Source organism: Mesoplodon densirostris, chromosome 10 (genome assembly GCF_025265405.1).
Source record: "Mesoplodon densirostris isolate mMesDen1 chromosome 10, mMesDen1 primary haplotype, whole genome shotgun sequence".
In the NCBI taxonomy this organism is placed as follows: Eukaryota; Metazoa; Chordata; class Mammalia; order Artiodactyla; family Ziphiidae; genus Mesoplodon; species Mesoplodon densirostris.
This window is the reverse complement of record NC_082670.1, coordinates 40,574,259-40,699,061: the sequence shown is the minus strand read 5'-3', so window position 1 is coordinate 40,699,061 and position 124,803 is coordinate 40,574,259. Positions and strand designations below refer to the sequence as shown.

The 124,803-nt window shown below is 53.6% G+C and overlaps 3 protein-coding genes and 1 pseudogene across 3 annotated transcripts; 1 reads left to right on the top strand and 3 right to left on the bottom strand.

The window, feature by feature from the left end:
• The first annotated feature begins 9,492 nt into the window (after window positions 1–9,492).
• On the top strand, window positions 9,493–76,895 carry ITPR3 (inositol 1,4,5-trisphosphate receptor type 3). Its single transcript, XM_060111519.1, has 58 exons — window positions 9,493–9,581; window positions 24,444–24,514; window positions 34,441–34,562; window positions 36,419–36,505; window positions 37,027–37,185; window positions 37,373–37,471; window positions 38,754–38,837; window positions 39,454–39,600; window positions 39,856–39,951; window positions 40,512–40,562; window positions 40,762–40,904; window positions 42,165–42,264; window positions 42,357–42,517; window positions 43,132–43,273; window positions 45,038–45,199; window positions 47,770–47,942; window positions 48,486–48,605; window positions 48,996–49,178; window positions 50,101–50,352; window positions 50,440–50,584; window positions 51,097–51,238; window positions 51,908–52,107; window positions 54,026–54,155; window positions 54,678–54,735; window positions 55,962–56,127; window positions 57,110–57,274; window positions 57,350–57,424; window positions 57,812–57,937; window positions 58,724–58,846; window positions 58,929–59,129; window positions 60,193–60,444; window positions 60,696–60,821; window positions 60,933–61,058; window positions 62,870–62,990; window positions 63,553–63,743; window positions 64,275–64,423; window positions 64,576–64,684; window positions 64,814–64,904; window positions 65,012–65,181; window positions 66,391–66,565; window positions 66,731–66,915; window positions 67,110–67,310; window positions 67,456–67,566; window positions 68,035–68,130; window positions 68,253–68,354; window positions 68,444–68,530; window positions 69,069–69,179; window positions 69,271–69,463; window positions 69,709–69,834; window positions 70,226–70,398; window positions 71,080–71,244; window positions 71,915–72,107; window positions 72,573–72,677; window positions 72,765–72,892; window positions 73,655–73,820; window positions 74,469–74,629; window positions 75,738–75,899; window positions 76,481–76,895. Exons 1-58 carry the CDS (start codon window positions 9,493–9,495, stop codon window positions 76,547–76,549), a joined length of 8,016 nt encoding a protein of 2,671 aa, XP_059967502.1. The 3' UTR covers window positions 76,550–76,895.
• LOC132497275 (ubiquitin carboxyl-terminal hydrolase MINDY-1-like) lies at window positions 31,965–32,888 on the bottom strand (annotated as a pseudogene).
• A 1,414-nt stretch (window positions 76,896–78,309) lies between the features above and the next one.
• On the bottom strand, window positions 78,310–99,415 carry LOC132496917 (ubiquinol-cytochrome-c reductase complex assembly factor 2). The gene is made up of 4 exons (XM_060109633.1): window positions 99,257–99,415; window positions 82,175–82,249; window positions 81,262–81,331; window positions 78,310–78,490 (listed from the first exon to the last, which is right to left on the bottom strand). Exons 1-4 carry the CDS (start codon window positions 99,392–99,394, stop codon window positions 78,363–78,365), a joined length of 411 nt encoding a protein of 136 aa, XP_059965616.1. The 5' UTR covers window positions 99,395–99,415; the 3' UTR covers window positions 78,310–78,362.
• A 10,954-nt stretch (window positions 99,416–110,369) lies between these two features.
• IP6K3 (inositol hexakisphosphate kinase 3) lies at window positions 110,370–122,937 on the bottom strand. The gene is made up of 5 exons (XM_060109632.1): window positions 122,751–122,937; window positions 115,952–116,162; window positions 114,643–114,818; window positions 113,456–113,631; window positions 110,370–110,789 (listed from the first exon to the last, which is right to left on the bottom strand). Exons 1-5 carry the CDS (start codon window positions 122,935–122,937, stop codon window positions 110,370–110,372), a joined length of 1,170 nt encoding a protein of 389 aa, XP_059965615.1.
• Window positions 122,938–124,803: the final 1,866 nt, after the last annotated feature.

Below are 124,803 nucleotides of genomic sequence, written 5' to 3'. Positions count from 1 at the left end.
CTTCGGAGGTTCTGTGTCTGGGTGGTAATGGGGGCTGGGCTTCACCAGGTCTCAGTAAGTCTCCTGTCTTCTTGCCCGACAGGCCAGGGAGCTGGGTGGGGGTGTGGGAGGAAGAGGCTGATAGCTGGGCCCTGGAATCCCTCCCCCCACTCCCCCCTGCTCTCCATCTGGCCAGCAGCCTCCCCCACTGCCCCAGGACAAGGGCCCCAGTGTCTTTTCAGCTCCCAGGCAAACAGCAGGCCTTTCTCTCCCTCTCCCCCTAGAGTGGAGTGCCTTGACCATGACCCCTCCCTGCCCCCTCCAAAGGGCACGGCACACCCCTCTCTGCACGAACCTCTTCCTTCTGAAAGATCTAGAAACAAAGGCTGGCAAACCTGGTGTAGGAGCAGGTCATGTCCGCTGGGTGAAACCCTCAGCCATTCCGAGCTGTGGCTGGGCAGCCCAGGCTCGCAGGCCTCAGTCCTGCCAAGGTGGGCGTGGGGCGCAGCTGGAGGCCAGGGCCCAGCCCAGGTGGACTTGACATCATCCTGTTTGTCTCCTGCCAGACAAAGGCTGCTCCTGCCTGGCCCTGGCCCCAGGGAGGTTTTCATTCTGGTCCCCTTTCTCAACAGGATCACCATGCTGATGTTCCCCCTCCTCCAAACCTGCTCCCCTTGTTGGCAGGTGAGGTGTAGAGGCCTGTGCAGCTTCCCCTCATGGGGCAGGGTCCCCCTCCTGAGTGTGGAAAGAGACAGAATTGCCAGAGGCCTCCCTCTTCTCCAGGGCTCCTGCCAAGGTCCTGACCTGGGCATCAGGAGGCGGGTAACCTCAGAGGGCGACTGGGAACTATAATCAGACAGCCTCCACTGAACCTCCACCACTGTTCAACTCTGACTTAGAACGGGGTGGGAGTGGGGGTGGAGAAGGCACATGCAGGCCACCCTAGCCCCCTGTACTTCCTCCTTCTGGCCAGCATGTACTCAATAGCTGATTACTCTATTGGGGAGGGGACTCAGAGGTCTGCTTTGTGGAAATCTCGATAAAATCTTCTGTCTCATAAATGTCCCCTCCTTGGTCATCCTATAAAACAAAATTCCATTATTAGATTGTCACTGCTTTAGATCTACAAGCACTTCTCTTTATTGAGAACCTAAGGACTATGCCAACAAAGACAATTATAGAGAATATTTGCTGCTCGAGCTAAATGTTTTACAAAATAGTTACTTATGTTAGATATTCTCCATTCACCCCTCCGGATACACTGTCCACTCTTCTGTGCTTGCTCTGTGTCCTGGGAGGCTGACCCCTATGCCCTGAATTACCCAGGCTCCCTTGTCCTCTGAGCCAATGGGAGGCACTGGAAAGAGACTGGAGGGCAGGAGGGGAGAGAGGTTTGGTGTTTGCTCCATTGGCTCCTTTTTGGGACTGGACTGGTAACAGCTCTCCGCAGTTCCTAGCTCCAGGCACTGCATCGCCCCTGGCTGGGGCCCTTAGCCCCATCCACACCTCTGCAATTCCATCCATTCATTAACCTCTCTCTTTAATCACCCACTGGGAACGTGTTGCCAGTTTCCTGCCAGGATCTCACCAACACAGCTCTCTATTCTTATTTTACACACAAGGACGCTGAGGCCCAGAGAGGGGGGGCAGCTTCTCTATAGAGCGCTTGGAGCCTGCACTCCGTGGTCTTGCTCCAGGACTTCTGCTTTTCACTGTTTGTGAAGGTGCCCAGGGCGGGGTCCCCTTACTTGCCAGCCGACACCTCTGCGCAGAGGAAGAGGAAAGACGTGGAGTCGGGCCCCTTGGATTCAGGACTCCGGAGCCAGGGGGTTTCCCTCTCAAGAGGCCAAAATTAGCAGTGGGAGGGGATCACTCTTTCTTCTGCGACCAGTGGGAAGGGCAGCAGCAGATTCTTTGATCTCTTTCTTCACCAGGCCGGGACCACGTGTTCAGGTTAGCTGGCTACATTCCTCCGGTCCGTTTCCTCTCCAGGCCCTTGCATGTGGTCAGTGGTCAGCGAATGTCTGAAATAAATAGATATGGCATTGAAGACTGGGAGGTGGGGTGGGGGGAAGGCCAACAGAGCAAGTTCTGTCTCCTTTCAGACTCCCTGAGAGGGTGACTGTGTGTGTGTGTGTGAGTGGGAGTGCAGGGTGGCGGGGCCAGCAGCCCTGGCTGTGGCTGAGTGCTTGCTGAGGGCTGAGGTGCCCGCCCAGGGCAGCTTATGGCATGGGGAAGGAATTCTCTGGGAACCCCGGCCACGGGCAGGGTGGCTGCAGCGCTGACTCAGCCCTTCTGGCCTGAATCCACCCTTTTCCCCTCCTGGCCCTGCTGCTACATCAGGAGCAAGGGGCCGAGGAAGCCCTGCAAACTCCCTGTTATCTGCCCGAAACCATGAGATGGCACAGCTAGCGTGGGGCTGGCGTTCCTGCCCCTCCCAATCCCAGGCAGGGAGGGCCAGGAAGAGCTCAAAGGACAGTCAGCACCAAGGGTGAAATCTGGGAAGGTGATGTGAACTCTGGTTACAAGAAGGAACTGGAGACCCAGAGAGGTCTGTACCCTCTGCAAAGTCACACAGCAGAGCTGGGGAGAAGTCTCCAGAAGGTAGGTGTGGTGGTGGGGAGCAGGGGAGCATGCTGATGAAGGGGGCCTAGGATTCAGAGCTGGCAGCCCCCCCACACCCTCCAGTTGTCTTATCGCCCCTGCCCCCAACACACACACAAAGTTCCCTCTGCTTCCAGGGGAAGGGTCTGAGCGCCACCCCCCTTGACCCCTCAGGTCTGGGTTGGGTGGAGAACAGGGGTGGGTTTCCTGTAGGTCTTCCTGCGGGCGCTTGGAGCTTGGGGAGTGAGACTTTGAACCTCTTTAGTTTTGGTTATAGGTTAAACATCCACATAGTCCAAAATTCAAAAGTTGAAAAAAGAGATACGGTGAAAAGGAATTTTCCCCACGATCCAGCCCCTGCCCCTCAGTTCCCCCTCCTGGGGGCCCCTGCAGTCACTGGCTCCCTGGGAATGCTGAGTTTGGAATTTCTGACCAGAGTGTCCCATCCCATCTGTTTTCCCTCTAGAAGAGGCCTCCCTTGGGAGAGGGTGCTGGGGGTACCCAGTCATGGAGGTTGGGGCCTGAACCAGTTGCCATGAGGATGGTGGTGGCCTCCTTTCTGGGCCTGAACTTGGCCCCAGCTTAAGAGCATCCTACTCAAGCCACTCAGGAGGGGTGTGGCCCATCGGTTCTCCTTTCCAACTGCTTAGAGCACCCCTGGAAGCTCCCACCTCCCACCTGGGGACCCAGGTGTCTGATACCCTGAGCTGAGACTCCCGCAGTCTCCCTTTATCCCCTGGTATAATTTATATACTTTCCCCATCTTCCTGCTCCTTTGACAGTTCAATTACACTCAGATTTAATGAGCACTTATGATATGTCCGGCATGGTCTGGAGACACAAAGTGAAATGGACACAGCCTCCTCCATCCAGGAATTCATGGTCTAGAGGGGGAGGCCAAAAAGGAGAGAGGTCATTACAATTCAAGATGGCTCATGATATGTTCTCTGATACTGGGGGTACAAAGAAATTCCAGGCTAAAAAGCCTGACAATAGCAAGTGTTGGTGAGGGCATGGCTCAGTGGGCATACTTCTAGTGGCCGGTGAGAGGGTGACTTAGAAAGGCCACTTTGGAGCATAATTTGGCGATTCCTAGGCAGTTGACCATGCACCTTCCCTGTGACCCAGCAAGTCCACTTTCTAAGTTCTCACTCTGGAGTAGAGTTTCTCAAACTTTTGGACAGGTATCCTCAATAAGCATGAACTGTGATCCAGAATGTGCCACACACAGCTTTCACCCCAATGGTGACTCCAGTGACATGTGATGCACATTATTTTCTAATCAATTTTTTTTTTTTTTTTTTTGCACACAGGGAAAAACCACTGGACTGCCAGGGAAGTCCCTCTAATCAATTTTGAGTTTTAAAAAATGCTGATCCTGGCTTCCCTGGTGGTGCAGTGGTTGAGAGGCCGCCTGTCGATGCCGGGGACATGGGTTTGTGCCCCAGTCTGGGAAGATCCCACATGCCACGGAGCGGCTGGGCCCGTGAGCCATGGCCGCTGAGCCTGCGCGTCTGGAGCCTGTGCTCCGCAACGGGAGAGGCCACAACAGTGAGAGACCCACATACCGCAAAAAAAAAAAAAAAAAAAAAAAAAAAATGCTGATCTTGGGGCTTCCCTGGTGGCACAGCGGTTAAGAATCTGCCTGCCAATGCAGGGGACACAGGTTCGGACCCTGGTCCGGGAAGATCCCACATGCCACGGAGCAACTAAGCCCGTGCACCACAACTACTGAGCCTGAGCTCTGGAGCCCATGAGCCACAACTACTGAGCCCCCGTGCCACAACTACTGAAGCCTGCGTGCCTAGAGCCCATGCTTTGCAACAAGAGAAGCCACCACAATGAGAAACTTGTGCACCGAAATGAAGAGTAGCCCCTGCTCGCCGCAACTAGAGAAAGCCTGGGCACAGCAACAAAGACCCAACGCAGCCAAAAAAAAAAAAAAAAGACCCGGGGATTCCCTGGTGGCGCAGTGGTTGAGAGTCCGCCTGCCAATGGGGACACGGGTTCGTGCCCCGGTCCGGGAGGATCCCGCATGCTGCGGAGCGGCTGGGCCCATGAGCCATGGCTGCTGGACCTGTGCATCCGGAGCCTGTGCTCCACAACGGGAGAGGCCACAACAGTGAGAGGCCCGCATACCGCAAAAAAAAAAAAAAAAGACCCAGTGCAGCCAAAAAATAATTAATTAATTAATTTTAAAAATGCTGATCTTTACCCACTCACTTGATTTCATGACCCACGAATACATCTGAGTCCATAGTTTGAAACACTCTGCCCTAGAGACACTCATGTGTTTGCACAAGGAGACAAGAATGTTCACTGCAACATAGTTGTAATAGCCAAAACCTAGATAGGGCTTTCATGGTCACCGACCAAATAGATAAACAAATTGTGATGTGGTCAGGAAGTGGACTGTCACACCTCTGCTCCAAGTACCAAAGGATACACATGGGGTGATACTATTTATTTAAAAGGTAAAAAACCTGAAGAGTGACAGGGTACATTGTTTATGGATACATCTGTACCTGGTACAAGCATAAATCAGGACAGTGGTTCTTCCTGGAGGGAAGTGTAGTTGGGAGGCATCCATAAGGAACTTCAGCTGAATTTTTTTCACTTTTTTTTTTTTTTTTTTGTGGTACATGGGCCTCTCACTGTTGTGGCCTCTCCCGTTGCGGAGCACAGGCTCTGGATGCGCAGGCTCAGCGGCCATGGCTCACGGGCCCAGCCGCTCTGCGGCACGTGGGATCTTCCTGGACCAGGGCACGAACCCGTGTCCCCTGCATTGGCAAGCGGACTCTCAACCACTGCGCCACCAGGGGAGCCCTTTTTTTTCACTTTTTAACTGAATTTTTAAGGTTTAGTTTAAAAATATATATACTGGGACCAAATTTTGCCAAATATTAAGATTTGACAAAGTTGGAGGAAAGGTACAGGGTGCTCACTATATTTTTGATATATTATTTTAAATTTAATAGTATTTCTAAAAATATTTCATAATAAGACTTAAAAGATTGCTGTTCCAGGACATCAGGGAAGGAGACTTTTTTCTGACCCTGGGAATACAAAGAGGGGGGTGGTGGAGGGAACCCCAGGAGCCCGGCTACAGAGGTGGGACTGGACGTGATCCTAGGGAAATGAGGTTGAACATACTCAGTTCTTCTTAACTGGGGGATGCTGTGCTGATGGCTTTATCCCACTTCCCCCACATGTTGGTACAATGTTCTCCCCCATTTAACAGACAAGCAAACAGAGGCCTTTAACAGATGGAAATGGAGGCTGAGAGAATTGCCTCTGGAAAAATGGCAGAGTTGGGCCTCTAACCCAGGCCTATGAGAGTAAAAGCCTGCACAGTTCACAGCTTGGTTCTTGAGGAGTGACCTTTGTGTCTGCCGAGGGTGCCAGAGTGGGGAGGGGAGGGGACAGACAGGGTCTGGTGTGTTGAGCTAAGGCCTGTAGGCTTGATTCTGTGGGTGATGAGGAAATGCAGGAAGGTTTCAAGCAGGAGAGCAGGACACTGAACTCACTGGAGCTGTATCATCAGTTTCTTAAATTTTATTATTATTTTTTTGACCAACTTGGCTGTGTTGGGTCTTCGTTTCTGTGCGAGGGCTTTCTCTAGTTGCGGCGAGCGGGGGCCACTCTTCATCGCGGTGCGCGGGCCTCTCACTGTCGTGGCCTCTCTTGTTGCAGAGCACAGGCTCCAGACGTGCAGGCTCAGTAGCTGTGGCACACGGGCTTAGTTGCTCCACGGCATGTGGGATCTTCCCGGACCAGGGCTCGAACCCGTGTCCCCTGCATTGGCAGGCAGATTCTCAACCACTGTGCCACCAGGGAGGCCCTGAACCTTTCTTTAAACAAACTCTAACTCAGAACCCAGATACATAAAAGCGCTTACAGTGGAATTGATTTTGCAGAGGCAGGTGACCACGGGTCTAGAGCCCAGGGGTGGCTCCTCTGGGAACACAGCATGGATGTCGTGGTTCCAAGGAATACACAGAAGCAGTGTGTGTGGTAGGAGGCTGCCAGGGGCATCCCTACCAGGGTTTCTCAGTTGGATGACAGTTGTGTTCCCCTCCTCTGAGTCCTTCTGGTTGGTGGAGGGACAGAGGCTGAGCGCTCCAGATCTGGGGGTGGAGGGAGAACCAGCGGCATGTGCTTTTGGCAAGATAGGCCTGATCTCCACTTCCTGGCTGTAAGACCTTGGCTGAGTTATGGAACCGTCCATTTGAATCTTTTTTGTTTTAATTATTATTTTTGGCTGCGTTGGGTCTTCATTGCTGTGCCTGGGCTTTCTCTACTTGTGGTGAGCTGGGGCTACTCTTTGTTGTGGTGCGCAGGCTTCTCATTGCGGTGGCTTCTCTTGTTGTGGAGCACGGACTCTAGGTGCGTGGGCTTCAGTAGTTGTGGCATGGGGGCTCAGTAGTTGTGGCTCACGGGCTCCAGAGCTCAGGCTCAGTAGTTGTGGCGCACGGGCTTAGTTGCTCCACGGCATGTGGGATCTTCCCGGACCAGGGCTCGAACCCATGTCCCCTGCATTGGCAGACGGATTCTTAACCACTGCGCCACCAGGGAAGTCCCCATCCATTAGAATCTTAGGAGAGGAAGGACATGGACCCCTGGATATGGCTGGGGCAAGGAAGGCACGTGTGCAGAGTGAAGCCACTGGAGGAGTGTTTCCAGCACATTTCTCTTCATCATCACTGTCTGGGGAAGGGGAAAGTCAATTGGGCTGAGGCCGGTGGCTTGATCAGAGCCTGGTGCCCAGCAGAAGCCGGCACATACTAGGCCCTTGATAAATGCTTATGGAACAAATGCATATATTTCCCTTCCGTCCGCAGGAAATGCAGTGGAGGCCTGACTTCTAGGAGCAAGTGAAGCTGTTCCAGTGGCTGGCCCTTCCCAGCTAGGCTCCGGGGATGGACAGCTGAGGCTCCAGTGCAGTGTAAGGCAGTGGAGAGAGTACTGGGCTGAAGTCAGGAGCTGGGGGTCAAGGGCTGGGCTTCTGGCTCCAGTTGCCATGAACCGGCTGTATGACCTAGAGGTCTGGTTCATCCTTCTCTGGGCTTTGCTCATCTCTTTTTGGCAGAGTGGCCTGGGTGAGGTTTTTCCAACTGCAATTTGCAACCCATTTGGTACGTTTAAAAGAGCAATTTAGTGGTTCACAATCAGTATTAAAAACCAAACCAAAACACAAACAGAACAGAAAATATCAGAGTGCAATCACAGGTCATAAGGGTAAGTATTGTTTTGTGAAACTATTGTTCTGCTTATATATAGATGAAGGTGCCGACTGGTCTGATGTAAAACTCATTTGCTACTGTGGATCCTGGTGAAAAGACTGTAAGACACTGAATTCAGCAATCCCGGAGGTGTCCTCCTCTCCCACATTCTAGGGGTCTTTGTGAAAAAGCCACAGGCCCAGGGGCTCTTCTTTCCCTCCCTCTGCGTGTCAGCAGCTGTCTCTCTGCTCTTCGCTGCCTCACCCCTCCCCGGGTCTTTCTCCTTCCTGCTTCAGTCCTCAGTCCCCTCCTCCCTTTCTCCCAGGGACAAGCCTCCCCCTTCCCAGGAAGTCAGGGTGGGGTGGGGTGGGGGGTCGGAAGGGAGTAAACGTGATCGAATGGGGAGGGCAGTGAGCACTCTATTCCAGAAGCAAAAATAAAGGACTAGGAAGCAAACACCCAAGCACCCGGGAACAGAACAGAAAGTAGGCGAGCTGGGGACGTGCGTTTGAAGGCAGGACTTCGTGAGCAAGAGCTCAGCGGTGACACCGCAGCGGGTCACTCACAGGGGGCCGGCACTGGCCTTGTCCTTGTTGGCGCTCGGGTATGCAATTAACTAGCGAAGGTAGTTTTCACTCCTGCCCCCCTCCCCCCCTTAAAAGAAAAGAAAGAAGAAGCTGGGAGTTTTGGAGCCAACTCCTGGAGAGGGAACGGCTGAACTGATTCGGAAGTTGGATCTCTTTGTACACAGGAATGCGGAGAGAAAAAAACAAAACCCACCCCATTGCTTCATTTCCCCTCCAAGCCCGAGCATTTTCTGTTGTGCAATGAAAAGGCTTTTCACGTTGAGAAAAATGAATCCCGATTTGCGCTGCGAAGGAATGAGCGCGCCTCTCGGCGCGAGACGGCTCTCAGCTGGGCGCGGAGACGGCGCGGTGGCCGCAAGGCGACCGCGGCCTGGGCGCTCGGAGGCACGTCCTCCGCGCGCGACTCAAGGTAGCGCCCGCGGGGTCGTTGGACTCCCCCTTCCGCGGGCTGCTGCACGGCTCTCGGCGACCCGAGGGCCGAGGAGTAGATAGTTCGGGGAACCTCGAGGGCGGAGAGCCCCGACTACGGCTGGGCCTCCTGGGGATGGCGGTTCCGCGAGTCTGGCTGGGGACTCGCCGGAACTGAAAACCTGTCCCGGGAGCCCGCTGGGGCCCCGGGACCCCTCGGAATCGCTGGGGGCAGGAGGCCGGCTCGGCGTCCGGGAGACCGGGCCGGGACGCGCTAGGGGCACGGGAGGAGGGCCGGCACACGTGGGTGCCGGCGGGCGGGCCGCGGCCGGCTGCGGGGTGGGGGCGGGGTGTGGCTTCTCCGCCTCCCGGGCGAGATTTACATGTGTGTGTGGCGGCCCCAGACTTCCTGCTCTGCTACGCTGCAGGTACGCGCGGGCCGGGCCCGGCGGGCGGCGGGTGAGCCGAGACGCGGTCACCTCCTCACCCAGACGCCACCGCCGGCTCCCGGGCCGCGCCGCGCAGCCTTCCGCCCCGGGGGCTGCTAGCCCGCCCCGGCCGCGCCAAGCGCCCGGCTCCGAGGTGGGGGCGCGCCCCTCTCGGCCTCCCCGGTCATCTCCGCTCTCTGCACCTAGCCTGGCCGCGCGCCCCTGGGCGCCTCCACCGCCCAGGCTCCCCGGAGGGCCGCAGCCATGAGCGAGATGTCCAGCTTCCTCCACATCGGGGACATCGTCTCCCTGTACGCCGAGGGCTCCGTCAATGGCTTCATCAGCACTCTGGGGTGAGTGAGTTCGGGGCGGGGGGGCGCGGTGGGCCCTGGTGCTAGTTGCGTGCGTCCTGCTGCCTCCCGCCGACGGAGGACCTGGACATCCCCAGCTTTAAGGAGCGGGGGAGCGGCTCGCCTCCTTCTTTCAGAGAAAGGAAGTGAAATGTTTGCCCAGGTAAAGTCGGGCGCCCAGCCTGAGTTGTCAGGAGGCGCCCCCCTTCGCGAAGCCTCCACCCTGGCGCTCTCGCTCTTCTTCAGAAGGGGCGGGGAGGCTGAGACTTCCTCTGCAGGTGGTCCCTGTGCGGGGGCAGGTGGGTGGCTGGGGCGTTAGTTGGGGAAAGGCATCCGGGCCTGGACGTGACCGGCTCTGGGGTGGGGCGGAGCCGTGGGGGTGTGGGCAGGCTCAGCCCGGAGTCCTCTAGTAACAGACCTGTCGCACCTTTGAAGGGTCGCATCTTTTCCTCCTAGCTCTCTTCTGCCCTGCGCACACACACCCCGCCCCCATCACTAGGAGTGTCTTCGCAGCCCTCCCCTTCCAGGCGTCCCAGGTTTCTGCCGGCTGCCGCCTTCTCCCCGCCTCTCCCTGTCAATTTCCTGAGTAGCTCATCTGGCACCTCTGGGTCCCTGGTCCCAGTATCTCTGGAGCACTTAACCAACATTAATTAATTCTGGCCGCCACCCCCCAGGGTCTGGATAAGCAAGGAATCAGTTCAAGTCCCTGGAGAGAGCCAGGCCTGAAGCTGGCATAGGGCAGGCAAGAATTAGAGCGAATGGGTTTTATCTTCAGAGAGCAGTTGAGTGAGTCGGTGGGGATGGGGGGTAAGACTGATTTTTCCACCTCTCCAGCCTCAGGGCAGGGCCTGTTACCTCTGTCACATTTTCAGTCTGGGGACTTGTGTTAAATGGTCTCATCTTCCCCACCACACCTAGCCGTTTTATTTTAGGGTAAACCCACCCTCTTTTGCTGACCCTCCCCTCATCTGGATGCCAATGAGCTGCAAGGTGTCCTCTCCCTGGGGGCTTCGGAGGACAGCCTTGGCACTCTCAACCCAGGGCTGGCTCGCCCTGAGCTGGGGAGGTGGGAGTCACCTGGCTCCCTTGGTGTCTTGTTGCGAGTTTAGCTTTAGTCCTGTGGGAAAGATCGGGAGGGTTGGAGGTCTGGCTTAGCCAACGGGGAATGGATGCTGACTTGGAATTCCAGAATACCTGCGCTCCTTATCTCAGCACCCTCCAGGCCTTCTCATTCTCCTCCCCATTCAGATGTGGACTCCCCAGCCCTGCATCTCCTCCCTGCTACATCTGACTTGTCTTGCTCAGTTTACCAAAGGATGGGGTGAGCTGCATCCCCGGCACATAGTAAACACGTCATAGCGCTGAGGGAAGGAGCAGAGACTATGGGGACGTGGGGGATGCAGGGGCAGACGGTGGCCCCCTGCCTGGTGTCTGAACAGTGCTGGGGGCTTTTGGGAAATGACCTTCGTCTCTGTTGCTCTGAGTGCCAGGCTCAGGGCTGATCGCACTGTGGGGGCTTTTTTAGCACCTGTGAGGATCTAACAGAACCAAGGCCGTCCACACAGGCCTCATCCCCTCACTAGGGATTCCCTCTATTGCTTCCTAGCACAGCTCCCTCCCGCCCTGGCCCTTCCTGCCCCAGGAAGCTGCTTCCTCCAGTCCAGTTTGATTCTGAGGCAGGGCCTGGTGACCGCCCAGAGCCATTCTACTCCAGGGGCCGGTTCCCAGTGCAAACATCTCCAGGAGCTCCCAACTTCCACCGATACATGCACGCCCACCCTCCTGGCACTCCCACCCTGCCAGCCTGGCCTTCTAGCACTGGCATGTGCTGGCCCCAACTTAACTTTCTATTTTTTTTTTCACCACCCCCTTCACGACCCTGACACTCCGGGTGCACCACCTGGATTGGGATTCCTGGAACCTTCCCCACGCTCTTGCGGTCTTGTCTCGGTCTCTTTACCTTTGCTCCTGTTGCCCCTGCCCTTCAGCCAGTCTCCACCTGAGTAAATCTGATCCACCCTCTCCGACCTGGTACAAAGCGGCCCTCCTTTGTGAGATCCAACCCCCCTCCCCGACCCGGGCAGAATTAACCCCTTTTCCCCTGTGCTTCACACTGCTTTATACACATTCCTCTCTGGTGTTAATTGTGTTGTTTTACAATTAGTTGAAGATTTCTCTGTAGGGCCCTCTAACACTGGGCACTTTGCCAGGATTGACTGATTAGTTACCCCATTCGTCCACTGAGGCACTGTGCTGGGCACCTTCTCAGAACTTCACTCAGTGAAGGAATGGTTTCTAAACACCATAAGGCATCGCTACTCAAAGTGTAGTCCTTGGTCCAGCAGCATCAGCATCACTGAGAAGCTTGTTAGAAAATACAGAATCTCAGGGCTTCCCTGGTGGCACAGTGGTTGAGAGTCCGCCTGATGATGCAGGGGACACGGGTTCGTGCCCCGGTCTGGGAGGATCCCATATGCCGCGGAGAGGCTGGGCCCGTGAGCCATGGCCGCTGAGCCTGCCAAAAAAAAAAAAAAAGAAGAAAGAAAATACAGAATCTCACACCCCTGCCTGCCCTGCTGAATCAGAATCTGCATTTTGAGCCCCAGGGGATTTGGAGCCTTAAAGAGAAGCATTGTTCTTTGTGATTCTCTTTCTGCTCCAGCCTCACCGTAATCTTTCTGCCTCCATCCTCAGCTCTGGTCCCCTTTGCCTTCATCCTGGCTGTTGGTGCCCATGTCTGCGAACCCTGGAGGCTGATTTGACTGAGTTCCTAGGCGATCTCAATGCTTGGTGCCCAAGAGGTGCCCAGTAAGGGCTGGAGAAAATGAATTTGATGAGGACAGGGGCAGCCTTGGTGGACAGTGAGACTGGCTCAGCTGCGGGGGTGGGCATTGTTGGAGGAGGGAGTCTGGGGCAGCTTCAGATTCCAGCCAGGCTCTGCAGAGCCAAGTGGAGGAGGCCAATTAGAGCTGCCTGCGTAATTACAGCTCCTGGTGGAGATTGTACATTAACTCTGGGTTGGGAGGATGGGAGGGGTCTGGGGAGTGGATCCTGGGGCAGGTTGAGACCTCAGCCGGGGAGGGCAAGCAGGCCCACGCCTGTTCTTGGGAGGAGAGCATGGCCGGGGACACTGCCTCATCCCTCACTCTGGGTGGGAGGCAGCAGAGGCCAGGGCTGCAGCGGCGGGTCAGGGCCACTTCAGGTGAAGGATTTACTATGGCTCCCGGCCAGTGACTGTGGGGAACCGGCCCTGCGTGCAGGGTAGACCCCTCAGGGTCTCATGTCCAGGTCCTAGAAGGTCTCTTTTGAGTGCCCAGAGGGGCGGCCCCCAGACCACTGGGATAAGCTGGGGAGTGCAGGTGAACTGGGTCTTGCAGTTGAGCTCCCAAGATTTGTCAGATTGCCTCTGCCTGCACATGGCTGGGCCTTGGAGCACCATTTGGGGGCTCTCAGGGCCTCTGGACCTGTGTCACCCAGGGCTGGGTGATCTCAGGGAGTAGGGTCAGAAATGACCTTGGGATTCCGTGTCTACCTTCCAGCCTGATCTGCTTCCCCAGGAGGGTGGTAATTGAAGGTCAGGACCCGGAAAACGTGGAGGTAAATGTGGAGGAAGTCCCAGGTCCCCAGGGTCAGGACCTGCTTTGTCACTAACTGGATGGGTAATTTTGGCAAGGCCCTCCCTCTCAGAGTCTGTTTCTATCAGCCTGGTTGTCCTGTAAGGTGCTCTGTTTGCACCTGAGAATCTCCCTGTGGGTACTTAAAAAAAATTCCAGCTCCCATGTCCCATGTCAGATCAACTGTAGTAACATTTCTAGGGGTGGGCGTCTGAGGTTTGGATTTTTAAAGCTCCCCAGTGCTTCTAATGTGTACCTGGGGTGGGGGGTCCCTTCTCAGGGCCCTCTCAGGCTGACAGGCTGTGAGGAAGCCTAGCTGTTGGGTCTGCCTGCCCCTTGGTCCAGAGAGCCCATCTCTTAGCCTTCATCAGACTTCATTAAGTCATTCAACAAACATCTAATGAGCACCTACTATGTGCCAGACACTGTTCTAGTCACTGAGGAATTAGTGGTAACCAAGACAGAGTCCAGCCTGTTCCAGTCTGTACAGCAGAGAGCTGGGAGTGATGGTCTTTAAGGGCCCTTTGTGCCTTAAGTCCCTGAGACTCATGTGATTTCAGGAGGGGGCGCTGCCCCTCCCGTGCAGACGACATTCCACGGGCAGATTTCAGACCTGCCCTTAGCTTTCACTTAATTGTGATTTCACTGGAACGAGATGTTGGACTTAGCCCTGTCCTGTGCCCCAAGGCAGGGTCTCAGCCTCCACTGGCCAATCCATACAACTCATGTTTTTTTGGAAAATGTATATTTTTTTCTTTCTTTCTTTTTTCTTTTTTAAATGAAAAAATTTTTTTGGCCGCGCCCCGTGGCTTTTGGGATCTTAGTTCCCTGACCAGGGATTGAACCCAGGCCCTGGCAGTGAAAGCTCTGAGCCCTAAGCACTGGACTGCCAGGAAATTCCCATACATATTTTTTTCCTGATTAAAAAATAATATATGCTCCATGGAGAAAACTTGAAAAACTAAAATAACATATTATCTGTAATACCACTGTGATTATATTGACAGCCTCTATATGGGCTTTCTAGCCTTTTATGCACGCAAATAAAGATTTACAAAACAATATCACATTGCACATCTGGCTTTGTATCCTGTCTTTTTGGGGGAATACATTAACCTGTATTTTCCCATGCGTGCCAGCCTACGACTGTTGTGGCTACAGTGCATCCCCTGGTATGATGTACCTTCATTTATTTAAGCAACTCTAGTATTGGCCATTCAGCTGGTCTCTAAGTTTTTTGCCGTTCCAAACAATCTGCCCCGAACATCCTAGTCCATACATGCCCGAACACTTGTCCAGTTATCCTCTCAGGATAGATTCCCAGAAGTGGAATTCTGAGATCAAAGGGAAGGCACATCTTTATTTTTTTTTTTTTTCCTGCCGCGCCGCGTAGCTGCGTGGCTTTTGGGATCGTTCCCTGACCACGGATTGAATCTGGGCCCTCAGCAGTGAGAGCTCAGAGTCCTTACCTCTGGACCACAAGGGAATTCCCAAGGCACATCTTTTACCTGGCTGGCTCCCTCTAACTCTGCACATTTCTCTGGTGGTGGAGGAGGGGGAAACGGGGACCCTGCGCCCCTGGAGGTCTGGCCCACTTCACATCACGAGTTTGAGAGAGTTGTGCTAGGGGTGTGGGGAGTAATACCAACCTCTGCCCTCAAGGTTGGGCCAGGTTGGGCGTGGCGGCTGCAGTGGGGAGGGGGTGAAGTAGAGAGGTGGGTGGTGTGTGGGTTGCCTGAGGACAGGATCAGCCCCAAGGTCCCACTGAGGGACTCCAGGGACCCAGGCTGCATGCAGCTCCCGGGCCTTAAAGAATCCTGCTGTAGCCACTTGCTCACACTCTGTCCTGCCCTACGTTCCTGACCCCACGTCCCCTCCCCTCCCCTCCCCTTCCTGACTTGGCCCAGTGGGGCTGTGGGGTGGAGGCTTGGGTTGGAGGTGGGGTACTGTGCTGGATTTTAGGGTGGGGTCACAGGAGCTTTCTGCTATCAGTTTAGGGGCAGGTGTCTGGGTTTGAGTTACCCCTGAGCACACGTCTCCTGCAGTCTACCCCGAGGCCTGCTCGCCACACTTCACCCCACGTGGAGCTGGGGGTCTCCTGCCTGGAAGTGGGGGTCTGTGAGGGAGGTGGGAAGGAGGCCTGGGAGGGGGGGGAGAGCAGACCCCAAATCTCCAGTAAGTTCATCACAGGCCTCTGAATGTCAGCTCTGAGCTCCCCCAAGTGCGTCACGCGGGTCATGCCCAGTAGTGGCAATGGTTCCCAGCAGTTGTGCCTGTAGCCAGCCTGCTGCAGGGAGGACCCCTCCCTGGCTTAGTGGGGCTAAGCGATTTGCTGGGGGTTGGGGTGGGGGTGGGGGCTGTAAGCCAGCAGGAGCCCCGTGGGGAGAGGAGGCTGCAGGACTCTTCACACCAGGGCGGAGATGAGACTGGGCGATGAGACTGGGCGCTGACAGCACAGTGCGCCTGGGGTGTGGGCTGGGGGGCGGGGAGGTCACACTGCAGAGGGCTTCCCACCTGAGGAGACAGACAGTAGGGACTCCTTGCAGGGGATTGAGTGGGGGAGTAAAATGATTACAGTGGTGTGTAAAGGTACATATTTGTTTTACTGGCAAGTGGGCAGAGCCAGGAGAGACAGTGAACATAAATCTTAGCCCAGGGGCAGCTGCAGGTGTTTGAGGCAGACACTTGTGCATATTTGGTTCACAGATCCCTCTCCCGTCACTCAGCCAGCCAGCCATCACCCGCTTCTTCCAGCCTGCAGGAGAACCGGCTCTCCAGGGTCCGAGTCTAGAAATGGGTGATGGGGGTGATAGAGGTCATGCGAGGGAGAATTAAGTCTGTGTCTCAGAGATGCTGCTGCTGACGATAGACGGACTTCACCGAGTGTTTACAGCTCTGGCCTGTGCTGTCCCTTTGACCCCTTACCACCAACCGGAGGCATATATATAATTTATAAAAGTAGAGAGAGGGACTTCCCTGGTGGTCCAGTGGTTAAGACTCCATGTTCCCAATGCAGGGGACACGGATTTGATCCTTGGTCAGGGAACTAAGATCCCGCGTGCCCCGTGGTACGGCCAAAAAAAAAAAAAGAGAACCATTTAGAACACCCATATACCCACCACCTAGACTTAATCATTGTTTACATTTTGCCCTATTTGCTATGTTTCTTCTTTGCTAAAGTATTTTATGGTAGATTACATGCATTGTGTTTTTTTCACCTCTACATCCTTCATTTTACAGGAAATAGGCTATGTTCCTGTGTAGCCACAGTGCTGTTATCATACCAATTAGTAATTTCCTAACAGCATCCGATACCCAATCCATAGTCCAATACACTCAGTTGTTCTCAGTCTAGCCTTGACCGCTGGTTTCTTTAAATTAGGATCTACTCAAGGTCCACGTGTTGATTTAATTCTTATGTCTCTTAAGTCGCCTTTAATCTAAAGCAACGCCTGGCCCCCACCTCTTTCTTCCTCCCCCGATAAGCGGAAGGCTGTAGACTTGTCTCACTTTCTGGAGTCATCAGGGCTGCTTTGCTGCTCTGTTTCCCAGAGAGCCGTGCAGGGGTGTGGAGGAGGGCGGCCTGGGCTTCAGGGCTGCCCTGCTAAGGCTCCTCCAGCCTCAGTTAACTATGTCAGGTTTGCGGGACTGAGAGCCCAGTCCCCGCATGGAGAGCAGGAGAGAGGCCTGGGCAGGGCAAAGCCGACCTGTGAGGGGAGGGTGGGCTGGGTGGCCCAGGGTTGCCCCTCTTCTCGGCCTTTTCTCAGTTCTCTTTTGTGTCTCCTGCTCCCCATCCCTCTTCTCCTTGGCCTAACAGAGACCCCAGGACTCGCCAGAGCCCACCCAGTCCTGAGAGCCAGAAACCCAGGCCTGCAGGCAGAGGCAGTGCCCCGAAGGCTTGCGCCCTGGCCAGGGGCCCTTATTTCTGTCGGGCCAAGTTTAGTCACTTTTGCTGCCTCTCTTCCTCACTGGAGAGGCTCTTGGGGGTTCCCCGAGTGTGTGGCTTACTGTCCTTCCTAGACTTAAGCTCTCTGAAGGGATGAGCCATGCTTGTTTTAAATTCCATATACTGGTCCCTCCGGTGGCTCAAAGTGGATCCTTGGCAAAGACCTGTAGAGGTCAAGTAAATGGATGCTTTTGCAGGGATGCAGAAGTGATGTTCTTTTCTCCAACGGGCCAGTGATCCCAGCCAGTGAACCTGGGCTCCTCTTCCAACATTTCTCCCCACCTCTACCTAGTGGATGTGACTTTGGTTATTTGGGGAGGGGAAATCCAAGGCCCCCATCCTCCACCAGCCATTCCCAGTGTTCTGACAGTGCCTGCTTTGGGAGTGGCCTTCTGTGGGTCTAGCCTAGATCTGTGGGGTGGTGGCCAGTGCCCTGGGCTGGGAGTCAGGAGATCTGGGGTCTGGAACTGGCTGTTCTTTAACTTGTTGTGTGACCTGAGCTCGTCAGTTTCCCCCTCCACCCTCTTTTCCACGCTAGATCAGGGAGGGGCAGTCTGGGGACCCTTTGGGATTTCCCTAGTCTGGTGTCCTCCTCCCTTGGCTGATTGTCTGATAGTCACTTGCCCCACTTCTAGCACCCTTCTTCCTCCTATTTATCTAATCTTTCCGGACAGCACTGACCCGCCCCACTGCCTTTTCCATGGCTCCCACCTGGATCTCAAAGTCCACCCTGGTCAGAATGGGGCCAGCCAGGCCCCTGGATGCATGTGCCTTTCCCTCTTCCTTCAGACCAAGGTCTTGGGGTGCAGACCCCAGGGGCATTTCAGGGACAGCGCCCTTCTCCACATCTTCCTAGAGCAGAGATGTCCACCAGCTCCTGCTCAGAGGGTCCAGGGCAGGACTGCCCACAGGCTTCCTGCCCGACCCTCCCTACCCCTACTACCCCCTCCCCTTGCCCACTCTACTGATGCCCTATTGGGCCCTGCACAGTGCAGGCTCCAACTCATCTTGTGTCACCCAATGGATAGAAGGCTTACAGCAGACTGTCCTCAGGGCTCCTGAGTGTCCACTGGGCTGGGGGGGTGGGGGTTGGGGGGTAGATTGCACAGGTGAAGGTCGTGGCTCCTGTCCTCACAGCACACAGCATGGTGGACGTGAGCTTCCAGAGGGTGGGGACCACACCCAGCACATAATCCCTTTACAGTAAGATTTTATTGAACGGATGGAGACCTAGATTGTATAGGTGCCATCACCTGACTAGCTGTGTGGCCCAGTGGTCCCTTTAACTCAGTGAAAGTCACACTGGACTGTGGTAAGAATAGAACGAGGTATCGGGTGTAATTTATAAATTAAGTGTTCTGCACATCGGAGCGTCGGTTTTTCTAAGATGATCTTGGCTGGGGTGCCTTTAGTTAAGGGATGATGCCTCGTGTGGTGGAAACGGGGCAGGGAGCTCTGCAGGAGCCTAAGCGCGGCCTTGAAGATGGCAGGACTCAGAGGGGGCTTCTGCGTGTGCAGAGGCGTGGAGGCGGGGACAGCGAGATCAGAGGGCTGGCGAGGCGCGGGAGTAGGCCCTTCCCTGGACCTTGGGCGGAGATGGACGCGCTCAGGAGAGGAGGGGGACAGTGAAGCGACGCGGCAACTTCTCCCAGGAGAACCCGGCTCTGGTTACAGCGCCAGGTGCGCATCAGAAGCCGGACACCAATCCACACAGATACCCCCACCATGAGGGAGAACGGGGGGAGCTACGGCCCGGGATGTAGGTGCCACTAGGTGGGGAGGGTTATTCCGGAGCCGCCTTCCGCGGGCTCCCGGGCAGGGGGAGGAAAGCGCGGGCGCTGGTGGCTCGTCCCGCGCCCAGCCCCTCGCGCCCGCCTCCCACCGCTCCCGGGTGCTCTTGGCACAGGCCCAGCGTCCTGGCAGCGGCTTGCAGTCGGAGGCAGGCCGGGGCGAGGCCGCGCTCGCATCCCCTCCGCGAGGAGGCTGGGGCGACGGCCACACACTGGGAGGCGAGTTTCGCTTCTCGGCGGGGGCGGGGCTCGGGCGGGCGGGAAGCTCACTGCGGCCTCGGCGCGTCAGCTGGGTCTCGGCGGGCCGGGGCGGGGTTTCGGAGGGGCGGGGGCGGGGCGCTCGGCGACCACCTCGCTGCCGCTCCCTCTACCCAGAGGGACAGAAGTCCCGGCCGCGCCCTCTGAGGCTCCTCCTCCGTCAAAACTTACCTGTCTGCTGTCCCAGCCCTTGCAGCCCATCTGATAAGGGCTTTCCTGCTTATCTGTTAATGGCTTCGCGGGACACTCCTCCCATCCCCTCCCGCCCAGTAGCACCGTCTTGGGATGCCTCAGTCCTAAGGAGTAGGTTCAGAGGAATGGAGGGGAGGCTTGTGAGGGGGCGCTTGGGGACACTTTGCGACTCTCTAAACATCCTGCTGCTGGCTGCCTTCTTTGCCTACGGACTTGGTGGAGGGCTGCCCTAAGCTACAGCTAGGAAATGAAATGATGGGGAGGGCGAGGCGCCATCCCTTAGAGGTTGCCCGGGAGGGGTACAGACCGTTCCCAGGGAAGTTGATTTTGCTCATCCAGAACCCACACTTGGAGGAGGGAGGGGGTGGAATGTTGGATCCAGGAGGAAGTTCTGAAAGTCCCATCTTCCTGACCTTGTTTTCCTGATACTTTGCGGGAGCCCCCTGCCTTTTTTTTTTTTTTTTTTTTAACCGTCCACGTGGCTTGCTTCTCTGTTCTTACCATTCCTGTCCCCTCTTGGCTGCAGGTCTGGGATGTTTTCCTTCCCAACCTTGCTTGAAATTCTCCTCCTGGAGCCCATGCTCCCCTCCTGACCAGCCCCTCCCCTTTTCTAAGTGGCTTCAGCTTGCGCTCCCAAAGCAGTGCCCTGCTTTGTAAACCACTGGGCACTGGGGAGGGGCTGAGTTGGAGACAGCAGGGTTTCAGAAGCTGTGCCAGGGTGGGCGGGGACAGAAGGACATCCACATAATGACCAGGCAGATTGGTGCCAGGGGGATTAGGAAAAGCACGCCAGGCATCCACTTTTGCATGTCTTTTTCCTGCACTTGTGACCCAGGGGAGGGATGGAGGGGTCGGGGTGAGGATGGGTTTTCCTCACACAGGGAGTCTCTGGGGAGGTGGCCTACACAGGGCCTTGTGCACTGGTCAAGATGGCGGCTGTGGGGACTACGCCAGCCTCTCCTCAGTTGCACCAACTTCCATGATGCCCTGTGGTTGTCCAGCACCCCCAGCAGTGCCAGGTGCCAGGCCTTGGCCGAGGCTTCCTCCCCTTCCCTACCAAAACTTACCCATCCTGTGTCCCCCCCCCTCAGGGCTTTGCCAAGAGACAACCAGCTAATCTGATTCACTAATCGCTTATAGGAAATTCTATGGATTATTCAAGGCTTTGCACAGCTTCTGCCCCTTCTTTCACACCTTGTCTGATTGGCCAAGCTCTGACCTCTCCCTTCCCTGGACGAAGTCCACAGATTGGCACCAATGCATATTCCTTATATCATGAACTCTTTGGAGTATGTGACTTGTCTTCCTGATGAGATTTTAAACTCTCTTAGGGACCTTATCTTTTGCTTCTTGTGGACTTCCCACAGCAGCTAGTAAAATGATTAATTCACTCAATATGTATGTCATGTGTGCCTGCTGTGTGCCAGGCAGGTGGTCCAGATGCTGAGGATACAGGAGGAAGCAGAACAGACACATCCCTGTCCTCATGAATCTTCCATCTCAGGTTGGGGAGGATAGGAGCCAAAATAAATAAAATATATAGCAGGCTGGGTGGTGATATGGAGAACAGGGAGGAAGAGGAGAAGCGTGGGAGAGAACAGTTTACAGTTTTTAAAAGGATAGGGAGGGAGGGTGTCCATGGGAATGGGTCATTTGAGGTGAGATCTGAAGGAGGTGAGAGAGGGAGTCAGGAGGGTGTCTGGGGCAGAGAGTTCCAGGCAGAGGGAGAAGCCAGGGTCAAATCGCCTGGAATGTTTGAGGAGCCTGGAGGAGGGCTGTGGGCTAGAGCAGAGCGGGCCAGGGGCTTGGGGAGGAGATGAGGTCTGAGAGGTAAGGTGGTAGATCATGTGGGGTCTTTCAGGCCATTGTGAGTTCTTGGGTGGGTGGTTCTCTGAGATGGGTGCTTCTGGAGGGTTCTGAGCAGAGAACTGCCTTGATTTGACTGACCTTTTTTGTTGTTGTTTTGTTTTGTTTTGTTTTGTTTTTGCGGTACGCGGGCCTCTCACTGTAGTGGCCTCTCCTGCTGCGGAGCACAGGCTCCGGATGCGCAGGCCCAGCAACCATGGCTCATGGGCCCAGCCGCTCCATGGCATGTGTGATCCTTCCGGACCGGGGCACGAACCCGTGTCCCCTGCATCGGCAGGCGGACTCCCAACCACTGCGCCACCAGGGAAGCCCTGACTGACCTTTTAAAGGGATCCCTTTGCTGCTAAGTGGGGAACAGGCTGTAGGGAGATGAGAGGGGGGGCCAGGAGACTAATGGGGAGGCAGTTACATCCAGGTGAGAGCTGGTGGGGGCCTAGACAGGGTGGTGGTGGTGGCATGATGAAAAGAGGTCAGATTCCATACATATATATATATTTTAATTTTTTAACTTATTTAATTAAATTAAGTAATTAATTAATTTTTTATTTTTGGCTGCCTCAGGTCCTAGCTGCGGCACGTGGGCTCCTCGTTGTGGCTTGCGGGCTCCTATCTAGTTGTGGCGAGCAGGCTCCAGGGCTCGTGGGCTCTGTAGTTTGTCGCATGCAGGCTCTCTAGTTGAGGCGCGCGAGCTCAGTAGTTGTGGTGTGCAGGCTTAGTTGCCCCACGGCATGTGGGAGCTGAGTTCTCTGACCAGGGATCGAGTCCGCGTCCCCTGCATTGTAAGGTGGACTGTTTACCACTGGACCACCAGGAAAGTCCCATCATATGTATATATTTTTAAAAATTTTATTGAAGTATAGTTGATTTCCAATGTTGTGTTAATTTCTGCTGTACAATAAAGTGACTCAGTTATCTATACATATTCTTTTTCCTATTTTTTTCCATTATGGTTTATTACAGGATATTGAATATAGTTCCCTGTGCTATACAGTAGGACCTTGTTGTTTATCCATCCTATATGTAATAGTTTGCATCTGCTCATCCCAAACTCCCAGTCCATCCCTCCTCCATCCCCTCCACCGGCAACCATGTCTGTTATCTATATCTGTGAGTCTGTTTTTGTTTCGTAGATAGGTTCATTTGTGTCCTATTTTAAAGTCAGATTCCATACATATTTTGAAGATAAAGCCCACAGGGTTTCCTCACAGATTAGGTTTGAAGGGTGAGTGGAAGAGAGGACCAAGGATTGACCCAAGGTTTTTGGCCCAAGCAATTGGGAGGATGGATCAGCTGGGATGGGGAGGACTTCAAGAAGAGCAGGAGCTCAGCTTGTAACATGCTGAGTTTGTGATGCCTGTGGACATCCAAGTGGAGACGTGGAGTGGGCAGTTAGATCTACGAATCTGGAGTTTGGTGGAAGAGGGATGGTAGAGGTGGAGGTGGGAGTCATCAGTGAATGTATAAGTGGTGCTTTGAACCCAAGCTTGTGGCCGAGATGACCAAGGGTCAGTGCTGATGGAGAAGGGGAGAGGGCTAAGGACTGAGCTAGAGGCTGGGGACGGGGAAGGGGACCAAGTGAGTCCTCGCAGCAAGCTGCCCTCTCCCCTCCCCTCCCTGTCACGGAGAGGTCCCCCACAGCAACCCCCACCCCCCCATGCTGCTGGGACCACCTCTGTAGAGATGAGAGCTCCAGGGACCTTGAGATCAACCGGAGGTTTAGCACAGCTGGGACAAGGAGGTTGTGAGGCTAGCTAGGGAGTGGGTGGAGGTCAGATCACAAAAGACCTTGTTGGCCAATCCAAGGAGGGGAGGCGCAGAAGGAGGCTTTCGAATTAGCTCTGTGGCTTCAGACAAATTATTTAATGTTCAAACCCAGTTTCCTCCTCTGTAAAATGATGCTCATGACTAGCCCCTTGGGGGAAGTTGGTGAGAATTCAGAGGAAGTGGTTGTGAAATGCTGAGATAGAGTTGGCCTCTGAAATGGTGGGTCATCATCATCATCACTTTGTCCTAGAGGCTGGGGTGGCATTGAAGAATGTTAAATGCAGGAATGGGTGGATGGATGGATGAGTGGGTTTCCTCCAGAGACTCAGGATTAACCTCAGCCATGGCTGGAAGGGAGGAATTTCAAGCCCAAGGGTGACCAAAGCAGAGAGTATGAAATGGTCCTGCCTGAGGTCGGGAAGGTGCAAGGTTCACTGTCCTGTCTCTGAGACCCGGAGGCCTGTCCCCGTAGTTTGGTGTCTCTCATCTGTTCGTCTTTCTCTAATCTCTTTCTGCTTCTGTTTCTTATCCTGTTTATCTTTCTGACTCTGTCTTTTCTGTCTCTCCCTTCCTCTCTGTGTCTCTGTCTCTCGGTCCCCTTCTCTCTTCCTCCTCCATCACCTGCTGCCTTTTCAGGTCTGGGCAGGGTCTCAGGGCTATGACAGGAGTTATATCCGCAGTGTGTGACAGCCCAGACTGGCAGCAGATCCCCATGGGATGGCTCCAACTGGGGGGTCAGGGGTGGGCTGGGTGTGTCTCTGAGCTTTTTGTGTGGTATCCCGCATCCCCACCCAGGAGACCTCACCTTTTAACAGTGGTGCCAGGAAAGGGGATGACCTGATGGCAGGGGGTTGTCAGTGATGCAGAAGTTTCTTTGTTTTGTTTTGTTTTGTTTTTTGTGGTACGCGGGCCCCTCACTGTTGTGGCCTCTCCCGTTGCGGAGCACAGGCTCCGGACGTGCAGGCTCAACAGCCATGGCTCACGGGCCCAGCCGCTCCGCAGCATGTGGGATCTTCCCGGACCAGGGCACGAACCTGTGTCCCCTGCATCGGCAGGCGGACTCTCAACCACTGCGCCACCAGGGAAGCCCTGTTTTGTTTTTTTAATTGAAGTATAGTTGATTTACAATGTGATGTTAATTTGTTCTGTACAGCAAAATGATTCAGTTATACATATATATATACATTCTTTCTTTTTTCATATTCTTTTCCATTATGGTTTATCACAGGATACTGAATATAGTTCTCTGTGCTATACAGTAGGACCTTGTTGTTTATCCATTCTATATATAAAAGCTTGTATCTTCGAACCCTGGCCTCCCTTGAGAGGTTTCTTTGGAGGCCTCCCTGGTGCCCTGGAACCCCCTGCCCTGAGGGAGGGACGCCCGGGGAGGTGGGTGTCTTCTTTCTGCTGACCCAGCTGCCTTGTCCCCCAGGTTGGTGGATGACCGCTGTGTCGTGGAGCCCGCGGCTGGGGACCTGGACAACCCACCTAAGAAGTTCCGAGGTGAGACCTCTGCTCCCCCCACTAACTCCCCTCCCCCTCCTGGCTGCTGAGTCCTGGACCTCCAACAGAACCCATTCAACCCAGGGGCCCAGTGGGCGGGTTAGGCAAGGTGCCACCCACAGCCCCCTCACACTGCTGTCTGTGGAACCCCCATCGGCTTGAACGCTGCCATCTCGGCAGGATGGCCTCTGCCTTCATTTTCTGGGGGCCACACCCCACTTCTCAAGGGCACACCCACTTCTGGCTGGGGGCCCGTTCTCCCCTGACCTCCCCACCACCCACAAGGCTTTCTTTGTCTGTGTGACTGGGCGTTTTCTGAGGGAACAGGGGAGGAAAAGAGAATCTCCTCAGGTGTTAGGAGGCCCAGGGTAAGAGCCCTTCTCTGTGCCGCACGGTGAGGGGGTTGGACCCCATGGTCCCCGGGCAAGTGCCTTCCCTCTCTGTGTCCTCCGAGGTCAGTGCGCACCTCAGCCCCGCCCCACAGGCCCCGGGGCTCTCGTGAGGATGAAATGATAGCCTGCTGTCACTGCGCCCAGCAGGAGAAGGTGTCATTGTGGTGATTACTTGTGAGGCTGAGACAGACAGGCAGACGGAGCCTGGGCGTGGTGGGCAGGTTGGGAGCAGGCAGGAACATGCTAGGCTGTGCCACCTTGGCTGCCCACGTGGCTGCTCCTATGGGGAGAGATCAGCTGGGATTGTCCTCGAGAGGGATGCGGTTGAGGGAGGGGAGTGGCATCCTTGGCGCTCTCTGTCTGCTGGGGGCCTTGCTTATCTGTCGGAGTGTGGAGGAGATAGAAGGGCTCCTCCCAGGCTGCAGGGGGGCCCCACATCTACTGTTCTGCTTCCATCGTGTGCCTCTGAGTGGGGTCTTAGGTCAGGACGTGCCTGGCTCTGTGGGGCCCGCCTCTGGCACTGGACCTTCCTCACCACCGCAGACCCCTCTGTCCTGCCCCATCTGGCCACACTGCCTCTCACCTCATCCCCTACCCCTGGCGCTCCCTTGTTCCCTCTAGCCACACCAGACCCGCTGCTTTTCCTCACGTTTATTAGCCATGCTCTGGGTAAAGATGGAGGTTTCGGGTGGTCGTGTGGGCTGCCTGCTTGGAGGCACAGCTCTGGCACTTTCCCGGAGCCAGGACTAGGAGAGCTTTGATTTCTGCTCTAGCTGAGGGTTTTGGGTGAATTCTTGGGAAGAACTTAGAACGGAAGAGAGTGGTTGAGGTCCCGAGGCTGGGCTGTGCCAGGGCAGGGAGGGGACCGGGGCTGAAAAGAGAAGGTGGGTGGTGTGTGCAGTCAGCTGTATGGCGTGATCGGTGGTGACAGGGAGGTGGGTGTGGCAGAGGAATATTTGCCCTCAAGTTCCGGTAGACAGAGTTTGGGGCCAATTTTTGACAACAAAACAGCTACTTAGCAGAACAAGTGCTGCTTTGACTTCTTGTCCTCCTCCCACTCCCTCCTTTCTCTTCCTCTTTATTTTCCCAAAGCCCATGAGCAGGACCCACCCCAGCATCGTGGGCTGCTCCATGTTCCCCGAGGCTGTGCTGGGCCCCACCAGCTCCGGGAGATGCCAGAGGGGCTCAGCCTCCAGCCTCCTCCCCACCCACCCTGCTCTTGGCCTGGCCTGGGTGTCTTGGTGAGGCGGGCAGAGGCCCCTGTGGACCCCCTGTGGCCCAGTGTGGACCTGAGAAGAGCCCACCTTCTGGGACAGAACCAGGTCTCTGTGCAGCCCCTTGGCTGGCGAGTAAGTTGGAGCGTGAGAACCTGGGACAAGAGACACAGACTCCAACCTCTTCAGCTTTGAGGTTGAAGCCCAGAGAAGAAAGGTTGAGCTTGGCCTCCAACCCTGGAGTCCCGGTTCTCATTGTTCCATGTTTCTCCTGCAAACAGCCCCGCCCTGGAGGGAGGTCCCAGCAAGGGCATGGGGACCATGGCAGGCATTTTAGAACTTGGTCAGAGTTCATCAGAGATGGCCAAGGTGTCCTGAGGCCACCCTGGGGTGGGCCCGGCCTTGGCTGGGAACTGTGGTGTCTCCCTCTCTCCCCACATGGCTCGCACCTCCTTCACCTGCTGACCCCGGAGGCCCCCAGGCTGGGTCGGCCAAGCCCGTGAAGCCCCCGCCCTGCCTCCATCAGCCTCTGGTTAGCTCCCTGTTTGTGGTTTCAGCTCCTGCACCTTCCAAGGCCATCCCAAGCCCCGACATGTTCAGGGAATTTTTTCCAGAGCTTGCAGGGCCCTGGGAGGCCCAGGCTGCCAGTGCCCCAATGTGTAGGGCACCCCACGCCAGCCTAGCCTCCCTGACCTCCGCTTTGTTGTAGGGGTCTTGGGTTATGGCTGCTCAGAATCCTGCTCTCCTGGCCGGGCCGGGTCTGGGCAGGTCCCCTCCCACAGCATGGGCGCGGGAGACCCACTGCAGAAGGACGCACCTCCCCATCCACCTGGGAAGCTCAGTGCTCACACCCCCGGCTAAGGTGACCCCACGAAATGTGTAGCAGTCACTTACCCACATAGTGGGCGGCAGGTGCCGGGGAGGGGGCTGATGAGGGGACCTCCCTGTGCTTGCACCCTGGGTGCCCTCCGCCCCCAGCCTCATGCCTCTGCTCTACCTGCCCGTCTTCCAAGCCCGGTTTATTGTTACTTTTATTAAGATCTGCTTCAACTACTAAAATGAAAAAGTAAAGAGAAAGATAACACACACCCATGCACCCACTACTGAGCTCTCTCAAATCCTTTTTCCTGTGTTTATTTCAGGTCTTTTTCATTTTTAAAGAGATAGCATCTTATGCATGTAGCCAAAGCCCCCTGTGTCTTCCCCTGATCTCTTTCTCTTCCCCCTCCCCAGAGGCAGACACTCTCAGGAATTGGTATGCCTCATTCAGGGGCCTGTTTTTATGCTTTTGCTTTAATACGTAGAGATATTTCTATGATGAATTATATAGGGTATTCTTTTCCATTTTTCCAACTCTGTATGTTGAAGGTAGCCTTCTGTACAAATCTTTCTGCACTTTTTTCATCGGTGGCTTCTCTTGTTGCAGAGCACAGGCTCTGGGCACGTGGGCTTCAGTAGTTGTGGCACATGGTCTCAGCATTTTGTGGCTCATGGGCTCTAGAGCACAGGCTCAGTAGTTGTGGCACATGGGCTTAGTTGCTCCGTGGCATGTGGGATCTTCCTGGGCCAGGGCTCGAACCCATGTCCCCTGCACTGGCAGGCAGATTCTTAACCACCGCGCCACCAGGAAAGTCCTCTGCACTGTTTCTGAGACTTATCTGTATTGACCCGCATGGCTCTAGTTCATCTGTTTAATTGCTACGTAATATTCCACTGAGTGAGTAAACTGCAATCCTTTTATTGGTTCCCCCGCTGATGGACGTTTATCTCATTTGCAGTTTTTGGTAATTGCCAACAATGCTGCAGTGAGCACCCTGTACACATATGTCTCCCTGGGCTCGTGGGTAAGAGTTTCTTGGGTGTGTTCCAAGGGAGGGTGACCTGAGTGAGAGTCATCTCTCCTGTCTTGCTAGGAACGGCCCTGCCGCCTTCCACGGGGGCTGTGTTTACCCCCACTCCTTGCCCCTGTTCACCCCTGCCAGACTGTGGGTGCATGGGGTGGGGGTGCCCTTGCTGCACCCCTATCTGGCTACACTTGGTTTTGTCCCACTTAAATGTCTTCCAGCCCGCTGGGTGTGAAATGCCCATCTCACTGTGGTTTTTTTTTTTTTGCGGTATGCGGGCCTCTCACTGTTGTGGCTTCTCCCGTTGCAGAGCACAGGCTCCGGACGTGCAGGCTAAGCGGCCATGGCCCAAGGGCCCAGCCGCTCTGCGGCATGTGGTATCTTCCCGGACCAGGGCATGAACCCGTGTCCCCTGCATCAGCAGGCAGGCGGACTCTCAACCACTGGGCCACCAGGGAAGCCCTCACTGTGGTTTTAATTTGCATTCCTCTGACTACTAGTGAGACATCTTTTCGTATGTTTATGGGCCACTTAAAATCTTGTTCTTCATCTTTTCTTTTTCCTCTTCATAAAAGTAATACAAATACAGGCTCTAGGATCCAAATGGGAGCATCCCACCCCATCCTCACTCACCTCCTGTCCCCGTCTCCAGGGACAACCCTACTAGAGAATCCGACTAGGTAGTTTATTCATCCGGTTACACCTCAAAACGTTGTGCAAACATCCATCGAGAATCTGCTCCCACTGCCCTCTCCCATCTCCACTGTTGTCCCTCCAGGTAACCACTTTCTTTAGTTTCTTAAGCATCCTCCCGTGGTCCTTAATGCAACTGCAAACATATGTTCAGACTTCCTTGATTTTCTTACACTGGGGTAGCATTCTATATGCACTGTTCTATTCTTTGCTGGTTTTTTTTTTTTTTTAAATAAATAAATTTATTTATTTATTTATTTGGCTGTGTTGGGTCTTCATTTCTGTGCAAGGGCTTTCTCTAGTTGCAGAGAGCGGGGGCCACTCTTCGTCATGGTGCACGGGCCTCTCACTGTCGTGGCCTCTCTTGTTGCGGAGCACAGGCTCCAGACGCGCAGGCTCAGCAGCTGTGGCTCACAGGCCCAGTTGCTCTGCGGCATGTGGGATCTTCCCAGACCAGGGATCGAACTCATGTCCCCTGCATTGGCAGGCAGATTCTCAACCACTGCGCCACCAGGGAAGCTCCTCTTTGCTGTTTTTACTTTATGAGTCTTACTGTGGATAGATCCTACTGGAGAGCTTTCTAAATTAGTATATAGAGGTCTTGAACTCTCTTTCTCTCTCTTTTTTTCACTTAAAAACTCATTTTGTCCATATCCTGGACAACTGTGAAAACAGTGTTCCTATGGTTTACATAGTTTTAAGCATTTCAAAAATATTTTTTTTCAACTGTGGTGAATAGCCACATGAAGTTTACCATCTTAACCACTTTTAAGTATACAGGTCAGTGGCATTAAGCAGTCTCATCAGCCATCACCGCCGTCCATCCACAGAACTGCTTTTCCTCTTGTAAAACTGAAGCTCTATATCCATTAAATAATAACTCCCCATTCCCAACCCATCCCTCACCCCAACCACCATCCAACTTTCCATCTATATGAATCCAACTAGTCTTAAGTACCTCACATGAGCAGAATCGTACCTTATTTGTCCTTTTGTGGCTTATGTCACTTAGCATAATGGCTTCAAGGTTTACCTGGATTGCAGCCTGTGTCAGGGTTTCTGACCACCCCCCCTCACAGCTCCATAGCTGTCCTTCATGTGGCTCCATCGTAATTTATTTAACCAGTCCCCTCTGATGGGCACGTGGGCTGTTTCTAATCTTTATCATTCCTGACAGTGCAGTGAAGACCCTTGTCCCTTGTCATTTTGTACAAATGCAGCTGTGCTCTTGGAATGAAGGACCCGTGGGGAGATTGCTGTGTCCAAGGGAGGGAGCATCTGTGGCTCTGATCTCTTGTCTTGCGCCTTGTCTAACAGTGTAATAGGAGAAAGCAAACTCATTCACCCTTCTCATCGTTTCTTCTGCTTGCTACCCCAGGTTTTGCTTATTCTGGGAGAGTTTCTCTCTCGGCCCACCCCTCCACTTTCTCCCCTCCCCCTGCCCCCAGCAGCATGCTGTCGCTGTTGTAGATTCTCCATGGTCACCTTTATTAACCCAAGTATCATAGTCGCACCTTAATTTCTCATCCTGTCAACTCCTGCAGTGCTCCGCCTCATGTCTGCCTTCCACCAACCACGCGCCCTTTTAGTTTTACATCAAGACTGAATAAGCTTTGCATTCTCTTCTGTAACCGCAATGGAGCCTTTGTTGTTCTATGAGTTGAGCCTAAATGTTAAAGATTAGAAACAGATGTTTACATGATTTATACAGAGTTTATGTGTAATTGTGCCTGGATAACTTTATTCCCTGTGCTCTCTTCTTGTCTCGAATCCCCTGCTAGTGCTTTGCAACCTTGGTTGGGCAGCAGAACCATTTGGGATCGGGGGTGGGGGTGGGGTGTGTCTTTCACGATGCATATCTGCAGGCCTTGACCCCTAACAAGATCTATGGGGGAGTTGAGAGTTTTTTTTTTTTTTTCTTTTTTTGCGGTACGTGGGCCTCTCACTGTTGTGGCCTCTCCCGTTGCGGAGCACAGGCTCCGGACGCGCAGGCTCAGCGGCCATGGCTCACGGGCCCAGCCGCTCCGCTGCATGTGGGATCTTCCCGGACCGGGGTACAAACCCGTGTCCCCTGCATCGCCAGGCAGACTCTCAACCACTGCGCCACCAGGGAAGCCCATGAGAGTTTGTATTTTTTAAATCTTCCCCCGCCCCGATGATTCTGTGCAGTGGTAGTGAGTTTTGGAGTATTGCATACCTTAGTTTCGGGGAATGTCAGCTGACTTTGATAAAGGAATATCCTCTTGTCTGCAGCCTCACCAGCCTTGTGCCCCCGCACCCACAGGTGCATTCCCCCAGCACACACAGTCCTTACGGTAGGACACCCCCCTGGACCCAGACTTTTCTCTTGGCCTTTGCTGCTGCTGGTCCTGCGTGGGCCCGGTCTCCTGGCTACCCTTTCACCCTCTCTCCTCTCTTCCCTTCTGCCCCACGGTTTTGTGAGAAGGAAGGTTCTGGCCCCTCTTGGGTTTTGGACAGGGCCGCCTTTGGGCAAAGAGCACAGCAGAGTAAAAGCATGGAGATGTGCATTGCTCATAGGGGTGGGCCACAAACATTTTAGAGGGCTCAGATCATTTATTCATTCAACAAGCATTTTTTTTTGACTTGTGTTTCTCTTCTTTTTTTTTAAACCATTGAAAAAAATTGAAGTATAGTTAATTTACAATGTAGTGTTAGTTCCAGGTATACAACACAGTGATTCAGTTATACATAACGTGCGTGCGTGTGTGTGTGTGTGTGTGTGTGTATGTATATTCTCTTTCAGATTGTTTTGCATTATAGGTTATACAAGATATTGAGTATAGTTCCCTGTGCTATACAGTAGGTCCTTGTTATTTATCTATTTTATTTTTTATTTTTTTTCTCAGGAAAGAAGTTTTCTTTCCAAACCCCTAGGAAGGCATTACAAATAATGGAGATAGAAACCCAAATTAAACCCTGAAACAAACAGATGGCTGGATACGGGTGGGCCTGCAGGAGCAGAAAGTAGGGGAGATGTGTTCTAGACAGGGACCTCACCCTGGAGCCTGAGTCTGTATATTAATGCGACTGTTCTGGGGAAGGGGAGTTGGGAATCAGAAATCCTCACCCCACCCACCCACAATGTTGCCTGAGATGGTTGGGAGGAAGAGGAGGCAGCACGTGAGGGCAAAGACGTCACCAAGTCTGACCTTGGCATTTACTGCCTGCTCTGATCCCCAACATTCCATAAATAAGTTACCCTGCATATCTCAAGTTGAGCTGGGGAGCAAGCAAAATAGCCCCAACCTCTGAAAGCGGAGGCAGGGCAGCCTGGAGCTGAGCGGGGCTACAGGAGGACACAGGCGGACTCCTGCTTCGGCCTTTGCCACACTCGGCAGCTGGGCGTCCAAATGCGGCTCCTCTCCCCTGCGGTGACAGGGCCCGTGCTGACGCGGGCTGGGCTGCTTGGTGCTGTTGGTAAGCCTCTTGCTGAAGTTGCTGGGCCAACTCCAGGTCGCTAAGACCCAATGTGCCTCGCGACGGCTGCTGCTGCTACAGGGACAAGGCGATCATGTAGTCCTGGTCCACCTGCTGCTGCTTTTCTGGGGAGCCACTCCCACCTTCTGCTCCAGGTCCCTTGCCCAGGGAGTGACTTAGGTGAAAGTCAGAGTCACAGGAACAGCTGTCTCCATCCACGTTGTGCAGGCTCTCCCACACCACTCGCTCCTCCTGTAGAAAGCCTTGGTCGGTGACCAGTAGGTACAAGTGACCCTTGTGCTTAGTCATAGTGCTAAAGTGGTTGTTCCGGAAAAAGACGCTAAGTTTGCCCTCCTTGGCGGCTGTTGTTAGCTCACACAGACCATGGTCGGTCAGCTGTGCGGCGGTGGTCTGCAGTCAGGCCTTCTGTCACGAGGTTGGTGTCACTGGAGTGCTTGCAGGTGATGATCTTCTCTACCAGTTGGTTGTAACTCAGTTTCCCAACTGCGCTCACAGCCTCAGGACTCTGTGGATCAACAAGCCAGCCATGGTACAGAGGTATGCCTAGTAGGTCAAAGACACTGCACTCAGGTGTATACTCAGAATCAGAGACACCTGTGAATAGCACATTGACGTCCAGACCTGTGGCCAGTTTAGGCAGCACTGTCATTGCATCGTCCACATTCTGCTGAAAATTAAGCTGAAGTCCTTCTGACTTCTCCTGGGGCTTGATGGACAGAAGGCAGTCTCCAAGATGGGCCATGACCTCATCTGATGTGATCACTTCCTTCTGAGGTGGAGCTTCTGTTTATCTATTTTATATATAGTAGTGTGTATATGTTAATCCCAAGCTCCTAATTTATCTCTCCCCCCAACCCCCCCCATCCCCTTTGGTAACCATAAGTTTGTTTTCTGTGTCTGTGAGTCTCTTTCTGTTTTGTAAATAAGTTCATTTATGTCATTTTTTTAGATTCCATATGTAAGTGATATCATATGGTATTTGTCTTTCTGACTTACTTCACTTAATATGATAATCTCTAGGTCCATCGATGTTGCTTCAAATGGCATTATTTCATTCTTTTTTATGGCTGAGTAATATTCCATTGTGTATATATACCACATCTTCTTTATCCATTCATCTGTTGATGGACATTTAGATTGCTTCCATGTCCTGGCTATTGTAAATAGTGCTGCTATGAACACTGGGGTGCATGTATTTTTTCAAATTAGAGTTTTCTCCTGATATAAGCCCAGGAGTGGGATCAACAAGCATTATGTGACATATAAATAAAGGAGGCATGAGGCAGGGCCCTGTCTCTGTGATCTGCTCCCCCAGGGGCCCCTGTCCAGGTTCCCAGCACAACAGTCTTCCTGTGTTTCTGCTGCGGGAGCACTGCTGATTGTGGAGGCACTGCGGCCTGGGAGGGGTCTTAGAGGCTGTGAGCCCAGCCCTGTGCCCTCCTGGGATTCCCTCCGGTGACGGGGAGCTCACTGCCTCCCAGCACCGCTCATGCTATCGTCAGGCCCAGTCCCCGTGCCAGCGTTTCACCGGGACCCAGAATCCTCTATCCCTTCACATCACACTTTAGAATAGGATTTTCCAACTCATGCCTCCTTTCCAGAAGTAGAAAAATCTGACATCCTTTCTGGAGTTTGGGCTTATGAAAATCACTGATGCTTTATCTGTGTCCAGAATAAAAATCAGGTAATAAAGAACCTGTTTCTGGAATTTTGATTGGCGCTCTCTTAGGTTGAGTTCCCTAGAAGCAGAGTCTACAACGGGAGAATTATTGAGGAGGGGTCCCAGGAGGAGTGTGAGGGCGCCGAGCAAGGAGGTGGTTTCGGGGGAAGAGAGGCCTCAGGCCGATCCCACAGGGACCACTGCAGGCGATCCCCTCCTCCTGCCAGTGGATGGAGGGCACCCCTTGGGGGCTGGGGGGAATGTAACTTCCCAGGCATCTGTGGGCAAGATGGGGGTGGGCCAGAGAAAGGATGCTGATGTGAATGGTCAGCTTCCAATGTCCACAAAACCTGGACACAGGGCATGGGGTGGTGGCCCAAGGGCCTCTGATGAATCTCCCGTGGGGAAGAGGGCATGCGTCCGCCTCCCAGGTGAGGTCCCACTCTCAGACCTGCTTCTGGGCCCCTCCATTCTACTCAGCACAATCCAGGATGCTCCGAGTTCCACGGGGGTCTTCTGACCACTGCCTCTCTACCCAAGAACGGTGGCGGGGTGGAGAGGGGTGGGGAGAGCAGAGCTGGGCTTTGGGGGCAGGGCTGCAGGCCAGGGATTTCCCCTGAGCCCCGCATGAACCGAGCTCCCTCCTTTTGCCCTCCCTCCTCAGACTGCCTCTTCAAGGTGTGTCCCATGAACCGCTACTCGGCCCAGAAGCAGTACTGGAAGGCCAAGCAGACCAAGCAGGACAAGGAGAAGATTGCCGACGTGGTGCTGCTGCAGAAGTTACAGGTGTGTGTGCACGCGCAGGTGTGTGTGCCCTGCCCCAGGGCACATGGCTCAGTGAACTGTGGCCTACACTTCAGCTGCCAGCCAGGCCTTCAGCTGGACACCACAGTGCAGTGAACGACCTGTGCAGCTGTACATGGAGTTACCAGGGGCTCCTAGAGACAGTGGCTCCAGTGAACCTGATTTAAGAACTAGTCTTGGGGCCTCCCTGGTGGCGCAGTGGTTGAGAGTCCGCCTGCCGATGCAGGGGACGCGGGTTCGTGCCCCGGTCTGGGAGGATCCCATATGCCGCGGAGCGGCTGGGCCCGTGAGCCATGGCCGCTGAGCCTGCGCGTCCGGAGCCTGCGCGTCCGGAGCCTGTGCTCCGCAACGGGGGAGGCCACAACAGTGAGAGGCCCGCATACCGCAAAAAAAAAAAAAAAAAAAGAACTAGTCTTAACCTCACCCCTCATTTTATAGAGTTGGAGCGTGGGGCCCTTCAAGGGGACTGGGCCACTGTGGTCATCCTACGAGTTGGCAGTGGGGCTTAGACGGTCCCTGGGTCTCTGGCCGACCTTGGTGTGTGGTGTGAGGGCCTGGTGGTTGCTCTCAGGCCTCGCAGTTTACATCCTGGGCGGTTCTCTCTGGACAGAGCTCAGGGCGTCCAGCCCAATCCCCATGGAAAAGAGAGTGGGAGGACTGGCTGTGGTCAGCAACTGTTGCAGCCTGCTTCTGAGACCCTCCCCCGGACCTGGGGCCCTGCCCCCCATCAGGCAGACCTTGCTTCCCGGTATCCCCTTCTCTGAGGAGGTGGTGTGAAATGGGGAAAGAGTGGGCCCGGGTGGGCCCCACCCACAGCTGTGAACTGGGCTGGAAAGAGGGGGCTGGGTGTGGGCTGCTGAACTCGGTCATAAATAAGGCCGCCGTCTCATCCCGGGCTGGGGGCTGTCACAGCTTCCTCCTGCTGCCGCCACAGGCCCAGGCTGAGCTGTGGATCTGGCTGGGCGTAGGGCATTCACGTGTGCGCAGACACTCAGAACCACACGTGGTCACACAGCCGTACACTGTAGGTTTGTGGAAAGTCACGTGGTACCTGGCATGGCTCCCCAGCAGCCATCCTCCCACCAGCCTCTGGCATGAGGCCCGGATAATGGGACTGAGGAGATGAAAGGGGCAGAGGGGCCACTGCCCTCAGAGAGAGCCGGTCTGATGGAGGAGACGGAGCCCCCACCTCCAGGACCCCCCAGTCTGATGGAGGAGACACAGTGTATCCTCGGGCAGCTTCCAGTCTAATGGGACAGAAGAACCTAAAATGGTGTCCTCAGTGGGATGCAAACCAAATCCTGGAGGCCTCAGGGTTGGATCCGTCAGAGTTGGATGTGACTCGTCAGGGAAGGCTCCCTGGAGGCAGTGGGCTAGGAGCACACACAGTTTGGGGAGGGAGGGTCACAGAGGAGTGAGGGTGGAGGGGAGGAGGAAATGACGCCAAGCACACCTGCCGGCGTCTGGGCTGGGCCAGGGGTCCCCTGTTGGGGCACCAGGAGTCTGGTGAGGCAGGGGAGTGAGGCACAACCTTAGGTTATCTGCTGGGGGTGTTGGGGCATAGGGGGCTCACAGGCCAGCTGGCTGCCCCTTCCAGAGGGAGGTGGCGAGGAGGGGCCCGAGGGGAGGAATCTGGTGCCGCGGGCTGCGTACTGTACACACTCTGAGCCTCATTCTCTCGTCAGTAGTGGGAGGACCAGGCCAGATGGCCTCAGGAGGGTCACTCTGGGTGCAGTGCCAGGACCTGCATGTGTGTGGGGGGGTGGGGGGTGGGAAGATGTGTCCCTCCAGGAGCAGGCTTCTGGGCCCGCCCTCCACCTCTGTGTGTGTCTGTGCAGCATGCGGCCCAGATGGAGCAGAAGCAGAATGACACAGAGAACAAGAAGGTGCATGGGGACGTCGTGAAGTACGGCAGTGTGATCCAGGTGTGACGCTGGGGCAGGTGTGGGGGTGAGGGGTGCCAGTGCCATGGCACCAGCCAACCCGGGACTGTCTCTGTGACTGCGCGTCTGCCTCTATGTGTGCCCATTGCTGTGTGGCCTGAATGGCTGTGTGCACGGGTGTGTGTTCAGCACTGTGGCCACCAGCACAGATTCTGGAGCCCCGAGGTCCAGGTTCACATCTTGGCTCTGTGACCTGGGCAAGTTACTTCACTTCCCTGGGCCTCTGTTTCCCCAACTGGACAATCAGGCCAGTGATAGTACTTCCGTCTGGTTGCTGTAAGGTTCCTTGAGCTAATACTCGTAGGGTGTTTAGAACAGCGCTATAGCTCTTCGTGTGATCACCCGCGTGCTGGACTGGGTGTGTCATTGTGCGTGTGGCCACGTTTGTCTCGGTCTGTGTGTCCAAGGGTCCAGTGTGCCCCCCAGTCCCCCCCTTTCTGATGGGCTGGCCTCCTGGGGTGACCTCCCCCCCCCGCACTGCTTGGCCCCCCGCCGCCTCGCAGCTCCTGCACATGAAAAGTAACAAGTACCTGACTGTGAACAAGCGGCTGCCGGCCCTGCTGGAGAAGAACGCCATGCGGGTGACACTGGATGCCACGGGCAACGAGGGCTCCTGGCTCTTCATCCAGCCCTTCTGGAAGCTGCGGAGCAATGGGGACAATGTGAGGACGGGGCTGGGGGGAGGGGCCTGCTGGAAGGTGCAGGCCACAGCGCCAGGGGGGCTTCTCCAGGGTCTTTGGTGTGGGGGCTGCATGAGCTCATGCCTGTTTCTTAGGGGGCAGACTGGCCAGAGGGAAGCCTGGGGGCCCGGCCGTCCCCACCCTCACTCTGCTCCATCTATCCCCATAGGTGGTTGTGGGGGACAAGGTGATCCTGAACCCTGTCAACGCTGGGCAGCCTCTGCATGCCAGCAACTATGAGCTCAGCGACAATGCTGGCTGCAAGGAGGTGAGCGGGGCGCTGGGCTGAGATAGGCTGGGGTCTGGGGCCCCTCACGGGGGTGCTTGCACCTGGACAAATGTCTCCCGAGCAACAAAATACAAAGAAACTGTAAGGGACTAAACCTACCCGCACCCATGCACAGTCAGGGCAACGATGAACAATAAGATACAAAAACACCAAAAACCAACTGCCACTTCTGAGGTCCCAGGAGCAAAAGCCAGGTACTGCACGTGATCCCCGCACCACCAAGGGGGTGCCACCGAGGGGGCGGGCAGATCGCCTAAGCCACGCCTCCGACCTAACCCATGGATCCGCCTCTGACCTCAGCCCATTTAAGGGACCAGCTTGCCTGGCCTCAGGGAGCAAGCAAGGGCACCTGTTCCTTGTTTTCACTGCTCGTGCTGTAGCCTTGCCTGAATTTCTCATCTGGCCTCTTATCTATTCTCCTGATTAAAGAGGCCAAGAACCTGGGTCGATAACAGGGTGGTGGGCTGATATAGGCTGGGACCTAGGACCCTTTATGGGAGTGCTTGCCCTTGCACCTGGACAAACATCTCCCCAGGCAACAAAATACAAAGAAACTCTAAGAGACTAAAAGGAACTGCACGCGTGCACAGTTGGGGCAAGTTGTGAACAGTAAGGTACAAAAAGGCCAAAAAAACCAACTGCCATTTCTGAGGTGCTGGGAGCAAAAGCAGGGTACTGTGCATGATCCCTGCGCCGCTCACCACCAAGGGGGTGGGCAGGCCACCTAAGCCGCCCCCCTGGCCCCACCCATGAATCCGCCCCCCCCTATATAAGAAGAGTGAGCAGGGCCACCTGTGACTTGTTTTCCCTCCCTAGTGCTGAAGTAGGAGTCCTGCTAAAGCCTCGCCTGAATTTTTCATCTGGACTCTTATTAATTTCTGTTGATTAGAGTCCAAGGACCCTGGTTGGTAACAGAGCCAGCCCGCAGCGGATGGGTGTCCACGTACCCCCTCCCCGCAGGGTTGCTTCCTCCAGTCCTGTCTATAGCTGGAGGGGCTGGGTGGGCCTCCCTGCTCCCTGCTCCCTGCTCCGTGCTCCCTGCCTGTCTCCCAGTGTCTGCCCACATTCTCCACCCCACTGGGTGGCGGCCTCAGGGCAGCTGGGCTGGGGTCTGGGGGCCCTGGTTGGGAGAAGACACCTCCCTGTGCTCTAATGGGGGCTGGGCCGGCCTCCCTTCACCCACTTCGGGTCTTAAGCACCGGCCCACTCCCCAGCGGCTGGGGGCCTGCCGGGCCTCACGGGTCTCTGTGCGCTTCCGCAGGTCAACTCTGTGAACTGCAACACCAGCTGGAAGATCAACCTGTTTATGCAGTTCCGAGACCACCTGGAGGAGGTGTTGAAAGGGGTAAGGACTGGGAACTCCCCGGAAACAGCCCTGCCCCACCCCCACAGGCCCCCCTGCCTGCCTGCCCCCACCTTCCGAGCACCCAGCTCTGCTCCCTGTCTGGCCCTCCCCTCCATGCTGCCCCTTCTCTGCCTCTGCACCCCTATCCAGCCTCCCTCCACTCCCACAGGGCCCTACCCAGCGGCCCCAGCCGGTCCTCCCCTTCTCTTGTCTCTGGCCTCACAACCCCCCTGTCCATCCTTTCCCAGTCCCAGCTGCTCTCACTTTGCTGTCTTGCTAAGGGGGTGGCAGTGGACTGGGGGTCCCCATTCCCCCACCGTGGGGTGGGTCCAGATTCTTTGAGCACCCTGTGCCCTCCCCGACGCCTCTCCATGGTTCCAGGCCAGGCCCCCTGCCCTTTGCCCTGTGCCCTCTTGGGCAAGGATGCGAGGCTGTCGGGTCGGGGCCTGTAGGACATAAGGGGTTGGCAGGAGGGGCCGCCCTCTCGGAGGGCTAGGTGTGCACCCCACCCTTGGCTTGCTGGCTCAAGAAGGAGCTGCGCCAGCATCTGAGACAGGTGGGCTCCTCCCCCGGGAGGGTCCTTGTCCGCCCTGAGCCCACACCCTGCTGCCTGCAGGGAGACGTGGTGCGGCTGTTCCACGCGGAGCAGGAGAAGTTCCTGACGTGCGATGAGTACAAGGGCAAGCTGCAGGTGTTCCTGCGCACCACGCTGCGCCAGTCCGCCACCTCGGCCACCAGCTCCAATGCCCTCTGGGAGGTGGAGGTCAGATCCCTGCTTCCGGCGCCTGGGCCCCAGCCCTCCTCTGCAGCCCTGGGCTTCCCCCGCTCCTCCTCCCCCTCTAGGGTGGGAGGTCCACCCCAATCCGTCTCTCCTCTGAGCCCCTCTGCAGCCAAGGGGCCAGAGGGGGTCCCAGAGCCATCCACCCAGAGCTCTCCAGGCCTGCGGTGCCCCTCCCCCCCATGCCTCACCCTCCCCAGCCAGCCCCTCCTTCCCGCCTGACACCCCTGCACCCGCCAGGTGGTCCACCATGACCCCTGCCGTGGAGGAGCTGGCCACTGGAATGGCCTGTACCGCTTCAAACACCTGGCCACGGGCAACTACCTGGCTGCTGAGGTGAGTGGGGAGGCAGAGGGTATCCAGGGAGCTCTGGCCGTGCGTGCACGAGCATGTGTGCCTGGCACACGTCTGCACAGAGATACATGTGTCTGTGGACCCTGGCTTCTCTGCACTCATGCATCTACTTAACAAATATTGTCAAAGACGTGCATGACTATGAATAAGTCTCACAAATATGACTGTGTCTCCTACTATGTGCCAGGAGCTATTCTAGGCACGGAGGATACAGCAGTGAGCACGACTCCCAGCCCTTGTGGAACTTACATTCCACATCCATGTCTGTCCGTAATGCACAGGCTTGTGTATATTGGGGCATTCATGTGTGTGTGTCCGTGTCCATCTGTGGGTCTTTGGAGAGGGGCCGTGGAGGGCAGGGCCTGGGGCTCTTGTTGGTGCCTCCTCCATGTCAACAAGGAGTGGCATGAGTTTTGGGGCTGGAATGGGCACCCTTGGGAGGTTGGGGGGGTTCCTGACTGCCCCAACCCAGGGCCATATGTAGACTGTATTTTGGAGTGGGGGTCATGTGGATAGCCCCCCTATCTTGTATCTCTGAGCAGGAGAACCCCAGCTACAAGGGTGATGCCTCTGATCCCAAGGCAGCGGGAACGGTGAGGACCAAAGGAGGGTTCCAGGGCCGGGAAGAGTGACTGTGCACAGCTCTGGGGTGGGCGGGGGTGGGGCCGGGGAGGCCGCGAAACCCTGGGAGGTGGGCTGGAGGGAGACGGCCTCTCAGGTGGGATCCTGGGTGGTTTCAGGGGGCCTGAGAGGAGGGAGGGGCCCCTGCCTGAGTTGAGGTCCTCACCACAGGGTGCCCAGGGCCGCGCAGGTCGCCGGAACGCTGGGGAGAAGATCAAATACCGCCTGGTTGCTGTGCCCCACGGCAACGACATTGCTTCTCTTTTCGAGCTGGATCCCACCACGCTGCAGAAAACTGACTCCTTCGTGCCTCGGTAGGTAGGCGCCATGTGCCTGGACACCGGCGGGGGTGCCCAGGCTGGCACCTGGACTCCCTGCGCCCCCCACTCCTCTGTCCTTCTGAGGTCCTTTGGCCTCAGGACCTGCCATGAATTGCCCCTCTGGGGATGCAGCTCTGAGGTCTGTAGGCAGCTCACCACCACTGAATGCTTGCCATGTGCCTGGCCCTGGGCCCTGCACCCTGGGTGCCGCCTTGTGCTAGTTCTTTATCAAAATGCCTTTGCTCCAGTGTTCTTTAAATCCGGTTGGCCTGGGGCTCAGCCACAGGTGGCATGACAGCTTGTCCAGGGTGCATTGGGTGCGAAGGCTGGACCTCCTGACTTTTAAGACCCCCCGCAAACCCCGAGGTTCTAAAATGTAACATCAAGACACTTCCTGGGTGTCAGGCAGGCTTTAGCATTGGCTGGCTGGCTGATCTCAGGCAGCTGACTCTGTCACTTTGCTCCAGCTTCCTCACCTGTGAAGTGAGACTGTCAAGTTACCTGTCAGCAGGGCTGATGGGAGAATTAACTGAGTCACTGTAGGCCCACGATCCCTTATCGGAAACTCGGGGCCAGATGTATTTGGAGATTCAGATTATTTTTCATTTCTGAATGTTAATTGTATTTCATAATCAAAGACATGAGCATTTCCGCCGTGAAACACATGCGTGTTGACACTAAATGGGATAGTTTAAAAGTACTTTTATTATTGATTTATTTATTTTGTGGTACACGGGCCTCTCACTGCTGTGGCCTCTCCCGTCGCGGAGCACAGGCTCCGGAGGCGCAGGCTCAGCGGCCATGGCTCACGGGCCCAGCTGCTCCATGGCAGGTGGGATCTTCCCGGACCGGGGCACAAACCCGTGTCCCCTGCATCGGCAGGCGGACTCTCAACCACTGCGCCACCAGGGAAGCCCTAAATGGGATAGTTTAAATAGCCTCATTTGTCCCAATGAATTTGGGTCCTGAGCTTGTAATTAAGCCTGGGCTTTCAGAGCTTGGTTCTGGGGAGAGTGGGCAAGGCATGTGGGCCTGGGAAAGCGCAGCAGTTAGTACAGGGCCTGGGGGCCGTGTTGCTGGTCTCTCTGCTCTGGCTCAGGCTCCTCACCTGGGGGGGGGCCCGTGCCCCGGTCCCACGGCTGCTGGGTGTGGAGGCAGGTGGAAGATGGGAAGCCCCAGGGGTTAGAGCGGGCAGACTGCTGGGTCGCGCTCCGTGGCGCACTCCCCCTGCTGTGTCCACCTCCCTGCCTGCAGGAACTCCTATGTCCGGCTGCGGCACCTCTGCACCAACACGTGGATCCAGAGCACCAACGTGCCCATTGATGTCAAGGAGGAGCGGCCCATCCGGCTCATGGTGTGGGCCCACCGGGGCTAGGGGGTTGGGCTGGGGGCTGGGCTGGGGCCCAGGCTGGTCCCTGAGTGCCCTGCTGACCTCTGTCCCTGCAGCTGGGCACATGCCCCACCAAGGAGGATAAGGAGGCCTTCGCCATTGTGTCGGTTCCTGTGTCCGAGATCCGAGACCTGGACTTTGCCAACGACGCCAGCTCCATGCTGGCCAGTGCCGTGGAGAAACTCAGCGAGGGCTTCATCAGCCAGAATGACCGCAGGTGGGCCTCAGGGGCAGGGTTGCCGAGGTTTCCTGAGAGCCCTTGTCCTCCTGGGGCCTGTGTTTCACAAACAAAGGAGTCACAAAGCAGAATCTGGATAGGCTGGGTGGGGCAGGGTGACAGAGGTGGGGACTGGTCCCTGCGGGGCCCTGGCTGACCTTGGGCCCCAGCCTCACTGCTCACATACTCCAAGAACTAGCCTTGTGATGGAGCCATCATTACCCCTGTTTTACTGATGGTGGGATTGAGGCTCAGAGAGGTTAAGAGACTTGCCCAAGGTCACACAGCTAGGAAGTGGTGGATGGAAATGCAGAGCCCTTCACATCAAACACCCTGCCTGTGCCCTATTGGTTCTTTCCAGATCGGAGTATCCTGAGATTCTTTGTCTAGAGGGCACTTTGGATCCAGGGTGGGTGGGGTGAGGGGTGTGTTTGGAAAGCAGTTCGGGGTGAAGCTGGGAGAGAAATGGAAGGCAGATGATGGGCTCTGTGCTGTGACAGCAGGGCTGGCGTGTGCGGAAGAGCTGGTTGCCCCAGGGGGCATGTGACGGGGGTCCTGGGGGGTGCCCAAGGTCGGCACCTCACACTCGTCACCCCTGGTGTCCCTTCGTGAAGATTTGTTATCCAGCTGCTGGAGGACCTGGTGTTCTTCGTCAGCGACATCCCCAACAACGGGCAGAACGTGCTGGACATCATGGTTACCAAGCCCAACCGGGAGCGGCAGAAGCTGATGAGAGAGCAGAACATCCTCAAACAGGTGGCCGTGCACATGCATGGGGGGTGGGCGGGCCTCGGGGAAAGGCCAGTGACCAGGGAACAGGACACTTTTTTTTTTTTTTGGCTGCGTGGCATGTGGGATCTTAGTTCCCTGACCAGAGACTGAACCTGTGCCCCCAGCATTGGAAGCACGGAGTCCCAACTGCTGGACTGCCAGGGAAGTCCAGTCCTGCTTTTTTTTTTTTAATTTTGTGAACAGGACGTCTTGTGAACGTGAGCTTGCCTTTTCCCATCTCCAGCTGAGCTGCAGTCTCCCTGATGTTTCTCATCAATTCTTTTTAAAAATTTAAAAAAATATAATAATAATTTTTTTTTTTTTTTTTTGCCGTACACGGGCCTCTCACTGTTGTGGCCTCTCCCATTGCGGAGCACAGGCTCCGGACGCACAGGCTCAGCGGCCATGGCTCACGGGCCCAGCCGCTCCGCGGCATGTGGGATCCTCCCGGACCGGGGCACGAACCCGTGTCCCCTGCATCGGCAGGCGAACTCTCAACCACTGCGCTACCAGGGAAGCCCTATTATTATTATTTTTAAAAAATGGAGGTATGGTTGATCTTATCACCTCTTTAAAAAAAAACAAAAACACCCGCAATATTTATTGAGCTCTTACCGTGTACCAGGCACTGCCCTAAGTGCCCTACATGAATCGACTCATTTGATCCTCTCAACCTGGGGAGAGCTTATTTATTAATCATTATCCCCATTTTACCCGTGAGGAAACTGAGGCACGCAGAGGTTGGAGTAACTTGACCGAGAATCCATAGCTAGGAAGCAGCAGGGCCAGGATTTGCACTCAGATATCAGGCTGAGAACTTGAGCTTGTTTTTTTTCTTAATAAACTTATTTATTTTATTTATTTATCTTTGGCTGTGTTGGGTCTTTGTTACTGCGCATGGGCTTTGTCTAGTTGTGGCGAGCGGGGGCTTCTCTTCGCTGCGGTAAGCGGGCTTCTCATTGCAGTGGCTTCCCTTGCTGCGGAGCATGGGCTCTAGGCACGCGGGCTTCAGTAGTTGTGGCACGCGGCCTCAGTAGTTGTGGCACACGGGCTCAGTAGTTGTGGCTCGCAGGCTCTAGAACGCAGGCTTGGCGTTTGTGGTGCACGGGCTTAGCTGCTCTGCAGCACGTGGGATCTTTCCAGACCAGGGCTCGAACCCATGTCCCCTGCACTGGCGGGCATATTCTTAACCACTGCGCCACCAGGGAAGCCCAAACTTGTGCTTTTTAAAAAAAAATTTTTCTAAATTTTTATTATGAACATTTTCAAACGTTGAGAAAGTATTGAAAGAATAGTACACCGAACACTGCCTGAATTCACTTGTTACCACTTTGCCAGCCTGGCTTTATGTAACCCTACATCCCCACATCGATCCTTTTGGACAAGGCAGGCCTGTGTCTGGTCTCTTAAGCTCTGGCCACACGGGCCTGGCCTGCCTTTTCTCTTAGCCTCAGACCCCTGAGCTGCAGTGAGCCTCAGCTCTTCCCCCAGAGGCTGAGCCAGGCCCAAGATCTGAGTTGGGATTAGAATTCACGTTGGGGAGGCACAGGCTGAGGCCAGCGTTGGGATTCCAGCCAGGAGAGGGGAGTGAGTAAGGGGTGGGCGGGGGTCATGGTCTAGCTTAGAATCAGCTCAGGGTTAATGTCAGGGTGGCTTCCAGGCAGGGTCAGTTTGGGGCTTAGGATTCCTGGGACAATTAGGGGTGCAGGCAGATGTGGGGATCCCTCCTGACTCTCCCTGCTCCCCTAGATCTTTGGCATTCTGAAGACCCCGTTCCGTGACAAGGGGGGTGAGGGCCCCCTGGTGCGGCTGGAGGAGCTGTCGGACCAGAAGAACGCCCCCTACCAGCACATGTTCCGCCTGTGCTACCGTGTGCTGCGCCATTCCCAGGAGGACTACCGCAAGAACCAGGTGGGCTGCCCGCCGCCCTGGACTGCTGCCCCTTCACCTGTTGGCCGGCTCACTCCCTCCCTCACTCCTGCTCTCATTCACTCAGCACGTATTCATCAAGGCGTGCCTGTGGTGTGCCAAGCGCCGTCTCAGGCCCCAAGGATGAGGATGCTGCAGGGAACCAAACCAGATCGTAGGGCCATCCTCACAGCACACAACCTGGCTCCATCCTTAGAGGGACCTCGTGCTGGGTTTAATGCTCCACTGTGGCTGTCTTGAAATTCTTAATTTTTGAACAAGAGTCCTGCTATTTCTTTTTTTTTTTTAATATTACCTCTAGTTTATTTATTTATTTATTGAAATATAGTTGATTTACAATGTTGTATGAATTTCTACTGTACAGCAAAGTGATTCAGTTATACATATATATACATTCTTTCTTTAATAGTCTTTTCCATTATGGTTTCTCATAGGATTTTTTTTTAAATTAATTAATTAATTAATTAATTTTTGGCTGCATTAGGTCTTCGTTGCTGCACACAGGCTTTCTCTAGTTGCGGCAAGCGGAGGCTACTCTTCGTTGCAGTGCTCAGGCTTCTCATCGAGGTGGCTTCTCTTGTTGCGGAGCATGGGCTCTAGGCACGTGGGCTTCAGTAGTTGTGGCATGCGGGCTTAGTTGCTCCACGGCATGTGGGATCTTCCCGGACCAGGGCTCGAACCCGTGTCCCCTGCATTGGCAGGCGGGTTCTTAACCACTGTTCCACCAGGGCAGTCCTATCATAGGATATGGAATATAGTTCTCTGTGCTCTACAGTAGGACCTTGTTGTTTATGCATTCTATATATAAAAGCTTACATCTGCTAACCCCAACCTCCCACTCCGTCCCTCCCCCAACCCCCTCCCCCTTGGCAACCACCAGTCTGTTCTCTATGTCTGTGAGTCTTTCTGTTTCATGGATAAGTTCATTTGTGTCATATTTTAGATTCCACATATAAGTGATATCATACGATATTTGTCTTTCTCTTTCTGACTTACTTAATATGATAATCTCTAGTTGCACCCATGTTGCTGCAAACGGCATTATTTCGTTCTTTTTATGGCTGAGTAGTATTCCATTGCATATATATACGACATCTTCTTTATCCATTCATCTGTTGATGGACATTTAGGTTGTTTCCTTGTCTTGGCTATTGTAAATAGTGCTGCTGTGAACATAGCGGTGAGCATATCTTTTTGAATTATAGTTTTGTCTGGATATATGCCTAGGAGTGGGATTGCTGGATCATATGGTAATTCTGTTTTTAGTTTTCTGAGGAACCTCCATACTGTTCTCCACAGTGGCTGCACCAACTTACATTCCCACCAACAGTGTAGGAGGGTTCCCTTTTCTCCACACCCTCTCCAGCGTTTGTTATTTTTAGACTTTTTAATGATGGCCATTCTGACTGGTGTGAGGTGGTACCTCGTAGTTTTTTTTTTTTTGCGGTACGCGGGCCTCTCACTGTTGTGGCCTCTCCCGTTGCGGAGTACAGGCTCCCGACGCGCAGGCCCAGCAGCCATGGCTCACGGGCCCAGCCGCTCCGCGGCATGTGGGATCTTCCCGGACCGGGGCACAAACCCGTGTCCCCTGCATCGGCAGGCGGACTCTCAACCACTGCGCCACCAGGGAAGCCCGGTACCTCGTAGTTTTGATTTGCATTTCTCTAATAATTAGTGATGTTGAGCATCTTTTCATATGCCTATTGGCCATCTGTATTTCTTCTTTGGAGAAATGTCTATTTAGGTGTTCTGCCCATTTTTTGATTGGGTTGTTGGTTTTTTTTTTGTTGTTGGGTTGTATGAGCTGTTCATGTAGTTTGGAAATTAGGCCCTTGTCAGTCGCATCATTTGCAAATATTTTCTCCCATTCTGTAGGTTGTCTTTTCGTTTTGTTTATGGTTTCCTTTGCTGTGCAAAAGCTTTAAGTTTGATTAGGTCCCATTTGTTTATTTTTGTTTTTATTTCTTTTGCCTTGGGAGACTGACCTAAGAAAACATTGGTGCCATTTATGTCAGAGAATGTTTTGCCTGTGATCTCTTCCAGGAGTTTTATGGTGTCATGTCTTATATTTAAGTCTTTAAGCCATTTTGAGTTTATTTTTGTGTATGGTGAGAGGGTGTGTTCTAACTTTATTGGTTTATATGCACTGTCCAACTTTCCCAACACCACTTGCTGAAGAGACTTCTTTTTCCCATTGTACATTCTTGCCTCCTTTGTTGAAGAGTAATTGACTGTAGGTGTATGGGCTTATTTCTGGGAAGAGTCCTACTATTTCATTTTCACTGGGCCCCACCAATCATGTAGCTGGCCCTGCCAAGCAGACAGGGTCCCTCCCTCATGGGGATTTCACTCTGGTAGGGAGATGGATGGTGAGCTAAATAACTATATTACATAAAACTACCCTCTGCCCGGAGCTGGCATCCTCTTCTGGATCCCTTAGCTTCCTAGGGTCGGGGTCTCCTGCCGATCTCAGGTCCTTGTCTGGGTCCCTGGGAGCAGTGTTCTGGAGCAGAGCTGGGCTCCCTGTGACCCCCAGCCCGGCCGCCCCCCAGGAACACATTGCCAAGCAGTTCGGGATGATGCAGTCCCAGATTGGCTACGACATCCTGGCCGAAGACACCATCACGGCCCTGCTGCACAACAACCGCAAGCTCCTGGAGAAGCACATCACCAAGACGGAGGTGGAGACCTTCGTCAGCCTGGTGCGGAAGAACCGGGAACCCAGGTGGGCCCCCCTCCCCCACCATACCACCCCCCTCCCCCCCTCCCACTGCTGCCCGGGGAAGAAAGCTGCTGGTGCTGGCTGTTAAATATTGAAATCCTTCTGCACTTGTTGGTAAACTCCCACCTCTCTGAGGTCCTGGCCCCCCCAGCCCCTCCCTATGTCCCCTCCCATATTTGGCCCAACCTAGCAACAAGGGGGTTGACTCCTGGTAGAGCAGGAGACCCCCAGACCCTTCTCCAGTGGCCAAGTCAGTGCCTGCATTGGACCAGTTAAATATTTTGAATATCACTCCTTCCTTGTGTCTCCTTTCCTCTGACCCCGTGGACTCCCATGTAGCCCCAGGGTGATGACTATGGGTCATCCCTCCCCAGGCAGCCGGGAGTCCATATCCCTATCTACAAGCTTTGAGAAGGTTGCAGGAGCAGCAAACTCCAAGTGCCAGGGAGCTGGTGCTGCCAGCTGGGGAAGGAGGAGGGTGGGCTTTGTCCCCACTGGGGGGCCACCTCTGAGTCCCTCACCCCACCCCTGCTGTCACCACTCCAGGTTCCTGGACTACCTCTCTGACCTGTGTGTGTCCAACCACATCGCCATCCCCGTCACCCAGGAGCTCATCTGCAAGTGTGTGCTGGACCCCAAGAACAGTGACATTCTCATCCAGACCGAGTGAGCCGGCTGCGCTGTCTCCTACCCGCAGCTCACGTCCCCCCCAGGGCTCCACCCTGCCCGGACCCCCCGCTGCCTTAGAGCTGGGGCCCTGTCTGGGTTCACGCTAGAACCTGCAGGCTCTCTGCGGATACCCAGTACCTGCTGTGTGGCCAGCTCGGTGCCCGGCACTGTGTGGGGAAGGGGATGGGGGCACAGGAGAACCAGCCAAGGCCCCTGCCTTCCAGAAGCTCATGGTCTGTCTGGGGTCGCAAGCTGGAGGTGGGTCCCACAGGGGAGGCAGCCTGACTGGCCCTCAGCCCAGCTCTGGGAGGGGAGGTCTGTGTGGCCAGGGGTGCTCGGGGAGGGCTCTGGGCCCCGCTCCCTGTGATGGGTTCCGTCGCTCTGCAGGCTTCGGCCCGTGAAGGAGATGGCGCAGTCCCTTGAGTACCTGAGCATCGAGTACTCAGAGGAGGAAGTGTGGCTCATGTGGACCGACAAGAACAACGAGCACCATGAGAAGAGCATCAGGCAGCTGGCCCAGGAGGCACGGGCCGGCAACGCCCACGATGAGAACGTGCTCAGCTACTACAGGTGCCTCACGGTCCTCCCACGGGGCCTCACCAGGCCCTGCCCCGGGACGAGCCCCAGCAGCTTCGAGGGGGCTCCTGCCTCCGCCTTCACCAGGAAGGCTAAGTGACGGGTGACTGGGCGGCCCGAGGAGCACTGGGTGGCCTGAGGCCAGGCTCAGCACAGCGATGAGGCCTGAAGGAAACCCACACCTGTCTCCATACATACATATTTAAAAAATAAGAATACTAGATAACACTCATCACAGGCTCACTGTCTCCTGGGCACTGGTCAAAACACTCACCCAATCACTCATTTCAGCCTCACGACAACCCTGTGAAGTAGAGACTATCATTACTCGCATTATAAAGTTGGGGAGACAGGCACAGAGAGGTAAAGGAACTTGCCCAAGGTGACAGAGCCGTAAGCAGGGAGCCACGATCCAAACCCAGGCTTCCTGGCCATGGAGCCTGGGGTAGGTAATGCAGGGCTCCGAGGAGGAGGCAGAGGGCATGACTCGGTGGAGAACAAAGCTTCCTACAGCCTTCATTTCTGTAGCTCTTCCACCCTGGTCTTGCACCCTCCCCTCCTCTGCCTCCCAGTCTTGCCCTCAACCCCCTGCCCGAGCAGGGTTCCTCTTACCGAGCTCTCCTCCCTTCCCCCTCCCAGCCTTTCTCCATACCATCCCTCTTCCCATGAAGAGCTGTCCTGGCTGAGCCAGAAGCACCTTCCTCCTTAGCAAAGAGGGGAGGTTTGCTATTATTCCATCCCAGACTGTGTTTCTGTCCACTTGGCTTGCTCAGAATTGTGTCCTGTTACGGTGGCTGGTGCGTGGTTTAACCTAAGTCCCTTTGCCACTTTCTCAAGTCCTCAGCAGGCCCAGGCCTGTGCCAGCAGCCCTTGCGAGCCCACCTGCCATGTCCTCACTGTCCTCCCTGCCCCGCAGGTACCAGCTGAAGCTCTTTGCCCGCATGTGCCTGGACCGGCAGTACCTGGCCATCGATGAGATCTCTCAGCAGCTGGGCGTTGACCTGATCTTCCTGTGCATGGCGGACGAGATGTTGCCCTTTGACCTGCGTGCCTCCTTCTGCCACCTGATGCTGCACGTGCACGTGGACCGTGACCCCCAGGAACTGGTCACGCCCGTCAAGTTCGCCCGCCTCTGGACTGAGATCCCCACGGCTATCACCATCAAGGAGTGAGCTGGGTGGAGGTGGGTGGGCAGGGTTCGGCTGGAGGGGGAGGATCTCAGGGGACCCTCATGCCTCGCCGCCTCCACCCCCAGCTATGATTCCAACCTCAACGCCTCCCGAGATGACAAGAAGAACAAGTTTGCTAGCACCATGGAGTTCGTGGAGGACTACCTCAACAACGTGGTCAGCGAGGCCGTGCCCTTTGCCAATGAGGAGAAGAACAAGCTCACCTTTGAGGTGGGCTGGGGCTCAGCAGCACACTGGCTTGCCCCCTCCTGGGTCTTGGTCACTCCCCAGGGTAGGGTGTGGGGTATACGACCTCACTTCCCTCAGAGCCCCTGCCACTGCAGGGAGACCTCATAGACTGCTGGGAGGGAGGCTTCTCTCCTGATGCCCCGGAGAGGGCTGCTTCCCCCTCGTCCACTCACCACATCAGCCCAGGGCTGGGTCACGGGTCCCTGGCAGGAGCCACTCGCCACTTCTTGCGTTTCTGCCCTGTCCTCCCCACAGTTGCCTCCTCTGCAAGCCTCTCTTCCCTGGTAACCCTCTTGGGTCAGGCTGCCCTTGTCTGGGACCCTTGGTTCTGTGTCCATGCAGCCCTGACATCCTAGAGCCTTTCCCGAGGAATCTGTCCCTCATTATTCTCCCTGGGCTGGCCCCACCCCCACAAGACCACGCCCTTCGTGAGGCCCCACCCACCACACTTTGGCCCCACCCACACTCACCTCGGCCCCACCCCCTCTCCGCAGGTGGTCAGCCTGGCGCACAACCTCATCTACTTTGGCTTCTACAGCTTCAGCGAGCTGCTGCGGCTCACACGCACTCTGCTGGGCATCATCGACTGCGTGCAGGGCCCCCCGGCCATGCTGCAAGTCTATGAGGACCCAGGCGGTGAGGCTTTGCTCCGCCGGGCCATCCGCTACCCACCCTAGCGTTTCTCAGTCTCCTCTTACCTTTCCCATCGACCCTCCTGTGCATCCTGCCTCCTGGCTCTTCTGCCAGTGAGTGTCTTAGGTCCCAGTCTCCTCCAGCCTTGGCTGGACCAGAGAGGCCCCCTGCCCAGGCACTGTGGAGACCCTGGAGTCTGGGCGAGTTGCCTTCCTACATAGCCTGGTCTTGAGGGAGATAATGAGGCCCTGTGGGGGAGCACCCAGTCAGATGGGGGGACACACCCTGCTATCAAGAGGAAACAGCCCAGCTGTCAGGGACACCCACTGGTGATATAAACTCATCCAAACAAAAAGTGCACGGAGGCTGACCCCTGGCCTTTAGTGCTCTCCACACAGTGTCGCCTGAGTCCCCCGTGCTCTGTAGCAGCTCTCGTGATTTCCCACAAGAGAATTCTCACTGATCTCCCCACACAGTTCACCTTTGCCCTGGCCCTCCCTTCTTTTCCCAGCTTTGGCTGAAAACTCACCTCCCCCAGGAAGTCTTCCTGGGGTGGAGGAAGCCCTGCCCCTTCCTTAGGGTGGCTTTGCCCTGCAGCTGAGAGAGACAGAGTCAGGCCAGGTGCCCCTGCTGTGTGTCCTCTGTGACCCCCTCCTGCTCCCCACTCTGCAGGCAAGAATGTGCGGCGGTCCATCCAGGGAGTGGGGCACATTATGTCCACCATGGTGCTGAACCGCAAGCAGTCTGTCTTTGGCACCCCCAGCCTGCCTCCCGGTGCTGGTGCCCCTGAGCCGCTGGACAGAAGCAAGTTTGAGGAGAATGAGGACATTGTGGTGATGGAGACCAAACTGAAGATCCTGGAAATCTTGCAGGTGGCTGGGCCAGGAGCGTGGCGGGAGGTGTTAGGAACAGGGCAGGAGAACGGGGGGCAGGTATGGGGAGGTTGGTGAGGTGAACCCCCCTCAGATCATAGTATCTAGTGCTGGGAGGCTCCACAATGAGCCGTCTAGCCCAGTGGGTAGCCCAGTGGGTCTCAAAGTGTGGTCCTCCGACCAGCAGCATCAGCCTCACCTGGGAACTTAGAAATGCAGGTTCTTGGGCCCCACCTGGGACTTATGGATCAGAGACACTGGAGGTGGGGCCTGTTGTCTGTGCGGTAACAAGCCCTCCTAGTGGTCCTGGTGTGCGCTGTCCCCTCATTGTACAGACGAGGGAAGGGAAAGTGGGGAGGGGACTTTTCTGCAGTCACACAGGTTTTGAAGCAGAGCTAGAGATCTGAGGGCTTGTTTCCTGGTGGGGTGGACACAGTCATCCTTCTTCTGGGTGTCTTCTGGGTCTGAGGTGCCTCAGCAGCACTTGGGGAAGGGGCTTTATAGGGTCCTGAGAAGGGATAAGGACGCTTTGCTTTTGCTGTGCTTCCACCAGAGGATGGGAAGGGTAATGCAGTGATGTCCCTGGGGATCCAGTCTGGGCCGGGTCTGTTTAGGGGAGTCAGAAGAGGGGACTTCTAACTCATTCTGGGGGCTGGGGGCTTCCAGATCTGAGTCCTGGGTGTGGCCAGAGGCTCTGTGCCCCATGATGACAGAGGATAGAGGCCAGTCAAGGGTGTCTGCAAACCCTGTGTCCTCACCCCCAGCCCCACCTCTCCTGCTCCCCCATAGTGCTTGGTTCCCTCCTACTCCCAGGAACCCCAGGGTCTGTTTGGCAGAGCAGGATAGGAGGACAAGAATCGGCCTTTGGACCTGGGGAGCTGCCTTCCCATCCCTGTCAGCGTCCAGCCTGGGAAAGAGGGACTGAGTGGGCTGTGAGTGGGGGGTCTCTGCCTCATTCTGAGAGGAGGTACCATCCACCATCACTGAGGCAGGAGCTGGGGAGAGGGCGCCCTGGACCTCCCTGGGAAGAGGAGTTATTTTTATTGAAGTATAGTTGATTTACAACATTGTGTTAGATTTCTGCTGTATAGCAAGTGATTCAGTTACACATATATACACATTCTTTTTAAATATTCTTTTCAATTACGGTTTTTCACAGGGTACTGAATATAGTTCCCTGTGCTAAACAGTAGGACCTTGTTGTTTATCCATCCTGTATATAATAGTTTATGTCTGCTCATCCCAAACTCCCAATCCTTCCCTCCCGAACACCCCCGTTTCCCTTGGCAACCACAAGTCTGTTCTCTGTGTCTGTGAGTGTGCTTCTGTTTTGTAGGTAGGTTTATTTGTATTGTATTTTAGATTCCACGTATAAGTAATATTGTATGGTATTTGTCTTCCTCTGTTTGACTTAACTTCACTTAGTATGATAATCTCCTGGTCCATCCATGTTGCTGCAAATGGCATTATTTCGTTCTTTTTAATGGCTGGCTTATATTCCATCGTGTATATGTACCACATCTTCATTATCCATTCCTCTGTCAATGGCCATTTAGGTTGTTTCCATGTCTTGGCTGTTGTGAATAGTACTGCTATGAACATAGGGGTGCAGGTATCTTTTTGAATTATATTTTTGTCCAGATAATATGCCAGGAGTGGGATTGCTGGATCATACGGCAGCTCCATTTTTAGTTTTCTGAGGAACCGCCATACTGTTCTCCACGGTGGCTGCCCCAGCGCCTCCCCTGGGAGAGGAGTCTTGATGTTGTTGTTTGTGTTGTCCCATAGGGTCCTGAACAGCCATGCTGAGCCTCCTGAGTGCTGGAACGCATTCGGGGTGGCCCCTCACTCTTCCTAGAGCGAGATTGGCCTCCTGACCTCAGACCGGTCCTCACCCCATCCTCTCCTCCTTCTCCAGTTCATCCTCAACGTCCGCCTGGATTACCGCATCTCATACCTGCTGTCCGTCTTCAAGAAGGAGTTTGTGGAGGTGTTTCCCATGCAGGACAACGGGGCTGATGGCACAGCCCCGGCCTTTGACTCCGCCAGTGAGCCCCCACCCCTCCCTTCACCCTGACTTCATGCCAAGGCTGTGTGACTCGCCCAGGTGTACACAGCAGTGGGCTGCGGCCTGGGGTCACTTCGGGCCAGCTCCCCAGCCCTGCCCCTGTTTCCCAGTCTGCAAGGGCCTTTCCTCTCCATTGTCTCATTTAATTGCCCCAATGAGGGCACGGGGCAGGGGTCATCCCCTCCATTTCCTAAATGGGGAAACTGAGGCCCACAGGGGGGCAGGGACTTGCCCAAGGCCACAGTTGGTCAGAGGCTGAGCCGGACCAGCACCCCCAGCCCAGAACTCTGCTCGCCCCAGCAGGGCAGGGTGGCTGCTCTGGTCCCTGTCCTGGTTGGTTCCACCTCTGCCACCAGAAGAGGCAGGCAGAGGGGCTGCCAACCAGCCAGTGTGGGGAGGGGGTGGTTTGGGCGTCTCCCTGCCCCCTCTCCCCAGTGCTCCTCATCTTTCCTGGACATGGACCAGCCACTTGCCTTCATCTGCGCCCTCTTGCTCCCCACAGCTGCCAACATGAACCTGGACCGCATCGGGGAGCAGGCGGAGGCCATGTTTGGAGTGGGGTGAGGCCAGGGTTGAGGCTGGGGGTTGTGGATGGGGTTGGGTGGGTGATGCCGACACAGGCTTGAGACCCCTCCCCCCTCGGTTAATCCTCCTGCAGACCCTTACCAGGCTCTGGGGCGGGGTGCCCCGGCTTTCCGCTCTGACCCTCCCTTACCTGCCCAGGCCCAGTGATATCGGGACCCCTTGGGCCCCACTGTCATCCTGGTCCTCCCCCTGCCTCCCCTCAGGGCAGTTGTGCCTTTGTGTGTCAGGACTTGGGCCAGGTAGCTGGAGGGATGTCCCTGTGTCCCACAGCAGGGAGGGTAGCCTGCTCTTCAGAGGGCTGGAGCAGGGCGGGGAGGGTCACCCCAGGAGCTGGGGGCTCTTAACTATTTCTGTGCCATGCCTTTGGCATCTGGTGAAGGCTTTGGCTCCCTTCTCAGCATGGCGTTTTTATTTTTTATTATTTTTTATTTTTGGCTGCGCCGTGCAGGATCCTAATTTTCCGACCAGGGATTGAATCCGGGCCCACGGCAGTGAAAGTGCCGAGTCCTAACCACTGGACTACCAGGGAATTCCCAGAATGGCGTTTTTAAATTCATAAAATAGTGCACACAAAATTATAAAGGAAACCAATGGCACTGAGATGCAGTTATCAAAATACTGGAGAAAAAAAAATTGAAGTGACAGTTATATATGTGTGCCTCTCTATTAGCACATTAAATAACAATCTGTGCCCGGGGTGTAATTAGTACCACTACTTTGAAGTCGTGATGACTGTAAACAATATTTTGCAATTTCTATAGCAACTCTTAGGTGATGGGAAAACATCTGTGATTTTTTTATTGGTGACAAAGTCACAGGTACCTCTAATTTTTTCTCACTGAAGGAAACTACATTTTGGTGAGAAGTTGGTGAAAAGAAAGATGGAGGTTCCCCCCACCTCTGTTCCCAGCCCCAGCCTCTAGCCACGAATCCCTTGGGGGTGTCTGTGGGTCCCCTGTGAAGAGTCCTTGCCTCAGCTGCTTAATCGAGGGGTGTTGTGTGGGACCTCAGGGGACACAGGGATCCCTGGGGTGCTTAGGTTGGCAGCTGTTTGCAAAGTGAGGAGGAAATATCAATATTTTTAGCCAGCGTGACATGAGGCACCACGGCTACCTAATGGGTGGCAGGGAGCCTGCTTGACCCCTGGGCCCCAGGAAGGCGCCGGCCATGCCCGCCATCACCCTCGCCCCCCCACACACAGGAGGACGAGCAGCATGCTGGAGGTGGACGACGAGGGTGGCCGCATGCTCCTGCGCGTGCTCATCCACCTCACCATGCATGACTACGCGCCCCTGGTCTCGGGGGCCCTGCAGCTGCTCTTCAAGCACTTCAGCCAGCGCCAGGAGGCCATGCACACCTTCGAGCAGGTGCTGGCTCCCCTGCCAGAGCGCCTGGCCCTTGGGGAGCGGGAGGAAGGCCCGAGGGGGCTTCTTGGGAGCCAGCAGGCACCGAGCAGGTGGGCCACAGACTGGACGCTAGGGGGGGATGCCAGGACGGAGCAGCTCACAGCCCAGGGGCAGCTCGAGATGCCTCCCTGGGGTGTTTGGCCTTGCTGAGCTCCTTAAAGGGGGAGCTACGTCTTGGCCACCTCAATCTCCTCTCAGCTTGGCTCCAGGCCTGTTGTGTCTTATGAGGTGGACAGCACTTTACAGATTGCACACTCTATCACGTGCACCTTTGCTAATAAGTGCTTTGCATCATGCCTAGTGCGCACTCAGCCTTCACCAAGGGGACTGGCTTTGTCACTGTGATGTCATGTGGTCTCGACCGCTCCCTGTGAGAGGGGAGTGGTATTTAATGAGTGAGCGCCGTGCACCAGGCACTGAGCACTGGGCTTGCATTCATGGAATTCTCCAAGCAGCCCCGACAGTGTGGTTTCTACTCTCATTCCTGTTTTACAGGTGGGAGAAATTGAGGCCCAGGGGGCTTTAGCTTTCTTCCCTTACCCACTGACCCAGAGCGGGTAAGGTGGGATCGGAGTCAGGGTTCAGTTCCCAGCATTCAGTGATGTCAGTATGCCTTGCCCTGCCCTATTCAGGTTTTGCGTGAACAACTGACAGGCCACAGCAGCACGTGACACGAGTCCGTGAATAACTGAAGCCAGATGATGATGCAGCTCATGACCGGGGGTGCAGGGAAGCCTGTGGCCATCAGGGAAGGCTTCCTGGAAGCAGTGGACTTAGAACAGAGCCATAAACTCTGAGTAGGATCTGGCTGGGTGGAGAGGAGCAGTTGTAGAGTGGAGATGCCAGGAGCAGAGAGGCCGGGATAGCGCAGCGCCGGGAGTCTCTATGAGGCAGTGGACCTGGGGATGCTCTCTCACCAGGCACGCCTGTCCTTGACCTTCAGGTGCAGCTGCTGATCTCAGCCCAGGACGTGGAGAACTACAAGGTGATCAAGTCGGAGCTGGACCGGCTGCGGACCATGGTGGAGAAGTCGGAGCTGTGGGTGGACAAGAAGGGCAGCGGCAAGGGCGAGGAGGTGGAGGCAGGCGCCGCCAAAGACAAGAAGGAGGTGCGCGGGGTGCGGGAGGGGGGCAGGGCCCCCGCGAGGGCTGGGCCCGGCTGACCCCGCTCCCTGTGCCCCCAGCGGCCCGCGGACGAGGAGGGCTTTCTGCACCTGCCTGGGGAGAAGAGCAGTGAGAACTACCAGATCGTCAAGGGCGTGAGTGGCCGGGTCCTCGGGCGTGGGTCTGCGGGCCGGCCTCTTCCGCCTCCGCTCCCCGCCGCCTTGGAAGATATCCTCCAGCTTTCCTTGAGTGTTGAAAATGACTCTGCCAAGGTCCAGATGGAATTATTTTAAAGCTGGAGGAACTTAATGAAATTCCATTTCACAGTCATGTTGTTCTGTTGGCTTTGATGGGTGGAATCGGGCTGTTAGTTCTTTCCTGCCTTGCTGCAGAGATCTGATTCAGCGGCCGTGGCCTCCTTCCCTCTTCCTGTCCCCGGTGTGAGCTGGGGCTCGGCTGTGGTTGGCTGAGGGGTGGGTCGGGCAGAGGGGAAGCTTGAGGAAGTGGGAAGGGGCCCTGGGCTCACCCTCCCCCCACCCCAGATCCTGGAACGGCTGAACAAGATGTGTGGCGTCGGGGAGCAGATGAGGAAGAAACAGCAGCGGCTGCTCAAGAACATGGACGCCCACAAGGTCATGCTGGACCTGCTGCAGATCCCCTATGACAAGGTGACACCCGACTTCGGACCTCTGACTCCCCAGGGCAGCTTCACCCTGAGCCCTGACCCAACCCAAACCACACACCAACCCCTGATGCTGACCTAACCCGGCCTCACCCTGACCTTTTACCTTGGCCTGCCCCACATACCTTGACCCCTGAATCCAATCTTAGTGTCATCTTGACCTTTGACCTTCCACCCCTCATCCTGATCCACTTTGACCTTGAATTGGCTCCAGTCTCACCCTGATTCTTGACTCTGACCCCAGCTTCTGTTTCCCTCTCTGGTCTAATCCTCATACTCTCAGCATCATTTTAACCTTTGACCCTCAACTTCCTTACCCTGACCTATGTTAACCCTAATCTGACTCCAGTCTCTCCTTGGCCCATGACTTGGATTCTATACCCTAGCCTCACCCTGACCTCTTACCCTGACTGTCCCCAAGCCCACCCTGGCCCGTAACTCCAGACATAGCCTCATCTCAACCATGGACCCCTCCCCTTGACTGATCTTGATATTTCTCCAGCTTCACCCCACTCTTGACTCTGACACCCCCTCAGTGTTCACCTGACCCTGACCCGTTAGCTTTGCTCCCTGACTCCGGCCTCATCCCAGCCTCTGACCCTCAGTCCCTCACACGTTTCCATATCCTGACCCACCTTGAACCTGGCCACCTTGGGGTCCCAATCTTGAGCCCTGACCCACCCCCACACCCATCTGCGCTCTGGCCCCAGACCCAGCCTGGCCTTCACACTGTGGCGGCCCCGGCACCCTCTCCCCTCCTGTTTGCGTCCAGGGCGATGCCAAGATGATGGAGATCCTGCGCTACACACACCAGTTCCTGCAGAAGTTCTGCGCTGGGAACACCGGCAACCAGGCCCTGCTGCACAAGCACCTGCACCTCTTCCTCACGCCAGGGGTGAGGGCACGGGGCCCGGGACTCCAGGGCAGGGCTGGGCTGCGCGATCCCCCTCTCTGACGGACGCCCTGCCCGCCTGCAGCTGCTGGAGGCGGAGACCATGCAGCACATCTTCCTGAACAACTATCAGCTGTGCTCTGAGATCGGCGAGCCCGTGTTGCAGCACTTCGTGCACCTGCTGGCCACCCACGGGCGCCACGTGCAGTATCTGGACTTCCTGCACACCGTCATCAAGGCCGAGGGCAAGTACGTCAAGAAGTGCCAGGACATGATCATGACAGAGGTGAGAGCGGCCGAGGGGTGCTCGGGGAGCTCGGGCAGCGGGCAGGCAGGACCCAGACTTGGAGAAGTCAGACAGTGGGTCATAGAGGGGCCCTGGGGTGCTGGGCTGTGGAGGGGACTTGGGGGAGAACTGAGGACACAGAGGCTGGTCTAGCAGAACTTGGGCTGCGGCCTAACAGGACTCAAGCAAGGCCCAGGAGAAATTAGGCGCCTTGTAGAACTCAGATAACGGGCCTGAGAGAACTCAAACACTCATTCCTTCATTTATCATTTATTGTCATTTATTTACAAATCATGAGGCACCTGCTATGTGCCAAGGACCATGTATCCCTGGGGGAAATCAGTCAAATGAAAGCTCCGAGGGCAGTGTGCCCAGGGGGACAGGGATCACAGCTTTTGTGCTCATGGCTAGGGCCCCAGGGTCTGGCCCATAGTAGGTACTCAGTAAACAAGTGGAGGGGTGAAGGGCTGAATCTAAATCTGGAACAGACATGCTCTCTGCTCTGGAGCATCTCAGAGTGGGAAGGAGCAGGGAGAGAAAAGAGCAAACACTCAAGTGAGACGAGGGACTTATCAATGAGACGTCGTGTCTGGACGTGCTGTGCAGTGTCAATTATTAATTGCTATTATTATATTACCGTGACTAACCTAATCGTCGACACCAGAGGGATGCAGTATATGCTCCTCGAGGGTTTAAATTACAGCTATGGGAGCATAGGGTAGAGAGAGGGTAAGCCGGGAGAGGGTGGGATTACAAAGGACTTCCTGGAGGAGGCGCCTGTGAGACAAGCCCAAGTGGGATTTCTTTCCTTAGAGGAGGGGGGACTTCCTGAGTCTGGGGTTCGGTGTCCTAGCTAACAGCAGAGGGCCTGAGACATCAGCCTGGGGCCCCAAGGGCCAGGGAACCCCAGAAACTCAAGCAGGGGAGGGTTTTCCTGAGTGTCGGGTGAGGGCTGGAGTCAGAGTCCCAGAGTCCCAGTCTCTCCCTGGGAAGCACAGGAGAGGGCTGGGGCCCCGAGCCTGCTGGACTGAGGGGGTCTGATGTGCCCCCTTCCCACCCACAGCTGACCAACGCAGGTGACGATGTGGTCGTGTTCTACAACGACAAGGCCTCGCTGGCCCACCTGCTGGACATGATGAAGACTGCCCGGGATGGCGTGGAGGACCATAGCCCCCTCATGTACCACATTTCCCTGGTGGACCTGCTGGCCGCCTGCGCCGAGGGCAAGAACGTCTACACCGAGATCAAGTGCACGTCCCTGCTGCCCCTGGAGGATGTGGTGTCTGTGGTGACGCACGAGGACTGCATCACCGAGGTGGGGCCTGTGTGCACATGGGGATCCCGGGGGGCTGGGAGAGGGTGTGGGGGTGGGGAGCCAGCCCCTCAGCCCTGCTGGGTGGGGCAGGGGGAGGGAGGGAGGGAAAGTGGGGGAAGTGGACAGGGCTTGGGAGGTGGGGAGGTGGTGGGGACTCGGGCAGAGGAGCAAAGGGAGGGTCGGGAGGAATCAGGGAAGCGCAGAGAGGGAGACCCGGCTCGTGCCCTGACCTCCCGGCCCCGCCTGCCCAGGTGAAAATGGCCTACGTGAACTTTGTGAACCACTGCTACGTGGACACAGAGGTGGAGATGAAGGAGATCTATACCAGCAACCACATCTGGACGCTTTTTGAGAACTTCACCCTGGACATGGCTCGGGTCCGTGCCTGTCGGGGTGTGGGCTGGCAGGCAGACCATGGCGGGGGGTGCAGCGGCCTTCCAGGGGGTGGGAGTGGAGGGGCCCCCAGGCATCAGTCTCTCCTACCCCAGGTCTGCAGTAAGCGTGAGAAGCGCCTGTCTGACCCCACCCTGGAGAAGTATGTGCTGACCGTCGTGCTGGACACAATCAACGCCTTCTTCAGCTCCCCGTTCTCTGAGAATAGCACCTCCCTGCAGGTGAGCTCCAGCTGCTGGCGGCTTCTATGTGGGCGGGGGGGGGGGGGCGGGAGTCAGAATACATATATTCATATTTGCTTGTAGCTTATAAAGATACAGCAGAAGAATATAAACGTGTATTAGTTATCAATGCTGTGTAGCAAATTATCCCCAAATATAGCAGTTTAAAACCACAAACGTTTATTATCTCACGGTTTCCGTGGGTTGGGAATTACAGGGGAAATTACCATAGAACAGGAATTCCTAAATTCACTTGGTATGATGGGTCCCAGGGTGGCCGGGGACACCTGGCAGCCCTTATGCACTGAAGACAGAGTGTGGCAATTACTGCAGTGGATGGCAGAGCCGAAGCAGGAGAATCTGATGCACAGAATCATCAGTGTTGGCTAGTTGGTCGTGGTGTCCCCAGAACTGAAAGAGGTAGACAGTCTTCTTAAAGCCTTTCTTATCTGTAGAGGCAGAAGAGCTCTAGGCTGTGAACAGGTGTTGGACTTGAATCCCTGAGAGTCACAGCCCCTGAATCCCCAAATTCCCAGACTCGAGCCAGGTCACAGCTCAGAGCCCCTTGAAAGGAAGAGACCCAGGTTCCCTTGAGGAAGGACCCTGCTACACCACCTAATTCATAAAGAAACACTGGAAGGCCACACAAGTAACCAATCAAAGGGCTGCCTATAGGTAGAGGGACTGAGGGTGGAGCGGGGATAGTGCTTCTGAGCGAAAAAACACTGGGTCCCACCCTCCCAGCCAGGATGGGCTTGTTTTGACACATAGGTGTTTGGACCCTGGGACCCCTTTGGGACTCCGGTGATGTGTATCAGCTTTCCCCACCTCTCATTAGCCACAGGGTAGAGCGTGGGAGAATGGGGGTGGCGGGGTCAAGACTTCTTTTTTTTTTTAAAGATTTTATTTATTTATTATTTTATTTTTTGGCTGTGTTCGGTCTTAGTTGTGGCACTCGGGATCTTCTTTGAGGCGTGTGGGATTTTTCGTGGTGGCGCGCGGGCTTCTCTCTAGTTGAGGGTGCAGGTTTTCCCTTCTCTAGTTGTGGCGCGCAGGTTCCAGAGCACGTGGGCCCTGTAGTTTGTGGCACGCAGTCTCTCTAGTTGAGGCACACGAGCTCAGTAGTTGTGGCGCGCGGGCTTAGTTGCCCTGAAGCACGTGGGATCTTAGTTCCCTGACCAGGGATCGAACCTGAGTCCCCTGCATTGTAAGGCAGATTCTTTACCACTGGACCACCAGGGAAGTCCCAAGACTTCTACGCCGGCCTCACTGTTGTGGCCTCTCCCGTTGTGGAGCACAGACTCCGGAGGCGCAGGCTCAGCGGCCATGGCTCACGGGTCCAGCCGCTCCGTGGCATGTGGGATCTTCCTGGACCGGGGCACGAACCCGTGTCCCCTGCATCGGCAGGCGGACTCTCAACCACTGCACCACCAGGGAAGCCCCCAAGACTTCTTGAAGTATTCTTTCTTATAACCTTTCGGTTTTTGAACCATGTAAATATATCCCCTTTCCACAATATTAATTTATTTGAAATTCTTTTAAAGGAAGAAAAGGGTCAGCAATAGGGTTATAAGCCCCAGGCTTGGACCTCGGGGAGTTCTCACAGGGCTGCCATGTATAGTTGCACAGGTTGTGCACTGCTGAGAGGAAAGGGGGTGCCTTTTTCCAACCGGCACAAAAGCCCATGGTAGCTGTTGGAGGCCTTATCCCTCTGCCCACGCCCAGACTCAGTAGGCTCTGGTCACCGGCCTGGGGCCGCCCAGGGTGGAGCGTGGGCCGGGCTGTGGCAGCAGGCACGTTGCCTCTTGCAGACACACCAGACGATCGTGGTGCAGCTGCTGCAGTCCACCACACGGCTGCTTGAGTGTCCGTGGCTGCAGCAGCAGCACAAGGGTTCCGTGGAGGCCTGCATCCGGACCCTCGCCATGGTGGGTGAGTGTGCCGGGGCGCTGGCCAGCCCCTCCCCTCCCCTTCTCTCTCCTCCCCTCCCCTTCTCTCTCCTCCCTCGGGATGCCCGCCCTCACAGTAAACACCTTATCCCGAAGCTCGCCCATCAGCTGCTCCTAGGTGGTGCTCAGTAAGTCCTTCTTGGTGTCTCACTGGCGTCTTGGCAATTGAGAAAAGGCTGTTTTCTCCTCTGAGGCAGTTTCCCGGAGGAGAGTGCTGGGTGACCTCCCCCGAGCAGAGTTTCTTGGGCTTACAAATGGTCTCAGGCAGGAGGAAGGCAGTAGATTGTTAGGGAGAGTTAGGGAAGGGGAGAGGGGAGGCGGGAGAGTGGAGGGGGGAGGGGTCAGAGTGGAGCCAGGGTGGAAACGAAGAGGCAAAAGTTCCCTCTTTTTACCCTAAAAAGGGAAGAGGGCACCTCATTTCAAGTGGGGGCCAGGGTGGGGGCCCCTGCACCCCAGGCCCTGTCCCCCAGTGCGACAGACGCTGAGCCTGGCCCCTCTGGCTGAGCCCTCACCCCCCACCAGCGCCCCGTCCCCTCTCCCCTCAGCCAAGGGCCGGGCCATCTTGCTGCCCATGGACCTGGATGCCCACATCAGCTCGCTGCTCAGCAGTGGTGCCAGCTGTGCAGCTGCCGCCCAGCGGAACGTCTCCAACTACAAGACGGCCCCGCGGGCCTTCCCCCGTGTCACACCCACCCCCAACCAGTGGGACTACAAGAACATCATCGAGAAGCTGCAGGTGGGCGTGGGGCTGGGGAGTGTCCCTCCCTGTGCTGCCCACGCTCTCTGGGAAGGGGCTGGTCAGCTTGTCCACTCCTGGGGGCTGGGGACTGAGGGGCACCATTCCAGGGCTGGTGCTCGTGAAGGGGGCCGGTACACACCTCACTCCCAACAGCACCTTCGTGTTTAGAGAACACACTCTGTCCACTGTCTCACTGGCCTCTAGAGGGGGTATGGTGAGTTACTATCCCCATGTGGCAGAAAATCGAGGCCCAGAGGGGCAAAGGGTTTGCCCAAGGTCACACAGAGCTAGAGAAGGGGCTGGGAGGGAAGCCAGGGTATGCCCAGGGGCTCTGAGCAGACAGACATCATGCTCTGTCCTGGGTGGCTCCGTGGGCCCAGGGCCCCTCAGACAGGCACAGGCCAATCCGTGGGGCGCTTTGGCGTTGGGGTGGGGGGAACGGCAGTCACGCCCTGGTCATCCCTTGGGCCTGGGTGGCTTGCACCTCACCCAGCGGTGACCCTGCCCTCCCCACGCCACCCACCCCAGGACATCATCACAGCCCTGGAGGAGCGGCTGAAGCCCCTAGTGCAGGCCGAGCTATCCGTGCTGGTGGACGTCCTGCACTGGCCCGAGTTGCTCTTCCTGGAGGGCACTGAGGCCCACCAGCGCTGTGAGAGTGGAGGCTTCCTGTCCAAGTGAGTGGGATGCGGGGCCGGGGCATGGGGGTGGCAGGGACACAGCGGCCCAGGACGGGGAAAGCCCATGGGGTCAGAGGGCCGTGGTCAGGAACAGCAGCTGGAGGGGGGAGGGGTCCACCCCAAGTGTGCCCTCCTTCCCCGCCGGCCAGGCTGATCCAGCACACCAAGGACCTCATGGAGTCGGAGGAGAAGCTGTGTGTCAAGGTGCTGAGGACGCTGCAGCAAATGCTGCTTAAGAAGACCAAGTACGGGGACCGGGTGAGTGCCCAGGTCGGCTGGATGCCGGGCGGGCCTGGCCACGAGGTCCAGGGGCTCAGGACCAGGACCGCTGGGCTGGGGGGTAGAGGGTGAAACGGGCTGCTGTAGGCCTTGCTCCCTTCCCTGCAGGGCAACCAGCTGCGCAAAATGTTGCTGCAAAACTACCTCCAGAACCGGAAGTCCAGCTCGCGGGGGGACCTCTCAGACCCCGTGGGCACCGGTCAGTACCGCGTCTCCCCTGCTGTGCCTCCGGGAGGCCCATTCGCTCTGGGCCCTTCCTTCCCCTCCCTCCACCTGCTCCCCCTTAGGCGAGTTTGCCCACTCCAGGCCTGGACCAAGACTGGTCAGCGATCGCAGCCACCCAGTGCCGGCTGGACAAGGAGGGGGCCACCAAGCTGGTGTGTGACCTCATCACCAGCACCAAGAACGAGAAGATCTTCCAGGAGAGCATTGGCCTGGCCATCCGCCTGCTGGACGGTGGCAACACCGAGATCCAGGTGTGGAGGGGGGCAGGGCTGCAGGGGGCTCACCTCCTTGGGTGGTGCCCCCTGCTCAGGAGGGGGACAGTGTGCCAGTCCCCAGTCCATGGGGGTGGGGCTGCAGGGCTGCGTGCTGGCGGCCAGTGCGAGTCCGGCTACTCGTGGGAGGCTCTGCCCTCCCGTATCTGCCCCCGTGTCACGTGGCCCTTTTCTATCCCACACCCCTGCCCTGCTCCAGCCGGGCCTGGGCCTGTCGCCCACCATCCCGCCCCCTATTAGTCCACCGTTCTCGCCTCTCAGCCTCTGCTCAGGTCTCCTCCCTCCTCTTCCACATCCTCAGCCTTTGGTGTCCAAGTAAAGGGCTCCTATCTCCAAAAGCCCTCTCTGATTATTTTATCTCCACTCATTTATTTATTCACTCATTCATTCTTCCCGTAAGTCTGCATTTAGTGAGTGCCTTCTATGTGCCTGGCAGTGTTCTAGGAGCTAAGGATTCAGCAGTGAAGGAAAGAGACAAAACCCATGTTCTCTTGGTGCTCGTATCCTAGTGGGGACAACAGTCCCGAACTGCAGCCCCTGCGTAATACGGAGAGCATGCTGGTTGGTGATAATTCAGGCAGGGGGCTTCAGGAGTTCTGGGCCAGGGGTATCTCAGAAGGAGTGATGGGGAAGACCCCTGAGAGGGGACCGTTTGAATGAGGACCCAGAATTGAGCACGTGAAGTGGGGCAGGGCGCCCGGGGCAGAGCGGGCAGCAGAAGGCCGTGAAGGGGAAATGGCTGATGTGGTTGGAGGGGGTGGAGGAGGGGTGAATGGGAGGAGCTGGGGTCAGGGGGGTGACAGGCCATCACGAGGCCTCGTGGGCACCGTGAGCCCAGGCCTGCCCCTGGGGGAAGATTCAGGGTTTTGAGCAGAGGAGGGACGTGACTTAGACTTCAGAGAGACCCCTCTAGCTGCTGTGTGGGGAACTGACGGAAGGTCAAGGGCAGATGCAGGTGGGTAGGAAGCTAGTGCAGGCCTCCAGCATCACCGGCACTGGCCCTTCCTCCTCCACCTCTGCTGGTCCTGACTGCCCCCCACCCCAGCCTTAGGCGCAGGGCACAGGGGCGTCTCTGTCTCCACCACCTTGTCCCTGCAGCACAGCATGGAGCCCCCCGGCTCTCGCCGAGGGCTGCTTAGAGCCAGGCCTGGTGCTGAGGCTGCCCCCCGTCTCACTGTCCACCCGCAGAAATCCTTCTACAACCTGATGACGAGCGACAAGAAGTCAGAGCGCTTCTTCAAGGTGCTGCACGACCGCATGAAGCGGGCCCAGCAGGAGACCAAGTCCACAGTGGCCGTCAACATGAGCGACCTGGGCAGCCAGCCGCGTGAGGACCGGGAGCCAGCAGACCCCGCCGCCAAAGGTCAGGCTCAGAGGGTGCAGGGTGAGTGGGGTCACGGGCCCCAGGGATGAGGACGTGGGCACAAGGCAAGGTGGGCAGGCTGGGGACTGAGGGTGGGAACGGAGGGTGAGGGTGAGGGTCTGGCTGCTCCCAGCAGCCCCAGCCTAACCAGGCCTCACCCTGCAGGCCGCGTGGCCTCCTTCTGGATGCCCAGCTCCTCATCCCGCTATTCGCTGGGCCCCAGCCTGCGCCAGGGGCATGAGGTGGGCGAGCGCGTGCAGAGCAACGAGATGGGCACGTCCGTGCTCATCATGCAGCCCATCCTGCGCTTTCTGCAGCTGCTGTGCGAGAACCACAACCGGGACCTGCAGGTGAGGCCCTGCCCCACCTGAGCCCGCCTCCCGACCCCGCCCATACTCTGTGCCCCGCATCCGGCCTGGGCACCACTGCTCTGAGGCTGGTGAGGCCCCCACCCCTGCAGCCTGCAGCATCGCGGTCCCCAGGCCGGCCCCTCCCTCCCTGCTGCAGCGGTGCCACGCACCCCCCCCTCCCCCGTGCTCTTCAGAACTTCCTGCGCTGCCAGAACAACAAGACCAACTACAACCTGGTGTGCGAGACTCTGCAGTTCTTGGACATCATGTGCGGCAGCACCACGGGCGGTCTCGGGCTGCTGGGGCTCTACATCAACGAGGACAACGTGGGCCTCGTCATCCAGACCCTGGAGACCCTCACCGAGTATTGCCAGGGCCCCTGCCACGAGAACCAGGTGAGCCGTCGGAGTGGTGCATGGCAGCGTGGACATGGGGGAGGATGGAGCAGGCCGGGCAGGGGACAGACCGTGGCCCCTGGAGCTGCCACGATTCTGAGGGGGCCCAGGCCCCGTGTCACCCCCCACCCCTGCCTCCCGCCAGACCTGCATCGTGACGCACGAGTCCAATGGCATAGACATCATCACCGCGCTGATTCTCAATGACATCAGTCCCCTGTGCAAGTACCGTATGGACCTGGTGCTGCAACTCAAGGTAGGGCCCTTGGCAGCCCACGTGAGCATGCGTGGGTGTGCATGTGATGTATATGTTGAGTGCACATGCTGGTGTGTGTGATGTTAGCATTGTGTGTGTGTGTGCGGTGTGGGCATCGTGTGTGCAAGCATGGGTGATGTGGTGTGTGATGTGTGCATGTTTGTACACACAAGTGCATGTGTGAGCAAACGTGTTGGATGTACACTTGCTCTAGAAGCAGACATGTTCTGGGTTTATCCGAGGGCCTCCTGTGTCCGTGTCTGCTGTTTGGGGGGTGCACAGGGTGGGGGAAGGTGGCCTGTGGGTGGACTGGATACGCAGCACCCTTCTCACAGCAAGCCCTGGGGGTAAGTGGGGAACAAGAAGGCCACGGGACTTACGGGCCAAGAGAGGCTGTTACGGAGTAGTCAGTGGAGGGGGTGGCGGGGGCCCTCAGACTGTGGCCTGTCCCTCCCTCCTCTCCCCCAGGACAACGCCTCCAAGCTGCTCCTGGCTCTGATGGAGAGCCGGCACGACAGTGAAAACGCCGAGCGCATCCTCATCAGCCTGCGGCCCCAGGAGCTGGTGAGGCTGGGCTGGGGGTCAGGTGGGGAGGCGGACCAGGTGGGGTGTGCGGGGCTGGGGATCAGAGCTCAGCCCGCCCTACGCCCCAGGAAGAGGGCATTCAGCAGCCCCTGCCCCGGCAGGTGGACGTCATCAAGAAGGCCTACCTGCAGGAGGAGGAGCGTGAGAACTCGGACGTGAGCCCTCGTGAAGTGGGCCACAACATCTACATCCTGGCGCTGCAGGTACCGGCCCCACCCCACGGCCCCGCCCTAGCGGCCACGCCCCCACCGGCGACCACGACCCAGTGACTCTCCGCTGTCATCTCACTCAGCTCTCCAGGCACAACAAGCAGCTGCAGCACCTGCTGAAGCCCGTGAGGCGCATCCAAGAGGAGGAGGCCGAGGGCATCTCTTCCATGGTGGGGGCCCAGAGGATAGGGCTGGGCGTGGGGCGGGGCTTAGATCTAGGGGCGGGGTTGGGTGGGAGATTGGATGGGATAGTTGGGGGGCGTGACTATGACTCGGGGGCGGGGCTGAGGGCAGATCTGAGACCTCATATCCTGGCTGGAGTCTGGGATGTGGCTGGGGGCGGGGCCAGGAACTTAGGGCAGACCTGTGGCCCAAGGCCTTGGCTTGAACCTGAGTAAAGAGCCAGCTCAGAATTGGGGGGGCGGGGCTGAGGACCGGTGGGAGCCGGCCTGGTGGCCAGGGATGTCACCCGGACAGAGGAGTGGGAGCAAGGTTGCTGTGTGGGTTTGGGGCGTCTGGCACCTGGAGCAGGACCTAGGGGTGCACCTGGGCAGGACTGTGGAGGGTGCTGACTGTCCTATAGGATTGTCTCCCACTTCGGGGCTGGGTCTGGTCTAGTTGGGGGTCACTCAGTGGGGTGTAGTTCAGAGCTGGGCCCCGGCATGGAGGTGGGGGCGGGCCTGACCTCGGCATCACCCCCACCCCCAGCTCAGCCTCAACAACAAGCAGCTGTCACAGATGCTCAAGTCCTCAGCACCGGCACAGGAGGAAGAGGAGGACCCCCTGGCCTACTATGAGAACCACACGTCTCAGATAGAGGTGGGACCTGAGAACAGCTGGGGGCCGGGAGTGAGGGCTGGGCCCTCGGGGGCCACGGCTCAGATGTGAGCAGGTGCCCGTGTGCGTCCAGATCGTGCGGCAGGACCGCAGCATGGAGCAGATCGTGTTCCCGGTGCCCGGCATCTGCCAGTTCCTGACGGAGGAGACCAAGCACCGGCTCTTCACCACCACCGAGCAGGATGAGCAGGGTAGCAAAGTGAGCGACTTCTTCGACCAGTCCTCCTTCCTGCACAACGAGATGGAGTGGCAGCGCAAGCTCCGCAGTGAGGACCCCGCGGGCCGGCAGGAGGGCGGGGGTGGGGGGCTGGAGCTGCTCACTGATGCCCCTGATGCCTCCCTCGCCTACTGGTGGGGATCCCACCCCTGCCCCAAGGAGGGCTCCGATCACGTTTTTTTCCTCCTGAAGTGGGGCCTGGAGCTTGTGCAGGCTCTGCGGCCTGGTATGGGGTGGGCAGATGGTGTTAATCAGGGGCCCCCCTTACCCTGGCCCCGCCACCTCCTCCCCCAGGCATGCCACTCATCTACTGGTTCTCCCGCCGCATGACCCTGTGGGGCAGCATCTCCTTCAACCTGGCGGTTTTTATCAACATCATCATCGCCTTCTTCTACCCCTACGTGGAGGGCGCATCCACAGGTGAGGACACAGGGCTGGCAGGTGGCGGCCCTGAGCCTTCCATGCTCCCTCCTCTGATGTGAGCTGGCCAGGCTCTGAGGGGACTGGATGCAGAGTGGGGAGAAGCACCCCCTTCACTGGCCTCTGGCTTCTGCACCTCATCACGGGGATGGATAGGGCCCTTGACCTCTGGAGACGGCACACACACATACAAGGCAGAGACCAGTTACGGGAGCAGCAGATGGAGAGGGCCTCCTACCTTAGGCCTCCAGATGCAGGTGTGATGGGCAGGGCCCTACAGCCAGGCGAGCAGGAACTTACAGGGAAGGCTCCCAGAAAGGGGTAGCTTCTTGGGGTCCGTTGGGTGGGTGGGCTTGAGCAAGCCGCCCTGTCCCTGCTCCCTGGCCCCCAGGTGTGCTGGGCTCCCCCCTCATCTCGCTGCTGTTCTGGATCCTCATCTGCTTCTCCATCGCGGCCCTGTTCACCAAGCGCTATAGCATCCGCCCCCTCATCGTGGCGCTCATCCTGCGCTCCATCTACTACCTGGGCATTGGGCCCACGCTCAGCATCCTGGGTGCCCTCAACGTGAGTGCCAGAGGGCCCCCACCGCCCACCCCCAACCCCTCCTGGGCTTGTCGCGCAGCTGGAGCTGAAGCTGGCCCGCTGCTCTGCCCCTTCCCCCTGGTCCCCGTGTTGGGATCCCAAGCTCATTATAGACCCGAGGTTGGGACCACTCTGTGTCTCCTCTTTCCTCTGGACAACTCGGGGCAGCAGGCACTCAGAGCCAGCCAGCCAGGAGCCGCTTTGGAGCACCAGCTTCAGGGCTGCTGGGTTCCCAGTGTTAGTTGTGCACTGCCTGAAGGCGTATTGAGGACATCAAAGATTTATGTGTTATGACAGTTTCCTGACAGGTAGAAATAAAGTGTCTCGAGCACGTGGGGGGTGCCTTTTCCTAACTTACCTAGTCACCGTAAAGGCTAAGGACGGTCTTCTCTGACCCGTTCTCCTTTATCTGCATCTCACTTTCTTCCTGGAGCTGGGGACCCAAGGGACTTCTCCTCTATTCTAGTCCCAGAAGCCCAGATGCATTTCAGGAAGCATTTCATTAAGGCTGTGTTTGCCAGGCTGAGCAGGACCAGCTCAGATCACTCCCTTGAAGACCCAGCCTTCGCCTCTGCTCTAGGCACCGGCTGGGCCTGGCAACAGGGGTGGAGATTCAGGGTGGGTGGTAGGGCACTGACCCCCATGCCCTGCACTTGCCCACAGCTGACCAACAAGATCGTGTTCGTGGTGAGCTTCGTGGGCAACCGTGGCACCTTCATCCGGGGCTATAAGGCCATGGTCATGGACATGGAGTTCCTGTACCACGTGGGCTACATCCTGACGAGTGTCCTGGGCCTCTTTGCCCATGAGCTCTTCTACAGCATCCTGGTGAGGCGTGAGTGGGGCTGGGCAGGGGCAGGGGCAGGCAGTTGGGGCTTCCTGCCAGTTGCTAACAGTTCCCCATCCCCAGGCCTCTTGCTGCTGGGCTGGGAGGAGTGGATTTCCAGTGTCCTCCTCCGCTGGACCCCATCCTGGCCTTCAAGGCCGTGATATCTACTCATGGCCCCATCTCCCCTGTACAGTGGGAGTCCAAGCCTGGACTCTTGAGCCAGACCATCTGGGTTTACATCCCAGTGTGGCCCCTCCTAGCTGTGTAACTTTGGGTAGGTTTCTTAACTGCCCGTGCCTCAGTTTCCTCATCTGTAAACTGGGGATAATTAACGGCACCTGCCCTTTAGAATAATTGTGAGGATGAAGTGAGCTAACACACAACAGTTGTGTAGAGTGTGTCCTGGCACGTAGCAAGCACACCGTAAGTGTTGGCCATCCTTCTCCTGCTGCTTGTGGTATGCACTGCCCATTCCACCCTCTAGCCTTCTCCTGGACCTCTCCGTTTCCTGGGCCTTGGAACTCCAGGTTCCTCGGAGGCGACGGCCCCAACAGGCCCGCCAGCCTGGTTCCACCTGCCCAAGAGCAGACGCCGCTGGGGGAGGCGGGGGGAACCACTGGTAGGCAGGCAGCCCGTGGGTCCAGCGGCGGCCCCATCTCTGCCCTGCAGCTCTTTGACCTCATCTACCGCGAAGAGACGCTGTTCAATGTCATCAAGAGTGTGACCCGCAACGGCCGCTCCATCCTGCTGACCGCCCTGCTGGCCCTCATCCTGGTCTACCTCTTCTCCATTGTTGGCTTCCTCTTCCTCAAGGATGACTTCATTCTCGAGGTCGACCGGCTGCCCAGCAACCACTCCAGAGGTCTGGGGGCGCCTCTCCTGGGCGGGCGTGTGGGGATGAGGGGCCTGCACAAGTGGCTGGAGTTGGGACCAGGGCCTGGAAGCGCTTATCCCACCAGGCCTCCTGCCTCAGTTTCTCCTCTTGGGTTCTGGGTGGGGGTCTAGCTCACTGCCTCCCTCTTCCCTGGACAGACTGAGGGAGTGGGAGCGCCTTGGGTCGCTCTTGTTTGAAGACCCTGTGGTTCATGTTAAACTCGGTACTTGTGGGAGCTGCCGGTGCACCAGGGCTAGGGGTGCAGACACCCCTCCCGGCCCTTGGAGCACAGCCCGGCGGGGGCAGGTACATGGAGACCCTTCACTGTAGCCAGGCAGTGGGGAACTGGTAGGATCAGGGCAGGCTTCCTGGAGGATGTGATGTTGGGCCCAGAACTGGGGAGATGATGAGGACAGTCCTTGGACCTCCTGATCTTGATCCTGTCCCCTCCAGCCAGCCCCCTGGGGATGCCACATGGAGCTGCCACAATTGTGGACACTTGCAGTGGGGACAACATGGACTGTGTCTCAGGGGTCGTGGTGCCCGAGGTCCTGGCAGGTGAGGGCAGTGCGTCTTGGGAGTCAGGTGCGGTGGGGGCAGAGGCAGGTGGCCTGGCCCAGGGCTGAGCACGCGCCCTGCTTGCAGAGGATGAGGAGCTGGACAGCACGGAGCGGGCCTGTGACACCCTGCTCATGTGCATCGTCACTGTCATGAACCACGGGCTGCGCAATGGTGGCGGTGTGGGCGACATTCTCCGCAAGCCCTCCAAAGACGTGAGTGCCCCCTGCCCCCTCCCCAGTCCACGGGGGCCCAGCCCCGCCCTCAGGTCATGGCCGGCAGAGCAGCTTGGCCTCCCTCCATCTTCAGGGTTGCGAGTCCCTGCACCTTTGCGTCCCCTTCTCCCCGCTGTCCCTCGTAGTCCCGTGCGGTTATGGTGTAGCTGAGCTATCCAGGCCCCTGTTTACCCAGGCATCCCCACCAGCTCACTGTAGATGCTCTGAGGAAAGACCTTGGCATCCGGCTTTCCCGGGCTAGGGAAGCCGTGAGTCAGGCAGCGGGTGGGTCCCCGGCCACAGCGGCTTCAGCTGAAAGGCAGAGCCCTGGCCCGCAGCCAGGGTAGGCAGGGTGGGGAAGCCGGGCTGGCTCCATATGGAGGCCTCAGGGTTTGGCTCGGGCAGCCCCACGTTCTCAGAATGGCAGTCTGTCCCTAGTGGCACGAGGGTGAGAAGCTTCTCCTTGGCCAGAGGGTTTCTAGAACGAGTGAGACCAGGTGTCCTGCGGGCAGGCAGAGGAGTTCAGAGCTGCTCTTCCCCTAACCAGCAGTCAGGGGCGGGCCATGTCCCCACCCCAGACTCCTCGAGGGCCTCGTCCCGGCCGCTGAGTCCTCATCCACACTCAGGGCCTCTGATTGTGATTCTCATTCTGTGTGGTGAGGCTGGGTCCTCTCTGCCATCTTCAGGGACCTGGGAGCCAGATGCCCTTATTCCTTTCCAATGGGGGCTGCTGACCCCAGCCTCCCTGCCTTCCCCCCGTAGGAGTCTCTCTTCCCGGCCCGCGTGGTCTACGACCTCCTGTTCTTCTTCATTGTCATCATCATCGTGCTGAACCTCATCTTTGGGGTGATCATCGACACCTTTGCCGACTTGCGCAGTGAGAAGCAGAAGAAGGAAGAAATTCTCAAGACCACGTGCTTCATCTGTGGTGAGGCTGAGGCTGGGCTCCTGCCTGAGGAGGCCGTGGCCGTCGTCGTCGGCCTCAGTCTGGCCCTTCCTAGATTCCTGTGGCCGCCGGGGAGCCCTGCCCTGGGGCCGACGGCTTGGTGGCTGTTCGCTCATCCCAGAACTGGGGAGAACAGGACCCTACCCGAACTTGGAGTCATAGAAGGGAGTGGGAAAGGGCCTCAGAAATCCTCCCTTTAAACTCTCTGGGTCTCAGATGAGGAAACGAGCCTGGTCAGTGGCCTCAAACCTCTGGTCTCAGGCCAGGGCCTTTCTCCCCACCCCCTAGGTATGAAGTGCAGGTCCCCTCACAGCCACCACAGGCAAGCAGGTGGGCCCCTGTAGGACAGGACCCTCATCTAAGCTTTTCCGGCTCCCCGGCCCCCGGGATCCTGGCGTCTGCTCCCATGGTCCCCTCTGTGCTGCAGCAGGGCAGGGGCTCCACGGCTGTGTGGCTGCTGCTTTAAATAGAAGTGACCTAAAGAGCCCAGAGTGGGCTGTCGCCTGCATTCATCAGAACTTTCAGCCCAAGAACAATGTCCCCACTGCACCGGCAGGCCATGCCTGCCCACCGGGTCTCTTGGAGGCAGGGGAGGGGGTGTACCCTCACCCCCACCTCCTGCCTCCGCAGGTCTGGAGAGGGACAAGTTTGACAACAAGACGGTGTCATTTGAGGAGCACATCAAGTTCGAGCACAACATGTGGAACTACCTGTACTTCATTGTGCTGGTCCGTGTGAAGAACAAGACGGACTACACGGGGCCCGAGAGCTACGTGGCCCAGATGATCAAGGTGTGGGCCCGGGGAGGGGGGTAGTCAGGACAGCTGTGGACACTTGTTAACAGGCAGCAGGGGACAAGGGACAGCTGGAGCCGACCTCGGCTACTCGGGAGCCCCGCCAGCTGCTGTGCTGCAGGGGGGCCTCTGGAAAAAAGCCCCCAGAGGACGTGCGTGGTGTCCGGGGCCTGTGGGTGCCTGATGCGAGGTGGCCCTGCTTGTGGCGGCTGCTCAGTGGCCCTTTCTGAGGGGCCTTTTCTAGCTGGGCGAGAGGGAGGGCAGCTTGCTGAAGCCTGGGTGGTCGCAGGCCAAGAGGGCGCCTGGATGAACTTTAAACTGTCAAACTTAGGAGAAATCAACCATCACTCCAATGCAGGGGCGAAGGGAGTGAAGGCAGTAATGAAGGTCTGGGTGCATTTAGGGTAAAGGATGCCCATCAGTCCCGTCAGACGTAGTGCATCTTTAGATTAGCGCACATCAGAGAAAATGCAGCCTAAAAGGCAAGAAAGGTGGGGAGGAGGTTCTATGCATCTTTGGAGTCTGTATTTGGATTGGTCTTTGAGCGCAGGTATTATCTGTTGATCTGAGAATTCAGAGCTTGCCACAGGGAACTAGAAAGCTGCTCGGTGTCCCCTCCCGCTCTGCCTCTGTCCCGGGGAACGTGGCTTTGCCTCATGTGTCAGATGCCAGCCACCCTCGGCAGAGCCCTGCTCCCTCAACGCACCATCTGTCTGACTGGCATCTTCCTGGGGTGTGGGGCGTGCTGTTGGGGAGGGAGGAAGGAAGGGAGGGAGGGAGGGAGGAGAGACAGGGTCTGGGTGCAGAGGCCTGCCTTCCACCACTCGCAGGGTGTTTGTTAGGAGAGTAAACAGGTGGTGTTGGTACCAGGGAGAGACCCGGGCTGTCTAACCGAGGTTGGCCTGTCTCAGTGCTGTGGCCTCCCCGCCCCCTCACTCTGGCCCCGGGGAGGACCCAGGTCAATTCAGATTTTCCCGTGACACATCCCTGGGGATTAATTTGGCCAAGGGTGTGGTAGCAGGCTCCCCCCACACAACTGCTTTTCTAAACAAGGCCTTCCTAGGCTGGACCCAAGCTCGCTCACCCCACTGGTGATGTTTTTCAGAACAAGAACCTGGACTGGTTCCCCCGGATGCGGGCCATGTCACTGGTGAGCAACGAGGGGGAGGGGGAGCAGAACGAGATCCGGATTCTTCAGGACAAGCTCAGCTCCACCATGAAGCTGGTGTCCCACCTCACTGCCCAGCTCAACGAGCTCAAGGAGCAGGTGTGCCCCTAGCCCTGTCCTGGCAGCACACCGGCAGCCTCGGGGCCTGCCTGGTGGCATGGGGGAGGGTGTTGGGGCCTTCACGCTCCCCCTGCCCCCTTTCCTGCTGGCTCCTGTTCTTGGGTCTGGGGTGGAAGACAGGTTCCAAACACACTTCTCCCCTCTGTGGAAAGCTAGACGGGGTCGTGGCCCCTATCCTTGCGCCCCAGAAAGACGGCTGAGCGGAACCTCGTGCCGGTGTTGGGGCCTCCCTTGCTTTAGCGAGTCCCCCTCAGGCGTTGACTGGTGATGGCTGGGTAAGGCTTCTTTCCGCTTCTCAAGATCGATCCCCTCTTGCCCAGAGCATCCTCCGCTCCATCTGGCAGTGACTAACTGACATCGGCAGCCCCTCTTTTAGGTGGGGTGCTTTCCCAGCTGCACCAAATCAGTGGTTTGTGATGCGCTGAGGACAAGGGTTTGGGGCTGACATCCATGCTACACCCTGGGGGTGCCTTGGCCTGCCGCCAGGGCTGAACCGCAGCTGGGGGGAGGGTGGACTCTGGGCGGCCTGATCCAACCTGATGGCATCTGTTTAAATCTAGATGACGGAGCAGCGGAAACGCAGGCAACGCCTGGGCTTCGTGGATGTCCAGAACTGCATGAGCCGCTGAGTGGAGCCACGGAAGGCCCGTCAGGCCACATGCGACACTGGAGAGCTGAGAGTGGGAACACCGCCCCTCGGCCCCTCAAGGCCAGGTGCCCATCCAACCCCCAGCTCCACCTCTGCCAGACCCCGCCCCAGGCCAATGTAGACTCTGACCAGCTTAGGGGGGAAACTAGAGCTGACAGTCCTGCCCAGACCAAGCTCTTAAAAACCACCTCAGGACTCGGTGGGACTCGGCTTACCTTCACGTCCGAGTCCTCTTACAGGACGACTGCTTTGTCCCTTGTGACTGACGTGCCTTTGTACCCCTCCTGGTGGGTGGTGAGGAGTGGGGCCTCCAGTTCACTCCAAGCACTACATCGTGGTCGCCGCCGCCTCTGGAGGGGCGCGGTGATACTGTCGCTAGTGACTTTAGGGCTTTGTTATTTAACTTATTCACGGGGCCAGGCTCAGCCCTGGCCAGGGCCGTGTGGCCCCCCCTGTGCCTCCGAACTGCCGTATACAGTGCGTAGACCTCAGTGTCCAAGTCCACGCCACCCTCTCCGCACGGCCCCGGCTGGACTGGTGACCACAGGCTTGGTCCTGAGACCTGCCTCCTCCTGGGCCTCCTGGGGAAGAGTCACACGCCCAGGTGACAGGGCTGGGGCGTGTTAACAGGGGCTGTTTTTGACTGCTTGTGTTTTCTCCTTTTGGTGTAATGTTTTACAAATCCTTTGGCCCGAGAACTAATATGTTAATTACCTTAAATAAATTAATAAATCTAGTCCGTTAGAAAGGGAGGCTGGCTCCCGTGCTCCCCAGGGGCTGGGGTGGGTGGTAACGTGGCGCTGGCAGAGGACAGAATACGAGCCCTGCCTGCTGGCCTAACCTTGGGCTCGTGGGAGATGCTGAATGCCAGCCTGTCTTGCAGCGATTCCGGGACAGAACTGTACTATGGGATAACTGGTTTCTATCCTAATCCTATGAATTTTATTTTATGCATTTCCAAACACAGTGAGGAGTCCAGGTACAATGAGGTTAAGAACCCACTCCCACTTCTTCCCAACAAGGGGTGCTGTCGGCCCTGCCCTACCCCTTCTCTCAGCTCTGTTCTTGACAAGAAACCTGAAGTAGGGAATGTAAACGTCTACTGGTAAGAGCTAAGGTTCCGTGGAGTAATAAGGTGACGCTGTGCGTGTCCCCGGCCAGGGGAGGGGGCCTGCCATGTGGCCTCCCACAGAACCCGCCCCGAGTGCTGAAGCCGACTCAAGCCGAGGCCCTGCCTGGCCTGTTGGTAGCTCTACTCTGCCCCTTAAGCCAACTTGGAACATGGCTTTTCTGCAAGGTCAGGGGCAGAGGACCGAGCTCTGGCCTTCTGAGTCAGTGGGGAGGAGGGCCCAGCAGGCTTTTCTCATCCCTCTGTCATACAACTCCTGCTGCTTTCTGTTTGCAACAGGACGCCTTCTTCAGTACTGACCGCTATTTTTGGCTCTCTCCCAGGAGCTCCTACAACAAAAGGGAGCCTGTGGATCTTGCCAGGAGCCAGCCAGACCTCTGTTGGCAGGTGGGGCTCCTGTGGCCATGCAGGAAGCACCTCGCCCAGAGGCCCCGTCACCTTCCCTTCTCAGGCCCAGACAGAGACCCGCACTTCCTCTCCTGGAGGACATCCTAGCCTGACTGGTGGGCGGGCGGATGCTCAACTGGCGTCCCTCCTCAGGCCAGAGCTTTCTTTATAGCAGCAAGGGCTTCCTTTCTTGTGAAGGCCAGATGAGATTCCCGAACTACAAGGACAGGGAAATCAGGGCATTTTATTGATAATGGCAACGTCCATGACTTTACGCTTAGGTACGTGGGCGTGCTAAGGCCCGAGCCCAGGCCTTATGCTTCTCCTCGGGATCCCTCGGGGCAAACTTCTCCTGCAGTTTCTTCCACATGCCCTTATTCATCTCCTTAAACTCTTTCAAGGTATCTGGCAAAAGGAGAAGACAACAAAAAAAGGCTGAAGTCTAAAATGATTACACAGGTTGGCCCCACAGGGCTTTCGCCACACAGGCATGTCTCGCTTTTCACAGTATGTTGCTAAGAAAGGGAAGTATAGCCCCAACTTCTGATCAGCAAATCAGGCAGAGTAGCAGACAAATAAATGCAAGTGTGGATGAGCACTTGTGTACCAGAGACCGTCCTTACAGTGGCCTCTGTTCACATCCAATCATCATTCAGCATCTAAGCAGGGCCCTCTCCGCTGTGCTCCACGTGAGCAAAGAAAAGGCACTGTAGCATCAGCTACACAACCCACAGGCCCAGAGGATTATCTCAAAACTTGGCCTGAGCCACACAGACCTTACTGTCTCCATTTTACAGATGTGGAAACTTGAGGCAGAGTGAGGTTAAGGAACTTGAGCAGGCTACACGGCTAGGAAGTGGTGGAGCTGGGATTTGACCCCAGACACTTGGGTCCACCCCACGCTGTGGAGTTGAGCAGGCACCCGGGAGGGAGCTGGACCTGGGCCCCCATCCCTGCCCACCATTTCCACACTGGATCCCCTCAAGCAATCAGTTAACCCTCTGAGCCTCGGGTTCCTCATCTGCAAAGTGGAGATCAAAACACCTGCCTCAAAAGTTGTGAGTCTTAATAATGGAGGTGACGTACCTGGCACCTGGCCCACACTCAAGAAAACGTAGCCATCTTCACAGGCGTGAAGGCAGCAGGAGCTGGTGGGAGCCAGTGGGGCCTCTGTTTAAAAACATACATCCACCCCTCCCCCCTCCCCCCTAAAGGAACCAAGGCAGGGTTTCTCAGTCTCAGCACCAGTGACACTTGGGCCAGATAATTCTTGGTTGTGGGGCTGACCTGGCACTGCAGGAGCATCTTGGCTTCTACCCACTAGATGTCAGTAGCAAACTGCCCTTCCCCCCGCAAGCTGTGACAACTAAGATGGTCTCCAGACATTGCCACAGGTCCCTGGGGGACAAAATCGCTCCCGGGTTGAGAACCACTGGTCTAAAGTCTGTCCAGGGCTAAAGTTCTATGATACCTAATTTTACTTGTATTTTAAGTTTAGATTTTCACATTATTTAAATTTCAGAGCCTGGATTTTCATCTCTTAATAAAACTTCTGGAGAAAAAGAATAGCTTTTCTGAACAAAAAGGTAACTCACATCATCTATTAACATTTATTGTCAGTGGGCTCTTGACTAAATTAGCACACGCACTGTACCCCGGCCAGCATTCCACCCTGGGACTTTTCCAGAAGTGCAGGTTCCTTCGTGGGGCACAAAACAGGATGCCGAGGCCTCCTTCAGAGACTCCCGGGACCCCAAGCCAGGATGGACACACTCGGGACGTAGACTGCGGCCACATTTCAGACTTGCCAGGCCCTCAAATCCTCATGACAAACACTGCAAGGTGTCCTGCCCTCAGAGGAGACACTCAGTAAGCTTATTCCACAGAGTCACAACAAAAATAAGAGGCTTGCTGTGAAAGCAAATTATCAGCTAATTTCCTAAGGCTGAACTCCCAGCCAGGACAAGCTGCAGCACAGGCCAGTGGTGGGGAGTCGTACATCTCCCACTCCTTGGCTATGGCCCGTTGTCTCCGAACTCAGCCGTCCCGAGAGTTAACAAAGAGGCAGAGGCTGAGCCTCTGGAACTTCTTTCCATTCTAATTCCAAGTTCAAACTTTGCTCAAACTCTTCGGGGTCCTCACAATGACATTGTGCATTGATGCTGGTAATTACATGGGCCCAGGGACATGGGGGTACCATTTGTTTATATGTGTATGTGGGTGTGTACACACACACACACACACATTTTTTTAAAAAATTGCCAATAAAGTGATTCTGCCTGGCCAAAATATCTCTACCCCAGTTTTCCAGAGAGTAAATATAAAAATAGTATCACAGTCAACCCACAATAGCAGATGACACCACCAGGTTTTAATCTGTTCAGAAGGTTAAGAGTTTTCTGGAAGCCTAAATTCTCAAACCTTAGTTGCTGAAGGCTGCCAGAGGAATAGGAAAGAGAAATTTCTAGAGTACCAGGAGGCAATGTTTCAGGGCCATGCCCTCCCAGAAAAGGTTAGCCTATTTTTATATGTGGTATCCTTGGCAATAAAAATAGTTAATTTTCCAGAACCTGCCTGTTTCAACCCAGTCTTCCCCTGCCACCACCCCCCACGTCCCCCTTCAGTGACAATGGAGAATGGGGAAGTAAGGAGGGGCCGGGCTAGACAGGGTTTTTCCTTTCTTGTTAATCAGGGTCTATCAAGGACTCCAAAACATACCTAGTTAAACCCATATCTAACCCACAGACCACGTCCCCTGGGTCAGATAGCTCTTAGGCGGATATCCCCATACACGTCTATTGAATGGCTTTTTGTTTTAATTAAAACCCTCGTGTTTATAAAGCCCCCTTAGGACCATACAGATAAAATTATTTTCCTTCCATCCTGATTTCAACTACTTCCATTTGGCAAATACATATTCCCTTGTTCCCTGCTGCCCAGCCTTGAATTTAAAAGCTCTAAAGATGGATTTGCTTTTTTTAAATAATGCCTCTGACCTTCTCCATGTTCTGTGGCCAAAAAAGCATGAGCCCTGTAGCTTCAGAATTTCCTGTGGGCTATTCCACAAGACTTTCCATCAAGCAAAACTGTCTTATTAGACAATTCCCCTTGGCCGCTCAAACACAAAGACTCATTTGCAAACCAACCAGAAAGGGCAGCAGCTGTGCTTTCCATACCTGTGGACAGGATCAGTTTGTATTCTTCCAGGGACAGACCACTGAAGCTTGTGTCTCTGGGGCGAGGGTACTGGTCACACGGGGCAGAGGGGAAAGAGAGAGGGAGGGGAGAGAAGATTAGTTCTGCAGCACAACCTGGGACTGGATGATCCTGGAGAGAAGCCACGCTCTAACTGCAGTTCACAGGCCATGGGTGTCTGGAGGCCAGAAGGAGAAGCGCAACGCCACCTGGAGGCCAAACCAGTCCGGTCTGGAGAGGCGGCTCTGACTTGAACACGCACCTGAACCCTGTGGAAAATGCAGGCTGGGCCTCGGGAGCCTGGGTGGGGCCTATGATTCTGCATTTCTAACCAGCCCCCGGGTGGTGCCCATGCTGCTGCTCACGGACCACACTTTGAGCAGTGAGGATTTAGAAGAAATCCCCTCTTCATACAGACTAGGCATTTGGCCATGTAAATCTGTGGTTACTGAGCACATTTTTCAAGCCTGGGGAAAAAAACACACTAAACAGAATTTGACAGCAATCATGTCAGGGCCGAGGAGAGGTCCAGCTTTGTCTGACAGGACTTTCCCAGTCACCCCATCTTTATCACCAGAGTGTGGGGAAGACCAGTTCCATCAGAGGGGGTGGGAAAATATGTGTGAGATCCAAGAGTTGTCAGACACACCCGGAAGCACCCACTGGCATATAAAACACATGGCTTTTCTTCAAAATTAAAAATGGCTTTCATTTAGGTGACCTAAAAGCCTCTACCAGGTGCCTTAGTTGGCTTGGTTGAAATTACTGGTTACATTTGAAAGTAGCAAAACCACAATTCTTTACAGAACATCGTATAATCAGATTTCACTCACTCTTATTGGTCATCTCCAGTCGAAGGGCTGGGGACGACACAAAAGACTGTGGCCCACTCACCTTGTGTTTGTAGTAGTTTGCATGGAGCCGTGCTAAGCTCTGGTACATCTGATCACAGGCCTCAGGCTCTGAAACCTGAAAAACAAAACCTCCAAGAAAGTGAGCAAATGAGCCCTGCCCCCACACGGGTCTGTACCGTATGCCTCCAGGAAGGACAGGAAGCAGGCCTGCGGCTCAGAGCTGGCTTCTCTGACCACAGGTCCCACGGTCAGAAATCACCTTTTTGGAATAATGGCTCCACCTCAGCAGCTCCCCAACCTGCAGGAAAACTCAACTGGCAAACAAACATTTGCTGAACACCTGTGACTTGTGAACCAGCAAGCCCCGCGGTAAAAACACAACACTCCAGGAGTGCCAGGGGCAATGTGGGCCACAAGAAGTCAGAGGAGGTTAGCGGATCATGGAAGTGAGACTAAGCTGGTTTCTGAAGGATGCACAGGCGCCGGGGAGAGTGGAGAGGGCCTTCCTGGTGGGGGCGGTCGCATGAGCAGGGCAGAGGAGGCAGGGATGCTATACCTATGCCTCACACCAGACCATCTGGCTGAGGGCCTGAACATGCAGGTAAAAGAGCCTGGGTGGGAGAAAAAGAAAGAGCTTTTTGAGTTAAACCTTCAATATGAAATGTATTAAATAAAGATTCTTTTATGAAAGGCAAAAAAAAATCATCTGAGCTTTCATCTGTGGTTAAGTGGGGAGCTGTTGAATTTTACAAGGAAAGAAACATGAAGAAAGTAGTATTTTAGGATGAAACAGGTGAACTGAGGAGAACCAAGAGGGAGAACCCAGTTAGGTCCTGTTGGGAAGCCTTGCAAATAAAAAGGGGGAAATAAAGCAATACTCCGGATGGCCCTGCTGGAAATTTCAGGGAACGCGGGCAACATGCAGATGAGAGGTGGGTTTTTCCCTCTCATACCTCTTAAAAAGTTTTCCCTTCCTTCTGCCTTTGCCATTATTTAGCTACAGTTCCTTACATTATTCTGCCAAGAATTCTGAAAGCTCCCCAGAATGAAACTTTCTCTTCAATGTTTTTTTCCCAGAATTCAAATGATGGATTTTTCCAACTTAAATCCTTTCTCGAAGAAGGCAGAGCATAAATAAATCAGTAGTTAAGCATTTTAATAGGCAGCTCCACTTCTGCCTCCATGTGCATGTCAAATAAGGTCCCCACTTTACAGCAAACAAGAAAGACAATCCTGTCATTGAGTTCTACTCAATCCATCCCCAGGTTCAGGCCACCCATCATGAGAACGCCCAGGTAGCCACATCAGAAGAGAAAGGGTGACGGGCTGAGGAGGCAGCCAGTGTTTGTTGACTAATGATCAAAGGCATTAGTTGAGTGCACTGGGGCTACAGGCTGAAAAAGAAGAACGGATATTAACACATGAGTCTGACTCCCCATCGGGCGGCACTTCCAAGGAAAGTCCAGCTGGAACAGAATTCTGCAGCATACACTTTGGGGGAAAGCGTTTTGAATGTTCTGTCTTCAGCAGGGCATGCAAAACTAAGAGCTAACCAGACGACAGACGAACAGAAGGCACAAGACGCAAAAGGAAAAAGAGGGTAACACCAGCCAAACTTTTAAAGAATATTATGTAGATTATCAAGAGATAATTGTGCATTTCATCATTTGCTTGCCCTCTTCATACCTGTACAGATGTGTTTGCTTATAAATTTAAGAGAACCTACAGTGTGCCCGGCCCATGTCAGAGCAGGTGTGCATAGCTGTGGGGAGCTGTGGAGTCCAACTGCCTGCATTTGGATCTCATCCCTTACCAGCTAAGGGGTATTGGGCAAATCACTCCATCTCCCTCTGCTCCTGACACTTAAAAAAAAAATCTCCCACTTTTCCTTTATCCTTCTCTATATCTATATATACATAATATTTCAGTATGTTTCCTAAGAATGACATTCTCTCATATAACCACAGTTCCATGACCAAATTCAGGACATTTAACATTGATACAACACTTCTATCTGTTCCATTGTCCATATTCCAACTCTGTCAATTGTCTCAGTAAAACTCCTCAGAGCAAAAAAAAGTCCTTTAGGCCCAGGATTGCCTCCTGCACTACCTGTCACGTTTCTTTCTCCTTGCAGCCGGGACACCTCCTCGGCCTTTCTTTGTCTTCCCAGCACTGACATTTTTGAAACATACTGGCCAACTTAACTTTTCTTTTAAAAGAAAAGATAATAATTGTCCCTATTTCTGAGGGCGATGTGAGGGTAAGTAAGGTAATGCCTGGACTGCTCTGAATTCAGGGCCAGGAACACTGATGAATGTGAGGGATTAGTCTTGGTTACTATTAGTAGTAAACAGTTATAGTAAACACAGGCCTTTACTGCACTAACTACAAGGCGAAAGAAGACTTCAGGATGATCCCGGTGACAGCGGCATGAGGGGTGCGTGGAGGGCCCCTGACACCATCAGCGGAGCCAAGGAAGCCCTGCCAAGGGTCATGGCGAGGGTGGGCGGAAGCTACCGGTAGGACGTGGGGGCTCTCCAGGCACAGGACCAGCTCATGCACACGCCCAGGGGACAGCAATTAGGACATATCAGCGGATCAGTGCTGCTGGTGTGAGTGCAGGGTATGGCTGGAGGTGGAAGTGATGAAGGGATGGAAAATCACCGAAGCTTCACTCTGTCCCTGACTGGACCTCCGGCCCTGAGCTTGATGGCTCTCAGTGGTCCCCAAGTGTTTCATGATCAGCTTGGCGGGGATCACGCACTGACCCTTGGTCTCTGCCGAGCGAGTGGCTGTCTGCAGCACCTGTCCTCCACCTGATGGCCGTGCAACCCGACCTTCCCCTCCCACCACCACCGACCACCCTCCCAACCCAGCTCTTAATTAAGAAAGGCATTCACAGCACTGACTCTGCCCAGCGCCTCTCTCCCGGGCTCCCTCACTGCCGGCAGACCACCAACACATCGCGTCCTCACCAGACCTGCGCTCCCACCAGATCCTCACCTTCAGAGATGCTGCCAAAAGGAGTCCCCTCCTGCCTTTCCTCCAAATCTAACAGTGAGAGCTGGCAGGAGGGCTGCTCAGCCACCTCCGTCTGTACCCTCGGTGGGGTGAGCAGGGTGTCTCATTCCTGCCCAGCTTTTCCCACCTCCGACAGAGAAGTAGGGCTGAGGGGAGGGACACAGAGAGAGAGGATGGGGTCACCGTACAGAGCATTGCTCAAAAACCAAAGTGACCCTCTGTGTTCCCTGAACCTCTCAAAAGTCCTTCAGTATTAAAGAGACAGTCTCCCAGATACTTTCCATAAAGCCTGGAGCCTCAAAGAATAATCTGAGAAGCACCTATAAATAACAAATCACCAAAAAATGACCTTGTCACCCAATTTCTCATCTGAGGTCAGAAGATGTCTGTACGAGGCTGTAAAAGTAGCTCAGTGGAGGTGATGAGAGTTTGAGGTACGGCAACTTCAAGCCAAGTTATTACTGCCTAAGCAGAGATGGAGCCAAGGCCAATTCTGGGTTCCTAGTCACACCCAATCCAAGCTCAGCAATTACAAAATAGTCTTATTTACTACTTAAAAGTACATCAGTAGAAATACCTAATTCCGGAAGCCTCACCACATACCTACATCCTACACTTTATTCACAGACTCCAGTGCAAACATCGCTGAATTTTGAAATACAGTTTTCCCAATGAAGTGTACTGTGCACTTTTAGAAATATTCTCATATACAAGCTTTCAACTACCTGATTTTGCATTCACACCTAATGAGATTATGGACATTTTAGGACGAATGGCAAAGCTGGGTTTAAACAAGGCAGCAGTTGGGATATTATGAAAAAGTCAGCTCTGCTTCCTAAATGTGAATAAAATAGATGTTCAAGTGACAAAGTGTCCTTTTGGGCTCTATGTTGGCTGCTTTTGCATTTCCCCCGCTCAGTAGTCAGTAAATTTCTCTTTACCGTATTAAACTTTTATACATACAAATCTACATCACTGCCACAGGCACTGATGTTGATTTTCAAAATTGAATTTTGGGTGGTGACAGCAATTGGTACAGCGGTCCCTATTCCAGTCACACAAAGGGATGCATAAGCACTTTTGGGAAAGTGTTGCATAATTGCTTCGCTAATTAAGGTAGAGCTGGATTCAGTCCAGGAGGATCTATGAGAAAAGGTTTTCATGGCTTGGTAATGAACTTCCGAAATGAGTTCATTCCATTATGGGAGTCTATTCCCTTGAATTCAACTGAAAATCTATTTCTTGAGCATCTACTATGTAGAGAGCTCTGCTAGGCGGCTGTGAGGGGACATAAAGACCCAGCCTCGGCTCCAGAGAAGTTGGCAATCAAGCTGAGACAAGATACATACACATTAAAAATAAAAAATGACCAGGACAGAGTGTAACTGAGTGCCAAGAGTTACAGGAGATCAGAAGCAGGAGCTAGTTACCAGGCCTGGCTCACATGGCAGGTGTGGTTCCCTTACAGGACAGGTTTGCGTTTCACTGCAGTGACAGGTCACAGAGTGATGGGGAGTCAGAGTCCCTTACTTTGAGGAGTGTAGACTTCAGAGCTGGGCAGAATGGGGATCAGAGGAAGGACTGGGAGAAAGAGGCATGAAAAGGCAGAGGGACAAGGATGGTTCAGGCAGGCAGGGTCTCAAGCTGCACCAAGGAGTGCTTCAAGGCCTGGAAAGCCACCAGATTCTTGACAAGCTGTGTGTCTGGGCTTTGGTCCACAGTGCACTAGGTTCTCAAAGGTTAAGAACCTGGGAGCAGAGATCAAGATGGCAGAATAGAAGGACGTGGAGCTCACATCCTCCCACAAATACATGAAAGACACATCTACATGTTGAAAAATTCTCACAGAATACCCACTGAACACTGGCAGAAGACCTCATACAACCAAAGCTGCAAGAAAGATCACCACATAACCGGATAGGATGAAAGAAAAAAAAAAGCAGGAATCAGGACGGGACCTGTGCCCCGGGAGGGAGCTTTCAAAGGGGAAAGGTTCCTTTACCCTGGGAACCCCCTTCACCGACTGGGAGGTCCACTGGGACAGATAGGGAGCCTCAGAGGAGAGCACAGCAGCTGGCCTGTGGCAGGCAGGACAGAGGGAGACCAGCACAGACAGTCCACGCTACCTTGCTGCACTTCCCAGCCCAAGACACATGCCTGCTGGTGTGCGGAGCGGCTGGGGGGCTGGAACTCGGGCTTCAGAGGACTCACTCTGGCTGCGCAGAGACAGCCTGAAGGGCCTGGAGTGTGGTCCAGGGCGAGGCTGGGGGTGCTGTGCGCAGGATGGAGCCCAGGTCTACTGTCAATGTGCGTGTGAAGCGGGGGGGGGGCATGACCCCACCACAGCGGCCTCATTCTCTGGGTGCTCATGGCAGGCACGGCTCCGCCATTATGAGCTCTGGGAGCACACAAGCGCCCGTGGGTTGCCAACACGCAGAGGTAGGGCTGAAATCAGAACCGATTCCTGGCAGGTGCGTGACTTCAGCAAATTTATGCCAGCGGCAGCTTCTACAGGACATCTGAGCTGATTACTGGCACTCCCCTAGCTGAGGCAGGTCTAGTGCCAGCAACAACAAACTTTGTGGGCATGCACACGCAGAAGCAGGGCTGATACCTGAGCTGATTACTGGTATTCCCACAGCAGAGGTGGGGCCGAGGGCAGTGTCAACAACAGTGTACTTTTTGAGCATGCACACCAGGTGACAGGAGATGGTACAAAGTGCATGTCCAGGCAGACAACTCCTGGGGAGGAATACACAGCAGCTCCTTTCCCAGTGGGAGCGCTCCTGTCCCACCTACCTCACACCACAGTTTAGGACCGGATCTGGGGGCTTCTACTTCAACAACTGGGGAGCAGACCCTGCCCCTGATAGGGCTGTGACAACCACAGAGCAAAGAGGAGGCCCTGCCCAACATCCAGTGCAGGCTCTGGTCACCACAACACCAATCACACCCCTTATCAAGGGGAGAAGGGCCAGCACACCCTGAGGAAAGACATGGCAGGCATCCATACCAAAAACAGCCTTTGCACCAAAAATATTAGACTCACACAGGCTACACAGGGGTGTTTCCACATATAAACAGCCCTTCATGACCACAGTAGATAACTGTTTCCCCTAAATTCATAGAGTCAGAGTAATATAAGTAAAATGAAAAAGCAGAGGAACCACTCCCAATTATAAGAAGAGAAATCCCCTAAAAGAACAAACAATGAAACAGACCTCTCCAGTCTACCAGACCCTGAGTTCAAAAAGAAGGTAACAAAAATGCTGAAGGAGCTAAGAAAAGCTATCGACAGTAATGCAGATCACTGTAACTAAGAACTATAAAGAGGAGGCAATCAAAATCAGACAACTTAATTGCCGAGATGAAAACTGAGCTAAAGGCAATATACAGAAAACTAAATAATGCAAAATGAATAAGTGATCTGGAAGACAAAATAATGGAAATCACCCAATCAGAATGGCAGACAAAAAGACAAATGAAAAAAAAAAATGAAAGCAACATAAAAGACCTATGGGACACAAAGCATGCCAATCTAGGCATAATAGGGATCCCAGAAGGAGAAAGAGAAAAGGGGATCGAAAATGTATTTAAAGAAATTATGGCTGAAAATTTCCCAAACCTAAAGAAGGAAACAGATATCGAGGTACAGGAAGCACAAAGGGTCCCAAACAAGATGAACCCAAGCAGACCTACACCAAGACATATCATAATTAAAATGGCAAAAGTTAAAGATAAAGAGAGGATTTTAAAGGCAGCAAGAGAAAAACAAAGAGTAAGTTACAAGGGGACCCCCATAAGGCTATCAGCTGATTTCTCTATAGAAACTTTGCAGGCCAGAAGGGAGTAGCAAGATATATTCAAAGTCCTGAAAGAGAGAAACCTGCAACCTATGATACTCTACCCAGCAAGATTATCATTTATAATAGAAGGAGAGATAATGAATTTCTCACACAAGCAAAAACTAAAAGAATACAGCAATACTAGACCTAACCTAAAAAGAATACTGAAAGGTTTTCTCTAAATAGAAGAAAGAATCTATAGGAAAGGTAAAATCACAATAGGAAAAGCAAATATATGAAAGGGTTGTAGATCACTTAAATAAACCAGAACAAACATTAAAAAAAAAAATCAGGGCTTCCCTGGTGGCGCAGTGGTTGAGAGTCCGCCTGCCAATGCAGGGGACACGGGTTCGTGCCCTGGTCCAGGAAGATCCCACATTCCGTGGAGCGGCTGGGCCCATGAGCCATAGCCGCTGGGCCTGCACGTCCAGAGCCTGTGCTCCGCAATGGGAGAGGCCACAACAGTGAGAGGCCCGCATACCGCAAAAAAAAAAAAAAAAAAAAAAAAAAAAAAAAAATCAAAAAAATTTGTGGAAGCGATTATAACTACAATGAATGGCAAAAGGATAAACATGAAAATGTAAAATAGGACATCAGAACCATATTGTTCTTACTTGGGAGAGGGGAGTAAGAAAATGTAGATTTTTTGGAATGTGTTTAAGCTTATATGACTACCAGTCTAAAGCAAGCAGATACAGTAATGGGTTAACATACTTGAAAACCAGGGTAACCACAAATCAAAAACATACAACAGATTCACAAAAAAACAAAAAGAAGAGAACTCAAGTGTAATACAAATGAAAACCATCAAACCACAAAAGGATAAACAAAAAGAAAGGAACAAAGAAGAAATACAAAATCAACTGGAAAACCAGATTTAAAATGGCAATAAATACATACCTGTCAATAATTACCTTAAATGTCAATGGACTAAATGCTCTGACCAAAAGACACAGAATGGCAGATTGGATAATAAAACAAAAGCCTACAACACGCTGCCTACAAAAGACCCACTTTTGGGCGAAGGACACCCACAGAATGAAAATGAGGGGATGGAAAAAGATATTTCACGCAAACACAAATCACAAGAAGCAGGTGGTCACAATATCATATCAGACAAAATAGACTTTAAAACAAAGGCCATAGGGACTTCCCTGGTGGCACAGTGGTTAAGAATCCACCTGCCAATGCAGGGGACATGGGTTTGAACCCTGGTCCGGGAAGATCTCACATGCCGTGGAGCAACTAAGCCCATGAGCCGCAACTACTGAGCCTGCACTCTAGAGCTCAAGAGCCACAGCTACTGAGCCTGTGTGCCACAACTACTGAAGCCAGCATGCCCAGAGCCGTGCTACGCAACAAGAGAAGCCACCGCAATGAGAAGCCTGCACACCACAATGAAGAGTAGTTCCTGCTCGCTGCAACTAGAGAAAGCCCGTGTGCGGCAAAGAAGACCCAACGCAGCCAAAAATAAATAAATAAATAAATTTAAAAGAAAAACAAAACCCAAAACAAAGGCCATAAATAAAGAGGGATGTTATATAATGACAAAATGATTGATGCAAGAAGAGGATATTACACTCATTAACATATATGAACCCAATATATGCTATAGGAGCACCTAAATACATAAAACAAATACTAACAGACATAAAGGGAGAAATTGATGGGAATAAAATAAAAGTAGATTTTAACACCCCACTGACATCAACAGACAGATCTTCCAAACAGAAAATCAATAAGGCAACAGAGACCCTAAATGACACAAGAGAACAGTTAGACTTAATTTGATATTTTCAGGACACTACATCCAAAAAAACCAGAATACACATTCCTTTCAAGTGCACATAGCACATTTTCTAGGGTAGACGACATATTAGGACACAAAACAAGCCTTGATAAATTTTAGAGGATAGAAATTATTTCAAGCATCTTTTCTGACCATAATGGCTTGAAACTAGAGGTCAACCACAGAAAGAGAAACGAGAAAAAAAAACCGATTACACAGAGACTACACAACACGTTATTAAAAAACCAATTGGTCAATGATGAATTCAAAGAGGAAATTTAAAAATACCTTGAGACAAATGACAATGAAAATACAACCATATAAAATCTATGGGATGCAGCAAAAAGCATTTCTTAGAGGGAAGTTCATAGCAATACAGGCCTTCCTCGAAAAAACAAGAAAAATCTCAAATAAACAACCCAACCTACCACTTAAAAGAATTAGAAAAAGATGAACAAACAAAACCTAAAGTCAGCAGAAGGAAGGAAATAATAAAGATTAGAGAGGAAATAAATAAGATAGAGATTTAAAAAAATAGAAAAAAATCAATAAAACCAAGAGCTGGTTCTTTGAAAGAAAAAAATCAACAAACCTCTGGCTAGGCTCACCAAGAAGAAAAAAGAGGGGACCCAAATAAATAAAATAAGAAATGAAAGAGGAGAAATAACAACTGATACCACAGAAATACGAGAAGCCATAAGAGAATACTATGAACAATTATATGCCAACAAACTGGACAACTCAGAAGAAATGGACAAGTTTCTAGAAACATACAGCCCACCAAAATTGAATCAAGAAGAAACAGAAAATTTGGGGGTTTTCTGGCCATGCTGCATGGCTCATGGGATCTTAGTTCCCTGACCAGGGATTGAACCCGGGCCATGGCAGTGAAAGTGCCAAGTCCTAACCACTGGACCGCCAGGGAATTGCCAAGAAGACATAGATAATTTGAACAGACTGATCACTAGAAGTGAAACAGAATCTGTAATTTAAAAAAAAGCTCCCTGCAAACAAAAGTCCAGGACCAGATGGCTTCACTAGGGAATTCTACCAAACATACAAAGAACTTAAACTGATCCTTCTCAAACTCTTCTTCAAAAGACTGAAGAGGAGGGAACACTCCTAAAGTCATTCTATGAAGCCACCATCACCCTGATACCAAAACCAGACAAAGATACCACCAAAAAAGAAAATCACAGGCCAATATCTTTGATTGATATAGATGTAAAAATTCTCAATAAAATACTAGCAAACCAAATCCAACAACATACAAAAAGGATCATACACCATGATCAGGTTGGATTCATCCCAAGTTAACAAGGGTGGCTCAACATATGCAAATCAATCAGTATGACACACCACATAAACAAAGGAAAAGACAAAAACCACATGATCATCTCAACAGATGCAGAAAAAGCATTTGATAAAATTCAACATCCATTCATGATTAAAAACTCTCACCAAAGTGGGTACAGAGGAAACATATCTCAACATAATCAAAGCTCTTTATGACAAAACCACAGCCAATGTAATACTCAACAGTGAAAAGCTAAAAGCCTTCCCAATAAAATCTGGAATGAAACAAGGATGCCTACTCTTATCACTTCTATTCAGCATAATATTGGAAGTCCTAGTCACAGCAATCAGACAAGAAAAAGAAATAAAAGGTATCCAAATTAGAAGGGAAGAGGTAAAAATTGTCATTATATGCAGATGACATGATACTCTATACAGAAAACCCTAAACACTCAACACAAAAACTTTTAGAGTAGATAAATGAATTCAGCAAGGTAGCAGGATACATATTAACATAAAGAAATCAGTTGCATTTCTCTATATCAGAAAGAGAAAGTTAAAAAAATCCCTATTAAAATCACATCAAAAAATATATATATAAAATAAAACCACCTAGGAATAAACCTGACCAAGGAGGTAAAAGACTTATATGCTGAGAACTATAAAACACTGATATAGGAAACCGAAGATGATTCAAAGAAATGGAAAGATATCCCATGCTCTTGCATTGGAAGAATTAAAATTGTTAAATTGGTCATATTATCCAAAGCAATCTACAGATTTAATGTAATCCCTATCAAATTAACCATGATATTTTTCACAGAACTAGAATAAATAATCCTAAAATTTATATGGAACCACAAAAGACCCAGAATTCCAAAGCAATCCCGGGGAAAAGGAACAAAGCTGGAGGCATAACCCTCCCTGACTTCAGACAATACTACAAAGCTACAGTAAACAAAATAGCATGGTACTGGCACAAAAACAGACATGTAGATCAATGAAACAGAATAGAGAGCCCAGAAATAAGCCCACACACCTACAGTCAATTACTCTTCGACAAAGGTGGAAGAATATACAATGGAGAAAAGACATTCTCTTCAGCAAGTGGTGTTGGGAAAGCTGGAGAGCCTCATGTAAATCAATGAAGTTAGAACACTCCCCACATCATACACAAAAATAAACTCAAAATGGCTTAAAGACTTAAATATAAGACATGACACTATAAACTCCTAGAATAGAGAACACGGGCAAAACATTCTGCCATAAATCATACAAATGTTTTCTTAGGTCAGTCTCCCAAGGCAAAAGAAATGAAAGAAAAAATAAACAAATGGGACCTAATCAAACTTACAAGCTTTTGCACAGCAAAGGAAACCATAAAACAAAAAGACAACCTATGGACTGGGAGAAAATATTTGCAAACAATGCAACTGACAAGGGCTTTATTTCCAAAATATACAAACAGCTCATACACCTCAACAACAACAAAAAACAACAACCCAATCGAAAAATGGGCAGAAGACCTAAATAGACATTTCTCCAAAGAAGAAATAAAGATGGCCAATAGGCACATGAAAAGATGCTCAACGTCACTAATTATTAGAGAAATGCAAATCGAAACTACAGTGAAGTGTCACCTCACACCAGTCAGAATGGCCATCATCAAAAAGTCTACAAATAACAAAGGCTGGAGAGGGTGTGGAGAAAAGGGAACCTTCCTACACTGCTGGTGGGAACGTAAATTGGTACAGCCACTATGGAGAACAGTGCGAAGGTTCCTTAAAATACTAAAAATAGAATTGCCGTATGATCAAGCAATCCCACTCCGGGGCATATATCTGGAAAAGAGTAGAACTCTAATTAGAAAAGACACATGCACCCCAATGTTCATAGCAGCACTATTTACAATAGCCAAGACATGGAAGCAACCTAAATGCCTGTTGACAGATGAATGGATAAAGAAGATGTGGTACATAGATACAATGGAATATTACTCAGCCATAAAAAAAGAATGAAGTAATGCCATTTGCAGCAACATGGATAGACTTGGAGATTATCATACTAAGTGAAATAACTCAGAGAAAGACAACTATCATATTACTTATCTGTGGAATCTAAAAAATGATACAAATGAACTTATTTACAAAACAGAAACAGACTCACCTACATAGAAAACAATCCTATGGTTACCAAAGGGGAGGCAGGGGAGGCATAAATTAGGAATTTGGGATTAACAGATACACACTACTATATATAAAATAGATTGACAACAAGGACCTACTATATAGCACACGGAACTATATTCAGTATTCTGTAATAACTTATAATGGAAAAGAATCTTAAAAAGAACATATATATAGTATATACATATATAATTTATATATAGTATATAGGGGGTAACAGGTAACATCTTACAGAAAAACCTGAATGAACTTTTTGGCCAACCCAATATAACTGAATCACTTTGTTGTACACCTGAAACTAACACAACACTATAAATCAAATATACTTGAAAAAAAAAAAAAAGAACAATTTACATTATGACCAATTTGGGAGGCAATGAGAAGAAGCCCTCATTGGGGCCGGGGCACACGCTGGGGTGTGGTGAGGGGGCGGGACATAGGCTGGATTAGACAACAGTGAAGGCCTCACAAAGCTGCATTACTCCAGGAGGCAACAGGCAGACCCAAAGATCTCTAGGTGGTGACCCACTGAAAGTCGTGGATAATCTAGCCCTCCAGGAGGAGCACCTACATCTCTAAACATGCCTAGAAAACTGCCATGCCTTGGTCTAAACACTACCTTAACTCCCTCCAGCTCCATTCGGAACTGGGGGAGAAAAAGAGATGGAGATGCCTGCGTTCCCTCTCTGACATGATTCTCCTCACAACAGCTGTTTTGCAGTGGGCTCAATATTACAACTAAAAATCGCATAATCTGTTCTCAGGCCCTTCCTCAAAAACTGGACTTCAGAGGACCCACACACGGGGGTGGGTAACGCTGGATGGCATCACCACTGCCAACACACACAGGGCTACACCCCACCACACTGAGCCACAGACCAGGCCCCAACTGGATGACTGAGAAAACAGAATCACAGAAAACCTTTGAATTCCCCTCTGAGGAGTTGGACGTATCACCTACATTACTGCCAATCCAAGACAAAGTTCAACTCCTTTCAAACGGGGCCGATTATTATTTCAACCTGGGTATTTAATACAAGAACTCCCTGGTGGGCGAGCCCCTTCCTGGGTGGCTCCTCAGAGCTGTGCCCTGTGCTGGATAAGTGGGTGCTGCCAGGGACCTTTTAGGAAGCTGCCTGTGCATCTAATGAACTCATTAGAAGAGTTTGCACCTTCCCCTGTACTTAAGTCAACAATTACTGTTGTTTTGCCACCTTCCCCCATGTTGTGATTCTTTTATTAAGCTCTTGGGGCTGCAGGGAACACGCGTTCTCTTAGGGAAACTGAATTGAAAGGGAGCAAAATCCATAAACATTAGCTTTAAAAAACTGCACAATAGGATAGAGGGTGTAAGAGGTGTTTAGTGTGTTTCTGCTTCCAACCTCCCTCTTGGTGGGTTTAGGGTGGAGTGGACTGTGAGACTCCCCAAAGGGCAATCTGTGGTGGAATAAATGGAGGCAGTTATTTTTGTACCCTGGTTTCAAGTCTGAATGATTAATTTGCTTCCTAGTGGTCCTGGCTTTTCTGTGCTGGTGTCCCACCCGAGGACCATCTTTCTCCCCATCCACACTGGGTAGGTAGGGACTGGGCCAAACAAAAGCAGGTGGGTTAACAGAGGGATGTTTAATTCTTTGCCATAACTGTCCATGGTCCAAAGAGGTCTTGAGCAGGAAGTGAGGGGAAGGGAGGGCTTGAAGTTCACGGAACAAGAGGCCTTTCTAACAAGAAGAAATAACTTGGGAGGAATGGGAGCTGAGGACAGTTCAGGCACAAAGAAGACAACGCTCACTTGTCTTGCCATTTAACTCCTGGGGAAGCCCGAATAAGTTGTTTTTCTTTTCAGATCTTGTTTCTTCACCTGTAAAATGGGAACGGCGATGGTGACCTCAACTCAGCTGCACTAAGGAATAGACTAAATGAGACCATGCATGCAAGTGTGCCATGCATGCGTTCAGCGTTATTGTTCAGATGCAGGAAGCCACAAGGCCGAGCAGGACTGCCTGCTCCTCTCCTCTACAGGAACAAACACGCGGCGGAGGAGAGCTGCCTCCCTCTCTAGTCCTGTCTTTCTGGTACATGGCGTAACCGAGGGGGAGCTCCGCACCCATCAGTTGACTGGGTCGAGTGCCTGCCCCTGGCTGCCAGCTTAATGAACGACCTTTCTTTCTCAAGTTCTTTATAAATGATCCGGGGGTGTCAGTGGGAGTGACTCACAGCACTGTTCTCAATTCCAGCAAGGGACTGCTCCTTCTGAAAATTACCACTAAGATTTACTAAGCCCAGGTGCATTCTTGGATGACATCAGGATGAGGTACCACAACAGTGGTCCTGAGTCATGTGCCTGCTGCCATCATGATGCACTGGTTCACTCTACCAGGGATGCATTCATCAGCTGCTCTGGAACCATCAACCGAGCCATGACTTGCATCTGCAGCCATGACTCAAATTCGTGTGGGCCTTCTACTCATCAGAACTATCTCCCTAGGTGACGACAAAAGATGACAACTCCAAAAGAGAAAGCTCTACCCTCCTTTTCTGGCTCCTCTTACACTAACAGTCAAGTAGGTGAATGTCATACTCTCACCTCCCCAGGGATCTAGCCTCTGTCAGCTTCTCTGCTGGCTGGTTTCACCATCCGAGTTTCATTAAAGCAAGTCACATGTCTGTCCAACTTTAGGCTCCTTGGTGATAAGGACCAGGTTATGTCCCTCTTCTGTAGTTCCTGCAATTCCCCACACAGAGTAAGCTCACAAATTAATTCTCACCACTCAAGGCACAGAAATATTCCCTTCTCACTCTTCACTACTTCCTTCCATCTAGTTCTGCTACATCTGCAACTATATTCAAATGATTTTTGTCTCATGAGCCATAACCAATCATTTGTTTACCCATTCATTCAGACATTTACCGAGTGTCTTTTATGTGCCAGGAACTATGCTAGACACTGTGGGGAGAAAGATAAAAATAGCACCGTCTCTATTCTCAGGAAGCTCACACTGAAAATATGAAGGGAGCATAGCCCTAGAAAGTCTATGGGTGATGGGATTTGCAGAGTTGGGACTATGACCCCTGCCTTCAAGATCTTTATACTACGGGCCAGTGAAGACCACTGTAAGAAGTGTGAAGGCCCTCAGTGCTGTGTGACACCCCAACACCCCCCCAACAAAGCCCTGAGCCAGACACTCCGTCCATGCCCACCACCCAGTCAGCACTTGGTTTCGATGATGCCACTGGGCATGTTGTTCTTGCTCCATCAGGTGGGCTGGTTTGGGTCTGGGTTGGGCTAAGTTGTCGAAAAGCCATGTTCCTGCTTTGACAGGTTGTGGCCAAATTTCGCAGAAGTCATTTCTTCAGGCTGTGTGTGTACGTGTCACATCTCAGGTGTCTGACCTCTTGCTTGAGCCCCAGGCTCAAATATCCCACTGTCTACTTTGACATTTCCACTTGGAAGTAAATCCACTTTGCATCTCAAGTTTAACATGTCTTAACACCAAACTAAAGATGTTCTTCCCACACCCCACCTGTTCCTCATCTCGTCTTCCCCATCTCAGTAAACGGCACCACCTTGCACCGAGTTGCTCAGGCCCAAACAATCTAGGTGTTATCCTTGGTTCCTCTTGCCCTTTACCCTATATCCAATACATCAGCAAGTCCTGTTGGTGCAACCTTCACATTGCAACCCCAATGTGGCCACTTCCATCTCCTGTGCTGCCATCTTCATCCAAGCCACCACCATTTCCTGCCTGGGCTACCAGAGTGACTGTTTCTATTCTTGCCTCCCTATAATCCATTCACTGGTACAACCAGAGTGATCTTTAAAAAAACAACAGTAAACTAGGTCACATCAAACCCCTGACTAAACCTCCCCAGAGGCTTCTCACTGGTCTTATGATAAAATCCAACCCCTAACCAGAGCCTGCCTATAAAACCCTACCGTGCCTGACTCCTGTCCTCCTCTGACTCAACTCTTAGAAAATGGCATTTCACTCACTACCCTTCAGCCACTTGGGCTTGCTTTCTGCTTCCTGCCTCAGGACCACTGCACTGCCTGAAAGAACACCAAGTGTTCATTGTTGGCTCGTCGTCTTCCCTTAGGTCTCATCTACGTGTCACCTCCTCAGTAAGCCTTTATCTATCCTAACTAATATTACCCTTTTACCATGCTACTCTATTTCATATCCATCACGGTACTTCTCTGCCCTGCCCTATGTGTGTCTACTTGCTTACTGTGTCCTGAACTAGGACGTAAACTTATATTTCACGTGGGCAGGACCTCATCGAATTAACTACTGTCTCCCCAGCACCGGGAACAGTTCCTGGCACATGGTGGGTGTTCCATAAGTATGTGCTGTATGAATGAACAAATCCCAGAAGTGCAGCGCCAACCTGGAGGAGAGCAAGAACACAGGTCTACTACTCACACACATGGGCACGGGGTGAGGACTCAAACCTGTCGCACGGGCTTACAAGGGCCCGGGAAGCACACCAAGGCTTAGTGGGGACCCTGCATAGGTCCTTGGGCATCAGCTCAATCACTGCACAACACTTCGAGGTTATGGCATCATGTCAGGGGAGTAATAAGCCTATGACTGTCACCACCTAGGACTGGTGTTGTGGGACTCAACCCTGGCTGCACCCTGAATCATCGAGAGCTTTTAAAAACACTGAGGCCAAGGCCTCACCCCCCAGAGTTTCTGATTCAATAAGGTCGTATGGTCCCAGGTATCTAGATTTTTAAAAAGCTCCTCAGGAACCTCCAACGTGCAGCCAGGTGAAAGTACTGAGTAGAAGATAGGATCACCGCTCTCCGCAGTTTCCCCGGGCGTTAAGAGGGTCCCCGGGTACGCGCGGCCACGGAGGAAAGGCGCGCGCATGCGCGGGGCCCCGCTGCCAGCCCGCTCGTGGGCCCCGCTCTGCCTCCTCCTTTCCTCCCCTCGCCCCAACCGCCTCCCCGCCGCAGGCGGACCCCACAGTCTGGTCACCTTGGTGTTCTCTCCCTCCCGAAAGGCCTGCGCTACCCGCTGCCGCAGATAAGCGCCCAAGTCCCGGCCTCTTTTGGTCTCGTCCACTGGCCATTCCTCACAGAGTTTAAGAAAACGCCTGTAGCGGCTAGCCGCCATTTTGGGCCCTGCTTGTCTCCGCCCCTGAGGGAGGAGTCGGCGGGGACAGATGGAGCTTGCGCACTAAGCATCGCCGGCTTCCCGAAGAAGTGGGGTGGGAGGGAGGAGTGAGCATGCGCCATTTAGCCGGCGCGCCGCCGCTTTCTGGGAATCGCCGCTTTCTGGGAATGGCCGCTTCTCCCCTGTCTCTGCAGGGCCAGCTGATTCAGTCTTCGTCCTCCTGGAACCAGACTGGTTCCCAGGGGGAAGTCAGTCGTGGAGTATACCGGGGATAGCTTGCTTCTCTTTTTCAGTGACTGCACAAGCTCCAGACTAAAAAACCCTCCTCTGAGACCTCTGCTAATTGCATAAGCGAATACATTTGCATGTAAATACAAGTGGTTATTCGATGAAGATGTGTTTGAACTTAATCGCGTAGCATGCACACGTGGTTCGCAGCCCCCCTTCCCCTTTCTCGCAGTCCCTGTACCTGCCGCTACCATTTGGTGATCTGCCACAATTCCTTCTTTAGTGCTACTCAGCTCTGTCCCTCTTTCCCCAGCTTCTATCAGTATCCTTTTGAGCACCCCCTCCCCAAGCCAGCTACCTTTCCCTGCTTGAGCAACGTCATCTGGGTTGATTCCGCCTGGAAAAACTTGTCTTACCAAGCCTTCTCTTCTACATCTCCAGCTGCATATCATGTGGGATGCTCTGATTTTTCTTTTCAAAATATACCCCCACCTTCCAGATTTTCCTTAAGAAAGCCTCAGCCCCCTTTTGCATCTTTACTGCCTGAATTTAGCCAGGACCATCCTGTGCACACACTTGGCTTTCCGCAAACCTCTTCCTTCTCACCTTGCCTAATTCATAAGTCCAGGAGACTCCTGCCCTGAGTCAGGAAGTGAATACATAACCAAAACACAAAGTTAAAAGTGACAAGGGCTTTCATTGAAGTGTTAGGGAATACTAGGAGTTTGGAGAAAGAACTAGTACTTCTAGCTGTTCAGGAGATTAGGAGGTGGAAGATCAGGGATTGCTTCCGAAGGAGATAGCATTTGGGCTGGGCCTTGAGGATGGTTCGAATTTGGATAAGTGGGAATGGAGGGACATTCCTTCCATGGCAAGAGCCAGGCCTGAGGCAGAATGGGAGAGCTGAAGAGGGAGGAGAAAAAATCAGTGAGTGGTTTTAACAGAGAACAGCTCTGAACTGTCTGGAGTCCTTAAGGGTAAAGACCTATGAATGAGAACCTTTGGGGACCCAGGGTGTGTGATGCCCACTTGAGGTGAGTTCAGGGGGAGTGGAAAACGAGGCGCTCAAGGGCACCCCCAACGCATTCCCAGCCCAGCAGTACCTACCTGCTCCACTCTCACCACAGCTGTATTTGTAATAGGGAAGAACAAATCTGAGTCCACATTGGATCTGTTTCTTTTACTTTAACCTTTGTATCTATTGCTTTTGCTACAAGAGTGTTGCCTATAGCCTGAGATATACAGGATAGCCCATTCTCAAGGCTCTGACCTTTAAAGGTATAACACTTTCCACTCATACAGAGATAAAAAGTTGCAGAACAGAGAATACCATTTGTCTTGTTGGAGGTTTACAGGAACATTACGACTGGACCTATGTGGACAGCTGCAAGAACAAAGGATTCCGGCACCAAGAAGTTTGCAGCAACCAACCACATCCATTTTAGTATAAAAGAAGCCTGAATTCTAACTCTGGGAGAGTGGTTCTTTGGGACACTACTTCACGATCTTCTCAGTCTGCGGGCTTTCCGAATAAAGTCACTGTTCCATGCCCCAACAACTCGTCTCTCGATTTATTGGCCTGTCATGCAGTGAGCTTGGACTGGGTAACATATTTATAACCACATAGTTTTGATGGCTGTCCCGAGGCCCAAAGAGAAGGGTTACATCTATTTACTATCAGTATCAAGCTCCAAGCACCTAGGGCTGTGCTGGGTGCCCCGAGGCCTTGTCATTCTGCCTGAGGCCCCATCACAGCTGTGGCTTTGAAGAGCACCTGGCTGGCCAACAGGTGTCTTGGGAGGCAGGGACAGAGGTCCCTCTGTCTTCAGCAAGAGAAAGAGTAACATGGCTTTCACCTAACTTGAGGCACAAGCAGAAGCACAAGGAGAGGTTGAGAAGAACAAGTGGAGCAGGGGAAACCCGAACCAGTGCCTCTGTCTAAGGCTCTTCTTTCCCCAGCACAGCATCTTCTGGATCAGCCTGTGGTTGCCCTTGTTCAGTGCCCACCTCTCTTCCCCCCACTGCAGGCTTGTCTGACTTGATGGTTCAGTAGTGAGGCTGTGGAGGCTGATAGACGTGGGTTGGAATGTGGACTCGCTCATTCATCCAGGACTATCTATACAATTTGTGGGGGCCCAATGGAAAATGAAAATGTGAAGCTCCTTATTAAAAAATTATGAAAAATTTCAAGACAGTAAGAGCAGAGCATTAACCTGGGGACGGGGTGGGGGTTGGGGGCTTGCCTTCAGATCACAAACCCACGAAGCCAGCCCTGAGCTCCTTCCCTGTGGTCGACGAAACAGGTGAGGACCCTGATCCCACGGATTTTACATTTAAGTGGGAGGAAACAACCAAGCAAACATACCATAACCATAACGATAATAATCATAATGCTTTATACGTATTCAGTCCTTTAGTAAATGAACAAGATAATTTCAGATGTGATAAGTGCCAGGGAGGGGTCAAGTCAGGGTGCTACATCCACAGTGATTGGGGTGGGGGTGGAGTCTGGGTGGCCTGGAGGGGCTTGTGTTTGAGAGAGATCTGAGTCACACGAGGGGCAAAAGCGACTTCCAGGTAGAGGGTCAGCAAAGGCAAAGGCCTTTGGAGCAGCCAAACTTGGGTGGGCTATTTAATCACTCTGAGCCTCAGCTTGTCATCTTAAAATGGGAATTATAATGATAAATTGACACGTACTGAGTGTTTGCTGTGTGCCTGGCACTGTTCTAAAGGCCTTCCTATTGACTCATTTGGTCCTCACAATGGATCTCAGAGAAAAGTATCACTTTTATTCCCATTTTACAGAGTTGGAAACTGAGGCACAGAAAGGACAAGGACTTGCCGAGGTCACCGGGTGGGTAAGTGGCAGAGCCTGGACCTGGACCCCAGCTGACTGACTCCAGAGCCTGTGCACTTACCCCTCCATCAGATGCCTCTTCAGGCCTCCGAGCAGCATTATCATTGTGAACTGCATGCATGGTGTGTTTCTGTATTTTCCCAGTGGGCACTGGGGGCCTCTCTGGCCTTGTTTTACCTTGTCACCCCCGCACCCCCCATGCGTGTGGGTGATTGGAGCCAGAGTCTGGGCTCACTGGCTTATCAGTCACTGGGCGCCATTCTGTGCACATTAATAGGTGTTGCCTGGAATGTGGCTTGGCAGTGCCAGCCCCTCCGGGAGTTGATGACCATGTTAACACCCACCTGCTGACTGTCGCTCATTCCACACTGAATGCAGCCTCCCCTGGCTCCTTGAAAAACCCCAGCGGGGCTGCACCTCCCGATCCATTTAGGATGGGTATTTGGGCTTTATGGAGCCCTACTAGCTCTTTATAGAAGCCAGGCACCATCAGGGGGAGGAGAGCAGAGGGAGGGAGCGCTGCTTCAGTTTTTCAAATTATAATGATCCCAGTCATTGAAACACAGAATCGCACATTTAAATCGCTTGAAAGTAAAAATATCATTTTGTAATGCTGCTGTTAATAATGTAAACATTAAAAACGAATTAAATACTTAGCTGTATTGTGGGGCACGATTGCCTGATTTTTCTTCTTTCAGCTTCTTCAACTGGAGGAAATGATCGGCTGCAGTACCCAGATATGTTACCATTAAAAGTGGGTCCAGACTTGCACTGGAGGACCTAGTCATTTAATGCCCCTGGAAGGGTCACGCTGGCAGCAGATTGCTGCCTTTTTCTGGAGGTGAGCTTTTTTTCAAGATACGTATGTGTTGGAGGTGTGCTGGGAGATGCTGGAGTCTTAAATTTCAGCCTAATACATCCAGACCCCTCAGTTCTGTTGAGATATCTTTTCATCTGCCCCAGGGACCTGCCTCCCCACCTTCACTCTGCTCTCTACTCAATGCCACCTCAGAGAAGCTTTCCCTGGTCCCCAAAGTAGCAGCCCTATCAGTTTTTGTCCCCTTTTCCCTCCAAGCACTAGTCACTGTTTGACAACAGTTCCTGGCAAACAGTCATCTCTCACCAAAGGAATCTGAAGAGAAAGGATGTTAGAATAAACCAAGGTCTCCTAGCCTACCTGTCCCCCCCCCTTTTTTTTTTACATCTTTATTGGAGTATAATTGCTTTACAGTGGTGTGTTAGTTTCTGCTTTATAACAAAGTGAATCAGTTATACATATACATATGTTCCCATATCTCTTCCCTCTTGCATCTCCCTCCCTCCCACCCTCCCTATCCCACCCCTCTAGGGGGTCACAAAGCACCGAGCTGATCTCCCTGTGCTATGCGGCTGCTTCCAAATAGCTATCTATTTTACGTTTGGTAGTGCATATATGTCCATGCCACCCTCTCACTTTGTCACATCTTACCCTTCCCCCTCCCCATATCCTCAAGTCCATTCTCTAATAGGTCTGTCTTTATTCCCGTCTTACCCTTAAGTTCTTCATGACCTTTTTTTTTTCTTAGATTCCATATATGTAAGGCCAGAAACTATCAAACTCTTAGAGGAAAACATACGCAGAACACTCTATGACATAAATCACAGCAAGATCCTTTTTGACCCACCTCCTAAAGAAATGGAAATAAAAACAAAAATAAACAAATGGGACCTAATGAAACTTAAAAGCTTTTGCACAGCAAAGGAAACCATACACAAGACCAAAAGACAACCCTCAGAATGGGAGAAAATATTTGCAAACAAAGCAACAGACAAAGGATTAATCTCCAAAATTTACAAGCAGCTCATGCAGCTCAATAACAGAAAAACAAACAACCCAATCCAAAAATGGGCAGAAGACCTAAATAGACATTTCTCCAAAGAAGATATACAGACTGCCAACAAACACATGAAAGAATGCTCAACATCATTAATCATTAGAGAAATGCAAATCAAAACTACAATGAGATATCATCTCACACCAGTCAGAATGGCCATCATGAAAAAATCTAGAAACAATAAATGCTGGAGAGGGTGTGGGGAAAAGGGACCACTCTTGCACTGCTGGTGGGAATGTAAATTGATACAGTCATTATGGAGAACAGTAAGGAGGTTCCTTAAAAAACTACAAATAAAACTACCATATGACCCAGCAATCCCACTACTGGGCATATACCCTGAGAAAACCATAATTCAAAAAGAGTCATGTACCAAAATGTTCATTGAAGCTCTATTTACAATAGCCAGGAGATGGAAGCAACCTAAGTGTCCATCGACAGATGAATGGTTAAAGAAGATGTGGCACATATATACAATGGAATATTACTCAGCCATAAAAAGAAATGAAGTTGAGTTATTTGTAGTGAGGTGGGTGGACCTAGAGTCTGTCATACAGAGTGAAGTAAGTCAGAAAGAGAAAAACAAATACCGTATGCTAACACATATATATGAAATCTAGCTATCTATTTTACATTTGGTAGTATATATAAGTCCATGCCACTCTTTCACTTCATCCCAGCTTACCCTTCCCCCTCCCTGTGTCCTCAAGTCCATTCTCTACGTCTGCATCTTTTTTTTTAATTAATTAATTAAATTATGGCTGTGTTGGTTCTTTGTTGCTGCTCACAGGCTTTCTCTAGTTGCAGCGAGCAGGGGCTACTCTTCGTTGCAGTGCGCGGGCTTCTCATTGCAGTGGCTTCTCTTGTTGTGGAGCACGGGCTCTAGGCACGCAGGCTTCAGTAGTTGTGGTTCATGGGCTTCAGTAGTTGTGGCTCGCAGGCTCTAGAGCACAGGCTCAGTAGTTGTGGCACATGGGCTCGCAGGCTCTAGAACACAGGCTCAGTAGTTGTGGCTTAGTTGCTCCACGGCATGTGGGATCTTCCTGGACCAGGGCTCAAACCTGTGTCCCCCGCATTGGCAGGCAGATTCTTAACCACTGTGCCACTAGGGAAGTCACTATGTCTGCGTCTTTATTCCTGTCCTGCCACTAGGTTCTTCAGAACCTTTTTTTTTTTTTTTTTTTAGATTCCATATATATGCGTTAGCATACGGTATTTGTTTTTCTCTTTCTGACTTACTTCACTCTGTATGACAGACTCTAGGTCCATCCACCTCACTACAAATAACTCAATTTCGTTTCTTTTTATGGCTGAGTAATATTCCATTGTATATACGTGCCACATCTTCCTTATCCATTCATCTGTTGATGGACACTTAGGTTGCTTCCATGTCTTGGCTATTGTAAATAGAGCTGCAATGAACATTCCCACCCCCTCTTTAGAGGTCTGAGGAAGAAAGGTGAAGGGCAAATCGGGTGCAGGTAGATTTCTGGAGTTTGTTCTAGGATGAGCTCTCAAACTTCCTGTCCCATCTCAGGGCAGCTTAGTGACAGGGGTTCTGAGCAAGGCCTAATGGAAAGGAGCCAACCTGGGTGCAAGTCAGCCTGTCTGGCCGGAGCCTGACTTGGTGTCATCCCAGAGCTGCTTTCCTCCCTCCCTCCCTCCCCTCTGATTCTTGGCACCCACACTTTCACTTTTGTTCTTTCCCTCATCTTCTCTTTTATGTTTTGGCCACAGAGGATGCAGATTTAAATCAAAAGTCCAAAGTTTAGATCATTCTGAAGAGCTGCTGAGAGTGGTCTTGCCTTGCCATGTGTTTTATTAGACTGCTTCCTGCCCTTTCCAGCATGGTCTAAAAGGCTCCGTGCAGCTGGGAAGAGTGATGGGGCTGCCAGGGTGCTGCCCAGAGGCCCAGACCTTCCTGATGACATTGCATTATGGAAAAACTGTAATAACACGCTGCTTTTGAGCTTCCTCTTCAATCACACAGGGGACTCCAGAGGGACAGAGTTGGGGCTGGCTGACTGTCTCCCAGGCTGCCCTTGTCCCTGCATCCCAGCCGGTGGTGGGGGGGTCAGGAGCAGCTGCTCCTCCCCATCATTTTTCTTGAGGACCGAGTCAGAGGTCCCATGGGACAGATGAGGAAACTGAGGTTGGGGAGAGGCTAAGTCAATCTGCCAGCACTCTGGGCACACTCATTGTGTGAGGACACGGCCTGGGGGAGGATCTGGGTCAGAACCCACAGTTCTGGTGTTGCCAGTCCCCTGCTAACCCCACACGGCCCCCACTTGCTCTTTATGTCTCTGTTTCTCCCCCCATAGGTCAGGTATCAATTTTTTTTTTTTTTTTTTTTTTTTTTTTTTTGCGGTACGCGGGCCAGGTATCAATTTGACATGAGGTTTATGGAGAAAGAGGTTACAGTAGAGACACACTAGGTTCTCATCAAACCCATTTCCTCATCCTGTGCACACAATTAAAGTAATCTCAGACCCCCCACTCCATCTGGGTAGGGCCACAGGATGGGATGTGAGGGCTGCCTTCTCCATGCTGTCCAAATTTAAGGACTGTGGTTGAAGATGGTGGTGTCACAGGATGGAAGGATCCTGGATCCCTGGATGACTGTGTGGCGCGGAGGCTCTCTGCCAACCCAAGTGCATCGAAACGTGAAGCCACTGACGTTTGGAGATTGTCTGCAAATAGTTATCCTCCTCTGACTACTACCTGTGTGCTTCTCAGTTCAAAAAAGAAGAGTGCTCCCCAGTCTGGGGAGGAGAGGTTCTTGCAGTGTCCCAGGTGAGACCTAGCAGCAGAGGTGGAAGGCTCAGAGGCCCTTTCTAACTCTCACATTCTGGGGTTTCTCCATTTCCATCTTAACCTCCCTCGGTGCCCCGTACATCATCCTTCTGTGGTCAACACAGGCCACTCATTGTGCCCCGAGCAGAATGCTTGATTCCCTGTTCCTGTGGTTGTTGATCCTTTTCCTGGAACACCCGCTCTTCTTGATCACCTTTCAGACCTGCCTCCCTTTCAAGGCTCATCTTCACCTCTGTGATCACCCCATGTAGCAGGGAGTCCTCACTGCCTCTGCTCTCCTGTGTAGCACTCTACACTGCTAAGCAAACGGCCTCCATCCCATTGAAGCACCCGTGATATTTTCACATGAGGGTCTTTACTCTCTCATTAAGTCATAAGGTTCTTAAGGATAACACCACAATCCTCACACTTCCTGGTTTCCTATAAGGCCCTGGCACTGTGCGGCATGTACCAGGCACTTGGAAAATATCTGCTGGGTGGTTATGAATGGAGGGAAGGAAGGACAGATGAATGAAATCGTGAACAAATGAATGAGATACTTGGCCAGATTTCCAAGGGTCTCCACCACCTGGGCTCACTCCATCTTTCTACTCACTTCTACTCCCAGCCACAAAACGCCCCCAATCTGACTGGGCTGGTCTGTCAACAGACTCACACGAGCCTGCTGGATTTTTCCCTCCTTCCACTCCCACCCCTCACCAATGCCCCAGCCCCTTCCCACTCCTGTCACGTTTCATGGCCCAGATGAAGTCTCACCTCCTCCAAGTTTCTGTGATGACTCAGCTCTCCGCATACCTGTTCAACTTTATTACAGGATGGATCCTCTGTAGCATGTGGATTAATCCGCTGTATCATTGGGTATGTACTGTATGGTTTGTGGTCAGTTCATTTGTGTTTTTCTTGCCTCCTCAACTAGAATCTAAGCTCCCAGGAGCTGGATCATCCATAGCACTTAGCGAAGAGATCAGCAGGGAACAGCTGAGCAGGACAGGGATGCGCTTGCCGATTGCTGGATACCTGAGGCTCCCTCACCCTTTTGCCATTTTTCAGTAAACTCAGATTGGAGAGCAAACACATACACACCCATCACTTTCTCTTCTCTCTGAATCTTTCTGTTCTTCTCCCTCTACCCAGATTTGCAATACTTGGGTGGACTCATTCAGCCAAGTTGCTGAATCTGCAAAGCCTCACACAAGCTTCCAGACCACAGTTGCCCCTCTGAGTCCAGGAGTCTAGGAAGAACGGTCTAAAACGGTAGCCAACTTTGTCCCTTGCAACAAACTGCACTATTGTTGATGACGTCTTCAGGAGGGGGAGAGAATCATTTGGGCTGAGCCTCGGAAGATTTGCAGAGGAGGAAGAAGGCCGCCCGTGAAGGGCACCGTGGGGTAAAGGGCTGGCGGGTCATCACGTCGGCAGGAAGAAGGAGCCAGCCACGGAGAGCCGTTGCAGCATGGTTAGCCACATGGGTGGCCAGTCCTAAAAGACTTAGATTCCAGCTGACATTCCCCTCAGCCTCAGGAAGCTCCTACAGTACAAAAGGCAGAGAATGGGGACAGAAATCAGAAGCTCAGCCAGGGAGCTTTGGATTTGGTTGATGTGGTACCGGCTTCTCAAGCAAGGAAGTGACCCAGAAAAAGCAGTATATCGGGCTCCCTTTCGTCATTAGCGAATATTTTGTTTTTGGCTGACTTCCTTTGGCCACTCAGCGTGCTTTGACTCAATTCTCCACCATGGACACAGGGCATGCACATCAGTTACATCTTTACCTTGGCCAAACATAAGTAAGTAAGTTACCTTGCTTGGAAATCCATATAATGTAAACTAAAATTAAACAAAAGTTTTTACTGTGCAGGCATTCTTTCCTTCTATTGGTGTGGATTTTTTTTTTTTTTTTTTGGTGCGGAATTTTGAAAGTTGATGATAATTAGCTATGAGAATACAAAAATGGTTTCATTTTGCACTGTATAAGGTTCACGTGAAAGGACCATTTACTTCTCAGATCTGGTGCCCGCCTTGTGATACACGCAGATATTTTATTAGCCACCATTTCTCACCCAGGTTCCCCGAAGGATTACAGGAGATCGGTGAAGTGTTCTTGCTGTGTATACTTTAATCACCCATAAATGGGAATTACCATACAGTATGATGATCAGAATCAACAAACAGAAAGGGTAATAATGCACACCAAATAATCACTGGTGACCTCAGCAATTTTATTAACAAATTTACTTGCCTAATTGGGTAATGTATCTCAGTGCTTGACTCGAGGGCATTATAATAGGTCTCCACGCTGCAGAAGAAGGAATTAATTAGAACCGTTTGCTCTCAGTTCTGTATTTACACTTGTCCACCCGTCTCGTAAACATTGCCTGGTTTCCTGGGTCCTCCAGGCTCCTCTCTTCGGGCTCCCCCACCCCACCCCCTAAATAAATAAATAGAAAGCGGAGAGTAGAAGTTCACATCTTCCTTATGTGCAATTCACCCCCACGGGAAGCTGCATTTCAAGGTCAGAATCTGACAAAATCATCACTTCCCATAGGACCCGCCTCTCCACGGGCCAAAATGGGGAAGCTGGGGTCTTGGTTTGCCAGTACTGTGACTGGGATTGTCCTTGTCCGTTCAGAACCTGGGGACAAAGCTGGTGAGATGGGCAGATCTGTCCCAGTTCAACCTGCCCCACCAACAGTGCCTCTGAGGAAGGTAAGAGACATTCGTTAGCTCTGTCCGTCTGCCCTGGGAGCCAGCGACCCATGTGAGCAGAAAAACGATAACTAGGGAACTCATTCTTCCAGGCTTCCTCAAGTAAGGTTTTGTTTTGGTTTGTTTGTTTGCCTTACAGCTTGTGAGACTGCAGCATGACAACAAGAAAGCATCTTTCAATGCAAATACTCCAGAATCTCACTGTAATGCTGGCCTCTAACTCTTCTGCACCCCACCCGTTACTCCAGAAAGGCACCATTTCATCCTGCTGTGCAGCCTACGACGACTGGCACGAGTGCAAGATGCCAGGGTACGTGAATCACCTCCAGAGCTGGTTTCCTTAGCAGCTGTTCGTATAGCCTGCCATGTATAGAGATGGCTTTTGAATGTAGATATAATTATTACAGACACATCTCAGGGGTGTGTAGGCTACCCTAGCTACCAACAGGCCCCTTTAGAGAACTATCCTTCCGAAAAATCTGGATGGGCCCAACAAGCCTCATTCTCCTTCTTGAATATCCTGAAAGATCTGGATGAGGTTTTCCAGGCCAAAGATATAGCCTGGATCTGGTCCATCGTAGGTGGTGTGTTCATTCCAGGAGCTTTTGTATGTTGTGTGAGCAAAGTCGATCATCCGGATGTCAACTTTGACGACATTGCTGCCGTGGGGCGTCTGCAGAGTCTCCTGCCCATCATAGATGATGAGGAGAGAGCTGGAGTAGAACCGGTATGAACTCTGGCTCCTAATGACTGAGAGGAGGGCCCGGAGCTGGCGCTGGATGGGCTCTAGCAGTTCCATCCGGAGCCGGGTCCCATCGTGCAGGAACTGATAAAGCGCTTGTCTGAAGCCCTCCACTGAGAGTTTTCTTCCATAGTACTTGTCTTTGAAGAGAAAGTGCTTCTTATCGGTTTGATAAACCTTACATTAAAAAGAAGATAGAAAATGTGAAGAATTGCAAACTTAAAAAAAAAATCACATCTGCTACAGTGGCAGCATTACAAGCTACCTAATATATAAACAGATTTCTAGAGATGCAGGGCAAGAATGGCTGCGATGACTGGCAAGATGATCTTTCATCAAGCACCAGTGTAACTTTGACATGTTAAAATGCTTTCTGTGCAAGCCTTTCATAGGAATCCAAGGTCTAAAGATCCTTCATCCTATGAAGGTGACCCTCCGCCCACCAGGAAAAGGTTTGGATCTCCTTTCTTGTGAATTTCCAATGCCAACCTCCAAACCATGATTTAAACCCTGGCTTCTGGCCCTCTTTAAATATTAGCAAACCCAAGCGAGAAAGCTTTAGTGGGAATCTGAAATCACAGCCAATGGCCTTGGAAAGCCAAGTAGATTAAAATTTCCCCCAACAAAGTTTATGAAGTCCTTTCTCTGCAGATTCTAAGAAAACCATAATGGCTCTGGGGGTAGAGTGGGGTGAATTGTTTGGAGATGAAAAGACAGGCTAGATCAGGTGTGGATGGAGTTTTCAGGCAGCCAGTGAGGTTGAGGGGAGCCTGGATGAAGCAGGGAAGGTTCACAGCAGCTCTGTGGGGTGGGTGGCTCCTCTCCTTAGCATCAGCCCTTCTCCCCTCCCCTGTCATGGCTTGGCCACCGGAAGGGAGCAGATGGAGGAGAGATGCTGAGGGGGGAGACAGTGGCAGCCGCTCCCATTCCATTCAGATGGCAGAGGCAGGCAGAGGCTGAACGGAGGTCAGTGGCTGGCATGGCCAGAGGGTGAGTTGGCACACCTCTGCCTGGCACACCTGGGAAGGGCTGCCCGTACCTGACCAAGACAGTTTCTCAGGTCTTCCCTGCCTTCAGATTACATGATATGTTTACAGAAAACAGGAATTGAAAAAAAAAATCAGAAAGGTACCACAGACTTGGTGCTGCCTTTGGAGGGCTGGAGATCATCTGTTACAATTAGCCGTCCTAAGCATAAGACAGGCATCTCTTTCTAAATAAATCAGATCAATTTCAGAAGGTTTGAGGTCCAGAGAGAGATTCCATGTACTCCACAAATTGTCACACTCCATTCTCTTGAGGACTGCATTCCAAGCCTTCCTAGGGACATCTGTGCCACACATTTATAGACTCAACTTCCAGCTTCAAGGGGTGGCAGTTTCAATTAAGGAAAGCGATAACGATTACCTTCAAATCCGTGTCTGGTTTTGCTTTAGTAGATAGACTCTAAGAGTGAGCCACTGGAGGAAGTTTATTTCCTCCTGTTCTCCTGCAGCCCTGGCTATAAGCCACATCAGAACAGCAAAAATGAAGTGTGGAGTCGGGGCAATAAAAAATTAACCGTTCCTTTGCTGGGCTATGCAGGTTACGACCTTCCCACTTTGTTAACGAGAAGAGGTAGCAAGAAGCAGCAGAAAAGGCAGAGAAAGAACAGGGAATGGCTAATAAGGATTCAAAGAGCAGATTGCCTGCCAGCATCTGAGAAGGAGAGGGTTCAGCTTCATGGTTCAAGAGAACGAGGAACCAACGGAGCACGCAGAGAAACTTTCTCTCAGTTCTCTCCCAGACCTGCTTGCACACTGTCATCAAAGGTCTGCTCTCAACATGGGCAGGACCAACGTGGTCACATGGAGAGTTCCAACTGCCAGAGACCCTGAGATAAGTTTTAAAATGGTGGTTTTTAAAATTTTATTGATGTACAGTTGATTTACAATGTTGTGTTAATTTCTTCTGTACAGCAAAGGGATTCAGTTATATATATTCTTTTCCATTATGGTTTATCACAGGATATTGAATATAGTTCCCTGTGCTATACAGTAGGACCTTGTTGTTTATCCATCCTATGTATAATAGTTTGCATCTGCTCATCCCAAACTCCCAATATGTCCCTCCCCCCACCCCCTCCCCCTTGGCAACCACAGTGTGTTCTCTATGTGAGTCTGTTTCTGTTTCATAGAAGTTCATTTGTGTCATATTTTAGATTCCACATATAAGTGATATCATATGGTGTTTGTCTTTCTCTGTCTGACTTACTTCACTTAGTATGATAATCTCTAGGTCCGTCCGTGTTGCTGCAAATGGCATTATTTCATTCTTATTATGGCTGAGTAGTATTCCACTGTATATATATATATACCACATCTTCTTTATCCACTCATCTGTCGATGGACACTTAGTTTCTTTCCATGTCTTGGCTATTGTAAATAGTGCTGCTGTGCATATAGGGGTGCATGTATCTTTTTGAATTACAGTTTTGTCTGGATATATGCCCAGGAGTGGGATTACTGGATCATATAGCAATTCTTTTTTTTTTTTCTTATGGCAATTCTATTTTCAGTTTTTTGAGGAACCTCCATACTGTTTTCCATAGTGGCTGCACCAATTTACATTCCCCCAAAATGGTGGGGTTTTGATATCACTATCCTGAAAGGCGCTCTTTAAAAAACCCAGTGTGTCCTAGAACAGGATACGTGTTTTCTTGGTGAAAGAGGTGCTTGGCCGCCGTCTCTGTTGCTCCCACAAAATGAAGGGTCCTGCGGGGGGCAGCAGCATCTGGATGAGAGACATCCTTGCCCCTAGCGGGCGTGCCAGGTTGCCCAGCCCCGCAGATGTCCCCCACCTACCTGCATGCCGCAGATGCGCACGCCCAGGCAGGCCGAGGTGCTCCGTGCACACTTCCTCATGTGGCGGGCCTTCTTCTCCTCTGATGCATCGTCCCCATGCTGCCGGGTCCCCATCTTCAGGTCTAAGATGCAGGGATGCTTGTACTGTGACACGACGTTTTCCAGCAGCAGGAACCCTGGTCATGCTACTTTAAGGAAGGCTTCTGAGGACATAAAGGCCACTGCCCCACAGGAGGCAGTTAGCAGGCCTCTGAAGCTGGCTGGAGATTCCCTCCTCTGAGCCCCATCCCTTCACTCCCATTTCTTTCATTACAGACCAGCCTGTCAGTCGCTGTGAAGAATTCAAGGTATTAACTTTGCAGGCTGCTTTCACAAGTCCATTTATTTAGGGGGAGTTGATGAGAATGTGAGCTTCTTTTCCTTTTCCTTTTTTGCTCTGAGATTGTAATTTAAATGCAGGAGTGAAATCCCTGGCAGGCCATGCCCAATTTACATTTTATGGCAGAAAATCATAAGGCTAAAACCTCGAGTCACTGAAAGGGCCAATACCTTTTGGGAGAAGTGGGTTGATGTTAGCTTCGGAGATGAGTTGCAGGAATATTAATTTCAGCGGAGTAATTACCTTGCAAAAGCTTCTTAGGGATGAGGGTTGCAGACCTGTCTTAGTAAATACAGAGAAACCAGCCACCGGTTTGCGGGAAGGAGCCCAGAGGTGACAAAAAGGGGGCATTTCAAGCCTGAATTTGCTCACTGAGTTTGTGGGAGGTGTAAAAGGGAGGTTGGGCGCAGGGACCCACCCACCCTTTGAACCCGCACCCCTACCCCCACCCAGCATGGCAGTCATCTTTCCTATCTGCCCACAGAGACCCCAGCCCTGCCCATCCCCACTGCCCAGGTGGCAGAGACACAGCCAGTGGCCCAAACAGGGGCACTCTGTTCAGCTTTTCCCCCAGTCCTCCTTCCCCAGCTTCTGGCTTTTCTTTTGGAGAGATCTGCTTTCTCCTAGGTCCCAGGTGGGAGGGCTTGTGCCTCCCACTCTTCCTCACATCAGGTTCTCTCTCCCTACCCACACCTCCCTTGGGCCTGCCCCCAAACGTCTGTCTATCACCCCCTTCACAGCCCCGCGCCCCTGACAGCACCGTGCGAAGTGGTGCCTGGGCGGGCGGGTGGGTCATGGGCAAGGATACGGTGCCTCTTGTTCTCAGGGTACTCAGCGCACAGGCGGCTCAGGTGGGCCTGGTGGCAGTGCAGGCCCCACGGGTTAAAGCTTCTCCTCTCTGTCTGGTTCCCGTTCACAACCTCCACCAGGGAGGGGACTTGGGCCTCGAGGTGGAGCTCGGACCTCAGGAGCGCTGTGGCTGGGCTGCGGGCAAGGGGAGCACACAACAGTCAGGGCCCCTGTGACTGGCTGGGCTCTCCTGGCTGGACCCTGATGTGGACTCTCCCTGGCTACTCTCAGGATGCCTGCAGGACCTCCGAGTGCCCTGCCGGCCCTGCTCAGGCCCCGGGGCACCAGATCAGGCCACGCTGCAGGCCTCGAAGCGGTCTCTCTAAATTCCGGAATAACTCACCGGAGCATGTCACCTCCTCACGGGGCTGAGGCGGTTTAAATTCACTTGTAAATGACCTGGGTCATTACCTCCCTATGGAGGCAACACAGTATAGAGGCGGGGACCCTGCCTGGAATCAGAAGGCTGGGGATTAGGCTTTTACTGTGGCTTCACATGCCATGCGGGGGGTGGGGGGGGGGAAGAATCATAGGTCTTTGGTCCACCCTCTCCTGCCCTCTGCATCTTGGCTTCCCCGTCTGTAACATGGAGATAATATGCACCGCTTCCTGACGCCAAGCCAGGAGGCTTAATTAGATCCTTGGGGAAGGGAGGTACTTTTATTGTATTAGCTCCCTTTTGTTTCCCATGAGTGTTTAAAAAAATCCCCAGGGATCCTTTTCATCTGAGAAAGGTCAGCTAATCTGAGAACTCTCCAAGGACCTTGGGCATCCTGAGCCGCCGGAGCCTCCAGGGCCCCACGGAGCACTGCAATTGACCTCTCACCTCTCCAGTCTCGACCGCTAAGGAAGATGACTTTAGAGAGGCATTAGCCACACTTTTCCTTTATGTCAACTATTCTGGGGTTTCTGCTCTGCACATTTTCCCCCTCCAGAGACACCTCATGGTCTCAGTGAAACAGGTATTTGATGAAACAAATATACACTGAATGTCTGCTCTGTATAGGACTCGGCGTGTGCATCCACTTCCGAGATGAAATGCATTGAAATCCTCCCTCTAGAAGTGGCACCAAAGAAAATGCATTCCTTTTTTTTTTTTTTTTTTTTGGTCACGTGGCTTATTCTAGACAGAGCCTTCATCCGAATTTCTCCTTTTCTCAGCTCTGGCCCTAATGGGGAGCCATCGGCCTGGGCACAGGTGGGAGCAGTGCTGGTCCCTGCTAGGGACGTGCTGCCCGGGTTCTGTCATCCTGCCAAGTGGCCCTCACCTCTCCTTGAGTGAGTGTGCCAGCTGGGTGTGCTGCCACTGGGGGAGGGGGAGGGCACCGCGGCCGCTGGTGGTCTGCTGGAGGGTCTGCCATATGGCCACGGCCGCCGACTCCGTGGAGACCTTGAAGGGCCCCCGGCTCTCCTTCAGTGGGTTGGCAACCAGGCTGAGATGGCCTCGGCTGTCTTTCCGGAGGTGCACTGTGATGGTGCCTGCAGAAGGGGAGGGATGGAGAAACCAGATGACATTTACGGAGTGGATGCAGTGTAATGTCCTTTTGAACTATAGTTTAATGGCAGTGGTCAACAGCCCCCCTCCCCCAACTTGTCTCTCAAGGAAGAGCTACGGGGACTGGCCTGAACCCGATCCTGTTCCAGAATGAGCTCAGAGCTGCGGAGTCTGCAGAAAATGGCCTCGTATGGATGCTGGCACAGCTTCTGCTTCGTCACCTCTCCCTGCCCCTTCATGCTTGAAACAAAGCAGCCGCGTACATTTCGTCCTCACATCTCCACTCCTCTGTGCGTGAGCACACCACCCAGGCACCCCGCAGCACCCCACCGGGGCCCAACCTGGGGGCATCCGAGCTGGTCCTCTGCAAAGAGGGGCCCCGCCTCTGAGTGGCAGTGAGGGAAGCCGGGGGCTCCTCTCATTCCTGCCCCTTGTCCTCTGCCTCCTTCGACACCCTGGCTCTCCCCTCTGTTAACCTGTATCTGAGCAGCTTCTTCCAGGAAGCCTTCCTCTAACAGCCTCCTGGTGCTAGGGTTGCTCCTTCATTCATCCTCCCCCCCCATCCCAGGCTTTCACACTGACGCTCGCCATTGCCTTTGGTTAGACGCACAGCACGTGAAGATTATGGACAGAATGTGGTTCTTTGATAGAAAACAGAAGGCGTGTGAGATTTCTCCAGTGGTACCTCCTAACCACCGGTGTTTGTAATCCAGGCATGACATCCGACTCCAGTCGCTGGCTGTGATAGAGAAGGATGTGAGGACACCCACTGAACCCATGCGCTCGCCGAGCTTCTCCTTTAGGACATTGACCAGGTCAGGTCATTGGCTCTGGCCTGTACGTTAATGGCTCTGTGGTTCTTTGGACTTCTCGCTCTGGTGGCAGGGTCCAGCCCTCCCTCTGTGGGTGCCCAGCCTCACCAGAGTTCTGGTGAAGGTGGAAGATACTCATGGTTGTGGCCCAGGAGACGGCCACGTGAATTTTTTTTTTTTTTTTTGCGGTACGCGGGCCTCTCACTGCTGTGGCCTCTCCCGTTGCGGAGCACAGGCTCCAGACGCACAGGCCCAGCGGCCATGGCTCACGGGCCCAGCTGCTCCGCGGCATGTGGGATCTTCCCGGACTGGGGCACGAACCCGTGTCCCCTGCATCGGCAGGCGGACTCCCAACCACTGCGTCACCAGGGAAGCCCCACACGAATGTTTTTGAGAGAACCGGCTCTCTACAGAGTCCTTTGTTCCCTGTTCTTCCTGCACCTGATGCCGTGAGGACCCTCTCTTTGCTCCTTCTTCTACCAACCCATTCTCCATCCATCTTGTGCCTGGGGGCTGACTCTGGCATGCACCAATGGCTCTTTTGCCTGACATTTGGGCCAATGAAGGATACTGGCTGGAGATGGGGGGAGGGGAGGAGAAAGGTTGGGGCTTTATCCCACTTTTTCCCTCCCTGCTGCGGCGTGGCTCTGCCGTGGCTGTGTTTCTCTGCAGCCTCCCTCTTGCTCAGCTCCACCATGCCTTCACCTCGGCCCTTCAGGCCTGGGGGTGGTTACAGTCTTCCAGACGTGCCGCTCCCTGGTTGCCTCACCATCCCCAGTTATTCCCCCCCCCCCTTTTTTTTTTGGCAGCGCTGCATGGCATGTGGGATCTTAGTTCCCCAACCAGGGACTGAACCCCTGCCCCATGCAGTGGAAGCATGGAGTCCTAATTCCTGGACCGCCAGGGAAGTCTCCCCAGTTGTTCCTTTAATGCTGTGTGCAATTCTGTAAATAGTCCCTTGAAAACTTCTCTTTATTTAACTCCCTTGGCATGTACTGCTCATTTTCCGCTGGGACCCTGACAGATGGGAGGGTTGTCTGTGGTCACATCCTCCCAGGTGTTGCTTTCCTCCCCCGGCCACTTGGTCACCTTCTCAGCGTTTAAGTGGTCATTTCTGCTGAACCAGCAGCCAAGGCAGCTGATTTCGCCTCGTGTGGCCCTGCCCGGCTCTCCTGGGCTGCTCAGAGCAGACACTCATTTTCAGGGCTGCTCTATAATTCAGCGAGTCACGCTCCAGGCCTGTCTGTGCCTAGCTCAGTGGTCTCCCTGGGCCAGACCTGTCATCTCAGGTTCCCAGTGCCCTAATTCTGCAGCCTGAGCGTGACCTTCGGTTCCCTCCGGTTCCTTAAAAAACTCTGCTCTTCCTTAGCTCATCCCAGGCCCCAGTGTCCCGTGAGGTAATCATGATAGTAACCATAACAGCGTACTTGAACCTGGCATTCTGTAGTTTACCTGGACAGTAGCCTGCATCCCTAGACCGAGCCCACCAGGGCTGTCCTGCTCATGAGAGCAGGGGGCTGATGGCAGGTCAGGGACACAAGTACAGTAGTAATAACCACTGCCTGGTCTTTTACACCTACTGTGCGCCAGCATTATGTGCATTTTGTTGATCACTAAGCCTGCAAGGCACTTGACTGTGGTCACTGAGGCTCAGAGAGATTGATAACTCACCCAAGGTCACACAGTTGGTAAGGGATGAAGGCCACGCCAGCCGTGAATATGGGAGACGGAACAGCCTGTCACACTGAGCCTGGGACTTAATCGGGAGACTCCTGTGTCATCACGCTATGTTTACCCGTGTGTGGATGAGGCACACTCCTGCTGTGTCCCCAGTCACGTTTGTTCTGGTCATTCTGTTCCACAGGAGCGAACGGAGAGGCTACGATGCCACCACCTCGTGAGAGTGCCGAGGGCCGGAAGCGCCAAGAAGCCCAAGGGGACGGTGTTACATTTCCAGCCTTGACTTCTTGGTGGGAGGGTCGCTGTGCTTGTTCCAGGGAGGAGGACTGACCTGGGAACCACCCCCAGGCCCCAGAGCCTACCCTCCAGGTGTGAGAAGAGGGGGAGCTGGCTGGCCTCTGTGCTTGTCCTTGGGGGGCTTGGAGCCTCCTGGCTCCTGGGGAGGCAGGAATGGGTTCTGGCCAAAGACAAGGCCCTTTTGGATCTCGTTAAGTCCAAGTTACCCTCCGGTGGCCGCCTGGCCTTTCCCACTTGTGAGGCAAAGGTGACAGGCCTGCCAGAAACCACGGTCCTGGGGAGCCCTGGGCCCAAGAGGCCTCCCTGGAGGGACAAGAAATGTGACCTTCACCCACTTCTCCAGGCTCCAGCTCTTGTCTCATCTAATCCATTCTGAATGTCTAAATAGATGGAGGCAAGCAGAGGTGCAAATAACCCCAAACCAATAAGATACGAAAGTCTTTTCTATTTCTCATATTGTTAGAGCTACCCAACAAGACTCCATGTCTCTGCCTTCCCGCTCGGTCTCCCTGCATGCCTCTCCCTGGCTCTGTGTCTCCGTTGGTCTGTCTTCCTCCCTCTCACACACTCTCGGCTCAGCCCAGCCCTTCCCTCTGAAACCTGGGACCATAGCACATAGCGGCCTTGCAAACAATCTCGGGTTGCCTGCCCTTGACAAGAGCAGCAAGTCAGTTGAATCCAGACTCCCTGGGGCTTGGATTGTTCTTTTAGTCTAGAGCCTTGTTGGCTCCAGCCTGGCCTCCAGCTTGCCTTGGGTGTCCATGGGGACTTGGCAGCCCACGGGCTCCCAACACTCTGCTGCCCCTGCCTGGCCAGGAGAGTGGGGGACCCCGGCCCTGTCTGCCTGCTCACTAGCCCCCTAAGCACCTCCATTGTGACCATGTCAGCTGGGCAGATATGAGTGCTCACTGCCTTGGCTGACGTGCCCAGAGCATCTCAGCAATTTCGATTTGGCCGAGCAGCTTCCGTGAATATTCTGTCATGTATTTATTTTTAAGCTCATGAGAACATTTATTTGCCGCTGTCTGTAATATGAATCTGGCTCATCCACTACCAACTTGACCTAGGAGTATGTCCTCACTCACCCAAAGCCGATGGGCAGACTGGGAGGCAGACGGACACAGCCTCAAGACGCTGTCATGCCCAAGGAACCCAGCAAGGGGTCCAGGATGAGCTCCTGGCGCAGGGAGGCTGCCCTTGGGAACGACGTGCCTGCCCAGCAGTCCGCTGCCATCACCGTGCAGGGAGTGAGAAGGAAGAGGGTGGGCTCCGGGGCATGCGGCGGCCACGTCAGGAACAGCCCCTCTTTCTGGGTTGTTCCCACCAGAAAGAAAAGGGAGACCCCTGTGGCAGCTTTGTGGGTGTCCGAGTTCCCCTGACCTGCGGTCACTAGCTGAGTGACCCTGGGCAAGTCACATCCCCTCCCATGTTGGGCTGGGTGACCCCTGAGCACTGGCACCTGAGGAGTTGTCTCTTCAGTGATCGTCACTGGTGGAGCCGGCCTCGGGGGCCGAGAGCCCACACGTGGGAGCCAAGCTTGCATTCGGGCTCTGCCTCACTAGCTGAGTGGCCTGAGGCAAGTTGGGTAACCTCTCTGTGCCTCAGTTTGCTAACCTGTGAAATGGGGATGATAGAAATACCTTCCTCAGAGGACTGTTGTCAGGATTAAACGAGTCAGTCAGGGAAACTGCTTCCAGTGTGTCTGGCACTGAGTGAACACTAAGGGTTGGCTGATATTACTTTTCTGGTGAAACAAGATGCCTGCACAGCCTGAGGTCCTTCGAGGGACCTTTTCCCATCCCAAACCTGACTTCAGCTCCCTGCCCCTGGCGTCTGAGGGCTTGAGGGTCCCAGTTCTGAGCCCTTTCTAGTGTGTCCTCAGAAGTACGTTTCCTTGGGTGGTGCCTGGATGCTGGCACCACGTGGATGTGTTCGGGCAGGTGAGGGAATCAGCGTTTCTGCATCATCGACACCTCCTGTCACGCCAGCCCACGGGCTCTGCCACACCCTCACCCTCGGCCAGGCTGTGTGGTCTCACCTGAGAGATGTCCTGTGGTTCCCTGACCCAGCCCCTCCCGACTTTGTTTGCAAACATCATCTCCTGAATGAAGCCCCAAGGCAAAGACTGATGCAGGAAGTGATGACTCAAATTAATCTAGCAAGTTAGCAGGGCCCCAAGGCGGGTGGTACCAGGATGGGCCCAACCTGAGAGGGAAGCAGGGCAGAGGAGGGGTCTGGAGAGTCGACAGTGCCCAAGACTCCCCAGAGGGAGTGGTGCGGTCCTAACCCACCCGCGCCCCACCCCCCCAAAATGGAGGATGGTTCGTGCAGAGGGAACGGGGAGGGCACCGGGATGTGGTCCTGGAAACCGACCGGCCTCTTTCACTTCCCCACTCTGCCTGGGGCTGCCCTGGCAGCCTGTCTCAGCTCCAGAGCTGTGTTGAACCAGCGTGAAATGCTGTGGGCAGGAGGCCACCCCACCCGAGATCCTGCTGCCCCTTTGCTGGCTTGAGTTCAGTTGTGGAGGGCCAGATGTTAGTTCCAGCGGGTGCTCAGACAAGATGGGCAGTGATCCACAGCTGATGGACAGCACTGGCCTGTGGCCCCAGAAGGCCCCCCTGGGAGGCCTGCAAAGGCTGTACACCAGCCATCCACCCCTGTCTCTCATTTGTCTTATCTCAGACTCTCAGAGGTGCTGGCAGCCCATGACTGAAGCAATGCCCAGGGCTCAAGGTCTTCGGCCCCTCTCAGTGGGTCTGAATCTGGAGCATGCTGACTACGGATTCCAGGGCCCTGACCCCAGGGATTCTGATTCAGAGGTCTTGAATGGGGCCTGGGAGCCTGCATTTAAACACACACACACACACCAGCAATTCTGGTAAAGTTGGTTGATCCTGCATCCCACTTTGAGAAACAATGATGAAGACAGGCCCCATCCTTCCCAGTTATCCACATCACTGAAATGCAGGTAAGTTTTTTACTGACTTATTAGAGGTCTAAAATCCTCTAAAGGAGGTCTTTTCTCTGAGTATGTATCCCTTTGTGGGCCCGCGGCTGGCAGAGTCCTGCCCTGAGCCCTGTGAACCGCTTTTACCGAAGGCTGGATGTAAACAAAACAGCCTGCCCCGCGGATGCTGGCAGCCCACATAGTGCCCCTGTCCGGAGGCCAGCAAACAGCAGCCCTCCCCCCACCAGCCTTCTCTGCCCAGAACCCACTCTGTGCTCAGATCCAGAACACACACTGCTCCGTGCACCGTTTCCCCAGCTACACCGCGGAAACGCCCCGGCTTTGCCCCTCGATGAGGGTGGGAATTCTGGTTTCCCAAACACACTGTGAACCAGCCCCTCCATAACCTGTCTCAGACCCGAGGCTCCTGCCATGCACCTGGGTCACCTGAGGGAGGTGAAGGAGGTCTCCACCTGTCCTATGTTTACCAACCACAGTCACAGGACCCAGCCATGGCACTCCCAAAGCACAGACCAGGATGCCCCATCAAGGCGGGGTGGGGCTGGGGAATCACTTTATCCCATTCTCAATTCCTCGAAGCCTGGTGGCTTGAGCTAATTTGTAGGACGCCAAATGGCATAACACTCCAGGCCTGGAGCCTCAAACAGTTCAGAGAAACTGGGGCTGTGAAGGCCAGCTGGGCTGTGGAGAGGGGCAGGTCTCCACGGCAACACCTCAACACACCACTGTGCTTGAGGAGGTGGCAGGTGTGTGCGCCCGCCCCGTGCTGGCCCCATGCGGGGATACTGAGCACAGGGGACTGCCCAGACACTCACCTTTGTACTGCGGAGTGAAGCGCTTCATGGCCAGTGGCAGGGACTCGTAGAACCTCTGCTCCTGGGAGATGAGGGGCTTGCACACCGTGTGCTCATCATACTTCAGTACGCTCAGGTGACCTCCGACCTGGTGCAGGAAGGGCTCCAGTGGCACGCCAGGGGTGTCCATGCTGTCCTGCACCACCATGCTTCAGCGTGGGAAGGGGGCAACTCGCAAAGCCACAAGAGGAGGGAGGGCCCGAGGTCACGGTAGCAGCTCCCGGACAGAAGGCGGGGCTGTCAGCAGTCCTCAACTTTCTCCTTCTTGGCCTTGATCACTGTCATAGCACAGGTGTCTTCCTGGCTGAGGGCTCTTGGCGGGGTTCCCTGGAAAGCAGAGGAGGAAGGGGAAAGATGTGAGGGAGGTGGTGTGCTGGTGGGGGCAGCACTTGAAGTCGCCAGCCAAGACCCCCAGGTAGTTAAACAAGACTGTAAATAGGCATTGATTTCTTCTGGAATAATCTGTTACAAGCAACTGGTAACGGTTACTGCCTCTGGGGAGCAGGGCTGAGATGGAGATTTTTCACAAAACACCATTTTGTGCCTTTTGAATTTTAATATTAAAACGTTCAAAAAACAAAAAAACAATACCTGAAACTGTAAGCTTTCAGAGTGCAGTGAATGTGTCTGAACTTCTCATGTCCCGTTGCCTGCCTTCCTTTGGGAACTTTGATCCCAACCCAATGAGAACAGAGTCCCTGCTGGTGGGGACTCACCATCCTGCAGGGGCTGGAGGGGTACAGGAATGCTTCATTTTAATATTGCATATACATCTGCTGTGCACCATCATGGCTCCACAACATCATTGCTGTGTGACCTGGGGAAGTTACTAAACCTCTCTGGGCCTCAGTTTCCCCATCTGTAGAACAGGATAATTATGATACTCATCTCATGGACTTAGGGTTCAGAACTGAGATATAAGCCCATGAAAAGGTTAGCCCAGAGCCCGGAGCTAAGTGCTCAATAAATGTGATTTATCATGATTATTTCTAGCATTATTGCCATGGTGGTCATATTTTCCTACCGGCCCTGGGAGGGCCGACTTTATCCCTGCTGCTTGCAAATGAGGAAAGCAAGGCCTTCGATGGCTTGCTGGGGCCCACCTCAGGCCAGGAGCACAGGCAGAAGTTAAGCGGGGGCTCCTCGTCTGGTCCCCCACCACGTGTGCATCCTTCACCCTCCCTAAGAGAGGGCCTGCCAGACCTCAGGCAAATGCTGGAACTCTGGGCTGGAAACATGGCCCCTAACAACATCCTGACTTTGTCTCAGGAGAGTGCCAAGGAGACACTGCAAGGGGAGGCTCTTGTTGTCGTATTCATCCTGTTCGAGAGGACATTCCCGCAGTGGTGCCTGTCACCACGGAGTTATTAATACTCTCTTCTCTGCTGGACTCCTGGCCGGCCAAGGATGTAACTAGGCTAGGCAGTGCTGGGCGTGATTAACCCTCTGTTGACCTTCAGTCCAGACCATGGGCATGGCAGGCTGGCTCCACACACAGCAGTACCTGTCAATTGGTTCAGGACTCCAGCTCAGAGAAGCTCCCACCACCCACCTGGACCTCCAGCACCAGGCGGAGTTGAAAGCCTCAGCCCGGCCCGACACTCCCCTCCACGGTGCCGCTCCCGAATTGGCTACTATGTGGCAGGCCATAGAGCTCCCCTTTAGGAAGGGAAAGGGGGTCGCTTCTGCCTGGTGTGTGCATTTGCTTTGCTGGATGCGTGGCTGAAGCGTGACTGGGGAGGCTGGGGGTGCTGGGGTGAGGCCTTGGGGCGAGGAGGCCTGGAGCCTGATGGTGAGGGGCTCCCCCCAGCCCTGCTCTGAGACCACCCAGAGGTGAGCCCTGCTTAGGATCTGCCCCCAGGAGCTGAGGAAAGAAGTTGGGAGGCATCTAGATGCGAGGAAAATCGGGAATCAGCCCTAGGATGAGTTGATACCTTCAGTCTGGTTATCAGACAAGACATCACAGTTCCTTGGCAAACCCAATCCTCCTTGCAAACTTGGCCAAAGCAGGAAG

Coding starts and splice junctions, on each gene's coding strand:
- ITPR3 (XM_060111519.1), top strand. CDS start 9,493: ATGAGCGAGATGTCCAGCTTCCTCCACATCGGGGACATCGTCTCCCTG. Junction 68,355..68,443: donor TCTACATCCTGGCGCTGCAG/GTACCGGCCCCA, acceptor CATCTCACTCAG/CTCTCCAGGCACAACAAGCA. Junction 75,900..76,480: donor TCAACGAGCTCAAGGAGCAG/GTGTGCCCCTAG, acceptor GTTTAAATCTAG/ATGACGGAGCAGCGGAAACG.
- LOC132496917 (XM_060109633.1), bottom strand. CDS start 99,394: ATGGCGGCTAGCCGCTACAGGCGTTTTCTTAAACTCTGTGAGGAATGG. Junction 82,250..99,256: donor GGGAGGGAGAGAACACCAAG/GTGACCAGACTG, acceptor TTTGTTTTTCAG/GTTTCAGAGCCTGAGGCCTG. Junction 81,332..82,174: donor CAAACTACTACAAACACAAG/GTGAGTGGGCCA, acceptor CCGTGTGACCAG/TACCCTCGCCCCAGAGACAC.
- IP6K3 (XM_060109632.1), bottom strand. CDS start 122,937: ATGGTGGTGCAGGACAGCATGGACACCCCTGGCGTGCCACTGGAGCCC. Junction 116,163..122,750: donor CTTCACTCCGCAGTACAAAG/GTGAGTGTCTGG, acceptor CCCCTTCTGCAG/GCACCATCACAGTGCACCTC. Junction 110,790..113,455: donor TGCGCATCTGCGGCATGCAG/GTAGGTGGGGGA, acceptor TTTTAATGTAAG/GTTTATCAAACCGATAAGAA.